At 50.4% G+C, this 121,412-nt stretch overlaps 6 protein-coding genes across 14 annotated transcripts; 1 reads left to right on the forward strand and 5 right to left on the reverse strand.

Annotated features, from left to right (window-relative positions):
- Nucleotides 1–16,732: 16,732 nt before the first annotated feature.
- LOC104698567 (guanylin-like) lies at nucleotides 16,733–22,316 on the reverse strand. The gene is made up of 3 exons (XM_010413958.3): nucleotides 21,845–22,316; nucleotides 18,516–18,705; nucleotides 16,733–17,651 (listed from the first exon to the last, which is right to left on the reverse strand). Exons 1-3 carry the CDS (start codon nucleotides 21,917–21,919, stop codon nucleotides 17,587–17,589), a joined length of 330 nt encoding a protein of 109 aa, XP_010412260.1. The 5' UTR covers nucleotides 21,920–22,316; the 3' UTR covers nucleotides 16,733–17,586.
- Nucleotides 22,317–26,239: 3,923 nt separating this feature from the next.
- Nucleotides 26,240–33,211, reverse strand: LOC104698583. Its single transcript, XM_019280016.1, has 12 exons — nucleotides 31,602–33,211; nucleotides 30,919–31,057; nucleotides 30,681–30,742; nucleotides 30,041–30,197; nucleotides 29,385–29,641; nucleotides 28,946–29,031; nucleotides 28,313–28,416; nucleotides 27,950–28,067; nucleotides 27,607–27,715; nucleotides 27,102–27,277; nucleotides 26,715–26,833; nucleotides 26,240–26,383 (listed from the first exon to the last, which is right to left on the reverse strand). Exons 2-12 carry the CDS (start codon nucleotides 31,028–31,030, stop codon nucleotides 26,247–26,249), a joined length of 1,437 nt encoding a protein of 478 aa, XP_019135561.1. The 5' UTR covers nucleotides 31,031–31,057; nucleotides 31,602–33,211; the 3' UTR covers nucleotides 26,240–26,246.
- Nucleotides 33,212–34,689: 1,478 nt separating this feature from the next.
- CCDC30 (coiled-coil domain containing 30) lies at nucleotides 34,690–69,599 on the reverse strand. Of its 7 annotated transcripts, XM_039565745.1 has the most exons (24): nucleotides 69,517–69,598; nucleotides 69,119–69,304; nucleotides 68,155–68,275; nucleotides 62,439–62,614; nucleotides 58,865–59,018; nucleotides 55,990–56,105; nucleotides 54,028–54,120; nucleotides 53,445–53,551; nucleotides 52,478–52,670; nucleotides 48,769–48,867; nucleotides 47,983–48,123; nucleotides 46,471–46,608; nucleotides 45,515–45,672; nucleotides 43,953–44,193; nucleotides 42,399–42,572; nucleotides 41,570–41,779; nucleotides 40,847–41,004; nucleotides 40,246–40,393; nucleotides 39,618–39,739; nucleotides 38,002–38,143; nucleotides 37,032–37,168; nucleotides 36,653–36,764; nucleotides 35,858–35,925; nucleotides 34,690–35,260 (listed from the first exon to the last, which is right to left on the reverse strand). In XM_039565745.1, exons 1-24 carry the CDS (start codon nucleotides 69,538–69,540, stop codon nucleotides 35,038–35,040), a joined length of 3,441 nt encoding a protein of 1,146 aa, XP_039421679.1. In that variant the 5' UTR covers nucleotides 69,541–69,598; the 3' UTR covers nucleotides 34,690–35,037. The 7 variants fall into 7 exon arrangements, with proteins under 7 accessions (XP_039421679.1, XP_039421680.1, XP_039421683.1 ...); XM_039565746.1 differs by lacking the exon at nucleotides 69,119–69,304 and having other exon boundaries at nucleotides 69,517–69,599; XM_039565749.1 differs by lacking the exons at nucleotides 69,119–69,304; nucleotides 69,517–69,598 and adding an exon at nucleotides 69,057–69,074.
- A 2,794-nt stretch (nucleotides 69,600–72,393) lies between these two features.
- Nucleotides 72,394–75,852, reverse strand: PPCS (phosphopantothenoylcysteine synthetase). Of its 2 annotated transcripts, none has more exons than XM_010413959.2 (3): nucleotides 75,297–75,852; nucleotides 74,549–74,652; nucleotides 72,394–73,030 (listed from the first exon to the last, which is right to left on the reverse strand). In XM_010413959.2, the coding sequence occupies exons 1-3, from the start codon at nucleotides 75,820–75,822 to the stop codon at nucleotides 72,707–72,709; spliced, it is 954 nt and encodes a 317-aa protein (XP_010412261.2). In that variant the 5' UTR covers nucleotides 75,823–75,852; the 3' UTR covers nucleotides 72,394–72,706. The 2 variants fall into 2 exon arrangements, with proteins under 2 accessions (XP_010412261.2, XP_039421677.1); XM_039565743.1 differs by having other exon boundaries at nucleotides 72,395–73,030; nucleotides 75,736–75,817.
- A 47-nt stretch (nucleotides 75,853–75,899) lies between these two features.
- Nucleotides 75,900–92,769, forward strand: ZMYND12 (zinc finger MYND-type containing 12). Its single transcript, XM_010413960.3, has 8 exons — nucleotides 75,900–76,081; nucleotides 77,302–77,443; nucleotides 82,452–82,623; nucleotides 83,971–84,140; nucleotides 86,108–86,230; nucleotides 87,057–87,177; nucleotides 88,701–88,846; nucleotides 90,151–92,769. Exons 1-8 carry the CDS (start codon nucleotides 75,999–76,001, stop codon nucleotides 90,268–90,270), a joined length of 1,077 nt encoding a protein of 358 aa, XP_010412262.1. The 5' UTR covers nucleotides 75,900–75,998; the 3' UTR covers nucleotides 90,271–92,769.
- On the reverse strand, nucleotides 92,499–105,662 carry SLC2A1 (solute carrier family 2 member 1). Of its 2 annotated transcripts, XM_039565742.1 has the most exons (11): nucleotides 105,588–105,662; nucleotides 100,721–100,813; nucleotides 97,260–97,420; nucleotides 96,873–97,113; nucleotides 96,360–96,522; nucleotides 96,093–96,280; nucleotides 95,897–96,001; nucleotides 95,695–95,796; nucleotides 95,260–95,463; nucleotides 94,041–94,232; nucleotides 92,499–93,352 (listed from the first exon to the last, which is right to left on the reverse strand). In XM_039565742.1, exons 1-11 carry the CDS (start codon nucleotides 105,603–105,605, stop codon nucleotides 93,350–93,352), a joined length of 1,470 nt encoding a protein of 489 aa, XP_039421676.1. In that variant the 5' UTR covers nucleotides 105,606–105,662; the 3' UTR covers nucleotides 92,499–93,349. The 2 variants fall into 2 exon arrangements, with proteins under 2 accessions (XP_039421676.1, XP_039421675.1); XM_039565741.1 differs by having other exon boundaries at nucleotides 92,499–94,232.
- Nucleotides 105,663–121,412: the final 15,750 nt, after the last annotated feature.

Consider the following 121,412-nt stretch of genomic DNA (forward strand, 5'->3'; position numbering starts at 1 on the left):
ATCTCTCAGACATCTGGAGATGGGAATCCTCCTCAGGCACAACAGAAGGCCGGCTCACCCTCTGGGAAGCTCCTGTCGTCACCGGGCTGTCGTCTCCTAGTCAGCCACAATAAAGAAAACCAAACGTCACTACGGGAACTTAGTGGCACTGCCAAAGCCCTGACAATTCCACTACTCACCGTCTCCTAAGAAGGCCGGGGTCCTCGGCGGCACGCTTCGGCCACGCTCCGAGGCCGACGCCGTCGTCGCGGGGTATGCCTGGGTTAAAAGGAGACGAGGTGTTGTGGCGTTGCTGAAACTTAAGTGGACCCTCCCTCCTCCTCCCTCCCTCCCCGACTCGCCGCAACTCCACGGCCACGGATGTACCGGAAGGTACCTCGGAACAGATAATGTAACGGTTTCGTCGCAGAGTCCCGTGATACTTGCAGAGGACTCACGAGGGCGGCGAGACAGGTCCGTCGGCCGGTCGACGAGGAGTTCGGCGTAATACAAGGGGACCGCCTGAAACACACAAATGACAATGGATGCTTAGAGCTGTACCAGAACTTGGCACCCAAGGAATAACAAGTGGTTCTTACCACCAGTGACTTCTTACCTCGTTCACTTGACCTTGACTGCTGAGATCTGGCTTTACTCCCTAAGAACAAAGACAAAGAACAATGCTGTAACACAGCCACCATTTACACTTGCTCTGCAAACACAAACAGTGACCGACCTTCCTGCGGGAACCCCCTCACCCGGTATGGGGCGCTCTGCCACGGATTTAATCCATCTGCATCTGCAAGAAAGTGATGACAAAAGTCAAAGGGCTGCATGAGAACTTAACAGCTCCAGCCATCTTGTGTCAATCTAGGAATACCATCTAGAGGCCAAACTACACCCTACATCACAAATTTCAAGTCCCCAGGCCTTGTCCTATTACACCATATGCCAGACTGTGCAGCAGGGCAGAGCAGCTCTGGGCCAAACCCACACAGGCACCCGTGACACAGGAGATGACAAACAAGGGGATGCAACAAGGAGAGAAAACTCTGGGCTAGATGATCACAAGGACCGAGCAAATGAGGAATGAGATGACCTAGGCGAGACCGACGGTGAGCCAAGGAGGCTGCAAGAACCCTGGCAGAAGAGGATGATAACAGAAGGACTTATTCCAAGAACTGCAAAGATGGATGCCCGAGAATTGGACGGGTGGAATCCTCTAGCTATCTTCGCATTCTTACAAGTCCTCATCCCCTATAATGGATCGTTGTGGTGCACAGCTGTCGATGCAGCTCAGAACAAGACCTGAAAAGACACCCGACTCAACATCGCTAAAGAGAGACGCGATTCTGATGAAGCTCCAAGCTCAAGAGTCAAAGGATCGATGGTATCAGCACCACACTGAGGAACACCAAGAGCAGAGATGCTAAGAATAATGCCCAGCATTTGCAATAAGCATCTCAAAGGGCTAAGGCAAAAGACCTGCGACACAAGATGCACAAAAGACAGAGAACGCACAATAGACTAGTGACATGTACCGGGACTGCTCTGCCCTGCGCACCTCGGCACTGTGATCAAAAGCAAGACTTTTGCTTTATGGGGCCTAAGGGGCCCCTTCTTGGGTATCCCCACCTCCAAATCTGACTCAAAAATATCTCCCGGTGAGTCCCAACTCGACACCCCGCTTTCACCCCCTCTGTGGGTCACAGGCCTCGACTTATCTCTTGGATGTCTGAGGATGTCAATCTGCCTTGGGTGCAAAAGAAGGCCACCTCGCCATGCGGGAAGCTCATGCCTTCATCGGGCTGGTTATCTCTTAGTCAGCTACAATAAAGAAAACCGAACAAACATCAGTGCATGAACTTAGTGGCACCTCAGCCAAAACCCATCAATTCTGCCACTCACCGTCTCCTAAGAAGGCCGGGGTTCTCAGGCTGCATGCTTTGGCCACGCTCAGAGGCCAACGCCATCATCACAGGCTATACCTGGGTTAAGAGGAGACAAGGTGATGCGGCATTGCCGAAACTTGAGGGGGCCCTCGCTCCTCCCTCCCTCCGCAACTCACTGCAGCTACTCGGCCATTGCCAAAGGCTACCCGGACGGTACCTTCACATGGAAAAGGTAAAGGCTTCGTCGCAGAGTCCCTTAATACTTCCAGAGGGCTCACAAGGGCGGCAAGCTGGGTCTGTCAGCCGGTCGGCGAGGGGTTTTGGCGTAATACAAGCGGACCACCTAAAACACACAAATGACAATGGATGCTTAGAGCTGTACCAGAACTTGGCACCCAAGGAATAACAAGTGGTTCTTTCCACCAGTGACTTCTTACCTCGTTCACTTGACCTTCACTGCTGAGATCTGGCTTTACCTCCTAAGAAAAAAGAGGAATGCTGTAACACAGCCACCATTTACACTTGCTCTGCAAAGACAAACGGTGACCAACCTTCCTGCAGGAACCCCCTCACCCAGTATGGGGCGCTCTGCCACGGATTTAATCCGTCTGCATCTGAAAGAAAGTGATGACAAAAGTCAAAGGGTTGCATGAGAACTTAACAGCTCCAGCCATCCTGTGTCAATCTAGGAATACCATCTATAATATCTAGAGGCCAAACTACACCCTACATTACAAATTTCAAGTCCCCAGGCCTTGTTCTATTACACCTATATGCCAGGCTATGCAGCAGGGCAGAGCAGCTCTAGGCCAAACCCATGCAGGCACCCGTGACACAGGAGATGACAAACAAGGGGATGCAACAAGGAGAGAGAACTCTTGGCAAAAAGCATGACTGCAAGCAAATTGAAGGCCTAAGGCTAAAGACCTGCAACACAAGATACCCAAAAGACACAGAACACATGATAGACAAATGACACAACACGCACCAAGACTGCTCTGCCCTGCGCACCTCAGCATTGTGATCAAATGCGATACTTTCCCTTTATGTGGCCTATGGGGCCCCTTCCTGGACATACTCACCTTCAAAGCGGACTCAATAATCCCTCCCAGTGAGCCCTGACCCCCCGCTTTCATTCCCTCTGTGGATCGTAGCCCTCAACTTATCTCTCAGACATCTGGGGACACGAATCCTCCTCGGGCACAACAGAAGGCCGCTTCGCCATGCGGGAAGCTCCTACCATGGCCAGGCTGTTGTCTCTTATTCGGCTACAATAAAGAAAACCAAACATCAGTACATGAACTTAGTGGCACCTCGGCCAAAACCCAACAATTCTGCTACTCACCGTCTCCTAAGAAGGCCGGGGTCCTCGGGCCGCACGCTTTGGCCACGCTCAGAGGCCAACGCGGTCATCGCAGGGTGTGCCTGGATTAAGAGGAGACGAGGTGATGCAGCACTGCTGAAACTTGAGTGGACCCTGGCTCCTCCTCCCTCCCCGACTCGCCGCAACTCCTCAGTAGTTGCCAAAGGCTACCCGAACGGCACCTTCAAATGGAAAAGGTAAAGGCTTTGTCACAGAGTCCCGCAATACTACAGGAGGGCTTATGAGGGCAGCGAACCGGATCCATCGGCGACAGGGCTCGGCGTAATAAAGAGAACCCCCTAAAACACACAAACAACGATGGATGCTTAGAGCTTTACCAGAATTCGGCACCCAAGGAATAACAACCGGTTCAGTCCACCAGTCACCACTCATCTCGCTCCATCAACCTTGACTGCTGATATCCAGCTTCACTTCCTAAAAATAAAGACAAGGAACAATGCTGTAACATGGCCACCATTTATACCTTCCCTGAAAAGCCAAACAATGACTTACCTTCCCGGGCGAGAAGGGGCAAAACAAAAAGGAAAGGCATGTACCCACATAGGGTCCAAAAGCATCACATTAGCGTGGTAGTTTTAATCTGAAACCACTTGACCATGACCTCTTTCCGCAGGCTCTCTGTCATACTGGAATAGTGGTTTGAATGCTGCAGACTGCCTGTACAATACAAAAAAACCAAAGGATGCTTACAGTTTTATCACTAATACAACAACTCTGGTAGCATCTAGTTCTGTGCTGGAATCAATACTTATCTCAGTCATGGGTACTCGGCTAGCTCACGGTCTCCCTGGTGCCAAGACCCGGCCATGCCAAGGGCTTTACATCTTCAAAATGAAATGAGGAGCCGAACGATGAGGTAAACACAGAGCCGAAAGTCAGGCCATTGCCGGAGGTCAGGTGCCTTCAAAAACCACCTCCACAGTAACTCCTAGCCTGGTACCCTGCTCACCCTCTATCTCCCAGGGACAATCCTCAACTTACCTATCAGAAGCCTCAATATCAGACATTATCTTTGACACCGGGCAGGTCCCTTTTGTGAGACAACGAATCTGCTGAAAAAATTTGAAGTGCCATACTTGACACAACCCAGAATTACAGGAAGGTGCACTGCTCCTAAAAAAAAAAAAAAAAACCAAATGAAACAAAACAAACAAAAAAAAAAAAAAAAAAAAAACAAAAACAGAAATTACAAAACCATCTTACCACCCCTAAACACACACCCCAAAATCGTGAACTTAAATACTCCCTGTGTTCAATGCTATCTTCTTTGTGGTATCTTCAAAGCCTCTGTTGCTTTAAAGGCTAAAAGCAGCTGCTGAAAACAAGCTAGGATAAGCAGAAAGATCCCCTTTATTAAAATAAGAGGAGACCTCTTAACCCACTCAATCCCAGAGAGGGAATGAAACCCCTTGCAAAAGGCTGGGGTTAATATACCCCTGGCTGGGCCCACCTCTTGTTCCCATGATGCCCAGGGAAAAGGGAGGAGGCAAATACCTCAAGGTATAAAAAGCCCTCAGAGGACCTGCCGCTGTTTGGCTCCTCTGACTTAAATTCAAGGTGAATAACGGGCTTGATGGAGAAGAAAGCTCTTCAGAGAGTGGCACTTTCCTTTTTGCTACAACTACATCAAGTAAAAGGGCAGAAAACCAGTAAGAAATAAAACTTTGTGTTTCTGTAGTATAGCTAGGCAAGTTGGATAATTTGTTGTTAACTTGCATAATTATTCCTTAGTGATTACTAAGTAGTACTCTATACATGACTAAGTAGGGTAGAGAAGAATAGTAATTACATGAATGGTATAACTCTGATTGGGACTTCTAATTCAGGCAGTATACATTATAAATAAAAATAAGAAAATTTAATAGACTCCTGGGTGGCATTAGGGTTACGTATGTGCCAGGCTTGCTCCTGTACAAGTTATTTGGTACCGGGGCCCGGGTAAAAGCACCCTGAAATGCAGATTTAAAACCTTAAAATGCTGAAAAGGGGAGAGCTTCCTTCAACTGAACCCCTTAAAATGAGATAACAGGGAGTGTTTGTCTCCCCTTGAACCAATACAATGGCAAATAAATGGTTTCTGCCCTTTAATTTAATCCCCTAAACTATTGGGAAAAGAGGGATTTTCCTCACTTTAAATTTCTCAAATGATGGGAAAAGGGGGATTTTTCCCTCAATTCAATCCCTTAAAAAGGAGGGACAACTGGGCTTCCCTCTCAATTTAAACCTTAGGATGATGAAAACGGGGGAGTTTTAGCCATAATTTAAACCCATAAAATAGCATTGTTGAGGTTTTCCCCTTCCATTTAAACTGGAAAACAATGGAAAATGGGGATTCCCTGTCAGTCCATACCCCTAAAAGCATGCAAAAGGCAGGGTTTCCTTTAACTGATACCACTAGAATTGCAAGGCAGGGGCTTTCCACATCAATTTGAACACAGACAATTATGGAAAAGGAATTTTCTTCCCTCAATTTAAACCCCTTTTCTCCTAATAACCCCTGTCTTTTCTGGCGGCACTGTGGAGGGACTGACAAAATGAAAAGGGAAAGGTGAAAGTTTTCCCCTGGCACCCCACATGCTGCCCCGCCTGTTCAGGTGCTGCCCCTTGGCACGAGGGCTTTTCCCTCGGCATTTTCTTGAAGCAATGCTCCGTGCCCAGGTGCATCCGGCTGCTCCCCAGCCCCTGCTGAATGCTCCAACTATCGTTCCTGGAGAGACGCTCGGGATATTCCCATTGGCCTCTCTGGACTAGCAGCTTCCTGCACAGGTGTGCCCGGGTAACCCTCTGAAAGCAGCTGGTCACACCTGGAGCTGCTGCACCTTGGAGCCGGGGATGAGGTGGAGAACGGTCCTGTTTGTTGTTCGTTCCCCTACACAGCCCATTGTCTGCCCCTGAAACAGAAGTGATGGAGCTGTGGGGATGATGGAGCGGGAAGCTGCGGGCGGTACCCGCAGGGGCGGGGTCCCGGGACAGGTGCAGCACCGGGGCTCGGGTTCCGCCCCTGCCCTCCCCCGTGTCCGCCAGAGCGCGCCCCGCGGCGCAGAACGTGGGGGTCGCTCTCCTTTGGCTGTCTTGTTCCTGCCGTGCCAGGGGCAGCTGCGCCAGGAACGAGCTGTCCTGAGTGAGTGATGGGGAAAATCCTCTTGGCCCTGAGCCCGCCCGGGCGCGGAGGGGTCTGGCAGAGGCCGGAGCGGGAAGTGCGTGTCCGCGCTGGAGGTCAGGGAGCTGCCGAGAAGGGAGGGCAGAAAGCCGCGCTCCGGAGCAATTCTCCTTCGCTGCAAGCTTAGCACGGAAAACTTGGCTGCTCTCGCATTTGTTTATGGTTTGTTACAGTGTGCGAGTTTTGTGGGTTTTTATTAAGATCTCACCCGTGTGCGGCTGGCGGGCAGCGTCACCAGTACGACACTGCGATGTTTCAGCCGCCGCAGAGCAGGGTTTAAATCCAAATCAAACCCTGCTTTCGTTTAAAAAAGGAGAAAAAAAAAAAAAGCCGAAAATATGTTGACATTTTTGTACGATCCTTTAAAATGTATTGACACCTTTAGTGTTTAAAATATATTGTCCTTTTGTACAAGGTCAGAATCAGTAAAATAGATCTACAAATTGAAGGCTTCCCCTCTGCTTTTGGCACTAGTTTACCGTTAAGCTGGTTGCTAGTCTTCCTTGTTGCTGGTAGCGGAAAAACCTCCTTTCCTTTCCTTTCCTTTCCTTTCCTTTCCTTTCCTTTCCTTTCCTTTCCTTTCCTTTCCTTTCCTTTCCTTTCCTTTCCTTTCCTTTCCTTTCTTTTCCTTTCCAAGAGGTCTGATTTATTAAGTATTGGAAAAGAAATTGCTTTAAACTAAAAGAGAGTAGGATTAGATTTAGGTATGTTCCCTGAGAAGGTGGTGAGGCCCTGGCACAGGTTGCCCAGAGAAGCTGTGGCTGCCCCATCCTCGGAAGTGTCCAAGCCCAGGCTGAATGGGGCTTGCAGCAACCTGGGACAGTGGAAGGTGTCTCTGCCCGTGGCAGGGGGTGGAATGAGATGACCTTTAAGGTGTTCCTTCCAACCCACCCATTCTGGGATTCTATGAACTGCAGCAAAGGGTTGATTCAAAGGGAAAAAGTTTAAATAACGGATATGATGAAGTTTTGGACATTTATGAGGAAATTGTGGAATTTCCCTTGTTTGTAGGGCCTTAAGGACGAGTCAGACAAGCATCTGCCAGGAATGACCTGGAAAGAATCACTTCTGCTTTGGAAGAAAATGTAAATCTGTGGGGATCAATAGACCACACAGATCTATTAGTAGATATATCTGTAGATCACCATGGATCTGCATCAGTAGATCTGTAGGTCACTAAATGTTAATCAGTATAGCTGTAACTCATTATAAATCTGTCTGGATCAATAGATCTGTACCTCACTGTGAATCTGCTTGGATCAATTGATCTGTAGCTCACTATAGATCTGTCTGGATCAATAGATCTGTGGCCCAGCAGCCATGCAAGCTACTCTGGTTTCACAGAGACACACCTCCAGTGGCTCCTGGTGGCATTTGCACCCTCTGTTTCTCCCCTTTCACTCCTAACACGCTGAACCGACAAAGCAAGACCCCCCCACAGAGCTGCACATTCCAAATGTGAGCTCCGGAGTCAGACCAGTGGATCCGAGTCCATGGCAGGGGCTGGAATGAGATGGTCTTTACGGTCCCTTCCAATCCTGTTGCTGGTTGCCTGGGAGAAGAGACCGGCCCCCACCTGGCTACAGCCTCCTTTCAGGTAGTTGTAGAGTGATAAGGTCACCCCTGAGCCTTCTCTTCTCCAGGCTAAACAACCCCAGTTCCCTCAGCTGCTCTTCGCAGGGCTCGTGTTCCAGACCCTTCATCAGCCTTGTTGCCCTTCTCATCCAGTCCAACTCCTGGCCCTGCACAGACACCCCAACAATCCCACCCTGTGCTCAGAGCATTGTCCAAATGCTCCTGGAGCTCTGGCAGCCTTGGGGCCGTGACCATTTCCTGGGGAGCCTGTTCAGTGCCTGACCATGCTCTGGGGGAAGAACTTTTTCCCCTGACACAGCTCCAGCCATTCCCTGGATCCTGCCACTGGTCACAGAGTGCGTCAGTGCGTCAGTGCGTGTCCCTCCCCACACTCCAATCTATAACCTCCCTGTACAAATCTCTTCCTTCACTTTCCTCTGCCTCAGGTGCTTCTGTCACCAGTCCAGGGATTTTCTCTCTCCCAAGGCTCCTTTTCTATCTGGAGGCTTTTCTGATCCTCCCCTGACTTGTGACCCAGGTGTGGGACATCCCCTCTCAGAGCAGGGTTCCCAGAGGATCCCCACAGTGAGGGATGGTGTCCATGGGGTGCTGACTGCTGTGACCCACCTGGGGACAGTGGGCACAGCTTCTGTAGCACCCTCTGGAACACCCGGAGATGATGTCACAGTTCTGTGCAGAGCTTTATCAGGCAATAAACATTAACATTCCTCAGCCCCAGCTGCCAGAGCATTGCTGGAATGGATTTGTTACTTTTATGAAAGAGAGGATGAAAGACTGGTGGGTGAGAAGGCCCCAATAACCTGGATACCACCTGACTGAACACCCACATCCTCCCAAAACACAAGAGTGTTTTATACCCAGCCCTTTGTTGGTTTTGAGTGATCCAGCCTCATGAACCAGGATCTGCAATTACCCCTATTTCACACGGAACAAACATTATTCCTGCCATAAACTCTTTGAGGCAGGGCTTGTGTTTTATTTGCATTCATTTGTCCAGCCTCTTTTTCAAGCCAGCTGTCTCCTGACATCATGTACTCACAAACCCCTCAAGTGCCTCTCAGAGATGCCAGTCCCTGACTGATTTAACTGATGGCTCTTTTTTGATGCTGCTCCTCGTGGGGAGGTGCAGAATCGGGGACCCCAAGAGAGGCAAGGCTGCCACAGGCCCACCAGGCTCAGCAATGCTGTGTATCTCCAGTAGCTGCACATCAGCCCAGTAGCTGCTCCTGGATCTTCCCCATTGACCCCTCCAGACTCCAAGATCTTTCCATCAATTGGCCAGGCCCCTCTGAGAATCTGGCAGTCAAGTCCTCTGGTTTTCACGTCCTTGTGCACATGCAGACTCCTGGCTCCCAAGGCTCTTACCTGGCTGGACGCTCCCTGGAATCGCACTCCCACACGCCTACACAGCTCCGGCCCCTGGCAAGCGAGCTGTATGCCTACAGTTCCACTCTGGGGGGGGGTGGGCTCTCAGACTTCCCTTCAGAGGAAATAAACAGTCCCTGACCCAGGAAAAGATTTAGGAATGGAGGTTAATGAGAAGCCAGGTCACAGTGTGCTGATCAGGATCGTGCTACCCAGTAAGCTCTTTACACAGCACTGGCTCTTGTCCCCTGAGCCTTATTTTTGTCTGGTGTTTCTGCCTCTCCAGATTCCATCAACCCCTCCATTTCCCCACCTTTTGTTCTTCCCCTAAGCTTCCTATAGTAAATGTAATGGGATCCTGAACTTCCCTTCCCCTGCACTTCAGAATGTTTCCTATATACCTATGCAGGGAGAAAGGGAGAAGAGAGGTTGGTTGGAGGGACCTTAAAGGTCATCCAGTCCCACCCCTTTGCCATGGGCAGGGACACCTTCCACTATCCCAGGTTGTTCCATACCCCGTCCAACCCGGCCTTGGACACTTCCAAGGATGGAGCAGCCACAGCTTCTCTGGGCACCCTGTGCCGGGGCCTCACCACCCTCGCAGCCAGTAATTCCTTCCCAGTATCCTATCTATCCCTGCCCTCTGGCAGTGGGAAGCCATTTCCCCTTGTTCTGTCACTCCAGCCCTTGTCCAAAGTCCCTCTCCAGCTCTCCTGGAGCCCCTTTAGGCCCTGGAAGGGGCTCTGAGGTCTCCCTGGAGCCTTCTCTTCTCCAGGTGAACACCCCCAGCTCTCCCAGCCTGCCTCCAGAGGGGCTCCAGCCCTTGAAGCATCTCCATGTCCCTCAGAGGCCTTTGTTGACTGGCAATGACAAACTTTAGGTCACATCTTCAATGTGCATGAGATGTCCAGAGTTACCTCGGGCTGCTCCCTAGACACAATCTATTTTGCTCCTGGAATGCAACAGGAAGAGAATTCTTTGTGTGATGTTCTGTGAATTCCCCTCTCTGGTGATGAGTTATCTCAGCTGTTGACTTACCAGGGTTCAGACCTTCCTCCCTTCCCAAAAACAATCTGTTCAACAGTTGGATTTCCAGAGTGTATAACCCTTTGCTATTCCTGCAAGTCCCTGTTGTTCTCTGTGGCTTTGTGTGCTTACTCACCCACATCTACTGAGTTCATTCAGAGCCATCACAAGAGCTCTACTGAAGGCCCTAAAGTCCGAGTCAACAAGAGATCAAAGATAAGGAGCAGCTTTAGAGCACAAAAAGCCAAATGATATCGGACAAGGGGAATTTAGTGAAATGATCAGGCAATGGGTTCAGAATAATCATTTCTTTTTCACCAACAAATATGCACCACACTCGGTACAATCTTCCAAAGTAATAAAAAAACTCTTCCAGAGCTATTAAAACCCAGTGTGGCTCATGAGCAAACTGAGACATGGATCCTTGGAAGTGTGACGGAAGTGTCACTGGATGTGCCTTTCTGAAGGATCTGGAAATAAGAGACCCTCCCGTGATTAACCTGTTTCTCACAATTGCCCCCTTCACTTTTTTCCTCTCCTCTTTCCCAGATTGAAGAAGTTCATCTCCCCCCACCTGATGTCCGCCTCACCCCCCTCACCGCCTCGGTCACCCTGCACTGGATTTTCCAGTTTTTTCACAGCTATCTCCCAGGAGAGGGGTTGGACATCTACCAGAAGATATCAAAAAGTCTAAGTTGTCTGGGCTAAGTCACCTGACTGACTATTCCCAGCTGGGAGACACCAAACTGTGGGGTATTTGCTATTTAAAGCAGATGAATGCTAACAGGGATATTGGGATTCACTGTGTCGCCTCATCCACTGAAACAGCAAAGCAGAACATTTAGTGATCTGGTCAAAAAGTGTCTCACCATGACAGGAATGAAAACAGCAAAAAAGTACTTTTATCAGCAATTCTGATTCCAGTGCCTGATAGTGCAAATATCCCAGGCAGAGGAGAACATGGGATTTGTCTTTCAGATTCCTGGGAATAAAGCCAAGTTAAGATCCTGGAAAGATATAAAGATCTAAGAGTGTTTCTATTTTGACCCTGATATTTTTTATCAGAACATGCAAAATATTTAATGCAAATTCTCCTTGGGTGTGCCATTGCTTTTATGGACTTTTTACTGCTTATAAACCAAATCACGTCATCGCTGGTACTTTCTCTGACCCTTTAGTTAAAATGTTACCCCAAGGACAATCATATCTTTGTGTGCTCAGTGTTTGCTGAGTACTTCAGGATCCTTGGATTTGCATGGGGTAGGAGTAGAGGCCTGCCCAGGGATAAGACCAACCCCATCAACACTGCCTGCAATCGTTCTGCATTTTTTCCAGGAAAAGCTTCATTTGAAATTAGCAAAAACTTCTTCTATTTCCTAGGTGGGGGCAAGTCAGAAATTCACTGATATTAAACAAAAAGACAAAAAGAAGGGTGACTGAGCACTGGAATGGGCTGCTCAGAGAGGCTGTGGAGTCTCCATCCTTGGAGACATCCAAAAGTCATCTGGAAATGGTCCTGGGCACTCAGGTACCACGGAGGTGGGACTGGATGACCCCCAGCATCCCTTCCAACCTCAGCCACTCCAGGATTCTGTGAAGAAATGGGTTTCAGCCTTCATATTTTTGTACCTTTGAAAGGAAGAAAATTTTTTTGCTGCTGAAACAACTTTTCCTGCTTGCCTCAAATGCTGTCTGGATTTATCCCTTTATGGAAAGCTAAAAAAAAAAAAATGGGGGTGGGGGGAAGGAAAAAAACAAGTGCTAACAAACATTCTGAACTACAGGAAGAATATGGGCAAACCAGGACAACCTCTGGGAAGACAGAGGTTAATGGGAATAGAAGCAGATAAACACAGCATTTCTGGATAGAAGGGGTACAGGAGTGGGACTAGAGGGTAATGTGGGTGGGAATTGGAAAGAAATGATGGGATTTGTATTTTAATAGCATCTAAAGTTGGTTGGTTGAGAACACTGGTGGCTAGAACTAGAGGAGAGATTAAAAATATGGGAAATATGTAGAAATTATATATTTTAAAATAAGAAAAAATGATCAGTCCAGGGAATTCTGAGCTTCAGTGGAATACAGGGAGAAATGGGCAGGGAAATCCCATAAGAACCAAGGGAGTCATGGGGCAGGAATGAAAGGGGAGGAATAATGAAAGCTGGATAAAGAGCCACATTGTAGAATCAAGGAGAAAAAAAACCAACCCAAACTCCAAAAATTAGAGATAAGAGACTGGGGATGGTGCCAGTAGGAAGGAGCAGAACTGGCAGCCAGTAGGTAGAATAAATGGATGTATCAGGCAAGGCTTGGATAATGTGGAAATGTGGAAGAGCCAGGCAAAGTGAGGAGAAAGGTAAGAGAAATTTGGGTGGAAATGTGAGGCAAATTTAAGGGAGAACAGGCACAAAAGTCTGTGCATCCAATATTAGTGAGAAAAGGGAAAATCCCACCTTCCTGTCCACGACTGTGGACATCGTAACACGGAATTACACAGCGATAAAGGGACGAGGGGAATCAGGGGCTGGGAGCGGCGAGTGCTGGACACAGGGAAGAGCTGCCAGTGTCTGGATTATTCAGTGCTTCAAGGAGCTCTCAGAATTACAGAACTGATGGAATTTGTCATCTCAGTGCTCAACAGCAGCAAAAAAACTCCCGTGTTGGGAGTTGGCAAATAAAGGAGCTGTTAATATTGCTGAGGTTCAGGCCTTGGGGTGTCAGGGCAGTAAAGACCACACTGCCCTTCCTATGGATCGGAAAGGAAGAGGGGATGATTCAGAAAGAAGAATTCATAGATTCTAAAGCCTAAAAGACCCCTCCGCAGATGCCCAGTGTGAACTGGGATTTAACATGTGCTAGAGAAAGGTGTGCACGTGTTAGGGAAGAATTAGTGTGTGGTTAAAGGATGTGGATGTAAATCTGTGGTTAAGAAAGATAATACAGGCAATATTTAATTAGCAGATGCTCAATCTCCCTTGCAAGCTGCTCATTATTTAATCACACACCCTGAAAGGAAATGATGTCTAAAACCATTTTGTTATGCCCCTGACATAAAATCCCCCTTTTTATCAATCAGCTTTTCCTGTGTGCAAACCTCCCCCTGTGTCAGGGAGTTCTCTTGTCCTGGATAAAGTACCTTATGTAATACCCACTGCTGTACACGTTCCATAGGCAGGATCATCCCGGCTTTGAGAAGAGCTGCCTTCGTGGACAGCCTTTTGCCCCTACCTCTGTTCAGTGCTTCTACTCCAGAATTTCTTCTGAAGATCCGATCTAAATCTCCCCTCCAAGGCCATTCTCCCTTACCCTATCACTGCCTGCTCTCGTAAAAAGTTCAAGCTCTTCATCAGAAGAGCAGAGGACTTTGTTCCAAAAAGGAATGTTTGCCACCATGATCACTAAAGGCTTTGAAATCTTTATCCCATGTTTTTCTTTGGAACTCAGCCCTAAATCTCCTTTCAATTTCCCCCCTCACCTTGCTGCAGAAATGGGGCAGTTTTAGTAGCCAGCAGCAGGAGAGTAGAAAGTTCCTTTTTCTCCCTTTCCAGCTGTACAATCTCCCTCCTGCAGCCCTGTGTTATCATCTCATATCAACAGAATTGGCTTGCACCTGTTCTCATGAGCAAAGAGTACAGATAAATTTGTGCTGCTTAATAGGGGCACTGTTATGCTACGAGAAGTACCCTATAAATTGGAGCAAATTCTCCCAAGTAATTAAAAAAGACATCACAAAAAATTATGCATTCGTGTTCCTTGTGGTTTTTTCCCTTTTAAAACAATGTTAGTCCTTTAAAGGAGTGAAAATGTGCAGAATAGCAGATTTGGGCATAAACATGGGCAAGTCCTAAACTCCAAAATTAGACTAAAACTGTCCCAGGTCAGCCCATAAAAGCCTGTATTCACTTAAAACCTGATTATAGAACTGAGTATCTGGGCTTTCCAGTATACTGGAGGAGAACTCAGTACCAAGGCCAAGGACAGCTGCTGAGAAAACCCCATTATATTGGGACAATTCCAAAAAACTGGGTGTACTCAAAGTTTTTTCCAGTGGCATGTTCCCTTACCCAGCTCCCAGGGACAAACCTCACTACCAGAGATGTGTCCATGTCTATCCCATCCATCATTTGCAGTTGAACTCGGAGACACAGCTGCAGCCTGGCAATGTCCTGCTGAGACATGAGAAACTTCCGATGTACAAAAACTGCTCAGTATTCCCTGGGATTAGGTTTCCAGGGGAATGTGCTGAAGATGATTGAGGAAACCTGGACATTTCTGTGCTATACCTTCCAGAGCAGTGCTGGTGGTGGCTGTCACTTGCCTGACCTCCCTATGGCATCACTGAGCCATGAGAATGAATACTGAAGGAAGCTGATATGTGCGACGAGGAATAAAGGACAAGGGATGCCTGTGATCAGCTCCAAGGGTTGAAATATGATTGCACCAATATTCAGGTTGTGTTACTCTCCTCAAAAAGCCCAGTCTGCACAAGACCAGGCATTTCTGCTGGTGAATATATTTACCTTTGAATTCCATTTCCCTCCTGAGAGGTGTTTCTTGGACACACTGCTCTGATTTAATGCTCTTGGTTTAGGGCTGTGCACCATAGGTGGGATTTAGAAGGAAATTTTGTGTCCTCCTGATTCACTTCCATCACAATGCTGATTAAACTCTGCCAACACTTCCCAAGCAGTTCTGGTAGACAGGGAGACCTGCTGGATTTAGAGTTTAGCACTGTGGGAAGAGCCCCAGTGACCCAGCCTGGACTTTGGTTAGAGGTAGACTGGAATTACGGTATCGATCCTTTGCAGGATCTGTTCATACCACTCCTACAACTTTCCTTGCCTTATTCTGCCCTTTGCCCCCTTGTCACCAGTTTTGCATATTCCTTATGAACAGCAATACAGAAATATGATACGGAATTTTCTAACCAGAGCCCAGAGCCAAGAGTTGATTGTAAATCTCATATGAGGAGAAGATAAAGATATCAGCACCAGGCTGACGTCTGTCCTCTCATTAGTGATTAAACGTTAATAGAAATCAGAGAATCGTATCAGAGAATCCCAGGCTGGTCTGGGTTGGGAGGGACCTTGAAGCCCATCCCATCCCATCCCATCCCATCCCATCCCATCCCATCCCATCCCACCCCTGCCGTGGGCAGGGACGCTTTCCACTCTACCAGATTGCTCCAAGCCCCGTCCAACCTGATCTTGGCTCCCCATCCCCACAAAGCGCTGGGATTCAGAAGTCACTTGTAGATCACAAGTGGAGAAAAGGAATATAATAAGCGGAACAGGGGAAATAATGGATTTGGAGGTAAGAAGGGTGCGTGAGGTAACACAAGCCTGATGGTTTGGTGAAAAATAAGGGAATCAACATCATCTTTTCTCATAATACAAATTGCCCAGTTGAATTGCCAGTGAGACAATTCATTGTAGCTCACTCATTTTTCAGGGACTGAGATGTTGAGGAATCCTAGAATCACAAAATGGTTTGGTTTGAAAGGGACCCCAAAGATCATATAGTTCCAGCCCCTGTCCTGGGCAGAGACACCTCCTACTCTCTGCCTACTACCTCCTACCTTTTACTGGACCCCTCAGGAAGGGCTTTGCATTGTGACCTGATGCCCAGAGGTCAGGTCTGCCCAAAATCAGTTCTTTCTGACGTGGGATTTCGGTCAACTCAGCATTTGGGCTATAAACACAAACCTCATAAGATGCTGTCAGAGCACTGAGATCCGTCTGCTCCCTGTGGGTTGGGGGCTGCATATATAAAAATGGAGATAATAGTTCGACAGTCAGGAGGGAAAAAATTAAAATATCTGATATGGACTTGCATTACAATGATGAACCTGGGGGTACTCAGCCTAGAGAAAAGGAGGCTCAGGCAGGACCTCCTGGCTTTCCACAACTCCCTGACAGGAGAGGGCAGCCGGGGGGGTCAGGGTCTGCTCCCAGGGAAGGAGCAGACCCTGGGAGGGTCTTGAGGGAACGGCCTCAAGTTCTGACAGCGGAAGGTTAGGTTGGACATCAGGAGGAATTTCTTCGTGGAAAGAGTGGTCAGGAATAGGAAGGGGCTGCCCAGGGCGGTGGTGGAGTCCCCATCCTGGAGGTGTCCAAGGAAGGACTGGGCATGGCACTAAGTGCTCTGGGCTGTGGTTCTGTGACTACAAATTGGTTTAAGTTCAGGACATTATGAAAAGATATATTTTATTCAGGGAAGCCCCAGACATGAAGCCCCTTATATGGGGAAAAAGCAAGTAGGCAAGAAGAGTATCCTAAAACAAAACCCACTCCCAAACCCAGCAATAACATAAACAAAACAAAAGAAAATCCAAATTAATGCTAGTTTTTATTGCTTATACAGCATATAAACATGGGCAGATCATTTCTTCACGATCTTGCCACCAATAAATAAAACAACAGGCAATGTTTTCATTTCAGTGTGATTCTAGCACTACACTTTGGAATTTCTTTCTCCCAAAGAGACTTTAAAGAACCTTGATATCCAACCAGAGAAGAAGTGTTCCTGTGCTCCTCTACACCCATTCCCTAAATCAACAACAATCAGTACAAGGAACAGTCTGATTTCTGGCTGTCAAAGTGTTCCTAAACACCAGGAATTTGTCCCAAGTTATTTGTTGGCGTTCTGCTACAAAATCAAAGGTGTCACCTGCAGACAGGTGGAAGGGAAAGGGATCCAACACACTGGGAAGGAGGGACTGGGAAAGGGAATAACCCAGTGATGTTGTGTGTAGGGGAGGCCAAATCACAGGCAGATATTAATGATTAGATACTACTTATTGGACATTGAATATTAGCTATTAAATATTAGCTATTAAAAAGGTTGCAGGGGATGCTGAGTTTCACCCAGCTTGTTCAAATCCAAAGGCAGAATAGTGGGAAATGGAACCCAGGGCTTTTCCATTCCAGTGTCACCCAACTCCTGCAGCACTTGCACCTCTCGGAGGAGTCACAGCCTCCTTGTTGGCAGAACTCCTCTGCTGGTGGCACCTGATCCAGGTGCTGCAAGACTGCAGGGATGTCCCCATGAGCTGGCAGCTCCAGTTTGGCTGGAGTGGGAGATGAAGCCCAGGAATATTGATTGGTGAAAGTACATGATCTCGCCACAGGAATGCACAAACTTCCCAGCTGGACACATCTTCTGTGGGTTTCTCCATCTTCACTCAGAAGCAGCCGGCGCAGGCAGCGTTGGCACAGATCTCACACAGGTCATCCTCAGCAGCCAGGCCTGTCCGGGAGAAAGGAGGGTTTCAGGCAGATGCCAGGAGGGCAGAGCCACTGTCAAAGCAGTTGGAGACGCCTTTGCATTCCTGTTTTATCATTTTTAAGATCCTTGTAGGTAATACTGCTCTAAGTAAAATTGGCTCATGCTAAAGTATGGCTTAATGAATGAAGTCATACCTAAATTCCTTGGGAAGCAATGGGAACATGTGGAAGCAAGAGGACAACAGGGCATGGCAGCATTTCGTCCTAAAGTGTCCCTTGTACTGGGCAGTAGATAAATGAAATATAGTAACATAAAAAAGCAAACACTGCAGCAGCAGCAGCCCATGGCGGAGGGACTTTGGACAAGGGGGAATGGATTAAGCTGAAGAGGGGTAGATTTAGATGAGATACTGGGAGGAAATTCCTCCCTGTGAGGGTGGGGAGGCCCCGACACAGGTTGGCCAGAGAAGCTGTGGCTACCCCATCTCTGGAAGTGTCCCAGGCCAGGTTGGACAGGGCTTGGAGCAGTCTGGGATATTGGAAGGTGTCCCTGCCCCTGGCAAAGGGGTGGGACTGGATGACCTTTAAGGTCCTTCCAACCCAACCATTCAGTGATTCCATTATTCTACTTGGATGAACTTTTCCATGGTCACAGCAGTGGGATGTGCCCAGGGAACAGCTCAGCTCAGCACTGCAGGAATTTTCCTTAGGGGGTTCGTGGAGCCCAACCCTTGCAGGGGAAAGGGCAGCACGAAGGCAGCACAAACCCTCCCAGCAGCCCTAGAAGTGACACAGCAGTAATTCCATGGCTTTGCCTCCTGCTATTGGAATGTTAAAGGTTGAAAAGTGTGGTAAAAATGAAAACTATGAAATACGAACTACATACTCAGCCTCCTAAAAATCATGGGTGCATCTTCCCTCTTGCACACAGGCTGGAATTCCTCTGGGAGGTGTTTTTCTTGGCATGGGGAATAGCTGGCTATGGGAACCATCATGCGAGGGTTGATGTGTCTGTTCCCATCCATGAGCTCCTTCAGCTTCTTCACGGACTCCAGGGAGAATTTCAAGTCACCATCCTGTGCAGAAGAAAGAGGTGTCAGGAAGTCAGGCCTTTGGCAAATCCATTCCATTTCCACCAGGAGCTCTCCCAAAAAATATAACAGAGGGAAAAGACGGTGTTGAAAGAAAGCCCAGATAAAACCTGTGCTGAATGAGGGCAGTGGACAGAGGGAGAATTCAGGCCTGGCTCATCCCCATGAGAAGACCCATAAAATCTGGGATAGGAAGATCCAGGCTGGGAATCTTCAGCCTAGAAAAGAGACTTGGGTTGGGTTGGGTTGGAAGGGACCTTAAAGCTCTCCTCATTCCACCCCCTGTCACAGGCAGGGACACCTTCCACTAGACCAGGTTGCTCCAAGTGCCGTCCAGCACTTCCAGGGATATGTGGTAGAGATCTACAAAATCATGAGTTCGATGGGAGTAAATGGGAATTTATTTGGTTCACTCTTTCTCCTGACACAGCAGTGGAAGTGTCAAGTGTTGGCTGTGACCTGGCAGGGTGTGACCACACAAAAGGAGCTCTTCTTTCACACCACACATTGTTAAGGGCTTAAACCCTTCACCCCGACACCTTGTGGAAAGTTTCCATTAATTTAGAATCACAGAATCTCTTGAGTTGGAAGGGACCCATAGGGATCTTTAACTCCAGCTCCTGGCCCTCCACAGAAAGCCCAACAATCCCACCCTGTGCCAATTTAAAACTTGCCCACACAATTCATGAAAAACGAGGTTTTGGAAGCATAAATATTACACTTCTGACTCAAAGCTCACACTAGAAACCACCTAAGGAAGCTGGGACAGGACTCTGAGAAATATTACTCTATGTTTTCATTGCTTGTCTCTGTGCATCAGTTAAGGGTCATTCCCTCAGTTTCAAGAGAATTCCCCTTTTTGAGGTCATAGATTTAGGTTGCAGTTATTGCAGCTGTTTAACCAAGCGCACAAAGTCTTTGCCCGTCTGCAGGTAATCAGAGTTTGGCCTAGAAGACAGAAGAAGCGTTTTCAAACTGATTTTTATCTGCTGTTTTAACATGGTTTCATGGCCAACATGTAGTCAGTAAGGTGACGTGGGAGGTTCCAACCCCATGGCAGGGTTTGGAACGAGATGAACTTTAATATCCCTTCCAACCCAAACCATCCTGAGATTCTGGGATCAAGTAACAGCTCCTCATCCAAAGAAATAAAATTCAGTGACTCTGACACAGCACAAGACCAAATATTAGCATTTGTTTCACATCTCAGGAGTCCAGTGGGGAATGGTGTGATATAAGTGGGGAGGGGATTTGATTCTGACTGGGGTTTTGGGGGATTTTTTACAGAATCACATTAAGTTGGTGCTAAAGGTTTAAAAAAACCAATCGGATAGACTTTGGACATGCCTTTACTTAACTAAGTAAAATTCCTTGCAGTCAGTTTATGATCTTACTCAGATAATTTATCAGTTGAACTCAATGATCTTAGAGATCTTTTTGGACCTTAATGATCCTATAAAGGCTGATCAGGCACTAGCACCGGCTGCCCATGGCAGTGGTGGAGTCACCATCCCTGGAAGTGTTCGAAAAACATGTGGATATGGCACCCGGGGACATGGTGGATCTCTTGGTGCTGGAGGAACAGTTGGATTTAGTGATCTTAAAGGGCCTTTCCAAACTAAGCAGCTTTCTGATTCTGTGATCAGCCCTGGCTGCCTATGAAAAATTCACTTTTCCTGTATAAAGGCAGCTCTAGATTCAGCTGTTGGCCACACACCTGAGAACCAAAACCCACAGAACTAAAATGAGTGGATTTCCACAGGCACAACCTCAGAGAAAGCAGGACTTGGGAACAAACCCTGAGATCTGCAGGTCCAAGGGACAAAAAAGAACAAAGGAACGGCAAAATAGAAACAAAACCCTGCCACCTCAAGTAAGAAAGATGTATTAGAGAGAGCTAAATCTGACATATTATGGGCCAGGGAAGGGAAATCTAGGAAACTATTTCAGGGAAGAAGAGTGGAAGCTGACTTTGTGTAGTGAAGAGTCAAAGACTCAGTCAGACCTAAAAGAACTGAGGTGAAAGGAGCGCAACACACTCAGAGTTCACTGCAAGTACAGTGGAGAAAACATAGATTTAATGATTAATGAGAGAAGAATTCCGGCTCAAACTCCAGAGCTTCCTACTCTTTTACACAACATAGAAGCAGCCATTCTCATCTATTAATTTTTTTTATGGCTACAAGTAGAAAACTGGGATGTTTTTCACTGGGTAGGAAGCTGTTTGCTCCTCTGGAGACTGTAAATGTTGAAGAATGGTTTGAGAGAAAGCAATAGCTTAAACCTGCTACCTCTGGATACCTCTGCCATCCAAAGGACAAAAAGAGGATAGTCCAGGACACAAACATACCTTGTCCCTGGAAACCTGCTGCAGATACATAGAGTCAATAACTGTTTAACAGGTATTAGTTTTCCTGGCTCCCGAGGAAGTAGTTTATATTGCAATCAGACTGAAATCTCCCACGCTGTTTCTCACGATGAGTGCAGAGAGACACGATGAGTGCAGAGAGATCCAAAGCTCTCCCAAGGACAGACCAGGGCCCTGAAGTACCTTCTTAACCCCTTCCACATTGCATGGAATATCGGCCATAGGTGCTGTGTACTTGGAAAATTTCATTGAGTCTCCTCTAATCACTTTTCTGCCTATTAATATTTAATTGGATCCAACTAAGCTCTTCTTTGCCCTTTTTTAGCAGGCTCCATCCCCTAAACTCACAGATCATTTCCGTAAAGAACTTCCTGACTAGAACCAGGTAACATGAGACAATTTCTCCTTTGTCACCCCTTGTTTGCATCACTCTCTAAAGTCAGCACTTTCACTACACGTGGCTTTAGGTCCAGGAGAAAACTCCAGGTATGAAACGCCTCAGTCCCTGAGGGATTTCAGAGCAGAGATATGGCTGGAGAAGGTAAAAAACCAGCAGCAGCATTTAGTGATACCTGAAGTGTTTCACAGAAGGAAAACCCAGAGCACAGGGAGATGCAGGTGGAAATCAAGGCAGAGCAAAGCAAAAATTCAGGTCTATTAATTTAGTTCAAAATTCCTGTTGCAGCCAGAAGTTTAAAAAATATCAGCACTTTGTTGAACTCTTAATACCAGCAAATGAAAGAGGAAAAGACTCACCTGAACGTAGACTGCCTGGGAGACGTGCACCAGGACAAGGACTGCCAGGACTGTCCAGGAAAGAAAGATTTTCATAGTGCCTGCAAAGCCAAACCTCTCCTCACCTGGATAGATTTTATTTCCTCTGCCTTTGGTGTTTCTCCCCCTTTTTTGTCTCTCCGACTTTCCCTCTTCTCCTGAGCTCTCAGACTGCCCAGCAGTCAGAGCTTTATAAAGACTTCACACAGCATTAGGTTGGTAATCCATTAATCCAAACTTTTTATTGACATATCATAAAGCTTGAGGGGACTCTCAGTTATCTGCTCAGTAGCACAGCAGGTCAGTCACACCCAGGGCAGATCCTGGGATTTATGAGTTGCTCGCACTTTGAGACACTGGCCATGACGTGGGTGGGCAAAACATTCCAAACTGCAACAAATAAGTGGTGGAGATAGAGCTCAGGCAACACCTGAAAGTCCCCATAATTCTGGCCACTTTCTGCAGAGCTGGGAGTAAAAAAAAAAAGAAGTTTGGAAGACGATAGAAAAAAACTGATGCAGTCAGTTGGCTGTTCTGGGAGTTCCAGGAACTAAGAGTGTAATCACAGAATCATGGAATTGCTAAAGTTGGAGAAGCCCTCTAAGATCATTGAGTCCAGCCATCAACCCAGGACCTGATGATAGGTTGTTCACCATTAACCATGTCCCCAAATGCCACATCCGCATGTTTTTTGAACATTTCCAGGGATGGTGACTCCACCGCTGGCCTGGGCAGCCCCTTCCAGTGCCTGACCACCCTTTCCACAAAGAGAATTTCCGAACATCCAACCTAAAGCTCCCCTGGCACAACTTGAGGCCATTTCCCCAGGTCCTGTCCCTTGTCACCCCACTCCTGTTAGGGCTTTGGAGAGAGCCAAGTACCAAGGCAGAGAAGCCCAGGCTGTGCCTGCACATGCCCAGCTACAAAATGTCATCTTTGCTCTTTTCTGCCCCCAATTAAGATGCATGTGTTAAAAGGCATGGGAGGTGTCATTAAGGACAAAGGCTGCCAGGAATCAAATCCATTTCTCTGTGACCTCCATGCTTATATAGAAACATGGGAGGGTCACACGGATGGAGAACACCAATGTGCCTCAGCTCGGTTCTGACATCAAGCTCAGATCCTTTAATCTGTAAATGATGTCTGGAATTTTGTGGGTTTGGATTAACACAGACACCCGGAGAACAATGTTCCTGATCCCAGCAGGAGAGGGCAACAGTCACCCACTGAGCACCTTCCTCAAATCTCAGCAGTGCTTTATGCCCCAAAGGCTCCAGTGCTTGCTGTAACCCAAATTATTTTTCCAGTTACAGTGAAAATCATCTTCCTGCTTGGAGTAAAATTCCAGAATCCAAAGCAGCCAAGTCCCCAGGCAGGGGGCTTGAAGGGACGGAATGGGACTTTTTGGATTCATTATAACCCAAAAATTACTGTAGAGTTGAAGCAGAGCTGACAATGCAGAGTGTGGGCTGACAGACTTTGCTTCTCTCCTCTCCACCAGCCTCATCCATGAAATTTAAACCCCTGAAAGGATCTGTATTCCAACAAAACAAGCCCGTTTCCTCTGCTGTAATGATTTCTCTGCTTTCTGCTGCCCTGGCCAGCAGCCAACAGCATTTGCAACCCCACAGCAGCTCAGGCCTCTACCCTTAATTACTGTAATGTGGGTTAAGGCTGGAACAGCATAGGGCAGAGTAAAAATCTCTGAGAACATTTCCACTGGTAATTTTTACAACCATTTTCTTCTCCAAAACCCTTTAAGCCCTGAGTACAGCTTGGTGGAAACTAAACAACAGATTAAAGAGGCATTGAGGGAACCAGAGAATTGTTAAGGTTGGAAAAAAACAACAAGATTATCAAGTCCAGCCTTGGAGAGAACCCAAAGAGAGGGACAGGCAATTTTGGAGAGGTGTCACAAGAGACAACACTGAACCAACAGATGCAGACAGAGTTGTAGTCAATGGTTCTATGTCCAGTGAGGGGTGGTGTACCTCAGGGTCCTGCCTTGGACCAGTGCTCTTTGATACCTTATCAAGGACACGGTGAGGTTGAGCACACTCTTAGCCTGTTGGCACGTGACAGGAAGCTGAGCAGGACAAGTGATGCACCCAAAGGATGGGGCCATCCTGGAGGACCTGGACAAGCTCAAGAAGTGGGTCCATGGGAATCTCATGAGGTCCTGCACATGAGTTGGGAAAACCCCCAGTCTCAATCCATTCTGGGAATGAAGGGCTTGATAGCAGGACTTGGAGTGGAAGAAGGACAAGTGAGGGACAAGCTCATTTCTGGACTGATACTGAAGTTGCCCCAACCCATGTTCAGGACCTTGTATTTGGCTGCCTTGATCCTCCTGAGGTTCCCATGGGCCCACTTCTGGAATTTGTCCAGGCCCCCTGAATTGCATCCTGTCTCCCAGGTGTGTCACCTGCACTGCTCAGCTCGGGGTTATCTGCCAGCATGCTGAGGGTGCCCTTGGCTCCACTGTCTTTGTCATTGACGGAGACATTAAAAAGCACTGGTCCCGCTATGGACCCTGAGGGACACCCCTTTGTCACTGAGCTCCATCTGAGCCCTTCACCACTATCCTGTATGTAGTACATCCAACCAGCTCCTTATCCCCTGAGCAGTCCATCCATGAAATTTGAATTATTCCAATTTAGAGAGAAGGATGTTTTGGCTTTGTTGTGCCCCTTTGCTCCTCAGGGTCACAGCGCAGGTCCGTGTGGGGCCATGACCCCATACCACACCCATGTCCCAGTTCCACTTCTCTCTGGGGTCGTGGAGCTCCAGCTGCTTCACCAAGCTCGGGGGGACCAGGAACTGGTCAGTTGGATGTACAGGGAGGAGGGCAGAAACCTTCTGCTCACCAGGTCTGCTCCTGGAGATTCTGTGGCCTCTGAGACACCCCTGCCCTGCAGGTCCAGCCCTGCCAGCTCAAGACTTGGGAGAGGCCAGGCCCAACACCAGAGGAACACACCCGTGTTCCACCTGCCCCGTCCTGCTTGTGGCCATCCTGGGGCTGGAAGGCAGGTCTGGTTGTCCCAATCCCAGGCTCATTCCCTGCTGTGCAGAGCCAGTTCCCACCCCGAGGTGAGAGACCTCTATATCTTTATTCCAGTTTGTGCACAGCAGGACCTGAGTGGTTCCCACAGACTTTGGCTCCCCCATTCATTGGAGCTTTACGTTATTTTTACATTTTAGCAAACAAAGGCCTCAACATTCACTGGCTACATGTTACAGAGTTCTCTAATTAATATTCTATCTTCTATTGGTTTAATGATTGTCTCCCTTCTCACACTAATTAGTCCACAGGCTCAGTCTTGTCCATCTTTGGAGTTGGTGGGATTCTGGAGCTGGTGGCCGTCAGTCAGTTGTCATGTTCCCCCCTGCCAAAATCACCTTTCATAGACTGAAGACCTCGGACTGGCCCCGTTTGTTCCTCCTTAGGCCCAGCCTCAACGGCCCTGAGAGCTGTGCAGCCCTCAGAGGGACCTGAACAGGTTGGGGAGATGGGCAGGGAAGAACCTTCTGAAGTTCAACAAGGGAAATGCAGGTCCTGCACCTGTGGAGGAACAACCCCAGGCACCAGCAGAGGCTGGGGGTGACCTGCGGGAGCAGCTCTGCGGGGAAGGACCTGGGGGTCCTGGAGACAATGAGCTGTCCCTGTGCCAGCAGAGGGTGTCAGGAAGAGCACTGCCAGAAGATGAGGGAGTGCTCCTGCCCCTCTGGTCAGGGAGGAAGGGCAGGAGGCACATCTGGAGTGCACATCTGCAGTGCTGTGTCCACTTCTGGACTCCTCAGCACAGTAGGGACAGGGAGCTCCTGGAGCGGGGCCAGTGGAGGCTGAGGAGATGAGGAAGGGCCTGGAGCATCTCCCTGCCCAGGAAAGGCTGAGGGAGCTGGGGCTGTTCAGCCTCAGGAGGAGACACAGCTGAGAAGGGCCCTCATCCCTGTCTGCCCCTGTCTGCAGGGAGGGCTTAGAGCAGGGACCAGGCTCTGCTCCAGGAGGCCTGGCGATGGGACAAGAGGAACAGGCAGGAACTGATGACCAGGAAATTCCAGCTGAACATAAGGCAGAACTTCTTTGCTGTACAGTGACCGAGCCCTGAACAGGTGGTCCAGAGAGGGTAATATCCTCAGTGGGGATATTTCAGACCCATCCAGACACAATCCTGTACCATGTGCTCTGGGATGGCCCTGCTAGAGCAGGGAGGTAGGACCAGACGAGCCACTGGGGTCCCTTCCAATCTCACCCATCCTGGGATTCTGTGACTGGAGGTGTCCAGGTCCACCAGTCCCATCTGGATCACCAAACACTGTTGTCCCGACCAGGGGCTCAGTCCCTGGTGTGGAGCAACAATTCACACACCGAGGCGATGGATTTCTAGGTCTTTATTTCTTTTTCCGTGGTGTCATGTGGTATTTCTTGTTCCGTGGTGTCATGTGGCTGCCCCCATGTCTCAGTTCCACTGTTCTCTGTTTGTGGAGCTCCAGCTGCTTCACCAAGCTCAGAATCAGGAGCTGTTCAGGATTCAGGGAGGAGGGCAGAGAACTTCTGCTCACCAGGTCCGCTCCTGGAGGTTCTGTAGTCTCCCAGACACCCCAGCCCTGCAGACCCAGCCCTGCCAGCCCAAGACCTGGGAGAGGCCAGGCTGGACAACACAGGAACCCACCCACATCCCTACCTGCCCCATCCTGCCTGAGGCTGTCACCCGGGACTGGAAGGCATGTCTGGTTCAGGGACAGCTCCAGGACCCCCAGCAGCACAGACAGTGCTTCTCGGGGCCTGCTGCCAGGCAAGGGAGGAATGTGCTGCCACAGGAAAACGCATCCAGTGCTTGGAAATACTTACCAAGGAAATTGTCGTAGGACCATTTCCGTAACAAGTTGATCTGCAAGGCCTTCTTGCACTGCTCCCGGGCAACTTTGTATGGCTTCAGATTTAGCAGGACCTGTTTTGCTCGTGGGGTCCTGCAAAGCAGGGACAGATTCTGCCCTCACTCCCTGGCTGGAATCCTGCCTGGCCCAGCTCCCGCTGCTCCTGTGTCCACATTCCCTTTGGTCCCACCACCCCTTTCAGCATGGGTACATGGGACACCAGGATCAGGGGCTATCCCAGGGCATGCCCATGGCAGGGGATGTCCAAGGGACAATATCCAGCCCAGGGTTCAGGGCTCCACTTCCTTGATCCCATCTGTTCAACCCTCCCTGGCCCTGCTAGGTGCTGCCACACTCTTACCTTGGCTGTGGTCTCCCCCCAGGAGGGGACGGTGTCTTCTCCTCCTTTCTCTCTGGGGACAGAGCAGCAGCCACTCCTGCTACAGCAGCCACTCTCTCCTTCCTTAGCCTTTCAAATCCTCCAGGATAGGAGGCAGCAGCCTTCCTCAGACTCCTCTGCTCTGCCAGGGGTGGAAGCTGTTCCATGAATTAAAGGGAAGGCAGCTCAGACATTTTGGCAACAACAAGGGTCCCATCCCGCAGCCCATGACCCAAGGGACAGTTTGGATTCCTGCTCTCTCCCCCAGAGTTCTTGGCAGTGACCCTCTGCTTCCTGAAGAAGCCTGGACACCGTAGAGGTTCAGTTCAGAGAAAGATTCCTTGCAACATGGTACAGAATGATGAAGTTGTTCCCATGACTGAATGGAGGACCCAAAAGACATCCCAGAACAAACACATCCAAAGGGATCCTTTCAACAGCCTCCCTGCAGTGATGCAGGATGCAATCCTACATCCATGTCACACACCTGGACACGTCTGCCCTGCCTGGTGGGAGCTGCCAGCCCAGCTTTGGGTGCTTCCATCCCCTCGGTGGCTCTGCCCTTCTTCTCAGAGTTCTCAATTGGAGGCAGCAAACTGTGAAGACACCACACAAGCATTTTGTCTGAGAAGAGTGGGAGCATCTTCTCCAGTGTGTTTTCCAGGCCTCTCCAAAACTCTGCTGCCTGCTTCCCATGCCGCAGGAACCAAGGCCTTGGGCACATGCCCATATCTGCTCTCCATAAGTACAAGCAGCATGGCCAAAGGCGACAGCTCCTTGCACCTGTCCAGAAGCACAGGATTACCCAAAGCCAGCTCCCAAACTCTCACCTCCCTCTCTGCACTCCACCATCAACCTTTTTCTTTTCTCTTCCCTTCACTTTCACGTCACATATCCGACTTGGAGAAAGACGCGGACGAAGAAGGAGGTGTTGGCTGGGAGGGTTCCCTGAAGAAGAAAAAGAGAAAGCTCCTCTCAGCTGCATCTCCAGAACATTTTGGACATGAGGGATCTCCCAGCCTTCCTGTCCCAGCCCAGTCCCCTTCCCTGAGGGCCATGTTGCTCCATGGTCCTGTCCCACTGCCTCCTTGGGTCCCCATTCAGAAAAAGAGGGGACCTGCTGGGACACTTTTCTGGCAGGAGACAGAATTCCCTTTGGCACAGAGGACGTCAGTTCCTAGGAGGGAACACACCTGGAGTTGTTCGGCGCTTGGTGTTGGTTTTGCTTGTGGTTCCACTGCCTAGTAGGGAAGCGCTTACAGGATGTGGCTGGGACTTCCCATCTGCCTGCACAAAGCTGCAAAGAAGGTGGTGACACCAGTTTGAGTAAGGGCAGCAGAGTCCATGGCAGCCTCTGGGAAGAAGTTGTTCCCAGGCATCCAGTTCTCCAAAGGAGACATAACACTGGAGCACAGGCAGAAGAGCCTCCCTCCACAGCACTCCTCTCAGCCAGGTCTGGGATCCCCCTTGTCAGAGACGCTTTCCAGGGAAAACAAACCCACAGTGACTGAGGACATCTCAGGCTCTGGGGCATGTTGGTTCTCACTCTTTCTCAAAGGAAAAGGAAGGAGCTGGTGGAGCTTCCATGGCCCCCAAGTGTGCCTCCAGGGTCATTCCCACAGAGGTGGGAAGATAAAGAAGGCCCTCTTCCCAGGGAATCCACCTGAAACACTCCCCAAAGAAGCCAGAATGGCCATGGACCTTACACAATTTCAATTCCACCTCCAAAATTAAATACATCCAAGGATTCCTCCCACACGGGAGAAGCCTGGACAAAAAGGTGTTGCTGGTTATCACCCCCCATGTACAGAAACAATTGCACTCACTGCGGCAACACAAGGACACCTCCAGGAGGAATCTGGGAAATGTCCTCTTCTGTGTGGTCTATGAATAATGGCTTCAGATTTGGGGACTGCAACAGGGACAGAGACATAACAGGATCCACAGGGAATTTACCTGCTGTTCACAAGGCACAAAACCCCTCTGCCACTGCCAGCCCCAGCTGCCCCTCCTCAACCCCCAGCCCCAGCCGTTTCTCTGCCACCCCGTGCCCCTACATCATCCCAAATCCATGAGCATCTCCACCGCCTTGGCTTTCTGGCATAACAAGGCCACACCAGCAGCATCTCCACAGGAGCCAAAGCCCAGGGCTAATTCCCTGGGAGCAGGAGGGCAGGCTCAGCTACCAGGACTGTGGAAAGCTACCCAAGGCCACGGCTGTGTCCCCAGGAGTTTGAGGGCACATGAAATACATGCAAGACTCACCTGGAGCAAACCCTCTGCCAGGTGCTCCGACTGAGCCACCTCTCGGATCAAGCCTTCAAAGAACCTCATGGCTACGTGGCTTCCCCGGCAGACCAGGACGCCAATGTCCTTGAACACAAAGTCGAAGTTCTGGCCACTGGCCAAGGCCCACACACAGATCTTTAAAGTGGCCTCAATGCACATCATGATGGTGGCCTTGGGCTTGTGCAGGCGCAAGGACACCTCAGCGCAGACCAACTCATTGGTTTTGGAGAGCCCTGTGGAGAAACCACCCGACGCAAAGTCACTCACTCAGCCCTTCTGTGTGGCCCCTCAAAAGTTCACCAACCCCCTCCCACCACAGTGACTCTTCACCCAGCAGCAAATGTCCTGCTTTTGTGCCATGAGCCCCTGTCCCTGCACCGCCAACTCAACCACCATGCTCCAGCCCCACAGAACCTCCCAGGTGGCTGCAGGAGCCAGCAGGAATTCTGGTTCCTGCCTTCCCAAGGTGGTGGGGATCATCAGCCTCACTGGTGCCAGGAGATTCTCAGGAACACCTCCAGGAGCTCTCCGGCAGCAGCCAGCACGCCCCGGCACCCAGAGAGCCCTGGAGAGGCTGCTGAAGGGACCCGTTAATGTCCAGGGGGAGTACGGGGCTGAAGGGCTCATCTTACCAGGCACGGGGCTGTTCCCACAGAGGAGCTTCTTCCCCACCAGCAACGGCTTGTTCAGATCAAACTCCAGACTGTCCACCATGAAGCCTTCCCCTTCTCCATGCCAGATGGGTCTTTTCATAATGTGTATGGTACCCAGGCCCATCAGCCCAACTCTCTGGAAACAAAAGCAGGCAGTTACAGGGCAGACAGGAGGGAAAGCTAAGGGTGATCTGTGGCCTTTCCAGCCCTGCAGCTCCAAGGCCTGAGATGGAGGCTGGTTCTCAGGAGAGCCAGGAAAGCTTTGGAGAAGAGCCTTTCACTCCAGATGGTTCCTCACTCCCTCATCTCCAGGAGCTGCAGGGTGCAAGACATGTGGGAGAAACTCCTGGAGCCTGGGAAGGCCCAAGGAGTGCAGGAGCACTGCCTGGGCATCCCTCCTTTCCAGCCATCCTGGGGAAGACTCCAAAGAGGAAACCCAATGCTCTCCGACTCAAGCACCACTTGACTTCTTGCCTGTGCTCACAGTGGGTCTCTGACCAAAATTCAGGGTCTGCCTGGGACACTTCTGCCCTCTAGGCTGGGTGAGGGCCAGGCAGGATGGGGAAGGATTGGGAAACCCCCATGGTCTGAGGGAGGACCACAAGGAAACCAGCCCCACCTTCTTCAGCAGCAGGTCTTGGCGATAGCATTCAGACACACAATCCCAAACTTTAGTGATTTCTGTCGGAAGACGAGAAAGGGCCATGTTGAAGTTATGAAGTTCATCATCCCCCCCTCACCTTCCTAGTGGCAGATCCCCTTCTCCAAAGGGACCTTCTCCCTGGGCAAAGCCACTAACACATTCCCACCCCAGGGAGAGGAGGATGCTGGGACCTCAGGGGATCTCAAGGCCTTACCATCTTTGTGGAAGTACACAAGGTCCGGAGACAGCGCGAGGAGGAAGCTAGGGTAAACCTCTGTCGTGGCTGCGGCTCCTCCTGCCCGACTTCTTCCTCTCCTCCTGTCCATCCCACCACGGCCCCAGGACGGGGGGACCTGTTGGTACAGTGGGGCACCACAGCTGGGCTGGTCTCTGGCTCTCAGGGAAGTGGGTGTTACGGTTCCATGGAAGCAGAACGCCCCATTGTGACCTCACATGCATCACCGAGGGGTGCAGAGCCACACACAGACACGCCCCTGCCCCCAGGCTTCACCCTACAGTGCTAGGAGGCTGTACTTATCATTTTGAGGGGCTGGCCCACCCAGCCACTGCCCTTCCCGACAAGTCTCCCACAACCGCTGGTGAAGCACATGGGAAAATCAGATGGAAATCAATTCAGAATGATTTACACGGACACTGGGAATTGCTGTGTTACAAGTTAGAAATTTGGCAGAAAACAAACCTAGTGTCCCAGCTGGTCCTGAGGGATCAGAGGGGCTGCAGGCAGCAGGGCTGAATTCCTGATAGGAGCCAGTTCCACCTGGCAGGTGTGGTCACATCCAGTGGGAACTTTCACAAACACAGATTCACCAACAGTGCAGTTTACTGGAGCAGCGGGTTACAGACTCTTGTTAGACTGAGAGTGATAAATGCACTGACCTGCAAAAGCTGCACAAGACAAATGTTCCCAGGAATTCTTTGATGCAGCTGGAGACACAAATCTTTGATAAGGGGTGTCCCCGCTTTGGGGAGGAGGGAGGAGCAGCCAATTTATCTGTAAATGAGGGATATCAAGAGTCATAACGAGAGAGATTACAAAGGCTCTGGGTCTTGGCAAGGGCAGAACAGAACGTGACACCTGAGCATCACTCCCTCTTCCACCTGGCAGATTCCAAGGATAGGCCTCTGCCTGATAACCCATCACCCCCTCAGCAGGCGATCACACCCAGGTACTCCCATCACCACATATCCCATGGAAATCCCTTAGGTTGTGGCCCTCATTCCTACACAGGCACGGAGCTGCAGCACAGGAGACCTCTAAGGCACTGGTGTTTGCAGGGTCAGGAGATGACTGGCTTTGGTCATCAGTAAGTTTCCATCATGGCCAGAATCAAAGTTATCTGAAACATCTGGAAATTGTTTTCAAAACTCCAGCACCAATGGTGCCGTTCCACTCAGGCTCTGACTCGTGTAGGGACTGTTCCAAGGCTGTCAGGGAATGCCTGATTATCCTTTGTTCCCCACCTTGGACAGGCAGCTGCTGTTCCTGTTGCACTCAGGAGTTCCTGGTACGGTCAGGGGATACTTCACCTTATCAGGTGCTTATCAGGAGCTCCCATAGAGCAGGGGGAGGAGGATGTACCACAATAGGTTATTGCAAAAACAGCCACAGGGCTGATGTTGGATGCACAAATAGTCCATGAAGTGTAGTTCTGGTGGGGTTCACCCAGAGCAGGGTTCACTGAATGTGACACACAGGGTAACTGATCCCAGTTAACTGGCTAAGTGATTACCAGTTATGGGGATCCCAGTTACCCTGTACCAGATCCATTCCTATGCTGGGCATAAAGAAAACAAACCTGCAGCACAGTCCCAGAGAGCTCCAACAATGCCATCGCCATCATAGATTCATTTCCTGTGTCAAAAAACTCGACGTGGCTTTACCCAGGAATTTACCCAGGGGTATCCCTTCTGGGAAGGGGAAAGGGGACTACCCAAGGACATCCCTTCTGGGCAGGATGAAGGGGACAACCCCATCAAATTGTCCCTCCAAATTCCAGGTTGAACTCTCATCCCCTAGGTAGGTACAAAATTGGGGTACATTTCATACCTTATCAACCACGACCATGCTAAGTGCTGTGGGTGGGATTGTGGTCAAACCTCCTGTTCTCTGTGGTCCCAGTGTATGGAATATTCCTTGGTAGGGGTTGTTGGGTATCAAGCAGAAAAACGAGACCATGCCCTGCTCCACGTTCCTCTCAATGCCACAGCAACACAAACTGCAGGACTGCACTCGCATTCTGTATCTGCACCACAGGCCCTGTCACATTTGAAGCTTTGCATTTTCTTCCCTGTTTCATGCTTCCAGCACTGGGGAGGCCCTACCTCGAGTACTGTGGTTGTTTTGGGCCCCTTGCTACAAGACAAACCTCGAGGCAATGGAAGGTTGTGGAAAATTGCCCATCCTGTTGTGTGGGCACAGAACTGCTGTGAGGTGGGGGAGAACTGATGGAGCTGTTCCGAGCCATCTCTGAGGTGGGATAACCCAGGCTCTTGAGGCACCCTTGGAATGGATGAGAGTGAAAGGACATTGAATGATTGGTGTTTATATACATATATACATACATATTTATATATATGTGACATTTATTTTAACACTTTGGTTGCAATGGAACTCACCTATGTGGCCATTTTGGTTATTTCCTTTAGAGATATACCAATATAAAAGTATAAAAATAACACTTTAGAAAATACATAAGGAAAAGAAAGAAAAAAAAGAAAGATTAAGAGTAGAGAGTGGAGAGGAAAGGTCTCACCACCCATGAGTGCAGTGACAAGACTTGGTTGTTGCAATTTCGGTGTCCATGGTCAAAGTGATGGTCACAGTCTGGATCCATCAGGGGTGGGGTCCAAAAACACGAAGTTCAGTAGGTTAATACAGGCTCAGGCTCGGTGGGAACACCCAGGTACCTTCCCTGGGGTCAGGAGTTTTACACTGTCTGATGTAACACTGGGGTCATGCCCAGTCCTCTGGTGGAAGGCCCAGAAATGAGTCTGTGCGTCCTTCAGGGTCTCTGATGGTTTGTGCCCCTTCTAAGACATGACTCTGCCTCTCCCTGAGTGTGGCTGAGCCAGTTCTGCCCCATCAGAAGGGATGAAACCCTTCAGCCCTCCAGGGGAGTGTTCCTGATACCTACCCCGGGGTCTGGGGTAGTCCAGGGCACAGCCAGAGGGCTGAGGATGCACTACACCCCACCCTGTAAAGCCCAGGCAAAGCTCACGCACTCTGGGGTGTGCAGAGGAGCCCAAAGGCACACCCAGGGCTCTGCGACACAGAAAATCCCATGGAGAGGCTCTGTGCACCCCAAAAGGCTCCTTGAGGGCTGTGGGGAGCCCAAACAGGCACAGCCAGGGGCCACAGGCACCCAAAGGCAGCGCTGGGGCCTGGGCATGGCACAAAAAAACCAAGAGGTGGGGTTACCCCAAAATGGACACCAGGGGTTGGGATACCCTCTAAGGGACAGCCAGGGTGCAGAGGGAGCACACCGAGGGGTCCAGGGCTCCCCAAAACACACAGGGAGAGCCCAGGAAGCACAGAAAGGCCCGCAGAGGTGCACAGCCACACTGTTCCCACCTGACCTGCAGTTCTGATCCCGCTGCTTCCCTCTTGGCATCCTCAGACCCCCTCCACTCCCTGTTTTGCATGGCCTGATCCTTCCCACTCCCACTCAAGCATCCTCAGAGATCATCTGTTCCAGATGTATCTCCTTTCCTTTCCTGGATGCTCAGATCCCTCCTCTCTTCTGCCCCTATTCCATTTCCCTTTGCCCTTCCATCTCCCTTTATCTCATTTCTGATCCCTCTGCCCATCACATCCTGCCCCCAGAGCTTCTCTTTCCCATCCCATGTTCCTTCCCTACACATTCCCATCCTCTCCCCCGTGCTCAGCTGTCCCGTTCACCTCTGCACAAAGCAAAGGGAACACTGAGAGCATGGACAAAGGGGAATGACACTGTGTGGGCACGGATTGTGGGCACAGGGTGAAAGGGAACTTCTCCAAGTTTTATTTATAAAATGGATAGATTTGGACTGGACTGGACAGGGAATTAGGGCTGAGGGAAGATACTCTTCACCCCACCCCTCTTCCATTGTACTGAGTTTATATACAAATTCCAGCCTCCAGTGGATCTGGGATCACACACACACTTACAGGTGGGCAAGTGAAAAAAAAAACCTGTGGAATCATTCAGCTGGAATATATCCCAGAAATCATGGAGTCAGTCCATTCGGCAATTCTCTTTGCAGGCTCTGTCATCCCGTTGCCCCAGGAGCCCAAATCCTGCAGTCCAGGTAAGGCTGCACCAACATTCCCAGCTCAGAAGTTCTCGGAGCCAAGGCTCTGGCTCTCATCCTGCAGTGGTGAGGCTGTGGGGGCTGGGGTATCCCCAGGAGAGGCCACATTCAGGTACCCGATCTCCGAAGGCTGTGAGGGGGACAGGCAGAAGGAAGAGTCCTGGCTTTCAGCCTCTCCCTCAGGCTTTGCATTCTGCGGGGCCTTCAGGGCGCCGAGGAGCTCTGGGAGATCTCGGGGTGGGAAGCTGGAAATAAATTTCCATTTTCTGTCATTCCGTGGAGTCTGGGAGACCCTTACCCAACACCTCTGAGCAGCACATGGCGATGTTGATGCTTTTCTCTTGGATCAAGACTCCACATTCCTCCTCCAGCCAAGGAAGGGACACCCTCAGCCAGCCCAGAACCTGCTCAGGCCATCCTTCACCCCAACGGCCGCTGGGGCTGTTACCAAACCCCCTGAGCTGCAGGGTCCCTTTGCCTTCCTTTCACATCTGGTTTGGCATGGATTGGAATGGAGGAGCACATCCCAGTGTGATGTGGGACACAGCTCTGGCAGCACTAGGGCTCCAAGTCTCACCACCTCTTGTATAAAGACTCTTCCAAAGCCCCTGAGCACCAAGACTCCTAAATCCCACAGTGTTCCCCAAAATATTCTGAAAATTTGACTTCTCCATCCCATCAATTGACTGGTTTTAATACCATTTTAATGCCATTTTAATACCATTTTCCCTAAAATTTGACCAAAAACAAACAAAAAAGACTTCTGGGAGGTGAACGCACAGTGTGGAGCAGCCAAAATGCTAAAGTGGCTGCTCCCTGGCTCCTCCTCCCCCCCACGGTACCTGGCACGAGGAGGTGGCAACACCTTACTCTGTGGTTGGCGTTCAGAGCCAGGAATGATCTTCGAGCCCTGGAAGGAGGAACAGAGACTTTGAAAGGAGGAGGTGCAGGTCAGACCCTGAATTCTGACAGTTCCTGGTCTTCCAAGATCTCCCCCAGCTTCACTGAGAGTCCTGTCCACCAACTGCAGCCCCACAGGGGTGCTAATCAGGGATTTGTCCTTTGGGTGTGAATTTAAACTAAAAAATCCAAACCAAGCCCCACCAAGGCCAGGTGAGCCTCAAACAGCCCTTTCCCCCTCAACAGCTCATTTCCAACCTACCTGGGTTCTATACAAATTAAAAGCCCCAATAAACTCCTAAATCTACCTGGTTGATTTGAAAACTCTTTGATTTCCTGGATTGTCTCCACTTCTCCTGCCAAAGTTCTTCATTAACATGGCCAGTACCTTCACTCAGCTCAGGAATTATCACTCAGCTTGGCCTAAGGGAGGAACATTCCTCCTGGCACTTGGGGTTGGTTCTCCTTTCCTAGAGCCAACTTTACAACTGAGGCCTTTGAAAAGCTCTGAATGTGCCAAGTGAGATTCCTGTCCCTGTGGAAGGGGATCCCACGGGCAGCAGCTCAGGGATGGGCAAGGGCTGAGTGTATGGAGCCTTCAGCTCCTCACAAAGCCGCTCCTCACCATAGCTGTCGGTGAGCCCTTTCCATCCCAAGGGTTGGATCCAGCTCTTCCCAAGCCCCTCAGACATCAGGTTCTGTGATTCCTGCTGATCCCAGCCCTCCCGAGGTCTCACCTCTGTGTTGGGAGCAGGGCTGCTCCTGGGAAGGTGCTGGGAGGTGGCCACATGGCTGGAGAGCTGGAGCTTGTCATGCAGCCGAACATTCTCCTCCTCCAGGATCTTCCCTCTGGGCATGGCACAAGGCACAAGTTACTTTCCTTCCAGCCATGCTCCGTTTTCAAACAGGAATTTTCTTTTCCGACCTCAGAGCTGTTGCTCTCCACAGCCTCCAGCTCAATGGCAAGGTCTTGGATGGGAAAACGGGCTAATTACAGCCATGAAAGCCACTGCACCAATGGCTGGGGCACAATCCAAACATTCCTCTGGAATTCTTAAGAGGCACAAAACCAGGCAAAGGGAGAATCCTAGGGGATGGACATCAGCAGGGGCCTACCTGCTCTGCAGGGAAGGAATCCCAGACCGGAGGCTCAAAGGGGACTCCTCCTGGTCTGATATTCTTTGTAGGAGCCGTCGCCTCTCCTGGAGTAATTTCTCATTCTCAGCAGTGATCTGGGCAATCAGCACCTTCCCCTGAGGGTGGTGGAGAAGGAAAGAACAACCACCAGTTACTCTTGACTCTTCTCTGTCCTCTGCAAACCTCGGGACTTTCCCAAGGGATCACCATCAAGGATGCCAGCTCCTAAAAGCTTGGAGTCACCACCCCTGCAAGTGCTCAAGAACTGTGTGGACGTGGCCCTTGGGGACATGCTTTACTGGTGGTGGATGGATGGTTGGACTTGATGAAGATCCTCATTTTAAAGGTCTTCTCCAGCCTCAACGACTATGCAATTCCATAGTCTGTTCGATGCAAAATACCCCAAAAAGAGGCTCTGGGGTCACTTCCCAGCAGGAATTGCTGAGGCAAAGGAACATGGAGTTCAGCCAGTGTCAGACTGGGATTTGAGGATGTGGCTTCCCCCCAAGGTCAGTCCTGAGCCAGGAATTTCCTTTTGGCTTTTTGTTACTATAGATTGGTGCCCCTGGTCCCTTCCTGCAAGGAGGGACTTTAGACAAGGGCCTGGAATGCAGGACAAGGGGGAATGGCTTCCCACTGCCAGAGGGCAGGGTTAGATGGGATATTGGGAAGGAATTCTTCCCTGGCAGGGTGGGGAGGCCCCAGTACAGGGTGCCCAGAGCAGCTGTGGCTGCCCCTGGATCTCTGGAAGTGTCCAAGGCCAGGCTGGACGGGGCTTGGGGCAGCCTGGGACAGTGGAAGGTGTCCCTGCCCATGGCAGGGGCTGGGATGAGATGAGCTTTAATGTCCCTTCCAACCCACACCATTCCCTGAATCCATGATTATTTTGGAAGCAGCAGTGCCCCTGCAGCCTCCCTTTGCAGGAGAAGCCCTCAATGTGTCCTCTCACCTTTTCCACTTGGAGCTTCGACTCACTGAGCTCATTTTCCAGCTGTTTGATCCTGCTGTCCCTCTGTTTCACCTCGTGGATGAAGGTCTCCTTGGCCCTGCGGATCTTGTCCTTGTGCCGGAGCTGCATCTCGTTGTATTTCCTGGGAAAGCAGGGACAACCATCAGGCTGTGAAAGGCTCTTTTGCTCGGGGTCACCATCCAGGCAGGAATGTCCTGGGTTTATTCAGGCTCCTCAAAGTCCAAACTCAGAGTCTCAGCCATTCCCCAGCTCCTCCTGCCTGCCCAGAATGAGCACATGGACTGTCTGGACTCTTTCAGTGATCAGTTTGGGGGTGTTTTTGTTGGAAATTTTAATTTTTAAGTGTCGATCAAATGGAAATTGGTAAGGACCCAAAGCATTTCCAAAAGTGACTCCCAGCTTTACAAATCCTTGTGCTCACCCCTCCCAGCTCTTTATAACAAATAAGGTTATAAGGGCACCAAAACTGGAAGTTCCAGGGAAAGGATAAGTTGGTTTTGTTGGTGGGGATGTGGATGGTTAAGGGAATGACTTTTGAATAGGAAGAAAATTTAGGAAAACCCTCTAAGATCATCAAGTCCAACCATTCTCCAGCACTGCCAGGGCCACGCACTAACCATGTCCCCACGTGCCACATCCACACATTGGTTGGAAAACTAAGAATTCTAAACAGCAATGGACAGGCCAAGAGGAGCAAGAAGAGCCACTTCAGTGGGAGCTTCTTTGAGCTGGGCCACTGGCGACAAATACTTTTCCCTCCTGACACTTCTGATTTTTTCTCTTCCCCTCTAGTCCATTTGGGCAAAGTTCTTGTTTATTTTTATCCAGTTGAGATAGAAGGGAAAATAACACCAAAATAGAAGAGAAATTTCTACCATATAAGGGACATTTGCCCATGTTTGCTCAAAATTCATGATAAAAAAAGCTACTCTGCTCCAAATTAACCAAAAGGGCTCTGAGGAGAAAGGAGCAGCTCCAGGGAGTGTCTCTGCTGACACCAGACTCCAACCAACACCCTCCTGTGCTGCCTTCAGCTGCCAAGGAGAGCAGGACAGCTGGGAGAGCTGGAGGTGTTCACCTGGAGAAGAGAAGGTTCCAGGGAGACCTCAGAGCCCCTTCCAGGGCCTAAAGGGGCTCCAGGAGAGCTGGAGAGGGACTTTGGACAAGGGCCTGGAATGACAGAACAAGGGGAAATGGCTTCCCACTGCCAGAGGGCAGGGAGAGATGGGATATTGGGAAGGAATTACTGGCTGTGAGGGTGGTGAGGCCCTGGCACAGGAGGCCCAGAGAAGCTGTGGCTGCTCCACCCCTGGAAGTGTTCCAGGCACAGTTGGACAGGGCTTGGAGCAACCTGGGATAGTGGAAGGTGTCCCTGTCCCTGGCAGGTGAGTGGAACAGCATGGGCTTTAAGGTCCCTTCCCCCCCAAACCAGTCTGGAGTTCCCTGACAGCAGACAGGGAGGGTGAGCTCACTGCACACAGGACTAGTGGATTTATTGCTAAAAGCCTGAACATTGGACAGGAAAATCCACACCACAGCCAAATCCAGCAGCAGGCCCAGAAGGGGCCATTCCTCGGCAGGCTTTTGGGCATTACCTGACATAGAGATCCTTCTGGTTCAGGAGCCGGACACCTTCCTCATACAGGGCTTTGTTCTCCTCCTTCAGGAGTGCCAGCTGCTCCGAGAGCTTCTGGTTCTCCTTCTGGCACTGCACATGCTGGAAAAGGGTTACTTTTAACTTGTGTGTGTGGCCCCAACTGGAGGGGCCCCTCTGCCTCCCATCTGCCTGATCTCCAAAGCTTCTCTCTCATCAATCCCAGTGGTTCTCACTACAGCCAATATCCAGCCAGCCAGCCAGCCAGCCCCCCAGACCACTCCCTCCTCCCCCTAACAAGGAGCAGCGGGATTTTGTTGCAGAGAGAGGCAATGAACCCTCCCAGACAACAGACTCTGCCAAAATTTCCAAGCAAAAACTCTGAGCTCTGCAAGAAAAAGGGAAGGAAGAAACCACCCAGCCTTCCTGTGCCCTCAGAGCTGCATCCCAAGAAACGAACTGGCAATGGGATGCTGCTTTTCCTCCAGCTCCTATTGAAATCAGTGGGATCTGCAAGGGCTCAGCCCTGATCAGATGTTCCCAATTCCAGCGGCCCCCAGGAGCAGATTCCAGCTCATGATGGTCCTGTTCCCCCTTGTATGACGAGGAACCCCCTCACTGTCACTCACCTCATCAGCATCCAGCTTCTTCTCATCCTCCAGGACGTGCAGGGTCTTGGCCTGGAGCTCCACATGCATCTTGGCCAGCGATGCCTCCGTCTCCCGGGAATGCCGGAGCTGCTGCCGCAGCTCCTCCACCTGCTGCTCCAGCAGCCTCCTGAAAACACAACGGGGTGACAGTGAGAGCTGGAGGGGGATGTGCGACCTGCCCCCAAGGTGTCTGTCTGTCACCCAAACATGCCCTGCTCTCCTCCCGCCCCAGCTGACATGGAGGGGACAAAGGAATCAGCACATCCCAGCTGTCCCCATGTCCCAGTGACACAGAAAGGGGGGATGATATACTGGGATCATTCCCAGCTGCACAGGGAAGGGGGCTGTTGGCATCACTGGGCTGACAGTGACACCACGGCCCTTCCCAGGCAGATGAAGCCTCCAAAAATCTTTTGTATCTCAGGAAGGGGGAATCCCTGGAGAACTCCAGGGACAAGGCAGGTCCAAAGGGAAGACAGGAGGTCAAAGCAGTGGTTTGTGTCTCCCTGAACCCTCCCAGGGCAGCCAGGAGCTGCCAGAGGCTCCTGGGGCTGGCACAGCCCCTGTACAGCACAGAGACCTTTTCAGCTGCTCCTCGTGAAGTTCCTGCTGCACTCGAGCTTCATTTTCCCGAGCTTCCTTCAGGTCCTCCTCCAGAAGCTTCTTATCAGAAACACGGGCCTCTGCCAGCAGCAGCTGGTGCTGGGAATCCTTCAGCTTTTGCTGGAGTTTTGCGATCTTGGATTAAAATGGACATGGATTAAACGTTCTGAATGTACAGGCCAGCATCTGAATCAGACCCCTCTGATCCCCCAGTGTCTGACGCATGGGAAGGAAAGATTTCCTTGTTTTGACTCTAAGTCCATTAAAAGCAAAACCTCTGGAATGGCTACCAGATTTTGGACCAAATACTATGTCACAAATTCTCTGCAATCCTTTTTTGACCCAATTTGATCCTGCACATTTCAAAAGATAATTCAATGATTTCTGAGGAGCATGGCAGAATCAGTGCCATGGAAAACACAAGGTTTTGGAATTTTCCAGCCAGTAAACAGTATGAAATCTCCTCAGTAAAAACAGAATCGGGGTTCCCTGTGCCTGCCAGCCCCACTATCAGTATTTCAGAGACATTGGGTTATCAGACGTGGCTTCCATTGCCTTGATTATGCTCCCACTAATTACAGGCTTTTTTCCTATAATATTAAGCCAAGGGATCACAAAAAAGAATTTGGGGAAGCAAGCCTGCTTGTTTTCTGCACTAGAGCTGCACAGAACTGTCAAACACACCCCAGCTTACACTCACCTTCTTTTGTGCTTCTCCTGCTCTGGATTTCTCCTGGGCCAGCCTCTCCTGGAGGCTGCTCTGGAGCTTGTCAGCCTGGGAGCACTTGGAGAGCTCCAGTTCCAGCTCCTTGACCTTCTGCTGGCTCCTCTCCCACTGTGCTGAGAGGGAGGAACATGTTTCTGTGGTGTCTGAGAGTTTGGCCCGGGCCTGCTTCAGCTCGGCTTTGACCTGAGATCCCAGAGAAGAAATCGGGTTTATACTTCAGCATAAATCAGCTGGAATGGCTCGGCTAGGAAAGGGGGACAGGATTCCAGAATGAGCAAAAGAGGAACCGTAGAGGAAGTAAAGCATGTTTTATTTGGAGGCAGTGAAATTCATCACAGAATCCCAGAGCGGTTTGGGTAAGAAGGATCAGCTGGTTCTACTCACCTGCCAGGGACAGGGACACCTTCCACTATCCCAGGTTGCTCCAAGCCCTGTCCAACCGTGCCTGGAACATTTCCAGGGGTGGAGCAGCCACAGCTTCTCTGGGCCTCCTGTGCCAGGGCCTCACCACCCTCACAGCCAGTAATTCCTTCCCAATATCCCATCTCTCCCTGCCCTCTGGCAGTGGGAAGCCATTTCCCCTTGTTCTGTCATTCCAGGCCCTTGTCCAAAGTCCCTCTCCAGCTCTCCTGGAGCCCCTTTAGGCCCTGGAAGGGGCTTTGAGGTCTCCCTGGAGCCTTCTCTTCTCCAGGTGAACACCCCCAGCTCTCCCAGCCTGCCTCCAGAGGGGCTCCAGCCCTCGTGGCCATAATGCCCATGGAGCTGAGGCAGAGCACACTGGGTAGCCTGGCTCTGTCCCTACCTTGGTGCATTCCTGCTGGAGCAGCAGATTTTGCCTCTGGAGGTCAGCATTCTTCTCCCTCTCATACCTGAGCTCCCTCTCGGCGGAGCTGCACAAGTTCTGCACCCGCCGCAGATCTTGGCGCAGCTGCTGCAGCTTCTCCTCCTGCTGCTGGAACCTCTCCTCAGACAGACCCTGCAAGAATGGCAGAAGTGAAATTAACTTTAAGGCAGGATAAAGGTGATTAATGATAGCAGAAGCCAGTTGGATTTAAGGGCATTTGGGCAGGAAGATGGATAAAGCCCGGTGTTTCTCTGTCCCTACACCATGTCCTGCTCCCTTCCCTGTTCCTGCAGGGCTTTAAGAGTCATGTGGATATGGCACTTGGGGACACGGTTTATGGTGAATATGCAGTGCTGGGTTAATAGTTGATCTTAGAAGCCTTTTCCAAGTTCAGTGATTCAATGATTCTCTCCATCCCCTCAGAGAAGCCAATACAACTCCTGAGGCCGAAGGTGAAGAGGTGATAACCTGGACGAGGAAAAGTTTAAAAAAAAAAATCCCCTATTAGAACAAACCTGTCCAATCAAAGCAAAACTACTAGGCCACTTTGTACTCTTGTACCAGAGTCTCACTCAGGCATCCAAGCAGGAGTGATGCAGCCAGGCCAGCTCGCAGAGGGATCAGGAACAGGAGAAAGGTGAGTCCTGGCAGCGGGACAGGAATACAACAGGACAGAGCCTGGACGCTGGGAGGTGTCACCGATGGTCTGCAATGGCTCTTGGGAGATAATTGAGCTCCTTGGTTCACCCACCAAAATCTCTGCTTGGGTTATACCAAAGCCTTTCTTTCAAGCATCACTGTCAGCCATCTCCAGATCTGCATTCCCACTTTGCGCCTTCACCCTCTGCTCTTGGGACCAGATGGAATTCCCTGAAGACCAAATCTGCCTTCTCACATAATCCCCAGATAACTTCCCAAGCTGGGAAAAGTCTTGATCCAGCACTGTGGGATCTGGCAGTGTAAGTTGTCCTGGAGGTCCATTGGCTCCATTGGTTTTGTGGGGTTTTCCAAATTTGTTTCTATCAGGATCCCTTCCCACATCCACTGCACTCCTTGTGTCTTGCTGGATGGATTTGCTGCTTCTTGTATGCAACTGGACTCCTATCCTCTACTTCCCACTCCCACCCTGGTCTTACGGACCACCCTGACCTCTCTTCTCCCCCAAATCCTTGCACAGAAGTGAGCTCCTCCTCAGTCTCCCCATCCTGAGTTCTTCCATAATTTCCTTCCCGTTAGGCAGGGACACCTGCACCTCCCTTTCTCTTTCAGCTCACAAGGTGAGAAAGATGAACAAATTCCATTTAAATCACTTATTTCTGCCATGTGCAATCAGTTCAGTTTATCCACGTTCCCACAAGCACAACGTCCAAAAGCACAACACAAGGAAATTAGCACATCCCTGATTTCCAACCATCGCTCACACCACATGACTGGCTTCCAGCCCACTTTAATTAAGTTTTGCCACTCAATTAGTGACAAAAAGCAGGATGCAGATGACAAAGCTGCCCATACCTGTTTAAGGCTCCCCTCTAAACTGCCTGCCGAGTTCTGCCATGGGAGAAACCTGTTTTCCCTCTGCTCCAAGCCTGGGATCATCCTCCTCATGTCTCCGCTGGGGCCCTGCTCCCGGGCACTCCGGATGTCACATTTGAGCTGGGCAATTTCTTCCAGCAACATCCGTTTCTCTTCATTGCTCTCTTTGAGCTGCTTTTCCAGTTCCTCCTTCTTCTTGTTGCTCTCTAGTAATTCAGAGCTTGAAGGAAAAATAGTAAAGGAGAGAGATAATACACACATCCAGGGAAAACACCCTTAAAGGGGAAAAGCTTGGGAGATGAGAGTCCAGTGAAACACTCAAGTGCCTCAGGAGGCTCCAAAGGGGATTCAATCCTGGGTGCAGCAGTTCTGGGCAAGGGTCAGTCTCCCTGGGACACTTCCCACAAAACCACGTGCATCCAAAGGCTCAGCTCTCCCTGGGAGGAGGTAACGGGCTGGCTAAGGAACCCTCACAAAGGCATGGGAGCTGCTCTGGACTCAAAGCCACAGGAAAACACCGGAATAGGGGCTCAGGTGTCCCAGTCCCGCTGCCTGACTTAATCTTCACCCAAACTCCATCTCCATTTTCTCCATTCAAGCCCAAAGCTGTGGCTGCCCCATCCCTGGAAGTGTCCAAGGCCCAGTCGGATGGGCTTGGAGCAACCGGGGATAGAGGAAGGTGACCCTGCCCATGGCAGGGGATGGAAAAGGATGAGCTTTAAGATCCCCTCCTCCCCAGAACAGTCTGGGATTCTGTGATTCTATGTCCTGGATGTCCAGGCACAGGCACAGGCTGTCCAGGCTGGAATCACCATCCGTGGAAGCATTCAAAAAGCCTGTGGCTGTGGCACTTGGGGACATGGGTTAGGGGTGAACATGGTAGTGTTGGGAAATCGCTGGACTCAATGGTCTTGGAGGGCTTTTCCAGCCTGAATTCCATGATTCCTTAGCAGCTCCCTACCTGCCTTCTGCTGGTTGTACTTTATCCCAGTACCAGTAACCCAGGTCACTGTAACCATACTGGACTTAATCCAAGCTTTTATTTACTAAGGAGAGCCTGAGCCCAGATGCTCCAGCTCCAAATTTGTCCTGATCTACTCAAAAAGGGGAGTCAGACAAACACCTGCTGACACCTCCCCTCCAAGGACACCCAGATTCCAAGGACTCCCCAAATCTCCAGCGGGACTAGGACCACCAACTTCTGCCAGCAGTGAGCCCTGAGGAGCCCGAACCCACAACAGGAGAGTTTTGGGACCCTGTTAGTCCAACTCCTAGGGAAGAATCTTCCTTCCTAAGGACAGCTCCCATTTAGGCTGCTCACAATCTGGAAGAGCTGCAGAAAAAAATCTTTAATTCTGGCCGATCCTGATGGCACTGAGGGAATTCACCAAAATCAGAGATGCTGACCCGAGGACAACACAAAGATGCCAGACCCATTTTTGCCAGGAGCAGCCCCATGGGGATTTGAAAAAAAAAAGACTCAAAAATTTAGTCAGCAAAGACAAGGAGCAGAAAATACCACAGGCTTTGTTAAGGTTTACCAGAGCAGTTCTTGTTCTTCCCTCAGGTTTTTGATCTGTTCTTCCAAAAACACTACTTTAGCCATCTGTTCCTCATAGGTCTTTGCATCTGCACAAGGATCTTCCTGTTTCTGCTCCACTTTGGGACTCTGTTCTCTGTCTTGCAGGATTTCAGAGGCCTATAAGGTCAGAAAACACCACGACTTGGATTTCCTTTGCTCTGACGGAAATCTTTTGAGCAGCACGGGGCAATCTGGGGACTCCAGCAAGACATGGCTTGTGATTCTGTGGCTAAATTATTGCAGTTCTTCCCCCTTGGAGACACGTGCGAGTCCTTTTTCCTGCATGGAAAGTAGCTGTGTCTAACTACTAGCAAGCCATGGTTCTTTATTTGATTTCATCCCACTGTGGCCCATCTGCAGCTCCCAGGGATTTACAGCACGTGCCAAAGCTCTTTACAAAAGCAGCAGCTCTTGGCAAACCAGGAGGAGCACAAGGTGTGGATTCAGATGGCTGTCACAGAGGTGCTCCAACTCTACCCGAAACACCGCTCTAGGGACGGCTTCTCCACTCCCAGCGTCACCTAACCCTATAACACCAGGTAACAGCACACCCTGAACCTGAGATTTGAGGAGAAGATGCCAAGAAAAAAAAGGGGCAGGAAAGGAGGAATGCATCAGGACAGAATCACAACTGGAGTCCACCCAGTGTCAGATCTGCTGCTCAGCAGTGACGGACCCAAATCTTTCAGACACAAACACTATTACCCTCACTAAACACCAACAGCAACTTTGATTCCTAAAGCTTTTTAATCAACAGCTCTTCCTGAGCTTTCAGTCCCAGGTATTTCCTGGTATTTCAATTCCAAGGCATCTTATCTACACCAGGACAAATTTGCTCATATTTGAGCAACACACCCCAGCAGCTCCTGCCTGCATCAGACACCACAACAACTGGGAATTCTTTCCATGTCTCACCTCTGGATCTAACAAAGCACTGTCTTTGTGTAGCTTCTCATGGGATACATCCACAAGATCCCTGCTGACTGATGTTCTCTGGAGACTCGGGAAGGTGTTTCTGTGGCTTGAGAGCTCAGAGTGGGAGTCAGGCAACCCCTGGAGAGGAAACAACAGAGTCAGTGGATGAAACACAGCCCGAATGACAAGCTCAGAAAAAGATTTCTCCTCTCAACTGTCCAAAAATCTCTTAAAAACAAGAAGAGATTTCCAGGTGACAGAACCCAACGATTTCATGCCAAGCTTGTTTCCAGCACTGTTGGGAAATGATTCATTGCAGCTGCTCCATCCAAAGGGAATGAGCCCATGTGGGAAGCCAGGAATCCACCAAACACATGCAGAAGTCTCTATGCTAAAGGCCGTTCCAGTCTAACACAGAGCTCTGTATTCCATCTCCTCCTGAGCCTTTTGATGGGAAAACAGCCCCTCCTTCAGGGAGACCAGTGGCCAGCGGGTGACTGAATTCCAATCAGACTTTCAGGGGTGGATGATTTGGATTCAAAGGTCCCTGGATCATGAGTAGGTTGAACTACTGGGAGGCAAGGGTTAAAAAAGGACTCTTCCCATTCTTCCCAACATCCCCCAGATCAGACAATTCCTTTCCATGTGTGTACTGATAGACTGACCCAGCCTTTTCCTCCCAGCCAGGCTGTTTTCATCCCAAGCTTTGATCCTGAGTTTCAGTGTGGATTTGTTGCAGCCCGACCAACCCCTGGCCTCTAGATGCCACTGTTCCTCCAGCAGCGCCTGTCTGTGCCAACAGCTCAGGACTTCCATGGATTTTTACTTGGATTCAAGGAAGTGACAGGACTCACAAACTGATCTAAGGCCTCTCAGAGTGCTAAAAAACGGGTTTTGTCATGGCTGTGACCCCCCATTGCCAGTCTCCCATTGCCAGGTCCCTTTGTCCAGGCCACGGATCTGCCAATCTCCTAAATTTTTACCCTCATTTTCAGCCCTTGTCCTGACAGCCCTTGGACAATTTTGCTGGCACCACTCACTGTCTCTCCTCTGTGGCCCAGCTGGAATACAAGAGTTCCATCAAAATTCCCAGCAGGAAAATCCCCAGGAGCTGATTTAGGACCTAAATTGGTTCAAGCCAAGTGTGCTGAGGTCCTTGGGGAAATCCCAGCAGGATGTTCATTTGGCTCTGGGTGTTCGATTCCTGCAATTAATACCTGAGCCTGAAAACTCCCTCTTTGCCCTCCAGAGAATCAGGGTTTGGCTACAAAGTTGGAATTACTGATTTGGTATTAGATTCACTGAAAGGAAAAATAAATTCTGGAGTTAGAGATGGTGCCATGAGAGCAGCTGGATTGAAAACCCTTTGCCAAAGGTTTGAAAGTGGCTGGGCTAGAGAAATGCATCAAGAGATGCCAAACAATGAGCTTAGGGGGCACCTGGGGATGTTTCAAGGAGCACCCAAAGGCAGCTGGCTCCTGCAGGGAGTCCCACCACAGGGGCTGAACATACCTGGCTGCCCAGAACCACCTTCTCGGCCTTCAGATCTTCCCGCAGCAACTCCAGCTCAGATGCCAGTTGCTTTCTCCGTTCTCTCCTCTCTCCCAGCTGACTTCCCAATTTGTCTATGGTTTCCTGACAGCTTTCCAACATCTGGAACAAGAAATGTTAAGAGTCACTGCCACAACATTGTTTTTTCTACGCAGAGAGAAGCAGATTGCAGGAAATCTAGGAAAAAAGAGGAGAAAAAAGGTTCTCAAATGTTGCCAGTGGAATTCCTACATGGCTTATCCAGGGCTGGCAGAACCTCCACTGACCCAAAACACCTTGGGAAGCTCCTCCCCCATCTCTGCCTGGCTGACACACCAGGCAGATCCAGTTGTTGGGCTGGCAAGGAACAAATGGACAGGAAAGTTAACCCAGAACCTGATGGGAATCAGCTTTAAATGTATCTACACATCCCTTGGTTTCACTAAGCCCTAAATGAGAACTGAACACCTTCACACGGGTAAAAACTTCACTCTTGTGGGGAGATAACAAACTCCTCAGCTGACAGAGCTGAAGGCAAGACAAATTCCTACGGGGAGAGTCTTCATGGAGATCATGTCGTCTGCTTTCCTCCAAAAATCCACCCATCTGCATGAGCTGAGGGGCTACAAATCCTCAGCAGATGGTGACGAAGAGCATCCCCAGGAGAGGGTCACTTCAGATGCTCGTTTAAAACATTCACTTCATTTAAGATGCTCATTTAAAACATTTCTAAACAGAACAGTTCATTTCCCAAGGAAAACCTCTCACCTCCTGCATCTCCTGAGCTCCAGACGCCACCTGCTCGTTCCCGTTCATCTCACTTTTGTTCTTCTGCACCTCAAGCAACTCTGTCTCCAAACTGGTGATCTAAACATGGACAAATTCCAAGTTAAAACCAAACCAGGACTCACAACTAAATGCACAACTACTCCTAGAGTGCTCCTTGTGCTGCTGTTATGGGATAAGCCCCATGTTGGAAGGAAGGAAAGAAGAGGAGGGGGTGTGCATGGCCAGCTCCAGCTCATCCCTCATCCTGCTGCTTCCAAGGAGGAAGGAGCCATCTGGACTCAACCCAGAAAAAGACGGAATTCTGCTCCAGGCACATGGTGAAAACTCAAAGCTTCCACACACTGTGGTGCTCCCCCAACATGGAGGACCCCAAGACACCCCAGTTTAGGTGCTGGGTCATCCTTGTTCCCTGTGCTGGGAGTGCTGATCTCATCCAAGCAGATGTTCAACCTGGTCCATCAGGACTCATCCTGGTCCCTTCACTGCTCATAGGAAGTTGTCAGTCCCTACAGAAGGGCTCCAAGGACTCGGGATTTGGGACAGCAAAGTGCTGACCTCTGTAACCACTGACTTCTCCTCCTCCTGGCACCTCCTGGCAGGTGGGAGTTTGGACAAGGTCTCACTCTGCATTTGGATCACCCCCCAAGGACATCTGCCCTTGGGGGGAAAACTTTTTGGTCCTGAAGTTAAAAAAGGCTCAAAGGAGCTTGGAGCAGCCCAGCTAAGGATCATCCCAGGGGAGCAGCTCAGCTTCTCCTCCCCATCAGGGATGCCACAGACCCTTTTCCAAAATCCAAGTCTTGGCACTGGCAGCCCCCGTGCTCCGCTGCCAGCAGGCGCCTGGGCAGCTTCCCTTTCACTCCTTAGGCTCGAAATCCTGTTTGGGCTTATTTCTAAACCCCCAGGATGAACTGTCCAACTGTCTGAGCTTGGCTCTCCTGGAATGAGCTGGGACACTGGAGGGAGATAAAATCCAGCTCCATGGAACCCCAGACTGGTTTTGGTTGGAAGGCACCTTAAAGCCCATCCAGTCCCAACCCCTCCTGTGGGCAGGGACACCTTCCACTATCCCAGGTTGCTCCAAGCCCTATCCAACCTGGCCTTGGACACTTTCGGGGATGGGGCAGCCACAGCTTTGGGGGATCTCAAATGCAAAACACACCTCCCCTCCTCACCCCCAGCCAGCCTTTGGTCAGAAGTTGTACCCAGCAATGCATTTCTTTATTCTCCCGCCAAGCCATTAACTTTTAAGCACTTAATTTGTGCTCCCAGTCCCATGCCAGCAGCAGAACAATCCTCACTCTGTATCCGCTGTCCTCGTCCTGAGTCACAGCCTGACCAGCCAAGGCTTCTGCAGCTGTGCCAGGACCAAAAACCCTCCCAAGTCCTTCCCAGCCAGGGCAGGGCTGGCAAACACCCAGCCACACTGCCTTCCCCAGGCTCCAGCCCCTTCCCTCCTCATCTCCAGGGCTCTTAAAGCCCATTGGGAATGCAGGACACAGCTCAGCAACCTCCAGCTAAGCAGATGGATCTATCCAAGGGTTAAAACCCACCTCCTCGTCCATCCCGTCTCTGCTCCATGGCCCTGCATCCCTCAAAATGGTTCTTTTCCAGCTGCAGCAGCTGCCAAGCCTCTGCAGCCAAAATGTCTCACATCTCCTTGGCTCCCAAGCGTGGCATTCCCAGGGATCTGTGTGACAACCCACAGATCAAAGCAGTGATTTGTCCAAACTGAAAACACATCATGTTTGATTTGTGGAGGCCTGTGTTTACTCTGCTCCAAGGGGGAAGACTTTGGTATGAGCTGAACAAACCCCAAGTTAAACCAAAGCACTGCCATGGTGGACAGACCCTTTTCCATCCCATCCCAGAGCTGGCTCATGGATCCTCTGAGACAGGAGACAAACAAGGTGCCACTGGCCCCCTCATTAAGGTATTTGAACTTGCCTTCAGCCTGTGTTTAGAGGCTTTTCCAGAGGCCTGACAGGGGATTCCTCATCTCTTCCTTTCAACAATCCAGCTTGGAGATGTGTATCCACGTGGGATACACCAGCACCATCTCCTACACCATGTTTTAACCCAACACCAGGTGTTAGGACACATCATTCCTGACTGGAAACCTGGAGGGGTCCAAAACCTCACCTCAGAAATCCCCTAGGGGCACTCTGGACTGGTGCAGCTGCCAGTCAGGAAGGATGGATCAATCCAGGCCCACTGCAGAGAGGGTTTCCAGCACAGATAGAGGGCAGAGGGCAAGAGCCCCAGCAATGAAGAGCTTCTGGCCAGGCAGCAGAGCCTCAGCCCACGGGAAGGACCTCCTCAGCCAGCCTTTGTGGGGAGAACCCCACCTACTCACCTGGCCAGACCAAACTCTGTTTTCCTCTGTTCTCTCTGGCCGTAAATTCCCCAGCTGCTCCCCCTGTAAAGGGATCAGGTGCCCTGGCAGTGATGCTCCACATGGAATTTTCCCTGGGGAAGCAGTGCCGACCCAGCCTGTAGAGCCAGTACTCCTCACAGAGCTACTCCAGAGGGATGGAGAGTCCCTCCAGAAAACTGAGGCTAAAAACCACCCTGACAAAGGCAGCATCAGCCTGACAGGCTTCAGCCACAACTTAGTCCTTGCTCAGAGGATGGAGGTGGCCCTGCAGGTGCTCAACGAGGCCCCCAGTGTTGCCATGGTTCTGGAAAACCAGATGTTCAATGAAGTGCTTCACATCCATGATTTCCCAAAGGTTCCCATTTGTCACATGCAAATAATATAGAACTTCTATCCACCTCCAGAAGTCAAAGCATGATTTGAGTGCACTTGTCCTATTAACAGAAATAGATCTAGGTTGCCCTGGGATGAGGGTCCCCAAAATCAAGTAGGATCCAGGTTAGGAAGAGGTTGCTGAGGTCACATCTTGATCGAGCAGAGCTTCTCAAGATGGATCTCAGAGCTCTTCCAAGAGACATGACCAGCCCCCCCTCACAGCAGCTACTGCACCACGAGATAGGAAGAATTCCCTATCCCTCGATTTGTGTGTTCAGAGGGATGTTCCCAGGCACTGCAGATGCTGGTCCTTCACATCCAGCACTGTTTGACACATCTCCAAGATCCTGGGGAAAAGCCAAAGTGGAATCTTCTGCCACCAGGACACTTAACTGCTGATATTTCCTGGGATCAAGGAGCACCACTGCCCCAGACAGCAGGGTCAGATGGGATATTGGGAAGGAATTCTTCCCTGGCAGGGTGGTGAGGCCCTGGCACAGGGTGCCCAGAGCAGCTGGGGCTGCCCCTGGATCCCTGGAAGTGTCCAAGGCCAGGCTGGACGGGGCTTGGAGCATCCTGGGATAGTGGAAGGTGTCCCTGCCCACGGCAGGGGTTGGGACTGAATGGGCTTTAAGGTCTCTTTCCAGTGAAACCAGTCTGGGATTCTGTGAGGGGGAACAGGAGATGGGAAAGACAATGCTGCCATAACACTGGGGAATCTGCACTTCCAACCAAGAATCATTTACTCCCTGCTGGGATTTTTTCCTTCCTTCCCCCTCTCTCCCAAACTGGCAGGGTTTTCTGGCTGTATTTCTTGTCAAACTAAACACAGCAGAGTGCAGGGCCAGGTCAAACATCATTTTATTCTTCCGATGAGAGAGCAAAGCAGCTGGAATGAAAGAAACCCAAACCTTGTCTCTCCTACTCCTTACTCACTTTCTGGTGCAGTCCCTCCACCTCGCTCTCCAGCTGTTCCTTCTCTTGCTTGGTTTGGATCTGTGTCTCTCCCAGAATTGATTCCAGCTCCTCATTGCGCTCAACCAAACCCTCGCATTCCTGCTCCAGTTTTTGCAGCTTGTGAAGGAGCTGGGAATTCCTGCCCTCGATGTTTTCCACGGCTTCCCGGCACCTGCACGTCAAAACCCAGCATGACCAGGACTGGAACTGCATTCCAATTGCTCCCCACCAGCAAGGAAAAGCCGAGGTTTTCCTCACACTCTCCTGCTGATTTCCAGTCTCACATCCACCATGGTCTGTGCCTGTCCTTATTTAGAAGGGAATTAGGGGTGATGGGATCTACACGAGGAATTATGAAGGTCTCGGCAGGAAACAGGTCAGGCACAAGGTTGCCAACAGCAGAGAGACAACAGCAAATTCAGCTGCTTGAGGTGGAGAACAGGCTTGGGAATCTGAAGGGAAAAATCCAGAGGGATGGGATCAGCCCCCCTTTCCTCCCTGAATCTGCCAAAAGAGGTGTGGCAGCTCCTGACCAGGTGTTGGGAGAACAAAGCTTTGAATTCCCTTAGAAATTCCTGTTTACATATTTATGGTTGAAAGCCAGGTGTTTTGGTGCACTCCTGGAGAGCATCCAAATCCAGAGAAGACTTCCCAGCACCAAAACAGGTTTAAAGACAACATTTTTGTATGCAGAGAGCTCCAAAAGCCCAAATCCCTTCTTTTAGGAAAGCAACAAACTGGAGGAAGTGTCAGCATTTAACTGGAGGAAGTGATTCCTCAGGACTGCATCACCTCCAAATTTTCCCATCTGGAAGCAGAAGAACAAAGTCCTAAAGGGTATTTAAAACAATTTAGTAACCAAATAATCCTGCAAGACAGAGCACCAGAGGCACAGCACCAGGAACCAGTGGAAGTACAAGGGGTGAAGAATTTCTACACCTCTCACCTTTTGTGGAGAATTTCACCACCCTGATCTCCATGTTCCTGATACGGGGCAGCTCTGCTGGCACCAGCGTCTCCATCGGCTCCTGCTTCTTCCCGTGTGCCCTGTGCCTGAGAGAAAATCAACATTAGCACAGAACTAGGATTGAGATCCCAGAATCCCAGGATGGATTGGGTTGGAGGGACCTTAAAGACCCTTCTCCAAAGTCCCTCTCCAGCTCTCCTGGAGCCCCTTTAGGCCCTGGAAGGGGTCTAAGGTCTCCCTGGAGCCTTCTTTTCTCCAGATGAACCCCCCCAGCTCTCCGAGCTTGGCTTCAGAGCAGAGGGGCTCCAGCCCTCGGAGCATCTTTCTGGCCTTCTCACTCAGCTCCAACAGCTCTACATCTTTCCCATGCGAGCACAGAGTGATTGCAAGGCTACCTGCGTCTCTCAGAAATAAAACATGAGTCACGTCAGCTTCATCTCTAGGCCCTAGGAGCAAAACCCTCCAACCACAGAACATCCAGGTTCTCACAGACAGCTAGGGTCAGGGATGCAGAGGGGACCCTGTTTTTCTGGAATGACAAAGAGCGAGCCCTTGGAAACACCTGCAGTGAGGCTGCTCCGACTCCCTCGGCCGGTGGAGGCTCCGGCCTCTTGCTCCACTGGTACTCACAGATCTCCTCCTTGAGCTGCTCCACCTGCAACACAAAACACCCGCTTTGAGTTTTGGCAAACATTCCATTTTCATATTTATTATTAATTTATTGCTATTCCTTATCCTGAGGGATTGCTGAGATCCTGTGGCTGCTCCAGCTGCCGGATGGCCTCAGACAAGGAACAGCGAAAGTGGGAATGTGCAATCCATTAAAGGGTGATTTTCCTGAATTTATTTCGCTTCCTGACCACACCCACATTGTGTCAGATTCCAACTGCTATTTCTGAGGACACCTTTCAGTGTCTTCCATCCATGAGATCAATGGAATTCCATTACCAGCAGCAGCTCTTCACCCCACAGTCAGAGCTCATCCCAGACCAACTGCCCACCCTGCTCCTCCCCTGCTCTTCATAACCCACAGGCAAGAAAACACCTTTCAGGACACAGAGCTGATGTAGTTGGTAATAAATTACATTTTCTACTCTATAAATTAAAAATTGAGGGGTTCTCAACTTCTGTGCCAACAGTTAAACCCCATTCCTAAGGAATAAAGGCAATTTGCTTTTAGCTTAACATGTGACTGGAACTGATCTCAGTCTGGCTACATTTTTTCCTGTTTGGTGACCACAATATGTTACATGTATCTATATGGTTTTTGTCTACATAGACATATATAGACAAATAAATAGATTTTAATATTATATTTCTACTTTATTATAATCTATACATACACGTGTGTATCCATAATGACTGAAAGGAGCAATGTCCTACAGCAAGGAAAACATTATTGGGAATAAAAAAAAGAGTAAACAGAGGAATTTGAACTAAGCTATGTTTTTTTGCAGCTCCAGAAAGAGACCATGCTGTAAACACAAGGTTTGTGGTGACAGACATGGAAGAACCAGCAACTTTTTTAAATGCAAGGAACAAAACCATAAAAAATTCTGTACTATAAAAAATACCGTAAAATTCTGAACCCCTCAAATGGGAATAAATCCTATTCAAGATATTATCTGATAAATATTATTTGAAAAGTTATATTCTCAGAGATACTTGTATTAATTTAACGATACTCATTTGATGTGAGAGAACTGCAAGACAGCCAAGAACTCTCAGTGCTGGGACGGCAGAGGCAATTCCAGGCTCTCAAAGGCTGATCTAAGGAAATCAGGAAATAAGAACAGCAGCAGATTTTGTGCCCAATGACACATTTTAATAGGAAGCAGACTCCTATATCCCTTCCCTGTTGGCAACTTCAGTAAGGAATTATCTGGCTGATAGTTCCTTAATTGTTCCTTAATTCTAGGTGGCATTTAGAGAATCCTGGCTGTACGACACCGAGCATTTAACTAATAATAATGTAATAGTAATGTAATAGTGAGTCATTCCATTAAGAGAGCCCACAGAAAATAAGCAAATTAATCAATGTGGCCAAGTTAAAAACTAAAGGGGCTGAGAGGGATCAAAAATGAGCATAAATTTCAAATGGATTTCAAACCAGCTCCTGAGGGGTTAAAGACAAACTTAGGTAAACTGAACTCTTTAATCCAGTCCAGGGAAAGGCACATGTGTTCCTTACTCTGTTTACACACCTGAGTTGGGGTAAACACCAACCAGGAGCAGGGAGCTGATCCCTCTCCACAGGCACAGGAAAATGTGTCCCAAAATCCTCAAGCCCCCACTCAGTTAGAATCCCTCCAACTCTTCCTGCATGGAAGGAAGCTCCCAGAGCTGCATTCTGCCTGGTTCCCAAATTTTACTGCTCCATGAACCACAACACAGCCAAAGTGCAGCTCTGGAAAGACTGGGCATAGAACAGGGAGGGAAAAGGGGAAGGCAGGGCAGGTTTGGGAGCAGGGATGACTTCCAGGAGCCAGCCCACGATTGTTGGCTTGGCTTGGTGGATCCTCACCAGCTCCAGGAACGCTTTCCTCTCCAGGTCGAGCGTCTGGACCCGCGCCCGCAGCGCCAGGATCTCCTTGTCCAGCCGGCTGTTGTGCTCCATGGCCCTCTGGAGCTCAGTCCTGTCTGGAGACAGTGGCACCAGGAAAGTGGTCACTGGCCTGGCCCTGCCCACACCGATCCCACACATGGGAAAGGTGGGAGGCAGCATGGACATGTCCTCATGGGAACACATCCCACATCCACTGGAAACACGTCCCACATGGGAACACATCCCACATCCACACGGGAACACATCCCACACCCATGTGGGAATACATCCCATATCCACTGGGAAGACATCCCACATCCACATGGGAACACATCCCGCATCCACTGAGAATACATCCCACACCCACATGGGAACACACCCCACATCCTCGTGGGAACACATCCCACATCCACGCCCTCTCCCTCCCACAGCAAAGGATGTCCCTGGAGATCCAGATTCAACAGCAGTCTCTCCATCATTATTCCAGTGATTCAGTTTACCTCTGGATCAGGGAGGTAAACCTCATTTAAATCACTCACCTCATTTCATACGGGTTTCACAAACTCTTTGGAAAACCCAAACAGCCGCATTTTGAATTTTCACCATAAAATCCATCATTGCCACAAGCAGGAACACAATCCCAGCCAACGTATCCATGTTGTCCAGGCATTAAAATTTAATGGAATGGCTACAACTGGAAAAATTGCACACCAAGCCTTCAAACCTGGATCAATGACTAAATTAATACCAAAACCAATTAATGCAGATTCCCAATATTTCCAGGGCAGAAATAGGAAAAGGTGTTTGTACTAAGAGCACATGTTGAGGACACACTGATCTCCTCCCAAAAAACAGGGAGACAAATTTCCTTAGAGAAAAGGGAAGAAATATTTTTCCCTTTTAAGCTTAACACTGGGCACAGGAAATTTTAGTTTAAATTTTATGTCTATTCAGGAAAAAATAATAAACAAATCTCTTTCTTTGGTTCCAGTTCAGAAAAAGCAACAAATTCCTTTTTCAAACAAGGATTCTGATGTCAGATTTTCAGTTGTGTCATTTAAAATAAAAAGCAAAGAACATCTTCACAGAATCATAGAATGGGTTGGATTGGAAGGGGACCTTGAAGATCATCTCCTTCCAACCCCATCTTCCACCAGAACAGAAATTTTACTCAAAAGCATGTTGATCACTACACAGATTGATGATAAAATTATACCAAAATGATGATTAAAAGGATGATAAAAGGATAATAAAATTCCAGCTCTTTTCCTCTTGCAAAAATCCTGACCACCCCCTATTTTCCCATTCCTTCTCCTGGTTTTCCCCCTCAGCTTCCTTCAGGGCCGACCACAGGGGTGATTCCACAAGGAGAACAGTGTTTGGATGTGGCAGCCTAGTTCTGCTTTGGAAAAACCCCGCAACATTCCTTATGCACTTTGTTAAATAGCATTTAAAGCCTTTCCTCGCCAAAATCCCACTAACTGGGCTCAAACTGGTCAGGAATTCTTCCCTCCAATGCACACAAGTTACCACCGAACCAAAATATGCTGTTTAAGGGGGTTTTACTAAAGATCAGTGATCCCAGTTTAGGTTTTTAGTAGCAAATCAATTGATTCCCAGAGCAGCTGTCTCAGAGCTCGCCAGGAGGAGAAGCCATGCGGAGACAGAGAACCAGGGAAGCCACTGCGACTCTGTCACCCTCATTTTGCACACACAGCACAACAAATCCCAGAGACAAAACAAGCATTAAACCCTTACTCACCGTTTGCAAAGCCTTGTATTCATTTGACACCTCAGAAAGCACAGATTTCCCTGAGCAGGCTACAATCTGTGAGAGTCCCAGGCTGGAGCCCGTCCGTGCTCCAGAGAGCCAGCACTGGAGCTGCCACACCACTCACCCCATCCCTGGGGACTATGGATCGATCCCCACCCAGTACAGGGATGAAAAGGCAGGGAATGATGGGGCTGGAGGCTGGAGAGGAGCTGCTGGGGCTGGAGAGGAGCTCTCAGGTCCTGGTGCTGTGTGTGTGAGCTCCAAGGGGAGCCCTAGGATCTGCAATTGTGCCCTAAACCTGTCCGAGGTAGTGCCAGGGAAGGGAGCTGGTCCCTGGAAAGGCACATGGGGCTGGGATGAGTCACCTCATCCCAACTGCTGTTCTCCAATGAAATTCTGCATCACAGATTTGGGGACAATGCAAGGAACCCCCCAAGAGAGCATCTAGACACCTGTGTATCGCTAAGGACATTTTCCATGGACATTTCACTCCAAGAGCAGCTTTACCACCAGAAAGCTGTTTATTTCTACAGTCAGAATTTATAAAAAATCCTACTAATAAGTAACACTTCAGGGCTGGTCAACAGCTATTTCAAGGAGGTGAAGGGAATATTCTCAGCAAGGACAATGTACCCAGTCACTTCCCCACTGCTGCACTTGCTAAGGATCCTATGGAGGCAACATCCCAAACTGCACCTGGAGAACCCTGGGATGAGGTGTCCAGCTCTGCTAACTAACCCTGTGCACATGGTAATTCAGCTACTGTGCTTCCAGACCAAGCCATCATTTCCTCTCCATCCCCTCCTAGGGCAGAAATTTCTCCCTGGCGAGGAGCCAGGGATAGGAAATTAGTCCAGACTGTGCAGATGCATCACAGACCAGAGAAGCCCAGGCTCAGAATTAATGGATTTGTGACTGTTAACAACTGCATTCCCACCTCCTAGTGAGCAGGCTGACTGACTCCTGGCACTGATTTTCCCACATTCCAAACAGAGAGGACACAGGACAGGCTGCACCCCCCCCCCCCCACCCAGCCAGGGCTAAGAGCAGGCCAGGAGTGGCCACCAGAGCAGCGCTTACCTGCTCCACTCTGCTCCTTGCCTGGTGCTTCCAGCTCCTCTGTCACCCTCTGGATATCTTCCTGGGCCACCACCAGCCTCTGTGGGGCCTCATCCAGATCTCCCACAATTCCTGCAGGCAATGCTGGTTCCCCCTCCAGCTCTTCCCTGCAGAACTGAAGCACAAGGGTTAACGTGCCAATGGAAATGAGAAACCCTGTGGTGATGTTGATGCCTTAGGTGGGGGTCAGGCTCTGCTCCCAGGGAACAAGGGACGGGACAAGAGGGAACAGCCTCAAGCTGTGCCAAGGGAGGTTTAGCTTGAATAGTAGGGAAAATTTCTTCAGGGAAAGGGTGGTTAGATGTTGAAATGGGCTGCCCAGGGCAGTGGTGGAGTCACCATCCCTTGGAAGTATTCAAAAACCCTGTGGATGTGGCATCTAGGGACTTGAGTTAGTGGTGGCCCTAGCAGTGCTGGGGGAATGGTTGAACTCAATGATCTTGGAGGGCATTTCCAACCTTGCTGATTCTATGAAATCTCAACTATGAGCCAGGTCACCAGGAGGAAAATGTGTTATTTCCTTATTTCTGTCTCCCCAGGAAGCTGTATGCATTCCTGTTGCTCTGGGAATTCAGCTCCCAATGCCTGACAGGTGTGAGCAAAGCCAGCCTTGCACAGAGAGATGTTCCTGAAGAGCAGCACCACCAGCACAGGGCCACGTGTCCCTTGGCACTGACACGTGTCCCTCAGGACCACTGAGGGGGATTTTCATTTCCAACCTATCTTGACTAGAAGGGGTTATATTATCGTGCCTTATACTTGACGGGAATGTTTCAACCGGAGTTATCCCAAACCCTTGTGAAAATCCCTCAGTTCTCCCAGCTACTCTGGGGGCTTCTGTGGGTTCACTACTTTTTTAAGACCTCTGATCTCCTGGGCCTGCCCATGAGAGCTGGAGGGCTCAGTTTTGCCCCAAGTGTTGGCACTGAGTGTGATTGGCTCACTTTGTCAGAGTAACACTGGGAGACCTGGAATCATGGGATCATAGAAAGGCCTGGAGTGGAAGAGATGTTAAAGACCATCCAGTTCCACCCCCTGCCATGGGCAGGGACACCTTCCACTATCCCAGGTTGCTCCAAGCCCTGTCCAAAGTGGCCTTGGACACTTCCAGGAATCCAGGGGCAGCCACAGCTTCTCGGGGCACCCTGTGCCAGGGCCTCACCTCCCCCACAGCCAAGAATTCCTCCTCCATTCCCCCTTGTCCTGGCACTCCAGACCCTAGTCCAAAGCCCCTCTCCAGCTCTCCTGGCGCACCTTTAAGCACTGGAAGGGGCCTTAAGGTCTCTCCAGAGCTTTCTCCAGATGGACATCCTCAGCTCTCCCAGCCTGGCTTCCAAGAGGCTCCAGCCCTCAGAGCATCTCCATGGCCTCACTCCAACAGGTCCTTCCTATGCTGGGGTCCTGGAGCTGGAGCAGCACTGCTGGGTGGTCTCTTCAGAGGGGAGCAGAGTCACAATGCTGTTTGGCCTTTGGGGTGCAAACACACACTCCTGGCTCATGTCCAGCTTTCCGTAAGAACTCCCAAATCCGTCCCGCAGGGCTGCTCTCCATTAATTCCTCCCCCAGCCTGTGCTCATTCTCAGATTGCCCCAACCCAGGCACAGGGACTCGAACTCCATGAGGTTCCCTGGACCACTGCTCCATGTTCCTCTTTTTTATGGAGTTACACATTCCTGTTCCACTGCATCTGCACTGAGGGTTCCACTGCATCCTAAGGCTCAGCACATTGGTTGCCATCAATATGCGGCACTTCAGAGGGTGAGTGAGCTGGCACATGCCATGAATCCAGAAGGCATTTCCCTATGGATTTCCCAGAGCTGACCACACAGCGAGGCAGGTTTGTATCCCGCCTTTCTGCTTTCCTGGGGATGCAATAAAACAATCAATTCTGCTTGAGCAGTCTGGCTAAAAGCTGAATCCATCCCTGTACCAGACAGGAACGTGTCCAGCCCTTCGTTCCAGAGTGGAACAGGCCAGCTGGGAACAAGCAAGGCCACACATTCCAGTAAACAGAGTAAGAGGAGCAATTAACACATGAACCCGTAACACTGCAGCAACTCTAATGGTTCTGCAAAACAAGTGGGATGCTCCCGGGAACAATGGAGTGTTTAATCAACAGTTTCTGCTCCACAGGCACAGATAGCAATGACATCACTGGGGAGAGTAATCAGTCCTGTCAGGGAGACAGTTAGCCAGGAAAACACATCTCCAATGTGTCCATATCTGGTTAAAACCACAGAAAGAGTGCCCAGTGTAAGAACTGTGGAGAAGCTGTGGTTGGTTGGAAACAGAGAGTATTAAATTTGTAACATTTCCCTGGAAGTGTTCAAGGCCAGGTTGGAGCAATCTGGTCTAGTGGAAGGTGTCCCTGGTCCCTTCCAATCCAAACTGCTGTGTCATTCCATTCCTGTCAGCAGGAAGAAACAGAAAGGAACAAGAGCAGGAGCCCTGACCCCTATTTGAGGTCCTCAGTGTTTGGGAGCTCAGGGACAAACAGCAGCTCCCAGAATCCCAGAGCACTCCTGGACTCCAGCTCCATTGAGACATGGCCATAAGTCAAGAGTAGGTGGAAACTGGTGGCCTTGGAACCATAGAATATCCTGAGCTGAAAGGTACCCACAAGGATCATCCGGTCCAGCCCCTGGCCCTGCACAGACACCCCAACAACCCCACCCTGGGCACCCCTGGCAGCGCTGTCCAAACACTCCTGGAGCTCTGGCAGCCTCGGGGCCGTGCCCATTCCCTGGGGAGCCTGGGCAGTGCTCAGCACCCTCTGGGGGAAGAACCTTTCCCTGATATCTAACCTAACCCTCCCTGGCACAGCTCCAGCTGCTCCCTCAGATCCTGCTCCTGCTCACAGAGAGCAGAGATCAGGAGCAGCTGCAGCCACCAGTGAGCTCTGCCCTCAGCCTCCTCTGCTCCCCCTGAACCCAGAGAAAGTCATTCTTACCCAGTGAAGATCCTCACCCCAACCACATCACAAATTCCTCAATATAGTATTACAATTAATCCATTTCACTGTCCCTGTGCAGATGTGGGAGTAAATCAAGTGCAAAGTGTGAGAATTAAGAAAGGCGCTGACTTAGAATCCTGGAATCCCAGACTGGTTTGGGGTTGGGAGGGATCTTAAAGCTCATCCCATTCTACCCCCTGCCATGGGCAGAGACACCTTCCTCTATCCCAGGTTGCTCCAAGCCCTGTCCAATGTGGCCTTGGACACTTCCAGGGATCCAGGGGCAGCCACAGCTTCTCTGAGCACCCTGTGGCAGGGCCTCACCACCCTCACAGGGAAGAATTCCTTCCCAATATCCAACCTAAACCTATTCTGTCCATTTGAAGCCATTCCCCCATGTCCTGACATTCCAGGCTCTTGTAAATACTCTCTCTCCATCTTTCTTGTAGCTCCTTCAAGTATTTCAGGCCCAAGACTCCACAGTGGCCTCAAAGACAGGAGAAGTTTTCATTACAGAAATATCCAGAAGATACTCCTTTCCCAGAAGCTCTCAGGCAGCCAGAGCCACAGAGCAGGAGGTACCTGGAGTCCATCCATGATGCTGTGGGATTCCAGTTGCTGGGCTGCCACTTCGAGCTTTCCTAGCAGCACCGCCCGCTCCACCAGGAAATACGCGACCTGTTCGCTGGTAGCGCTGCAGGAGATCTGGGATAAACCTTCCTGCTCCAGCATCTCCTGCACCTCCTTCAGCTGTATTTCTGCAAGGCAAGGCAAGGCTTGGTGTCAGAAGAGGAACAAACAAAGGCCAGGATTTCCTTGAGATCTGTCCCACCTCCTCTAAACATTCCTCACTGCAACAGCCCCATTTCTCCTGGAGCCCAACAGCTCCTCAAGTCTCTCCTGCTTCCCAACTCCCTCACTGCCTCCCACTCCCTGCTATCCATTATCTCAGCCCTATTCCCTCTCTCTCAAGGTTTCTCTTCACATACCCTTCCCTGACTGCCAGGCATGTGATAGGACCTGCTCCCCCCAGTCAGAGTTCTTCCAACCTGGTTTATCCTCAGCCCCTTCAACCCTAAGTACAGCTTGGTGGAAACTAAACACCAGTAAACAGATACTGAGGGAACCAGAGAATCATTAAGGTTGAAAAGACCTCCAAGATCATCAGTTCCAACCCTGAGATCATCAAGTCCAATCTTGGAGAGAAAGCAAATAGACGGACACAGAGTCACAGACATGTTTTCTTTGGCAGGAGACACACAAAATACTAGATCACTCCTGGAGAGCATCACTATTTTCCCAAGGAATGTCTGGAAAGGAGGCAGATCTGAATATCTTTAAGAATTAAACTGCCAGTGCTTCACCATTTATCCAAAAATTATAGCCTGGAAGACTCTGTACTGGGAAAAACTTCCAGATTCAAGGGTCTCTAAGGCAAAAACATGACAACAAGACTTGCAGAAGTCAGTTTATGGCTGGGCACCATTGTGTTTGTGCAACAAACAGTTGTTAAAAAGACCCCCTTGTTGGTGTGGATGGAATTTACCTGCCAGGAGAAAATGAGGAACCTTTGGTGTCTGGCATGGTGAGGGCAGCAACTCCTGCATTGGATCCAGCAGCTTGTGGAGCCAGGGGAGGGCTTTTCAAACCCTCCCTGTGTAATTCATATTAAAACCAAAAGCAATAGACCAAATTTCTAGCCCAAACCAGATTACAAAGGCATCCAAGTGTTGTAAGATGGGAAGTGCAGGGATCTGTATAGAGGTAGGAGGGACATTCCCACTCTTTCCCTGCTCAAGGATCTACAGTTGGACAGCAGAGGTTCAGCAGAGCAAATATTTCTCAGACACAGCCCTGGACAAGCCTGTCCCTCACTCCCATGCACTGATTTAACACAGGACCCAGCACAATCACATCCCGAGGCTCCGATCGATCCCATGTTTCCACTCCGCGCTTCGCAGCCGGCTCCATCCAGCCCTGTGGATGGAAAACACCCTGCGGTTTCCTGGGCATCTTCCCCAGGGACACAAAGCATAGCCTGGTCAATACAGGGTCAAGCAGGGTTCCCCAGCAGCTTCCTGCTGCAGCAGAGCAAACAAGGCAGTTTGCAGGATCAAAACTGCTCTGTGTGCCTCAGGAAGGGCCCATGGATCACACTAAACTGAACCCCAACCTGCCTGGCACTTTCCTCCCACAGTTTTGCCAAATTCCAGCTAAAATGAACAGAAACTGCTCTGGTTTATAGCCAGGATGGGACCCCCTGTGCCCTGAACCACCTTCACCTGCCAGTGCTTCCCTTGTCCCCAGCCTGCAATGCAGGATGAACTGGTATCACATTCGATCCCAGACATATTCCAAAGGCTGGAGAGAAAAAATGATTTGTGAGGATGAGGGGGGTCTGCCCACACAGCACAGGTTACCTGTGTGTAAACCCCACTGATTCCTTACAAGCCCTTTCCCTCCCCCATCCAATGTCTGGGAAGAGCCAATCCCTGCCCCAGGCACTGTCACACCACAGCTCCACTGGCATCTCCCACCTCCATCCACACTTGTTTGGAAGCAACTTTTACATTAATATTTCTATTTTCTTACCCCAAGAATACTCTCAGAAACAGCAGCCACCTCACCCCACCACAGCCTTGCATCCTCCAGACCTGCTGGGTGTGTTTAACCAGCCCAGCTGTTACAACAAGCTCAGACCATGACTACTTATTCTTTATATTCCACTTTTTAAACAAATCCAGGCGGCTCCCCCAGCACTGTGTTTTGCTGCCATTCCAGTTGTTTTTCAGGAAGGCTTTTGGGAGCACCATCGATCTGCCCTCCAACAACACCCAGCGCGTTCAGCGAGAGCATCAGAAATGGATCAGGAACTGCCTGGAGGGAAGGAAAAATGTCACTCTGGGCAGAGGTATCAGATGAGGTGACACTCAGCTCGATGGCCCAGCATCAACCAGCCTTGGCTGCTCCCTGTAGGAACCTGTGAGCCCAGGATGGGCACAGAGCAAATGTGTGAGGAGAGATTGACTTTTTATCTTCAGAAACTGCTCAGTTTCAGTCACCAGTGCTAATTATCCTCAGGGTCTAAAGGAGGGCTGGAGAGAGACTTTGGTCAAGGGCCTGGAGTGCCAGGACAAGGGGAAATGGCTTCCCACTGCTAGAGGGCAGGGTAAGATGGGATATTGGGATGGAATTCTTCCCTGTGGGGGTGGTGAGGCCCTGCCACAGGGTGCCCAGAGAAGCTGTGGCTGCCCCTGGATCCCTAGAAGTGTCCAAGGCCACATTGGACAGGGCTTGGAGCAACCTGGGATAGTGGAAGGTGTCCCTGCCCATGGCAGGGGGTGGAATGGAATGAGCTTTAAGGTGCCTTCCAACCCAACCCATTCCATAATGCCATGATTTTATGAAACAGCTTTTAGCAGATCAAGTTGCTCTGAGTGATGCCAGACCAAGCAGAGTTTCTGATCCGTTTGCCTGCTGTTGGAAGAGGGAGTGTGCTCAGACCTGAGAGCCCACTCAGAGGTCTCCAGGCTCCCTTCCCCAGCTCTCAGCTCAGGTGTCTCAGGACAGATCCTGTCCCTTGCCCTGCATCATTCACAGCTCAAGTCCCTCCTTTGTACCACTGGCTTGAACCAGCCACTGTCCCCAGCTGCCCCTTCCCACTCTCCTTTCAATGCTTCCAAAAGCTACCAACCACCATCCTGTCCTCTTGCCTTGCCCACATTTTTAACAATCCCAGCAGACCAGGGTCTGTCTTTCCACAAAGCTCCTTCTCCAGGCCGATCCCCTGGATCATCCTATGCCTGATGAGACATCCGGGTGTTTTGCAAAAACAACAGGGGGAGCGAGACTTGGAGCACAAATCCTATGGGGAGCAGCTAAGAGCTGGGGGGCTCAGCCTGGAGAAAATGGGGCTCAGGGGGACCTTGTGGCTCTGCACAACTCCCTGACAGGAGGGGGCAGCCGGGGAGAGGTCAGGCTCTGCTTCCAGGGAACAGGGACAGGAGGAGAGGGAACGGCCTCAAGCTGAGCCAGGGGAGGTTCAGGGTGGATATTCATGGAAAGGCTGGTCAGGCACTGGCACAGCTGCCCAGAGAAGCAGAGTCACCATAACTGGAATTGTTCATAAAACATGTGGATGTGGCACTTCGGGTGAACCTGACAGTGCTGGGGGAATGGTTGGATTTGACAAGATGATGATTCCAAGAACTCTGACGAAAAGCAGAGGCCTGGGGAACAGACACAGGGATGCAGCATAGAACCCTGCAGCAGGGACGCATTAGAGACCTGGAGCAGCCCAACAGAAGCCTTTGGGATTGTGCAGCATCTCCAGCACAAGCACGTCCATGCACTCCGTAATAGAGATGGCCGGGGGGATTTTTTTAAGAAGAGGATGACCTAGAACCATGGAACCACAGAATATCCTGAGCTGAAAGGGACCCGCAAGGGTTATCCAGTCCGACCCCTGGCCCTGCCCAGACACCCCAACAATCCCACCCTGTGCCTCAGAGTGGCATCCAAATGCTCCTGGAGCTCTGGCAGCCTTGGGGCAGTGCTCATTCTCCGGGGAGCCTGGGCAGTGCCCAGCACCCTCTGGGGGAAGAACCTTTTCCTGAGATCCAACCTAATCCTCCTTGGCACAGCTCCAGCCTTTCCCTCACGTCCTTTCCCTGGTCCCAGAGAGCAGAGATAAAATCCTCCTCCAGAGGAGCTGCAGCCTGGGATGAGCTCTGCCCTCAGCTCACCCTCAGCCTCCTCTGCTCCAGCTGAACAAACCTGGATGAAAGGACCAGACACTCAATAAAGTGCTCCACAAAGACCCAAAACATCCCGGGGCTGGCACCTCTCCCCGCAGGTGACAGCCCAGAGCGAGCAGGGTTTCCAGATTCTTAAATTATCCACACACATGCCAGCATGGCAGCCAATGCCAGCAGTGAGTCAACAACAAGTCCTGAACCTCAAAATCAGAGTGATAGCCCCAAAAAAGTCCCTCCAGAAACACTCTACAGTACCAAAGCCACCCCCCCCCACCCAAGGACAATACACTGGGAACAACTGGATGGCAACCAGTAACCCCCCCTGGATACACCGAGATCCATGGACAAGGATCTCAGCTTCCATTCCAGAGGTACTCATTGCTCAACAGCCTCAGGAATCCCCAAGAAATGGAGAAAGTCCAGAGGAGCAGAGCCGCCAGGAGGAAATGACCGCATTCCAGGTTTGGGGATATTCTGTCTTTCTACTGACACCTTGTGGGAACGGAGAGAACCAGGAACAGAGTTTTCTGCCACAGCGAGGCTCCCAAGAGCTCATTATTCATTTTAACCTTTGTAAGCAGCCTTTTCACCACAAACCACGCCTTTAAGCGCCCAGAAAAATCAAATTTTTAGATAAATCCCTCTTTGGAAAGTCACACCACCAGATGTGCTCCCTGAAAACCCAACCGATGCTCAAAATTTTCCCCAAACTCCTGTATTTGCTGCCCCAAAAAAAGCCTGAATCACAAAGAAACTCTTTAAGTTGTGCCATCACTGCCAGTTTTATCTTAGGGCCCAGGATGATACAGGTCACGAAAGGAGTTAATGGTGACATGGGCTATGAGCACCACTGAAAGTGTACCAGAAGACTGAAAAAAAATCAAGAATTAAACCCAGAAAAAGGGGCCCTAGAGTTTGAAAACAAATTATTTGAAGTTAAATAAGTGAAATAATTTGTTTAAACAAAATTACTGAAGCTCTGAGGGGCCCTGACCAACTTGGTCTAGTGGAAGGCATCCTGCCCATGGCCAGGGGTGGAACTGGATGAGCTTTAAGGTCTCTTCCAACCCAAACCATCCCGGGATTCCATGACAATGAGCACACCCAAGTTTTGAATCGCCAGAACAAACAATTCCTGTCCCTCACATTGTTTTAAAAAATGTGGAGTTTGTGTAAACCAAAACCAAGAGCAAATTCACTGACTTGATGGGAGCAGGTAATTCAGAGCTGGAAACCAAAGAGCACCATCAATTCTGGTCTTCAAACAGCCTCTAGAAGATGCTTTGTGCAACAACAGAGCTACGTGCAGAATCTGCCAAATTCCCTGAATAAAGGCAGTAAAAGCAGGCAAGAATCTCTAAATCAATTACAAATCTGTTTGAACAGCTCATTAACACTTTTAGCAACTTCTTGAACAACAAACCACTGAGAACTCCCTTAGAACTCCCCAAAAAACGCTTCTCAGCTCTCCAAGAAGCTCTCCAGACCCAAACACCTGCCGGTGCATTCCTGGGGCCCACACTCTGGAGGGAAGGGACTACCTTGCTGCAGCTGTAGCTGTGCCAGCTCCAGCCTGAGCTGCTCATTCTCCTTCTCATATTCAGAGGCAATGGCATCCCACTCTTCTGTCAGGGTACGGACATGGCCCACGTAGCTTTCCACCTGAAATACAGAAAATCCAGCTACTTCCATGTCTGCCAGCACCTCCAATGAGCCAGCAGCACAAAAAGTTCTCCACCTCATCATGTTTACAGGACAACCTCAAGTATTTGCAGGACAATATGTCTTATGCCTTTGGAACACCTAGGGATGGTAAAACCTTGACTGGGAGGTCAGCAGGTCAGGCAGCTATGCAGGTGCTAGCATGTGTGGAGCTTTTAATCATGGCTCTGTGGGAGCTGCTGGGCTCACCAGGTGCTTTGTGATGCCCAACATGAGGAACGGGGACATAAATCCTGAGGTCCCGAGGGCAGCAGTGTGGCAGTGACACCCCTGAACCTGCTGCAGCATAGAGAGGAATCAGGGGATGCAGGCCTGGGTGGGTTAACTCGGGGGGTATTCTACAACCACTGAGGTTGGAAAAGACTCCCAAGAGTCCAACTTGTGATGAAACTCCACCTCGTCACCAGACCAGAGCACTGAGTGCCACGTCCTGTCGTTCTTTGAACACCTCCAGGGATGGGGACCCCATCACTACCCTGCGCAGCCCCTGGCAATGCCTGACCACTTTCTCAGTGAAGAAATTTCTCATGTCCAGCCTGAATGTCCCCCGACGCAGCTTGAGGCCGTTCCCTCTCCTCCTGTCCCTGTTGCCCGGGAGCAGAGCCCGACCCCCCCCCGGCTGCCCCCTCCTGTCAGGGAGTTGTGCAGAGCCACAAGGTCCCCCTGGAGCCTCCTCTTCTCCCTTTCCCAACTCCCTCGGCCGCTTCTGGTGCTCCAGCACCTTCCCCAGCGCCGTTCTCTTCCCAGGACAGGCCCCAGCCGGGCCCGCTCTCCGGCCCTTACGTCTCTCATGTCCTGGGCCCGCCGCCGCTCCAGCTCGCCCAGCCGGGTCTCCGCTCGCCGCAGAAGCCGCCAGGCTAGGCCCAGCTGCTCCTCGGCGGGGGCGGCGGGGTCGGCGCCCACCGCCCGCAGCCAGCGCCGGATGGTGTCTGCTGGCACCGGGGGCTCCGCCGGCACCGGGGGCTCCGCCTGCGGGGCAGCGAGAGGAGCCGTGAGCGACAGGGGGAGCGCGAGTACCCCCACACTCTCGGGCCGATCCTGGGGGTACAACCGACCCCCCGGAATCCCCCCCCAGGCCGGGCCGGTGCCGGGGGTACAACCAATACCCCGAACCCTCCCCTAGGCTGGTCCCGGGGGTACAACTGGCCCCCGACGCCCCCGGGCCGGTGCCGGACACCCACCGGGGCGGCGGAGGCCGCGTCCATGCGGCGGGACTGAACCCCCCCGGCGCCATGGCAACAGGCCTTGCCCCTTGCCACGGCCACGCCCCAATCCGCAATGCCGTGAATGGGCCTGTGTGAGGCCACGCCCCCACGCCGACGTCACGCGTAGTTGGGGCCGCCACGCTCCCTCCTCGCTCCGTGACGCCCTCTGGCGGCCGGCAGCGGGCGCAGCGCCGCTCCCGCCGGGGTCACCCCTGGGGCACCAAAACGGGCCAAAAACATGAACAAAAGGGGCCCAAAGTTTTCCCGATTTTCTTCTAAACCCCAAGTGAATCTGCTAGAGCTGAAGGCGAAGCAGGTGAGTACATGAAGCTGAGCCTAGATAAGAGAAGGCTTTAGGGAGACCTTAGAAACCATGCCAGTTCCTACTCCAAGAGAGCTGGAGATAGACTTGGGACAAGGACATGGAATGACAAGAGAAGAGGGGATGGTTTCCCACTGCCAGAGGGCAGGGTCAGATGGGATATTGGGAAGAAATCCTTCCCTTTGAGGAGGGAGGCCCTGGCATGGGTTGCCCAGAGAAGCTGTGACTGCCCCATTCCTGGAAGTGTTCCAGGCCAGGTTGGACAGGGCTTGGAGCAACCTGGGCTAGTGGAAGGTGGAATGAGATGAGCTTTAAAGCCCCTTGAAACCCAAAGATGATTCCATGAGATTGAGGAACTGCAGAGCAAAGTAGGTCCATCCTGCAGAACTGACTCACTGGCTGAAGACATTGCACAAAGGGATGGCAGAGAAAGGAGAAGACCGAGACATGGAGAAGAGGAACATGGCAGAGTCCAGTGAGGACCTTCCACTGAGCCCTCTGGGATCCTCAGAAAGCAACGGACAGGTCCCGGACTTGCAGGAGCCACCTCCAACTTAGGTACCACAACCGGCACTCCCGGAGCTGGTGCCCAAACACTGCCAGGGTGGGAGCACTCATGGGCTTGGTTTAACCTCCCACACAGAAGAGGTGCATCCCTGACATGGGATCGGGATGGCTGTGCCTCAGACTGAGCTTAAAGAACCTCCCCAGCCTGCACTTCACAAGTAGGGGCAGACACAACACTGGAAGCCCACAAAGTGTTCCCAAGTCCAATGAAACCCCAAGATTCCCAGGGCCCACTGCCCCAGTCTGCTCCTCAAAAAGCTCAGATTATTCCTCTCCTTTCCAACCACTTCAGAGAAATCCCAGGACACTCTGAAGACAGTGTTGGTGGCATTTCTCCCATCCCTTGTCCCAACACTCCTGCAAGGGCATGTTCAACTTACACACATTTTTACATTCTCATCCCTGCTGACTCATCCATGCTGTCCATAGAGGCTCTAAGACAAGGGAAATCCCAGACTCCACATTCCCATCAATTACATATTGGGAGATGAAGACAGGCAGTTCTCGGAGCTTATTCACCTTCTGTATCAGTCCTGGTCACAGAGAAGTTGTGAGTTCCTTCTCCTGACTCAGTTAACCAGCCGGATCTCTCCTCTCCTGACCAACCTGGACTTCTCCCATCACTGATGGGATCCACTGATCCCGTCCTTGTGCTCTTTTCTTGCTCTTCTGGCTTTATTTTCCTTGTTTTTTGAGCATCCCTCACTTTCAGGGAATTGGTGTTATTACAAAATCACTGCTGCCTCCTATTCCGTGGTTTCACCCAGAGCACAGTCTTGCCTCTGGAAATGCTTCCAGCATTCCCGTGTGCTGTTGTCCTTCTTTCCAGGATCCCAGTGAATTTATTTTGAGGATAGCCTGTGAGCAGACACACAGTGGACAGCAGGAGAGCTGCAGTCAAGTTTCCTGCAGGCGTGAGGAGCACACGCTTTGAAGTTGGTAATCGTTGGAAGAGGGTTTAGACAAAACCAGGAACGTTCCAGTTCTAACTCCACACAGCCAAAAAGGAAGCATCCCCTTCCAGGGTCAATCACTGCCACCCCTTCTGCTGTCAGAGAATCATGGAATAACTAAGCCTGGAAAAGCCCTCCAAGATCTTTAAATCAAACCGTTCCCCCAGCACTGCCATGTTTACCCTAAACCATGTCCCCAGGTGCCACATCCACAGTTTTTTTGAACACTTCAAGGGATGGTGACTCCACCACTGCCCTGCGCAGCACGTGCCAATACCTGAACACCTTTCCATGAACACTTTTCCCAATATCCACCCTTGAACCTCCCCTGGCACAGCTTGAGGCTGTTTCCTCATCCTCTCCCTTGTTCTCTGGGAGCAGAGCCCGACCCCCCCCCCCCCGCCCCCAGCTGCCTCCTCCTGCCAGGGAGTTGTGCAGAGCCACAAGGTCCCCCTGGAGTCTCTTTTTCTCCAGCCTGAGCCCCTTTCCCAGCTCCCTCAGCCGCTCCTGGTGCTCCAGTCCCTTCCCTGGACACCACGCCCCTCAGTGCCCACTTCCCTTCTCCAACCTTGGCCTCAAGCTTGGATCCATCCTCTGTGCTCTGAGCCAGATGTGGCCTTGCCTTTGTTTACAGAGCTCTGCAGTGACACTTGAGCCTTGTTTGGTGAGAGCTGCCCAAACACTGCCTTGGAAAACTTCCTGGTGTAAATGGAATACGAAGCAAAGCAACCTACAGATACCTGGGATGGAAGGAAAACCTTTGAAACAGCTGCTTTTAGGGACGCTGCTGAAGCACCTGAACTGTAGGAACTTGGGATCTCTCCCAGGATCTCTCCTGGCACAAGACCTGCTCCCCCAAAGTCGCTGTCACCTCATTCTCCTTTGTGACACCCTGGTTTCATCATCCACTCTCAACACCAGATGATTCCCCACTCCAGTCATAAAACCAGCACATCTTTCCTGCAAAGCCCCATTCCTTCCTACAGCCATTCCAAAAGAAACTTCAAAGAGGGAGATTCAAGAAATTCTTTATATACAGAGACCTTCATTATTTCTCGTCCTCCCAGTTCTCCCAGCCCACGGGACAGAAGCAAGCTCGTTTTCTCCTGTAAACACCAGGACAAATATCCTTGGAATGGTTTCTCTTCCATGTATTTCTCTTTTACAAAGCCGCAATAGCCGTGGCCAAGCTGTAGAAAAGTGACACAGTGTTGGACAGCCCTCCTCAGTGTTCTGTGGGGATTGGTTTATCTACCTGGACAGGGAATCACTCCGGTCCCACTCCCTCTCCAGCACAATTCCCTCGTTTCCTCCGAGCTGCTCCTCAGCCATTTCTCTCTATGAAGGCCGTGTGCTGGCCCTGGAGGTAACTCACAATCTTCTCCTCTATTTCCATGCCTTGTGCTATTTCCTCATCAGACAGGGATAAGGGAGTCTGCGAGTCCCTGGTGACGATGATGACGGAGGTTCTCCGGGATTCCAGGACATTGGCCACCACCACCTGGTGCCGGTATTTCTCCAGAGCCTGTTGAGATTTATCCAGGAGGATCTGGGGATCTGTCTCCAGTTTGAAGGAAATCACAAAGGCCTCCGGGGCCCAGTCTCTGACCAGGGGTGACAGCATTTTTGGCACCATCTTCATTGTGATCTGCAGTGGGGAAAAGATAAAAAGAAAAAATCAGTAGAAACATTACCGGGAGTTCTAACAGGAGATGGGATGGGAAAGAGGGAAATTCCAGCTTTGTTTCATATTCCATTTACATCAGGAAGTTTTTCGAGGCAGTGTTTGGGCAGCTCTCACCAAACAAGGTTCAAACGACACTGTAAATTTAAGTTAAATGATCCATGTGGTGCTCACAATCAGGGGGTTCTGGGGCTGGGCCACAGGAACTCTGCATTCCCAGAGCTAACCCCACTCAGGGAGTATAAACATGAGGAGAGAAGATTAAAAAAAAAAAGCATTACAACTGCATAAATCTGAGTTTTCAGCTCTCCAGAATCCAGGCAGTTTATCCCATCTTCACCTTTCCTTCTATCAACTCCTTAACATACATGAGGCATCATAGTGCCAAAGCATGGGGGAAAAATAGTAGGAGACTTTGTTCTCCAGCCTCCCAACCTCTCGATCTGTCACTGGGAATCAGGCCAGGTCTCATCTTTCCAATGCCAACAATAAAGAATGAAGCCCAGCAACTTCTTAGAAGGTAATTAATTAAATAAATTTTTATATATTTGTTATATAAAGAATTCCAGAGCCACCTGCTCCCATTGCTGAGAGGGACCTCGGTGCTGCAGTGTTGGACTGTCATTTGTACAAGCAGGATGGATCCTGAGGTCATGGAATGATTTGGGGTTGGGAGGGACCTTAAATCCCATCCCATTCCAACCCCTGCCATGGGCAGGGACACCTTCCCTATCCCAGGTTGCTCCAAGCCCCACCCAGCCTGGTCTTGGACACTTCCACGGATCCAGGGGCAGCCACAGCTTCTCTGGGCATCCTGTGCCAGGGCCTCCCCACCTTCACAGGGAAGAATTTCTTCCCAATATCCAATCTAAATCTATTCTGTCAGTTTGAAGCCATTTCCCCTCACCCTGTCACTCCAGGCCCTTGTCCAAAGCCTCTCTCCAGACAACAGGCAGCAACTCAAGTACTCCAGGAGCTATTCTTGGAGCACTTCAGCTCTCTGAGATCCACCCTCTCCTCATCTCTATGGAAGCACAGGCAGCTTTAAAGGACAAAGCCAGAAGAGCAGAAGGCACCTCAGGGGCCCCTCTTCATGTGCCACACCACAACTGCAGACATGTTGAAGCTGCTCTGTATCAGACAGAGCGGCACTGACCTCCTTGCAGATAACCCATGGCACCACTCACCCCTTCATTCCACCCTAAAAATAAACCTGGATCAAAGCAGAGCACGGCTGACCCTGCCCTGCCCTCTTATCTGGGCCCCTCGGTGCAAGATAAGAATAAAACGCAACTCCAGGATTTCCACAGGGTTCCGTTCCTGTGGGATCTCACCCTCCCGTTCCCTCTGACAACACACACGAGCTTCTGCTTTGCAGCTTTCCCAGGTTTTACCCACAGCCAGTTCTCAGAAGGACCCTGGAAGCAAGGAGGGGACAGGTGAGGGGGGTGGCAGAGAGAGCCGTGCCCAGGGGGGCCTCACCTGCAGGGGCCCCTCCGAGGACTGGATCTTGTGCTCCGGCATCTCGGAGGCCGGGATGTAGAAATCCGACACGGCGGCTGCCAGGTAGAACATGACACTGGAGCCTGTGGGAACACGACTGCTGTCCCCCACTGCCATGGCCTGTCCCTGTCACCCCAGAGCCAGCCAGGCTGCCACCCACACACAATAAACAGGGGAGACCAGGGCCTCCCCCAGGGACCCCCCACCCCCAGCACTGGCAGCACTGACCCCACCCTGGGATCCCCTAAGACACACTGTTCTCCACTGGGGTCTGTCTTGTCCCCTCCTCCCAAACCCCAACAGCCCGCAGGGACAGCCCAGACTCTCATGCTGGGGTGCAGGAGCCCTCCAAGCAAGGGGCCCCCCCTTGTCCCCTCATGCCAGAGCCTCACAGGCCCCGGGGTCGTCATACCCGGTCCCTGGGGCTACCGCGAGGGGGTTCTATCATCTACCCTATGCCGGTAGACCTTTCCCCCCACAACCACCATATCCCCTCGTTCTTGGTCCTCCTGTCCCCTCTCACTGGAGATCCGCATGAGAGCCTCATCCTTCCTCATCCTGAACCTTCTCACAGGACCACGCTGTTCCCTCATTCCTGGGCTCCCTCACACTGGAGACCCACATGGGGGCTTCATCCTCTCTCGCCTTGTGCCCTACGAACACGGTGGCCATCCCGTCCCTCATTCCTGGGTCCCCCCGTCCCCTCACGCCCAGGCTCTCCCCGTACCGAGCGGCGCTAGGGCTCGGGCGGCCGCGCGCAGCAGCGCCAAGTACTCGGCGAGCCCGGTGAACTCGATGGCGAGCAGCGCGCCCGCCTCGGTGGCGCGCTGGTACTCGCGGAGCGCGGGCAGCAGCGCGGGCAGCGCGGCGGGGGCGGCGGCCACGCCGGGCGGCGGCCCCGGGGTGAGGCGGAGCGCGTCGAGCAGCGCGGGGCCGTGTGGCGGCAGGGCGCGGGCCCAGGGGAAGGCGGAGCGGGCGCGGTGCAAGAAACACACGCCGTAGCCCGCCCGCACGAGCCGCTCGGCCGAGGCGGCCCCGCGCCGGCCGCTGCTGAAGTTCTCCAGGAAGCGCACGGCGCGCGCCTCCAGCGGCACCTGCGTCCCGCCCGACGTCACCAGCGCCACGCGCCGCCCGCGTGCTGCCTGCGCCGCCGCCCAAGCCCGCACCCGGCCCTCGGTCGCCGCCGCATCCACGTCGTTGTCCTCGTCCTTCTCCTCGTCCTTCTCCTTCTCCTCCTTCGCCGCCGCCGCCATGACCGGCCCGCCCACCCCCGCCGGAAATCACGTGATCACCCTCCCCGTACCGGAAGTGTTGCCTTCGCAACGGCAAGCCAGCGCTGTCGTTAGTGTTTATCGGAAGTGACGTATTTCCGCCTCGCCGGAAGCGTCACCCCGGTAACCAGGGACGCGTCGAGGGTTCAGGGCCGGCCATGGCGGGGCTCCCGCGTTGCGAACTGTGCGGGGCCCGAACGGCCCCGCTGCGCTGCCCCGGCTGCCGCCTCACCTACTACTGGTGAGAGACTCCGGGGGGAGGCCCTGGGAGCAGGATGATGTCTGGGGCACAGGGACAGGGCAGAGGCCAGGGATTAGCTCCAGGGTGAGGCTCGAGGCACAGGCAGAAAGCTTGGGATAAGGCTTGGGATTCAGGATGAGGCCCAGGAAGGAGGAGGCAGGAACAGACTTGGGACAGGACGAGAGGCAGGACACAACAAGGCTCAGAACACGAGGCCCAGGATGTGGCACAAAAGGCAGGAACAGGCCCAGGACAAGACTCAGGACGCAGGAGAAAGGGCTGGGAGGCAGGGACTGGCCCAGGGCAAGGGCTGAGAGACAGGATTAAAGTTCGGGATGTGTTCTGGGACACAGGAACAGGGCAGGAGGCAGGCATTAGCCCCAGGATGAGGCATAGGGCACTGGAAGAAGGCCCAGGGTGAGGCCCAGGAAGCAGGAACCAGCCACAGAATGAGGCTCAGGACACGTGGAGAAGGCCCAGGATGAAACGTAGGAGGCAGGTACAGAGCAAGGACAGAGAGACAGGGACAAAGCTTGGGATGTGGTCTGGGACATAGGCAACAGGCAGGGATTATCCCTGGAATGAGGCTCAGTACAGGGACAACCTCCACAAAGCCCAGGACTCAGGGATGAGATCTGAGACAAAGCTCAGCCAGCAGGGATGGGCTCAGGAGGCAGGGACCAGACTCAGAATGGAGCCTGGGAGCCTGGAGAGGGCCCAGGGTAGAGCTCAGCCGGAAGGGCAGCAGCAACTGGAGCAGACACACTCACCTGGGATGTTCCTGCTCCCTTCCAGTGGCTCCTGCATCAGGGAGGCAACAGAGCCGGGAGCTCTGGAGTGTCACACAAACATGCCTCAGATGCCCTCAGAGCAGTCACTGAATTCCAGAACATTCCCTGTTCCCACAGTGACCTGGTGTGGGTTGGTTTGTAGTTTTTGTTTTTCCAGTGTTGGAACCCAGGGACTTGCTCAAACCTTGCTGTATCAGAAGTTCAGGGAGTGATTTAAATAAGGATTTTAACACAGAGAACTGTGGAGATGTGGCAGGACAGCACTGTGGAATGGAAACATTTGGAAATATCATGTACTGGGCGCCCTGTAAACAGCCCAGGGGCTGTGGGTAATTGTTGTGGAGAAAGTCCTGAAATACAGTAGGGAATAATCTTTCCTTACATCATATCCCAGCAAATATCAGTATCCTTCTCCCCTTGTTTTGCCAGTGATGTCTCCCACCAGAGAACCGACTGGATCAGCATCCATGGCCATATCTGCCAGCTGCTCCTCCCAGTCCTCGGGCCCCAGCCCTGTTTCCATTCTGAAAAAGACAGAAAACTTGGCAAGGAGCAGCTGCTGAGGAGGCAGGTGGGTGCGGGAGGAACAAGCACAACTTTAAAGTGCTGCCAGGGAAGGAATTCCAGCTCCTCTCCCTACCCTGGCTGTACATCGTGGGACACACCGGGGGCAGACTGCGCTCACCTGGAATTTTCAGCCACACAGGAGTCTCCAAAGCAGCTTGGGCTGTCACTGCCCAATTCCTATAAAACTGAAAGGAATTTCTTGCCTAAAACCAAGCAGGGCTTTTGCCTTCACAGTATCCACCCCTTTAGAATTCCTCCATCTGGATGCTCCCAAAGAAGAGGATGGCACCTCCTTGGTTGATTTGGGACTTGATTGCAGAGGTTTGGGGGTTGTTTTTTTAAAACAAAACCTCAAAAGTAAGGGGAGTGGGATTATCTTCTCTGTCACTCCTGAGCCTCCAGCCTTTTCCACCAAGTGTTTATTTGGTGTCCTGAACTTCCTCGGGCAGCAGCAGTCCTGGATTTCCCACCCTGCCAGGGAGTTGGTCCATCACCCTGGTTAGTCCAGGATCCAGCTGAGCTTTGCTTCTCCCAGGCTGTTTGATGGGAGGGTATCCTCTTTCCCAGAGCAGAGAGGCAAAGAAACCAAGTCCCCTCCCTTTGTTTTCCTGACCAACTTGGAACACCCTTTCCCACTAAGTGCAGCCTTTTATCTCCATCAGGCCTCAGGGATGTGCAGATGTGCAGCTCCTTTCCAGCCCCAGTGGTTTGCAACTCCTTCTTTTTCTGTTTATGGAGTGGCAGGAGCTGCCGTTCCACATTGTTGCTAAAATAACCCACCCAGGTGCATCTGCTCCTGAAAATCCTCCCTATGGAAATAATTTTCCCTCTATAACAACTCCCAGACACAGAATAATGGGGCAGCACGCAGTGGACTTGGAACAATCCAATGGTGCCACTGAAAATAACATCCCTAATCTTGAATTTTATAGGAATTATTATTTTTAAGGTGTTTCTGGCCCAACTGTGGGGCTTTGGGGACCAGCTCATTTCTGTCACCTGTCTTGGGAGCTTCCAGAAAGACAAAGTCCAAAGGCAAAAGTTCTGCTTGGTGAGAGCTCATGACAGGCTTTAGGCAGCAGATTCCTTTTGGTTTTACAGGAATTGGGCAATGATATCACAGGCTGGTTTGGGAACTTCTGTCTGGCTGAAAATCCCAGGTGAGACTGTTGAGCAAAGTCCACGGAAGGTGTGTCAGGCCAGTGTGTCCCAAAGGGAAAATGAGAAACTTCCTTAGTTCTAGGTTCTGTTTAAGTTGTTCTTTATAAAGCCTGCAAGGAAGGTTAAAATGGGTGTCACGGGGCTGTGGCAGGATTTTGCATCCAGAAGTGCTTGAAGCTGTTCCAAGAAGCTCCCCTGCTATTGAACACTGATGTTGACACTGATTACATCACTGACTTTACAGCAACTAAAATTATCTCCATACATTCCAACAGGCCACGTGGCTGCCAGCTGAGGGAAGTGCTCCTTCATTAGCTGGAAGTTAATCTGCTGGTTTAATTAGGTGAAGGGAAAGACAGCAGGAAGATGAGGCTGGTGGAGAGAAAGTCACTCTTGATTGGGGTTCACACTGGGTCAGCAAACAGCAGCCTGGAGCGGGAGCCTGGGCTGGGAATGGCTCCATGGGCAAGGTGGGGAGAGCAGACTCCAGGGTTTTTCTGAAGTGGGGATTTTTATAGGTTCCTTAACAACCCTTAACAACATCTGCTCTTTGACCTTTGTCTCCAGCCTATTGAAATAAAATAGATTGTGAGAACGGTCTGTGCAGGGACACTTGGCTTTCCTTCTCTCCAAAGAAAGGAGGGAGACGGGAAATCCCTCAGTTATCTGCTGGCTTTCCCAGCAAGAGGGGAAGTTCCTTTTTGTCTGGCAGGGTTTGGAACAGCCAAGTTGGGGCTGGGCTGGCTCAGAGATATTGGGAGAGGGGGAGATTATTCAGTGCCTTGTCTCACTGGCTGCATCACATTCCTATTGCAGATTTAACAAAAGTGCTTTAAAAAGTTCTTCCCTGTGAGGGTGGTGAGGCCCTGGCACAGGGTGCCAAGAGAAGCTGTGGCTGCCCCTGGATCTCTGGAAGTGTCCAAGGCCACGCTGGACAGGGCTTGGAGCAACCTGGGATAGAGGAAGGTGTCCCTGGCCATGGCAGGGGTTGGGATGAGATGAGCCTTAGGGTTCCTTCAACCCAAACCAGTCTGGGATTCTATGCAAAAAAGGCCTTTGAAGTTGAGGGAAAAGCTCTTCAGTCTCATGGTAACCAGAGAAAAAACCTTCTGCCCGAAGCCTGCCTGTGGGTTTGCTGCTTTTTGAACATTTCTGCTGTACTTCACCCACTCCTGCCTCATGTTTGTTTAGAAAACACAGAGCTCCAGCCTCAGTCAGGACACAGGGAAACCTGGGCACATCCAAATGCCCTGTGGCTCAAGGAGCAGGGAGCTGGGAGCCAGGAGGTTTTATGAGTTTCATTCCTCATCTGTGCTCCAAAGCTTTGTTGATAGAAATCTGCTTCTGTCAACATAGCCAGGGGGGAGCCTGCAGACAGCACCTCCAAACTGACAGAACTCCAAGTTTCTGTTTGGAGAAGAGCCTCACCTGCCTGCGTGATGTCAGCTCCCCACAGCTCCTGGGCATGGGAAAAGGTCCAGCCCAGCCAGCCGCGGCACTGCTCTGGCTGTAGGTTCAGCTCCAGCTCACTGGAGCCTTCCCTCTTCCTGAAATCCTCATTTCTTCAGACACACCATCAGTTTTGGTGCCTCAGTGTGAATAATGGAAGTGGCACTGAGCCCTGAGTGTGTTCCCAACCCCCGGCTCCCACCTGGAGCAGAGCTGGGGTCCTCAGCCCCCTCAAGCCCCAAAAACTGTGTGGCAGCGCCTTCAGAGAAACCTCAAATTGCAACACACATGGAAAGAGCCCAAAGTGACAGGGCCAGGGGCAAGGGGGAAACCAGGGCAGGGCCAAAAGGAACTATTCCCCCAGGGCTCCTCAGGGCCAAAGGAAACCATCCTCCAAGGCTTGGAACTGTGGTCGGAAATATTCACCGCTCCAGGGCTCCTCTTGCCTCCTGCCCTTCCTTTTCCTCCTGGAAGCTGTGCCAGAGTCCAACCCCCAGCTTGTCCTCACTGCAGATGTTTCAGGCCATGGGAAGCAGCGATGGTACCATTGACAATAGAGTAAAAAAAGAATGATCCCGATCTCCAGCACCTCCCAGATGCCAATCTGGGCGATGCCCATGCACCAGGGTCTGCGCTGGTTGCACCAGACTGGCACAGAGAGCCTGAGAAATACCAGCTTTTCCTGCTGCTGCCCCAAGCATATGCTGGTTTTCTCCTGGGCACCACCTGCTCCCTGGACATAGTTTGTGTTTCACAGAATCCCAAATTGGTTTGGGGTGGAAAAGACCTTAAAGTCCCTCTCATTCCACCTCTTGCCAAGGGCAGGGACACCTTCTACTACCCCAGGTTGCTCTAAGCCCTGTCCAATCTGGCCTTGAACATTTCCAGGGATGCCACAGCTTCTCTGGAAAACCTGCCTTTCCCCTCTCCATGTTCTGGTAGCTCAGGAATGGGTGCTGTGTTTTCTGGCTCCTGGCTCTCCTCACTGGAGATGGGGCTGTTGCTCTGGGCTGTGTTCTTCCACAATTGCATTTATCCAAACAGGTGTCTCTTCACCTGAGCCAGGATCTCCAGGAAACACTCACAGGCTGTCCCAGAGTTGCTCCTTCACCCATGGCACAACTCTGCCTCACTCCAAGCAGGTCAAGCTCAGCCAAATGCCAAAGCCTGGCCTCCAGGAGCTCTGAGATTGGTGTGTCTGCTCAGCTCAGCCCCAGCTGGTGGCAGAGGGTGATAAAGGGGGGAACTGGTGTTTTCTCAGGGTCCCACTGCTCTCCAGCAGCACCACTGCTTCTCAGGCACCTTTCCTGCTGCACCACTGCTGGGAAAAGCTGATGAAGAAGTGTTAGTAGCTGGCTGGCTGGGGCTCTGAGCAACCTGGTCTAGTGGAATATGTCCCTTCCCATGACAGGGGGTGGAAAAGATGAGCTTTAAGGCCCCTCCCAGCGCAAACCTTTCTGGGATTCTGGGATTCTGCAAGGATCCTGGCGCTTTTTCCTTGGCATCCCTGTAAGGGCACAGCATGCACAGCTCCTGGCAGGGAGCAGGCATTGGGATGAAGATCTGTTTGTGGAGCTGGCAATTGCATCAGCTGCTAACAGTGGAGAGGCCAAATGGTGTGGACTGGTAGGAACAGCAAAAGGCAGGGAGCAGCTATACATGGATAAATACAGGATAAGTTACGGATTCTGACAAACTCTGACAAAGGCTGCAGAAGCTGCTGCACCACCAACTCCGGCTGGGGATAGATTTGGTGAGTGTAACACATTCTGATTTTGACCAGTTTTCAGACTCTGCACACAAAATCTCAGCCCAGGACCAGCCAGGAGAGGGTGGGATGAAGCTGCAGTTCCCTGTGAGGAGCTCTCTCCTCACTCGCTGGCCGTGTCTCCAGCAGTTGGAGATGTGCCGTGCTGGAACCACGGGGCCTGGCTGGCTCTGAGTCACGCTGGGGCCCCTGGCTCTAATCTCCTTTCTGGTCTTGTGATGATCGTTTTCTGTGCTTCACAGCTTTTATTGCTGCAGCCTTATGAGACCTTGTCAGGAGGTGTAAAGGATTCTTCGTCCCAGAAGACACCACATGACCTGTGAGGATGTCCAAAGCTGTTCCTGCTCGGAGCAGGAACGGAGCCAGACTCTAATATGCTCTAATATGACAGCTTTAATGTCTGTCTGTTAATTACAGCCACAAACTACATTACAATTGATGCTTTATAACTTGAAAACTCGATTTTAAAAAGACCCTGTGCATCTGTAACCACCTGGTCTAGTGGAAGGTGTCCCATGGGAGGGGATGGGTTGAGATGGGCTCTAAGGTCCCTCCAACCCAAACCATTGTGGGATTCTGTGATTTCCTTTCTCCCTGTCTTTTCTCACTCTGCCCCTGCTCTGTTTCCCTGCAGGAATCCCTCATTGCTGTGGCGTTGAGCACAGCCCAGGGGTTTGTGTGGGCAGGGAAGCCCCTGGAAGCAATTCCTGCAGCACTGCAGGCACTGCGCTTCAGCTCCAGAGTGTTCGGCTCTGGCTCCATGCAGCTCGTGCCCATCTATCTGCTCCTGGCTGAGGCCTCCACGGGTGAGCATTGTCTACATGGGAATGCTGGCAAGGGCAAGGCCTCCCGGGTCAGGTTTCTGGTTTCCATTTGCCATTTATCTGGGAAGGAGCAGCTCTGGGCCCTGCTCTGCCTCAAGGGCATTGCAGAGATTTGAGCCGTCCCAAACACACACCCCCCTCACACCCCTTTTCTGTGGCTCTGGGGAAAAGAATCTCTCAGCACTCAGGAGATCAATGAAAGCAAATGAAATGTCTTCTCCCTCTCCACCAATTCCCACAAGAGAAGCCTTATGAAAGTCTGTTCTTTACCTCCGTGGCCTCGGGTGACTCTCCAAAGCATTAAATTCCCGAAGGTGATTGGTTGTGCTCTTATCTCAGGGAACCAGCAAACATTTCAGAGGCCATTGCACCCGAAGAACTCCCCGGTTCATTCACAAATCTTTCTCTGCCTGAGCAGAGCCTTTTCTCATTGTGTGCTTTGGAAAACATGGCAAATGAGGGCATGGGAGCTGCTCTCCCAGCAAGAGAGATCCCTGTAAATCACTGCCATTCCAGGAGCACGCACAATGCTCCGCTGGCGCAACGGAGCTGGCTCAGGGGTTGTCTAAATGGCGTGGTGAGAGCAGGGAGAAAAAATCCTGTGAGTAATTCCAGTGTGACAAGGTGCGAGTCATCAGTGCCTGCCCAGAGTGGACTGGTCTAGGCCACGTGTTCCAGAGAGATTGAGACCCTCTGCCATGGAGCCAGGCTGGGAGAGCTGGGGGTGTTCACCTGGAGAAGAGAAAGCTCCAGGGAGACCTCAGAGCCCCTTCCAGGGCCTAAAGGGGCTCCAGGAGAGCTGGAGAGGGACTTTGGATGAGGGTCTGGAGTGCCAGGACAAGGGGGAAATGGCTTCCCACTGCCAGAGGGCAGGGTCAGATGGGGTGCTGGGAAGGAATCCTTGGCTGTGAGGGTGGTGAGGCCCTGGCACAGGGTGCCCAGAGAAGCTGTGGCTGCCCCTGGATCTCTGGGAGTGTCCAAGGCCACGTTGGACAGGGCTTGGAGCACCCTGGGATAGTGGAAGGTGTCCCTGTCCATGGCAGGGGGTGGAACTGGATGAGCTTGAAGGTCCCCTCCAATCCAAATCAGTCCGGAATTTTGTGGCTTCTGGCTCCTTTTGGCGTTCTCTACACATTCACCTGTCTGTAAATGAGACTTTAGACACCTGGGCAACTCAGAAGCACTTGTGAAAGAAGTGGGGAATCCCCAAATTGCAGCTCCATATCAAGCTACCCCAAAGGGACAGCCAGCAGTGTTCTCTGACTTTCCTGTTTAAAAAATGCTCCTTATCCTCCTTATTCCCCTGATTATTCCTACATGTCATTCCAGGCACTGGCCGTCTCCGACAGGCAGCCAAGTATCTCTCCCAAGCCCGGTGGATCATCCTCCAAACCCCAGACTGCAGTGCTGCTCTTCAGTCTAAGTTACACCGTGGGCTGGGGCTTTTCTCTGTTGCTGAAGGAAACCTGGACCAGGCTTTGTATCACCTGGCCAATGATGTAAGTCCCTTGGAGTACAGGAACAAGCAACACTTCCATTTCAATTCTTTCTCTCCTCCCACATTGATACAGAAATGCCAGCAGGCAGATTTGGGATCTTGAGAGGGTTCACATTACATTACCTGAACTGGATAGATCTGAGACACCTGTGGATCCATGTGTGAGCTAAAGATGTGTTTTGCCAGTTACCCCTATTCCCGTGAAGTGACAAAAAAATCATGGAATCACTATGGTTGGAAAAGCCCTCCAAGATTATCAAGTCCAACCATTCCCCCAGCACTGCCAGGTCCACCACTAACCCAGGTCTCCCAAGTGCCACGTCCACACATTTTTTTGAACACCTCCAGGGATGGTGATTCCACCACTGCCCTGCGCAGCCTGTTCCAATACTTGAACACCCTTTCCATGAAGAATTTTTCCCGATATCCTTACTTGAACCTCACCTGGCACAACTTGAGGCCATTTCCTCTCCTCCTGTTCCCTGGGAGCAGAGCCTGACCCCCTGCCGTGGCTGCACCCTCCTGTCAGGGAGTTGTGGAGAACCGGAAGGTCCCCCCTGAGCCTCCTTTGCTCCAGGCTGAGCCTCCCTCAGCCACTCCTCATATGTTTCTTGCATTCCTTGTCTTTACTGCTTCTCCCTATAAATTTCTCCATCAGCTTCATTACAGTGCTGAGATGCCCAGACATTCCTGCCCCAAACTGATGGAGTTGCCTTTTATTCCACAGATAATTTACATTCTGGCTGTTATTTCCCTCAATACTTTCCCAGGTCTGTCACCCATTATTTAATTAATGCATTACTTCCCTATTTCGGTATCTGGTTCAATGACGTTGTCTCCAATTCTACCTCTTTAACCATGAAAACAGTTTGTTACATTGGAAGTGGTCATTGCCAGCTATGTTCCTGAGGATGCTTTGCCTGTCATTTGATCCTCCAAAGCCAGATGAACTTCTCCACATCCTATTTCTGTCCTATGTAGACTAAATTTATCCAGTGCGGAGTGATGTATCCCCACTCCTGTGGAATTTGATAGTGGCTTTGTGTGGGTATAAATGATGACATAAAGGGAGAAGAATTAGACCCTTTCTATTATAACACACAAACTTGTCTCTGCTTAGTCTAAAAACCCTTTGGGAATTTGAGAATCCTGCACAGGAGTCTCCCAAAAGGCTTGGGAGATTGCCAAAATCCTTTTTCTTTTTTTTTTTTTTAGATTCCCTAAATGTGGTGCCTGAAAGGGCACCAGGTAAGAATTTTTTTGCTCTTAGCAAGTTCAGGACCTGCCTGGACCTTAGCTGCGTGTCTGGGATCTGCTGAGAGTCACACGCCAGCTCAGAATAGCTGGAATGCTCCACTGCCTTCCCACTGATCCTCCAGGGCTCCCAGGGAAGAACCGGCTTGTCTGGGGGCTGGGAAAGCAGCAGGATGGGCTTTGGGAGAGGTGGCACAGGAAGAGGGGGAGAGGGGGGGAATCCTGCCCTGGGCTTTAGACAATGAACCAAGCAGGTGCCTCTGCCCCAGACAGAGGGGATTTAGGGTGTTGCATTCCCATGGATCAGTCCCAAAATACAGCTTTTTAGTATGTTCCTATGGATGAACTCTGTGAGCTAAGTATATTCCTATGGATCCTATGGATAAACCCCAAAATACGGTTCTCAAGGACCTCATTCCCATGGACAACCCCAAAATACAGAGTTTTTATACCTTATTCCTATGGATAACCCCCCGCAAAATACAGCTTGTTAGTACCTCATTCCTATGGATAACCCCCAAGTAGAGTTTTTAGTACTTCATTCCTTTATATAACCCCCCAAAACCAGCTTTTAAGTATCACATTTTCCAATCACTAACAGCTATAATCTGCCCTGAACATTTGCAATATTATTAATCCACACTGAAAAACTTCCCAGGTTTGACATGAACATGAACCTTCTGGGGTTTATTTTTTGTTTAATATTGATTTCAGGTTTACCTGGCTACTGCTGAGTTTGGACTTAATTCTGTTGAGGTCTCTGGAGGGTACTTCCACATGGCCAACATTTTCTTCCGCCAGAATAAAATGGATGCAGCAAACTCGCTCTATACTGAGGTTGGTAGGACCAAAAATCATCCTCTTGAGTTTTTCTCAGCTTTTTTTGGTACTCTTTCCAATGGTTTTTCCATTTCCCTTTAAAGAGATGATGACTATATCAAGTGTCAGTGTTACCTTTAAGGATCAATCCCAGAAACCCTTTTTGTACTTAAATAATTCTCTGAGTTAAAACCAGGAGACATTAATCCTGTAATCAGTTCAAAATTCTTAATAAACTGTCTTCAGTTTGGGCAGCCAAACCTTGTCAAAAAACAGCTTTGCTACCAAATTCCCTGTGCCAGAGGTTAGAGTCCCACCAGCACAGAGGGTCTCTGAGGAGTTACTAAAGCCAGGGAAGAGTGGGATACAAACAAGTCACCTAAAATTTACACTGGGAATCAGTGAAAAGTCACACTGATAAAAGATTTTCAGAATGGATTGATCAAGCTAGGAAAGTAATAATTATCTACTTGATTTAATAACTGAAAAAAACGAGCTTTTATTTGTTTAAATCAATTTTTGTGGAAATAAGGTGCTGGGAGCTGCAAAATCCACCACCATTCCTATCACAATCTTCAACTCAACTAGCTTTTGGTTAGATTTGGTTAGAGTATTTTGGTTAGATTTGTTCAAGTTAGGTGAAAATCCCTAATCAACTGGAGAAGTGAGGGATTCCAGCTGGGGCTGTGTGGGAGAGGAGTGGTGCAATCCGTCCAGGAACATCCAGCCTAGCTCAGTGACCCGCAGGCACTCAGAGGGGATGGGCCGTGCAGGGACATTGTTTGGAGAACAACTGAATACCAGGGATTCACAGGAGTGAAATAATTCCCATGCTTCCTGCCAGGTGAGTAGCCTCTGGCATGACTGGCTGCTGAGCACCCTTCACAGGCACCAGCGAGCGCTCCAGGCCCACGTGGAAGCATCGCCCTTCTCTGAGGATGAGGAAGGCATCGAGGATGGGATGAGTAAGAGCTGCTATTGCTCCAAAACCTTTGAGAAGTGGGGGGTTAAAGAGTCCCTGCACCCTACAGATCATGTTGGCAGTGTTGGGGTTGGCATGGTGTTTCCAGAGGCTGAATTTAATGGGAATGCCAAGTGTTCTTGATGTTGGTGCTTGGCAGATTGCCACAGGCCACTTCAGGAGTGAGAGTGTGCCGTGGAAACCCAGCTTTGCCCTTTCTGTTTGCATTCTCCGTTTCACAGCTCCCTTGGCACTGACTGGAGCAAAGCAAGATTTGATCCATGGAATCATAGAATCATTTGGGTTAGAAAGGACCTTTAAAATCATCAAGTCCAACCATTCCTCCAGCACTGTCCTGTTCACCACTAACCCACATCCCAAATGCCATATCCACATGTTTTCTGGACACTTCCAGGCATGGTGACTCCACCCTGGGCAGCCTGTTCCAATGCTTTACATCCCTTCTAATATTCAAAGTAAACCTCTCCTGGTGCAATCTGATACTTGAACATTCTCATTTCTCTGCAGTTCCTCCGTCTTCCTTTAATAATGGATGTGACATTTCACCTCACTTGGGAGGGGCTACAGCTCCCCTCTGGAGCAGTAGGACATGGTGGAATAGCCTGTACAGATAATTGGATGTATTAATCAGGAAAGTACTCTTGAGGGAAAGGCTGGGGAGTTTCTCACTGGCACGTAAAGGTGCAGAAAGCATCAGTGTGCCCCTGGTACTACCTCAGGCTCCACTGAAGCCAGACCAGACTCTGGTTCTTGGCTCCTTTCTACCATCTGTGCTAATAAGGACATTGTCAGGAATGGGAATAACAATTTCTCTCCCTGGAATGTTCAAGGTCAGGTTGGACAGGGCTTGGAGCAACCTGATCTGGAAGTGGAAGGTGTCCCTGCCCGTGGCAGGGGGTTGGAATGAGATGGTCTTTAAGGTGCCTTCCAACCCAAAGCAGTCTGGGATTCTGTGATTATAAGAGAAACATTTCTGTAAGTCCCATTTCCTGGCACTACCTCCATCAGGCGTTCCCAGAGTAGGAAGAACACCAAGGCAGGGCTACAGGAGACCATCTTTGGTGTGACAGGAGTAGAAAAGTAGTTCTTTTCCTGCAGCTGTTGTGACTCCACATCCTCTCTAAAGGCTGATCAACAAAAACAGTGACTGGATGAAAGGAGTCCTGTTCAAGGGCATGGAATTTGCATGAAGCTGGGATCATAGAATCCCAGCTGGTTTGGGTGGGAAGGACCTTGAAGTTCACCTAATTCCACCCCCTGCCATGGGCAGGGACACCTTCCTCTGTCCCAGGTTGCTCCAAGCCCCATCCAATGTGGCCTTGGACAATTCCAGGGATGGGGCAGCCACAGCTTCTTTGGGCACCCTGTGCCAGGGCCTCCCCACCCTCAGACCATGTTGATGTTTGTAGTAGAAATACTTTGCTGTCCAGAAGAGCCAGTTGGGCAGTTTTGAATGTATTCTATTGCACAAATCCATCCATCAGGATCATTTCTTTCTCCATGCAGCCAAAGCCCAGCGTGAGGAAGGAACACGGGTGCTGTGGGCGGTGCTGAAGGTCCGGGAAGAGGGACCACTGCATCATCCCAGGGAAACAGCCCGAGTCCTGCATGCCCTGGCCATGATCCACTACCTGGGCCTGGATTTAGCCAAGGTAGGTTGTGTCTGAAAAGGTTCAGGAGAATTGGTCAACTGCCCTGGGGGTCATCCTATCTCCTGGACCTCTTGTTCCCCAGCACCTCTCCTGAGCCCACAGTGGTGGTGACTGAGGACAAAGTGCCTTGTAGCTCTCAAACCAACGGTTTGGGTGGGATATTGGGAGGAAATCCTTCCCTGTGAGGGTGGTGAGGCCCTGGCACAGGGTGCCCAGAGAAGCTGTGGCCAGCCCATCCCTGGAAGTGTCCAAGGCCCAATTGAATGGGGCTTGGAGCAACCTGGGACAGTGGAAGATGTCCCTGCCATGGGACATGAGATCAGCTTTAAAGTCCCTTGCAAGCCAAACTATTCCATGGTTCTGTGATCTGCACTCTGTCAAGGCTGACAGTCCTGGCGGATGTGTTTTGGTCTCTGCCAGGCCAGTGGATGCTGGAGTTATCCACATTTTCTGCATTCATCCTTTATCTGGGCTATCCTGGCAGTATAGCTGCCTTTAGACCTGAGCTCAGGGGTTACACGGAGAGCAACACCTGGGGCTCACGGACCTGTTCTTTAGCCAGATTCCCCTGAGTTCAAAGTTCAGTCTATTGGAGTCTGTAATTCCAGTTTGGAATCTGCATTCCTGAATCTTTCTGGCTAAAAAATTCACAGGTGACTGGTAACTTCTGTGCTTTACCAAGAATTGATTTTGAGGAAGTGCTGAGCAGAAACCATCTGGAAATCAGGCCCATCTGTTTGGGATCAGAGCTCAAAACCCCGGGTTTCTTCAGCCTGGGTTATGGGGAGTGAAAATACAGATGGTGAAAAATACTGTGTTGAAATACTAATGGTCTCTCCATTGTATTATAGAAAGCCACAACTATGGGAGTATTTGGGAAACACAAACAAATTCAAATTAGAAAAAAGACAAAGCTTTATAACTGTGAGAGTGTCTGATCCCTGGAAGAGCTACCAAGGGAATTGATTTAGTTCCTTATCAAGAGAAATGAAGGACTTCGTTCAGAGTCAGTGCAGCTGGTTTTTTTCATAGCTTCGGGATTGTTCAGAGGAGCTGTATTAGACAGGAGGTGATGTCCAGCACGGGGGGCTGGGGTCAGTAATCTCCTGTCTGCACCACTGGATCCTAAATATGGGATCTGCTGGCAGCTTTAGGCTCTCCTGTAAAGCAGCTTGTACAGGTCACCTCGAAAAGGGAGCCTGGATCTGCTCCAGGTTGCCCTGAGCCTCAGCAGGTATTTAACTACCCTGTGACAAAAACCAGATTCCTGACAATTCCTGGATGTCTCTTCTGCCCCATTCCAGGCCCAGGAGGTGGGGATGAAAGCCTTTGACTTGGCCAAGCAGCTGCCCCAGCAAGACTCTCTAGAAACCATTGGTCACCTGCTGGAGTTGATTAATGCCCAGTTTTCCCACACCACATAAAAACTGGCTCTGCCAGACCCAGGTGTTTGGCCAGGTTCTCTCTTACCCGGTTACCTGAACACCACGAGTGTCACAAGCCCTTGGTCCTTCCTGCTGCTGCCTCTTTCCAGCTGCATCCCTGGCTGTCCCAAACTGTTTGGAAAATAAACATTTTGGTCTGAGTTACTCTTCATGTGCTGCTCCACCTCTGTAACCTCTCAGGGAGTAACAGCACCAGGATGAGAAACAAAAGCACCATGAACACACTGAATTAATAATTTATTGGCCAGGTTGGGAATAAGCAAACAGCCTCTCACAGTGTCATGGTGGTTGTCCAGGAGCCAAGATGAGCTCAGGTGTGTTTCTTACTGGTTTCCTGGCTTTGCTTGCCAGTTTGGTGAGGGAGATCCCATGGAGGGATAGGAGAGGAACACAGGGAAGGGCTGGGGTGGTAGACACCTGCTCCCAGGGACCTGGTTGGCCTTGACAAGGCACTGCAGCTCCCTGCAGAGCCCCTCCATCTCCAAACCAATTTCCAGAGAATCCCAGGCTGGTTTGGGATGGGAGGGACCTTAAAGCTCATCCCGCTTCACCCTCTGCCATGGGCAGGGACACCTTCCACTAGGGCAGGTGCTCAGAATTTTCTCTTTCTGCAGAGCTTCTCATAGCTCTGGGCACTGAGAGACTCCTTTGTTCCACTTCCATGGGTAGAAGTTCCACAGGAAGTATTTCCATCCAGGAGGGACCATGGGAGGCATGAGGGACTGTAAGCAGTGTTGAGGGAAAGAGTGAAAAGGCTGCAACTGGGCATTCTAACCTAAAGGAGATGTAGTTTCCTTCTGGCAGAGAGCTGACATCCCCTTGGATCTGCCACCAGCCTCTGGTGCTGGTGCCACCCCAAGGCCCATTCCCAGCTGGCTCCTGCCCCAGGGAGCAGCGAGACCCCTCAGGACAGAGGTGACCCTGCTGGGGAGGGACAAGGACACCAGAGCAGGGCCAGCCACCAGAAGGCTCCAGAGGCCATGGGGAGTATGGGAAGCACGGTGCAGCCACCGGAGCTCCTGATCCCTCACAGCTGGGAAAGGGGAGAAGGGAATCTTGGCCTGTGCCAGGCTGAGCCCTGAGCTGCGATTAAGGCTCATTTACTTCAGGAGGATTTATGAGAGTATTTAATTGCCTCGCCAAGTTGGGCTGGAATCAAGTGTGCTTTGTAAATGCTTCGTCAAGCTGGGGCCTGAGCAATTAGCAGGGATTGCTGCTGCTGGAAAAGCGCAAGTTCAGCCACGTTCCATTCCAGGGGGTGGGATAAGGCTGCTCGGGGTGCACGGCACAGGCCTGGGGAAGGGCTAGGAGACCTCCCAACACTCCTGTGGGAGATGCTGGTGGCTTCTCCACCTCATCAGGTGTGGAATAACCACCTCCATGGGGTGGGGGATATTGGAAGGGGCTGGAATGGTCATCTCCATGGAGTGGGAGTGCTGGAAGGGGCTGGAATGACCACCTCTGTGGGGCGGGGGATGTTGGGGGTGCCCCAGGGCACAGGGATTTGGGTCACCAGGGATTTGGAGCTTGGTCATGGCTGTAATCCTTCCAGTGCTCCCAGGCTGAGCCTGTGGGACCATGTGGCTGCTCTGGATGTTCAACAAAACAAACCCAGCCTGGAAATGAAGGTTGTGCAGGGCTGAGCATCTCCTGGAGCCAGGAATGAAACAGCAGAGTGAGGAAAGGAGCTCTGGGCACAGAACATTCTGGGGAGCTGTAAAAGACACTGCAACAGCCATGCCCAGTGTGCACCCTGCAGGGCAAAGAGCTGCTTCAATAAATAGAAAAAAGCCTGAAGTGACCAAGATCAGCATTTCTTTGCCCGAAAGTGTTTGGGCTTGCAGTTCTTGGCACCTTCGCAGCTGAAGGTGAAAAAAACCAAATCCACAGAGCAGCAGCAACCTCCTCCCTCCCTGCCCTTGCTCAGGTGCTCGTGGCATGACTAAAGCTCTGTCCCAGGCCAGGGGAGCAGGTTTGGGATCCACAGGGCAGGACAGCTCCAGCCAGGGCACCCCCGTGATCCCAGCCCAGGCTGCTCCAGGCAATTAAAATCAGGTTGTACACCCAGAGCAGGTATTTTGCAACCAGGTGAGTCGTTCCCGTGGTGGAAAAAGCTTTGCAGGGACACGCACTCCCAGAACCCCCCCCACCCCTGGCAGGGCAGGGAAAGTCTGGCTCCAAGAAATAAAGGCACAGGACACCGGGGCTGGGTGGCTGCTCACATTCTCCTTTATTGTTCACACCACACACCTTCCCCTTAGCACTTGACTGCAGGGATTTGCTTAAAAAAAACCACACACACCCCCACAGCTTGGCGCAGCTGTGCCACAACCAGCTGAGCACGGGCATTTTTGAAGAGATTTATTTTACTCCCCCCACCCCCAACCTTTATTTTTCTTTCACGTGTGGTCAAGTGTCATCACTTCCAAACCAGACAAATAAGTTAAAAAAAAGATACTATTAAAAAAAAAAAAAAAACAAAAACAAACAAACAACAACAACAAAAAAAACCCACCCAACACAAACAAAAAAAAAAACAACCCTCCCTGTGGCTTTGGGAATGTGCCAGGAGCTCCCACACCAGCTGCACTCAGGGAAATGCTTTTTTTTTTTTGTGTGTGTGTGTTTTCAGTTTTGTTTGAAAAGGACAGTATTTCTCATGTGTATTTTTTTTCTTTAATATACTACAGCCTGAAATTCAGTGCAATAGATACAACTACAGTGCAGAACTATACAAAAGTCATCCTAACCATGTACAAGCTTTTTTTTCTTAGTTGCTATAGAAACCATAACCTTTTTCTGTACCTTTTGTATACATTATACAGTGTGAATATACTCCAAGAATATTTACAGTACTTGGCTTGTCAAATCAGAAATGCTATAACTTAAATGTCTACTATTAACAACCATTGAACAAAAATATATATAATATAAATATCTTCCAGTCTATACACAGAGCAGGAAACGGCTGTATCCATGCAGTGCTGGATTTTGGTGACTCCCAGGATGGGGGTGGTGATGGAGGGGGATGTTGTCATGTGCGGCTGCCGCTGGCGCTTCACTGTCGGGCAAATATTGCCGAGATTAATCCCAAAATTCAACAAGAACACATCCCCCTCCCATTTTCCCCTCCCAGCTGGAATTCAGGCGAAAGGAGAGGAGCCTGCGGCAAGGGATTGACCTTTCCAACCGATCCATCCGGACGGCTCCGTCCTCCACGCTGCCCCGGGCGGGAGGTCCCCGTCCACAAACCCACTGCGGGGCTTGAAATCAAGGAGACTTTAAAAAAATGACTCATTTTCTTGGTAGTTTTTTTTTAAAAAAATATTAGATTTAGTCAATTTATGTGATTTTTTTCCTCTATGATTAGAATGTTAAAAAATAAGTTTCCAGCTTTTAAAAAACTTCCTCTATGTGATTTTCTGTTAAATAACTATTGCATCGTTAATAAAAAACAGGGAATTGCCCTCCTGCTGGTGGAGGCTGCATGGCTGGGTTTATAAAACACCTATTGGCTTTGAAATCTTGGACGCAAAACCAGCTAAAAAATAAAATAAAAATCATTTCTAGCAGAAAAAAAAATTATAATAAAATAGGTCAGTCTGTCCCCAATAAACCACTGGGGGAGGCTGGAGAAGGGGCATCGGAGCCGGACCCCCCCCACTCCCTCCTGCCTGGGGTCTGTACAAAGTGTTTTAAAAAGTCCCCCCAGATTCGGGGGGCGGTGGTGCCGGGGGTCCCGGTTACACCTGCGAGTCAGCGCCCAGGCTGTGGAACTCGTCCGGGGTCTTGTCGCTCTGGCCAGCCCCACCCTGCCGGAAGCCCGAGGCAATCTCGTCGAAGGTCCGGCCTTTGGTCTCCGGCACCTTGAAGTAGGTGAAGATGAAGAAGAGCACGAGCAGCACCGTGAAGATGATGAAGACGTAGGAGCCGCAGAGTTGCTGGGATTGAAGGGAAAGGGGGACGTGAGTGCATGGATGGAGGTCACAGAATCATGGAGTTGTTGAGGCTGGAAAAGCCTTCCAAGATCAAGTCCAACCACCAACCCAGCACTGCCAGATCCACCCCTAACCCATGTCCCCAAATGCCACATCCACATGTTTTTGAGCACTTCCAGGGATTGTGACTCCACCACCTCCCTGACCACCCTTTTCATGAAGAAATTTTCTCAATATCCAATCTAAACCTCCCCTGGCACAGCTTGGGGACCTTTCCTCTCCTCCTGTCCCTTGTTTCCTGGGAGCAGAGCCTGACTCCTGCCAGGTGCCCCCTCCTGTCAGGGAGTTGTGGAGAACCAGAAGGTCCCCCTTGAGCCTCCTTTTCTCCAGGTGGAGCCCCACCAGTTCCCTCAGCTGCTCCTGGTGCTCCAGCCCCTTCCCCAGCCCTGTTCCCCTCTCTGGACTCAGAGCGATGGGCCATGGCTGAAGGATCAGCTGGTACCACCCTGCCCACACCTGCCATGGCCATCCAAGACCCAGGTCCTCCTTTCAAGGAACATCTCAAGTTTCATAAGGAACACTGAGTCCAGTTCCAGCTCAAGTCCTCCTTCCCAAGGGACCTTAACCCAACCAAACCACCTCAGCCCAGGTTTTAGGACTCAAGGATGTGGCCCTGGAATTCAACACTGGGATCCAGCAGCAGGATTTGGCACCAAGATCTGACACCAGGACACCACACCAAAATCTGGCAACGTGATCCAGCACCAGGAACCAGCAACCAGACCCGGGATTTGGATTTGGCAGCAGGGTCCAGCAATGGGATCCTGCACTGAAGTCTGGCATGGGGATCCAGCTGGACACTCTTTCCGTCCCTGATCCAGAACTGGGATCTGGATCCACCCTGAACCAACACAGCCTCAAAGGGTGGAACTGAGACTCCCCTGGAGGATTCCTGGGATCCCCTGGGACTCCCAGATTCCTGTATCCCCAGTCACACCCCCCCCTCCCCCAGTATTCCAGCCGTGATTACCTCAATGTACTGGAAGCCCATTCCCACAATGAAGTTGGAGGTCCAGTTGGAGAGCCCAGCCACGGCGAAAGCAGCGGGACGGGGGCCTTGGCTGAACAGCTCTGCTACAATGAACCATGGGATGGGGCCTGGGCCGATCTCAAAGAAGGCCACAAACCCAAAGATGGCCACAATGCTGAGGTAGGACATCCAGGGCATTTGGTCCTAGGCCAAGGGAAAGGGAGAAGGTCAGTGCCATGAAGGGAACACGTCACCTGGACACCTCAGCTGGTGCTGGCAGAGGAGCCATGAGCTGGAAACTGGAATTCTGGGAGCTCAGGAGAGATGTGACAATGGGAACTGAGTGCTCAGCCATCACCTCAAGGAGGAATAAGTCATTCCTCCACTCCAACCATCCCTCTTCAACCTCCTCCTCCCAGCCTCCCCAGCACTCACCAGCAGTGTGAGGGCGATGGTCATGAGAATGGCACATCCAGCCATCCCTGCCAGCCCGATGAGGTGCAGGGTCCTGCGCCCGGCTCGCTCCACCACGAACAGCTGTGGGATGGACATGGCCCATCAGCACCTCTCCAGCTTGCAGGAAAGGCCCCTTTCTCCCACCTTCCCTGGAGAGACCCTGGGAGGCCCCAAAACTCACTGAGACCACGGTGAAGGCTGTGTTCACCACACCAGAGCCAATGGTGGCGTAGACAGGCTGCTCCACCCCCGACTTCTCAAAGATGCTGGTGGAGTAGTAGAAGACCTACAAAGGGCATGGAGGTGCCACAAGTCAGGTCCTGGAGCTCTGGGTGAACCAAGCCGACCCCTGGCATTCAGATCCCACCCAGACTCACCGCATTGATCCCTGAAAGCTGCTGGGAGAGCTGCAGGACAATGGCGATGAGGATGGGCTGGCGGTACATGGGTGAGCGGAACAGCTCCATGATGGTGACCTTCTTCTCCCTCATCATCTGCCGGCTCTCCTCCTTCATCTCCTGCAGGTCGCTGCTCACGTCCGTTGTGCCCCGCAACTTCTTGAGGACTGAGAAGGAGAGGTGGGGTCAGGAGATGCCGAGGACCCTCCGGAGTGCCAGGATGGGCCCTGTGGAGGAGTCACTCACCACTCTTAGCTTTGTTCTCCTCGTTGCGGTTGATTAGCAGGAACCGGGGGCTCTCGGGGGCAAAGGGCAGGATGATGCACTGTAGCAGGGCAGGAACGAAGATGAAGCCCAGCAGCAGTGGCCAGAGAGAGTCGTTTCCCATGATCAAGTCCAAACCAAACACCTGAGGAGGAGAAGAGGGATTGAGCCACCCAACCCAGCTGGAAGAGTCCTGGTTGGACACAACTCTGCAATTCATGGTGCACTCCAAGCTGGGACATCCATTGGAGGGACTCCTCTGCTGCTTCCAGGTGGCCAACAGATGTCAACATCCTGATGCTGCCCATCCCAAACCTTCAGATCCCACAGCAACCCTGCTCCTGCTGAGCTCCAGTTCCACCCCTCCCATCCCAGCTCCACCTGAAAGGCTGTGCAGATCCACAGCACCTCATCCCTGCAGGCCCTGATGAGTGTCAGGATCAAAAAAAAGGGGGAACACCCCCCCCCCCCCCCAAAACATTCTCCAGTGCTCACCTGTGCAATGAGGATGCCCAGGACAATGCCAAGCTGGTGGAAGGTCCCCAAGGCCCCCCGCAGGGCAGTGGGGGACACCTCACCCACGTACATGGGCACGAAACCCGTGGTGAGGCCAGAGTAGAGGCCGATGATGAAGCGGCCAAGGATGAGCATCTCAAAGGAAAAAGCCATCTTGGAGAAGCCCATGAGGACAGCTGACACAAAGGCTAGAATGTTGGACATCAGCATGGAATTGCGTCTGGAGAGGGATGGAGGAGAGAGATGAGGAACACCAGGAGAACCCAAACATCAGCCCTTGGCAGTCCTGGAATGCCAGGGTGGGGTGAGGCAGCACAACCTCCCCACTGAGTGATCCACCAGGGATCCAGCAGGCTCAGAGCTCACCTTCCAAAGCGATTGACAAAGAGACCCACAGAGAAGGAGCCAATCATGCCCCCGACAGAGAAGATGGCAACAGAGAGGGACCAGAGCGTGGTAAGGGTGGCAGGGCTGATGGGCTCCTGGTATCGGTACAGCCACGTGCGGTTGTAGAAATCCTCAATCACCTGGAAAACAAGGAGAGAAACCAAACCACGCATCAAACCCGCCCCCGCTTCAGCCGTGCCACCAGAGGGACGAGTCCCCACGGCCACCGCGGCTCACAAGACAATGCGTCACCATCACCAGAGCCGCCGGTCGAGGCTCGACTCCAGCCCAAGGGAGGGAACCTGCTGGGATACGTGGGGGAAATGCAGCCGGACGGGTTCTGGACTCACCCTGCCCAGAGAGGGAGAGACTGCGCTGCCAAAACTCGCCGGGCGGGCACAGGGAGGTCACGCTGCTCCCCAGGGCAGGGCAGGAGGCAGAGATGTGCCAGCCCCGCAGAGGAAGGGAAGGAACACAGGGCAGTTCCCATCCCCTTGGATACTCCCGGAGCTGGATTTCCAGGTTTTTTCCCCCAAGAATTCCATAACACACAATCTCTGCCATGGTTCTGCAGGACTGTGATGCCAACACCCAACACAGGCCTTGGTTTTAAACACTAAGAACAGCCTGGTTTGTGAATTTTAGGGGGTTTTATATAAATTTTTGATGATTTTATATAAGTTTGGTATATTTTTATACACAAAAAGTATACACTTATATACAAAATATATACATTTATATGCATTTTGTACACTTTTAATGTATTTTTAAAGCCAGCCCATCACTGGTAGCTTCACCAACTTCCCGTCCCTGCCCATGGCTGGGAAATGGCCTAAATGACCCTTTAAAGGTCCCTTCCAACCCGAATCCTTCATAATACCATGATTTAAGGGTCAGTCATCCCCAAACCACCAAAGCAAAGGGTTCCATAACACCCCACCAACCCAAGTTGGAAGGAGCAGAAATTGCAGAGATTCCCTGCTCTGCTGGGCCTCAGGTGGCTCCAAGATTCTGCTGTTCTGAAAGGTTCAACTCCCAATTCACTGTTTACACCATCGTGCTTCACTTTCCACTTTTCCCATCCATCCAAGCCCAAACAGGAGCCCTGGCAGAGACAGCACAAGAAATTCACACTGCACCGGATACAAGTCCCAGTAGTATTATTTTTCTGAGTTGTTCCTTTTCCAAAGGAAAAAGAAAACCATTAGAGTTGCCATATTTAAGTGATTTTGTTCCCTTCTGTTTCACCTGGAGGTTTGGATGCTTTTCCCCCCTTTTCCCAACATCCCCAAAATAAATAATTGATTGGATTATTGGAGAAGTTTGGGCTGGCTCAGGCTCTCAGTAGAGCCAGGGGATCTCTGAAAATAACACCCCCTCCTGCCCCCTTCCTCCTGAAAAAAGGGATGCTTTGAAGAGTCCAGTATTTTTTGGGGCAGAGAAAGGGATGAAAAATGGGTTTAAAGGGAGATGGGTGGAAAAAAAAAATTGTTGTCCCTAAAACTGGGGCTTTTCCCCCCCTTTTCAGCTGAGCATTGTGATGCATCCCCATCCTGCAGTTCCATGAATCCCAATACCAGTGCAATCCTGTGCTTGGATGCATCTCAGTGCATCCCCATGCCAACTCTGCATCCCTGTGCATCCTCATCCCGACCTTTCACTCCAGTTTATCCCAGTGCATCCCCATCCTGTGCCCCAGTGCATCCTGAGGCATTCCTGTCCCAGTCCTGCACCTCCATGCATCCCCATCCTGCATCCCAATCCTGTGCCCCAGTTTATCCCAATGCACCCCCATCCCAATTCCAATGCATTCCAGTCCTGCACAGTAACATGTCCCTATCCAAAACCCACACTTTATGTGTCCCCATTCTTAAAGCTGGGATGACCCCCTGTGTCCAGCACATCCTGCTGCCCAGGACGACCCTCATCCCATCTGCCTTCATGCTCCCACATGGAGAATCCCAAATCCTTCCACCCAACACAGGTGACTTGTCCTGCACCACGTGACTCCTCCTGGCCTGAGCCCCAGGGATTCATACCCAAAATCATGAGGAAAACTGTGGCAACACCCATCAGGAGAGTCTGGATTTGCTGGGGACTGCGGGCACAGGAGCTCAGTGCCATGGGAAGCTCACAGCTGATCCCTGCCCATGTCACCCAGAGCAGCCAGCTGTGAGAGGATGAAGAAAAATCCTTCAGTCCAGGGAAACTCCTGGGATGGGCTCTGACCAGGGTGGTGATCACAGCATTCCTGCTTCCCACAGTGCCAGAGCTTGGGAAAATGAGGGCAGATGCCAGGGAGCAGCTCCTCAGTGCAATCCCAGGGATTTCCCAGCTCCAACGGTTCAAACACTGCTCCATTGCCTGTCTCCCAGGCACGGTGCTTAGGGCCACCCAAGAATGAACATGCCCAACATCAGACCAGTCCACGTGAAAGCAAGGAGGCATCAGGATATTTTAGGAGGTTGATGCCTTCAGCAGCGCCCTGCAGGTTCTGGGTGGGAGCTGCAGCCTCCAGCCACAGAAACTGAATTGCGGGATTCAATAACAGATAATGCAACACCTCGAACAAATTCCTGTTTTTTTTCCTCTTGCCACACTGATGGGGCCTGGGGAATTTTTCCAAGGGGTCTTCTCTCCCATGAGGAGTTTTCCCAGTGTTTGAGGCAACATTCCAGAGCCATCCACTGGGATGGGATTAAACTCTGGCTGCTGGATTCTGCCCTGGTGGGTTGAATTCTTTGGGGTGGTGACACTTGGGGCTCCCGCCAGAGCCCAGGCTGTCCCTCCACACCTTATCCCAGCACAAGAGCTGTGCCCAGGGAACACCTGGGCACGTACCACATGGGAAGTCTGAGGTAATTTTCCAAGTCTTTAACACCTCAAACGGACACCAAATTTGGGAAAAGTCATGTGGCCATTTTCCATGGCCCACGGGTATCTACCAGCAGCTGGAGGGTCCTGGCATTACATTAGGGGAGGAGCCAACACCTCCTTCGCTCCATTCCCCTTACAGCACTTCCCAGCCAACCCCCTCTCCTCCCGGGATGTTGTGCCGGGATGCAAAACTCGGAGGTAGGGGCTCTCTGTCCGGAGCAGCCACTTGGGATGACTCAAACCTTAATTAACTACCAAACCTTCACTAAGAGCCGAGGTTAAAAGTTCCACAGGCCACACCCAGAGAGCATCCTGCAGGCACTGCTGGGATTTTTCCCAACAAAAATGCCAAGCAAGGAGGAAACAAATTCTCCCGGGAAGGCTGGAGCTAAATAACTCCCTCTCAAATCCCATTACAGCCCTAAGCTGCCTAGCGGGATGTACTATTTTAGCCAGGCTGGCAGCGGAGGCTGGTTTGTTTTCGGACACGGGGCAGGGGGAGGTGTGGAATTTTGCGACAGAGGGGCTGAAATTTCCCTCCGGAGGGCTCTGGGAGCACTCACCTTCTGCGGGGCGTTGATGACGCCGGTGTTGTATCCAAACTGGAGGGAGCCCAGCACCGCTCCTCCCACAGCCAGCATCAGGCGAGCCGTCATCTGCCAGAAAACACGGAAAAGGGGTTAAATCTGGGATCCCCGCAGCCCTGTCTCCCCCACCAGAGCGATCCCAGGGTGCTGCACGGGATGCTGGGAAGGCGGCGAGTACGAATATTCAGGATAAAAGAGAAAACTCACTTTTTTTGGCGCTGAGGGGGAAAAATAATAATAAAAATGTCATTTTGGGAGTTAAAAAAACCCCATGGTTTGGGGGATTCCAGGAATTTCGGCCCTGGAGTGGGCCGGAGGTGTTATCTGGGCTCCAAGGGTCCCCTCGGAGGCTCCACATGAGCATTGGGCTCCGGGCCAGCGCCGGCCACTCCCGGGACACGGTGGAGCCTCCGTGCGCTCCCGGCCGAGGATGCTCCGGGAATCTGTCACTAACAAAGGTTTTCCATCACAGTCTAATTAAGAGTCGCTGAGCAAAATCCTGGTTAGTTGGCAAAGCCTTCCCAGGCCTCCTCTTCCTCCTGCCTGAGCTGGAGCAACAATCAGAGCCTTGTTCGGGAGCAGGGTCAGGGCAGGCCAGCGCTTGGGCCACCTTCGTTAGAGGCCCAATTATCCCAAGCAGGAGATTTTCCCAGCACTAGAACCAGGATCCGACATTCCCACTTAATCAGCTTTGGGATGAGCCACGTGAAATTTATAAACCCCTTAATTTGAGGGGGTGGGGGGGGGGGGGGGGTGAAAGGGGGTGGTCCTCCCTAAGTACCAACATGTCACCCCCAAGGATGCTTCCATGGGGTCTTGGATTAATATTCCCAAGGGATCGATGTCTCAGATCCCATCTAAATGAGGAGGGGTGACTCCAATTTCCCCACCAAAAGGATATTTTTTGTATTTAAGAACCGTTTTTCTCTTTTAATAATGGAATTAATGCTGCTCCCTGACCTTGCCACTCCGGCCACCACCTCCCTCCGCGTGAAAGTTCCCAGGGAAAAAGCAGAGGGAATGAAGCCAGGCCCCTTAATGAAGCTCATTAATTAGGCTTGGCCCCAAGACAACTAATCAGGGAGGTTCTGGCACTTGGATTTGGTCAGTGCTTCAGAATAAATCCACCCCAAGGAGAAAACGCCGCAGTTGGGAGGGCACAAACAGGCTGGGAAGTTGGTGGTATCCCAAAAAAACACAGAAAAAGCCCCAAAAACACCACAATTCTAACTGTGACCTTATCCATCCCCCAAAAACCTAGGATGGGAATGCTGAAAGCACCTGTTGCTTGGGGAAACCTTATTAAAAAATGAGGGATTTTGGAGATTTGAGTGGACTGGGGGGGAATTGGGAGGTTTTGGGGTGGGGTGATTTTCCTTTGCTTTTCGGGGATCACCCTGATTTGTTTGGGTCCTGATTTTGCCTTTTCCTGGCTAAAGGGCACCCCGGGAGCTGCCAGGCGCTCCCCTAGGTAGGGCGAGCACAGGTGAGTCATGGCTGCAAAGATGAGGATGCGGCAGCCGGATGAACTTTGCTCCAGGAAGGTGAGAGGTAACAACACCTTGATGCTCCCACACCAGCCACTACCCAAAAAAAGAAAAAAAAATTACATTCATTTTTCCATTTTAACATTTAGAAAAAGAGAACTTTTCATGGCTACTAAAAAAGAAAATAAAGATTTTTGGATTAAATTCCAGAACAAAAACCTTGTATTTTGATTAAATTCCAGCAGTTTGAAGAGATGAAAGGGTAAAACTGGCAGGAAAATTGCTTTTTGGAGGCTATTCCCGAGTAGGGTCAGGGTGAGTCAGCTCCTGCCGCTCCCTTCCCTGTTCCAAACACGCTGCCCGGCTCCGATCCGGGAGCCTTTCGGCTTGAACGTCGCCATTAAAGGCAAGTTTGGGGGGAAAAAAATAATTAAATAAATGAAAAAGTAGATTCTGCTTTGCCCAGGCAGTTCCTGCCAAACCCCACGTGGGGCTGTGGGGAGATTTTTTAACTCCTTGCAGGAAAAACAGCTTTATCAGGAATTTTGGGACAAATTCCCTCTTATTTCCAAAAAATAAACTTACTTAAGCCCGACTAGACCCCAAACTCCAGGCTTTATCCCTAATAATTCCTCTATGTTATAGGAAAGCCAGAATTTTAATGAATTTAGAGTATTTGTTTTCTTCTTAGTTGCTTCCTGCTTCCTCCCCAGCTCCAACACGGAAGCCAGGACACTCCGAGGAAGATCGGGGTGGAGGGGTGACAGGGCCCCCCCAGACCTGCTGCCTTGGGCTTTACAACTCTATTTTTAACCCATTTTTTTTTTATCCTCCAGCCTGGAAAGACTTTGGGATACAGACCACCTCATGGATCAAGGGAATGAATAATCCCTTTAAAAGCAAAATAATAATAATACTGAAATATTAATACAAAGATATTAAAAGAGTGGCCCAGCAGGGAATTCCAACTTTTTTCACTCCAGCATGGAGGATTTTGGGATGCTGCTGCTTCATGGAAAAAGGGAATTCATAATTCCTTCAAAATAGTACTAAAAAAAAAAAAGTGTCCCAGAAGGGAATTTGAACTTTTTTTACTCCAGTACAGAAGGATTTGGGCAATTTTAGGATGCTGATTGTTTCACGGATCAAGTGAATTAATAATTTCTTTAAAAGCAAATTAGCAATAACATGAAAAAAAAAGGTCCCAGGAGGATATACCTTTTTTTTTTTACTCCACCATGGAGGGTTTGGGGATGCTGCTGCCTCATGAAACACAGAAATTACTTATTCCTTTAAAACAATATTTTTTTAAAAAGAGTCTTAGGAGGGAATTCAAATTTTTTTTTCACTCTGTCATGGAGGATTTTGGGATGCTATCTGTCCTATGGAGCAAGAAAAAATAGTAATTCCTTAAAAATCAAAAAAATAGTTAAAAAAGGGGGTCCCACAAGGGAATTTTGGGAAAATCCACATGACAAAGACACCATTAAAATGATCCATGAGGATTTAAGCAGCAGCCCAGAGGCTGCTCCCGAGTGCTCCCAACCAGGGGTGGAAGAGGGGATGTGGGGAGTGGGTGCAGCCCCTTGCACACTCATTTGCACATTCCTGGGAGCGAGGGCACATGGACAACACAGCTGCAGCTGCCTCCCAACATGGGAAGAACTCGCACCCCCACCGAAAACTGGAAAAAATCCACTCCAAACCCACAGGAGGGGACTTAAACCCAGAGAATTTGGGGGTCACACTGGCACTGTGGGGACGGGGTGGGATTTGGGTTGTGGGAGAGAACCGGGGGGATGGGAAGAAGCATCGGAGTGGCGGAATGTGATTTTTTTATTTATTTTTCTTCCCTACTTAAAGGTCATCCAGGGACGGCGACACAATCCCGGCGAGTTTTGCAACTGCGACAAGCATGGGAGACGTTTTTGCATGGAATGAGCTGGAAAATACACACGGAATGTGCAACAAAAAAAAACAAAAAAAACCATCCTGGGTTAATAATATTAATTATTAAATTTCAAGGGGATTGGGGGTGGGAGTTAGTCCCCCACCTCCCAGCCGCCAGCTGCTTCCATGAAAAATCCGGTTTTTTTCCATGCCAAACACACTCTGGATGGAAGTGTTGCCCATCAGCGCTCGGCAAATCAGCCCTGCGATTAATTACCTTTACAAAAATTAATCATTTCTAACCCAAATCCATCCAAGGCGGGGAGTTACAGAGCTGGAAAAGCAGCGGGAACGCGACTCCGACTCCATTCGGGAAGCCGGGAGTTAAAGTGCGTCGGATTTGGGTATGAGACCAAATTTGTGTTTAATTCCTGCCCCCATCACCGCGCTGCCGGCCGGCACGTTCCCGGCTCCCACCCCCAATCCCACCACTCATCCTGGAAAACAGGCCCTGCGGGCGAGCCGGCTCGGAACAAAATCATTTAAAATTAGGAGATACATATACAGAGATTGATATAGATCCATTAAATTTAAGAAAATTGTGTAGTTCATGTTTAATGGGGGGGGGGGGGGGGGGGGGGGGAAAGAGGGGGTGAAATACCAAGGGAGATCGTTCCCGTCACATCTTTAATTAGGATAAAATGACGATTTGGGGGGTTATTACACTTCGTGCCGCCACGCAGCCAATTTCTAAACACATCCCCCCGATCCCTCACCCCCAAAAAAACCACTTGGATTTATCCCAGCCGTTCCCAGATGGGAATGTTTGGGAGGACGGGAATGTTTTGGTGGTTGGGATGAAGCAAATGGGGGTTGATAACAGTGACCTGCTGGAATTAACCACCAGGATCGTTTTGGGCTTTAACCCCCCCCAATTAATTATAAATCAATTAATTTGGGATGGGGAGGGTGTTGGGGGATCCCGGCCGCTGCCGAGCGGCCGGGCGAGCTCAGAGCATTTAATAACTCACAGTTTGGGATAAATTAATAGGAATTGGGTCAGGAGCTCCAGGCGGGATGTGCCCAGCTGAGCCCCAACACTGCGTGGATCCGGAGGGTCCCGGCGGGGTCATCCCAACCTCGCACCCCCCAAAAGCCACCTCGGCCCTTGCCGGGCTCTGGGGCCACCTCCCCCGAAATAGGGTCAAAAGGGACAGTTTTGGGTCGCTCCCTCGCGGTTCCGCATTTCGGGGGGGAGCCCAAAAGTGGCTGCCGAGCGCGCTACGAGACGCTGAGCCGGCATCAGCCGCTCTTTCGGGAGCGGCTCCACTCAGGTTTAGGGTAAAAATAACGCAAAAAGGTGTTCGCGGCTGGCGGCGACAGCCGCGCGTGTGCGGGGGCGGCGGGGCCGCGCGCGGGGGCGGCCGGGGGGTTGTGTAACGCAGGGCGGGGGGGCGCGGACTCACCTTGCTGCCGGTGTCCATGGCGAGGCCGGGGCCGGCGCGGCGGGGCCGTGCGGGCGGGCGGGCGAGCAGCGGGGCCGGGGCGCTGCGCGGGGCGCGGGGCGCGGAGCAGAGCGGGGCGGAGGCGCGGCCGCCGCCCGGGCATTGGAGCCGCTTAAGAGCGCGGGCGGGGGCGGCGCGAGGCGGCGGCGCCCATTGGGCGGTGTTGGGGCGGGGGCGGGGCAGGCGCCGAGGGGCGGAGCGAAGGGGCCGCGAATGGGGGGCGTGGGAGGGGAGCGCGGGGGGCGGCGGCGCGTGCGGGGCTGCACGTGGGCGGTGGGGGAGGGGACGGGGACGGGAGCGGGAGCGAGGGGGATCGCGGGTGAGAGAGCGTGAGAGAATGTAAGTGTGTGTGTGTGTGTCTGTCTGTGTGCGTCTCTGGGTGTGTCTCTGGGTGTCTGAGTGTCTGTGTGTGTGTGTGTGTGTCTCTGGGTGTCTGTGTGTGTGTGTCTGTGTGTCTGTGTGTGCGTCTCTGGGTGTCTGTGTGTGCACGCATGTCACCGTGTGTCAGCGAGTCCACGTGTGTGTGTCTGTGTGTGTGTACGTGTGTGCGTGTGTGTGTCACTGTGTACAGATGTGTGCGTGTGTAAATACACACGCGGGAGCGTGCACATGTGGGGAGTGGTGGGGGGTGAGTGTCACTGTGTTTACATGCGTGTGAGTGTGTGTGTGTAGAGTGCACGTGTGTGTGTGAGAGAGAGAGAGTGTGCAGGTGTGTGTGCCACTGTGTGCATGTGTGTGTGTGAGTGTGTGTGTGTTAGTGTGGGGGAGGAGTGTGTGAGTGTGAGTTTGTGCGTGAGTGTGCAGCTGTGTGTGTCGCTGTACACGTGTGTGTGAGTGTGTGTGTGTAAACACGCGCCCATGGTTGCATGGGGCGGCACATGTGGCGGGTGTGGGCAGGTGAGTGTCACGGTGCGTGTGTGTGTGTGTAAGTGCACGTGTGAGTGCAGGGTGTGTCTGTGTGTGTGCTGCATGTGTGGGAGTGTGTGTGCACATATCTGTGTATGTGAACTGCATTTGTGTCAATGTTCATGTGTGTGACTGTGTGTGTGCACAAGTGTGAGCATGAGTGGCATGTGTGTCCACGTGCTTGTTTGTGCACATGTGAGTGTGCAAGGGCATGTGCACATGAATGTGCAAGGGTGTGCACCTGTACATGTGTGTGAGTGTTCAAGGGGCTGTGTGGCTCTCTATGTGTTGCAAGGGTTTGCACACCTGCACGTGTGTGAGTGTGCTGAGTGTGTCTGTGTGCACACGAGTGTGCAAGGGGTACATGGCTGTACATGTGTGCACAAGTGAGTGCACACCTACATGTGCCTGGCTCTGCCATCCCCACCCCAAAACTCCACTTTCCCCCCCCTAAAATTTGTATTAAAAAATCATTAAAAATCAATAAAAGCCTAAAAAGAGGATGAAAAATGCAATTCCCCTTGTTGGTCTTGTTTAAAAAAAAAAAGTCCCCAAAATAAAAAAAATGCACAAAAAACGCACAAATATTGAAAAAACACCCCAAAAGCACAGGAAATTATTGCACCACAAAAAGGTAAAAAGAGAGGGGAAATGGCAAAAAAATAAAAAAAAGTTGACTAAAAGTTGCACAGAAATTGAAGAAAAAGGGGGGAAAAAAACAGGAAAGGAAAAATAAAGAACAGAAATGTACAAAAATTTTAAAAGCCTGACAAAAGAAAGAAAAATCAAATATTGCACCAAAAAAAATCTTAGAAAAAAAACACAAAAAAGAAAAGCTAGAAAAAATTGTGCACCAAAATGCACAAAAATTTAAAGAGCAAAACAGGGTGGTGAAATGCAAAGAAAAGACACCAAAAGAGCAAGTCCCAAAAGCACTAAAAAGACAAAAGCAGAAATTGCACCAAAGCCCAGAAAAACTAATATAAATATTAATTTTCTTTCCTAAATCTGCCCGATTTTGCCCCAAATTTGGCCATTCCACGCAATTCCTCAACTGTAAATTCCACTAAATAACCACTGGCTCCATCCCAGACCCTTTTCCCCCTTTTTGCCCATCCCAAGCGATCCGGGTTGGGGTTTTGCCGACTCGGCATTCCTGGCGGGACCCCTCCCCGGCGCCGCGGGAATGCTGATGGAGGAAAACGGCCGGAGCGGGATAATCCCGGCGGGGCCGAGGGGCTGGAGGGGATTTAGGGGGATTTGCTCCGGGGAAAAGGGTTAAAATAACACCGGGGGGAGGGCGAGGGGGAGGCCGGAGGCCACCGGGATGGGCTCAGCCATTCCAAGGGATACGGTTTTGCTGGGGATCGAGGCCACAAGGGTGGGCTCAGGGAGGCGACCTCTGTCCAGGACAGGTCACAGGGTGGGATCAGCCTCTCCATGGGACTGGAGTTCTGGGGGAGACCCGAGGCTACAGGGGTGGGCTCAGGGAGTCCAGCGGTGCGAGAGGACAGGAACAAAGGGATGGGATCAGCCTCTCCATGGATCCGGGTTGTGTGGAGGACCGGGACAAAGGGATGGGCTCAGCTTCCTCATCCTCAGTCCCTTCCCCACCACAGATTTCGGCTTTGACGCCCCCAGCACAGCCCCCCACCCCAGGGATGTCTCCTGCAAACTCTCGTTCCCAGCAGACAAGGAAATCCGGGTTGGCGATCTCTTCGATCCCTTCCTTGCGCTGCATCACTCATGACAAGCTCGTTATCTCACTGCCTCTCCCATCCCGACCCAGACTCACCCTCCTGAGCATCAGGGACACGCAAGTCCTGGTGACACGTGGGATGTGGGGAGGGGATTTGGACACGGCTCCCATTTTTTCAGGTGAAGTCCAGGCTGAAATCATCTTTCCAGGAATGTTTTTTGGGGTAATAAAGCTGGCATCACAGGATGGATCATGGGAGAGAATGTGGCTTGGCTGGGACTTGATGCCATACACCAAAAGTCCTGGATTATGCCTTAAAATATAGGGAATCCTAAGAATTTGACGCCCAACGCTGAGCATCCTTGGGATGGAGTTAATCCACTCCAGGGGGGAATTTATTTCAATATTCCCAGTGTCCTCCAACATGTTTGAGCCTCGAGGAGCTTTAAAATATTTCCCTGAGGCAAAAAGTTGGGTTTTATTCTTTTAAAGTCCAGCCAAAAATCCCCAAAAATGGGATTTCCGGAGCTCCACCATCCCAATTCCTCCAAATCCCAAAAAAATCAAGGAAAACATATGCAGGAGTGCAGAATTCCGGTACAACAACCCCAGCCCCCAACAGCTGGACCAGCTGCCAACATCTGCCCGGCGCCACACCCCAGTGATCCCGCCAGCATTCCATGAATTGGGTCAATCCAGAGTGGTTTTCCTGGCGTGAGGCTCTTTGAAGGTGTGGGTTGAGTCGGGGTCAGGTCACCTGGAAAACCGCAGCCCAGGTGATGAAATTGGGGATAAAGTCCATCCAGAAACAGGATTTGTCATAAAATTGGGTTGGGCAATGGTGACACAGCTTCCACAGGGATTTCAGCCTTACTTGAAATGCCCTGGCTTGGCTTTTCCTTTGGGATTTTGAGCTGGTTTTGGCTTGTTATGTGGGGGATACTCCTGGAGCCTCCTGGTCCAGCTCTAGGGATGCGAGGGAGCTCCTGAATATCCTTAGTATTTGGATTTAGCAGCTGGATCTCCTTGGATTTCACTTTTTATCCTTAAACCTGGATTAGTTAAACCCCAGGATTAGCAAAACTGGGATTAAAATGCATTAAACCCTCCAGTCCTTGGGTTAGAGTAGACTGGAGAAAGGTTCTATGTCTGAAAAAGCAGGAACACTGGTCCAAACAAAATCAATTATTATAATTTAATGTATCCCAATTAATAAATAAAAAGTTTTCCAGCCCAGGTAGCAACTTCCTTGTCCTAAACTGACCTGGTTTTGTTGGCTTTTCACTCAATAAACACAGCAAAGATGGGAAAACAAAGGGAAATTCTGGTTTATCCATGAAAAGGAGAAAATTAACCCCCAGTTCTGCCTCTTCCGAAGGTGGGTTTTCCATTTCATCCCTTATTTTGCATTTTTAGGGCACCACGAATGGATGAAAACATGGGGAGAAAAGAGGTCGGGGCTAAAAATAACCGGGTGAGTCAGGGCCAGCACCAGGAGCGTTGTGCCAACGGAGCCAGAGCTGACACCCATGAGAAGAGGAGAGGAGAAAATCCATTTTCCCTTTGGCTCCACATGTTCATGCATGAGGATTCCTAGTCCTTCTCCGAGAAGAAAGGAAAAGGAGGATATATGGAGATATATATATATATATATATATATATGTGTGTGTGTGTGTCTATAAATGTGCATTTGATCCTGGTTTTCTCATTCCATAAACCCCCCCTGGATTTCCCAAGAACCCCTAAAACAGCCAAAACAGCAGAAAAAGGGGATTTTCCCTCCTCTTCCATAATACTATGATGAATTAATTCCCACTTGCCTATGATTTTTCCCCTTGGGGAGCTATTTCTGGAGTCAAAGGCTGTTAATGACAATAATTAATCACTAATGATAATAAGTGGATAATGGCCACTCCTGTGGGATGTTCCCTTTATTGTTTAATTTTTGGATTAATTCTTTGATTTTATTTCATCCCGTTGCTGTGATGTGGAGGATGCCATGGGGGAATTGTTTTGGGAGAGTTGCTGAGTTTTTGGGGTTCAGTCACTGGGATTTTTTCCACCTGGGGAGAAAAAGGTTGGAACGGAGAGGAAAAAAAAAGGTGGGATAGGGAGAAAAAAAGAGATGGATTACAAAGAAAAAGGGTGGAATAGGGAGAAAAACAGGAAGAACAGGGACGAAAAAGGTGGAATAGGGAGAAGAGGTGAAACACGAATTAAAAAAAAAAAAGGTGGAATGGAAGGAAAACAAGAGTAGAGTGAAGAAAATTAGTGGAATAGGAGAACGAAGTGGAATAGGGAGAAAATGGGTGGAACAGAGTGAAAAAAGGGTAGAATAGGGAGAAAACCGGGAGGATTGGAGGTAAAAAAAAAGGTGGAACAGAGTAAAAACAAAGGTGGGACGAAGAAAAAAGGTTGGATCAGAGAGAACAAAGGTGGAATAAGGAGGAGAAAAAAGGTGTAATAGGGAGAAAATGGGAGGAACAGGGTGAAAATAGGTTGGAAGAGAGAGAAAAAAGGTGGAACACGGCGGGGAAAAGAGTGGATTAGCGAGAGAAAGGGTGGGGAAAGGCCGTTTTTCCCTGTGTCTGCCATTCCAGGCACATTCCCAAGGTCTCAGCCCTGGCCTGCAGTAGGAGCACTCGGGGCTTTGGGAGCAGGAATCCTGCAAGGAAGGGGACGGGAGCGGTACCAGAACGCCCAGTACCCCAAAGGACCATCTTCCCCCCTCCAGCATCACGATCCCGGTGGGAATCCACCCACACCTGCTCAGATTAGGAATTTTCCAGGTTTGGGGGGGGATTTTCGAGCAGCCGATCAGAGCAACCCGCAGAGAAATCCGGTGTTTGTTCCCAGAGTGATGAATTTCTTTACAGGCAGATTTTGATCTTCCCATCCTATATTCCCTGCCAGGCTTGGAAAACCCCTAAATCCTGATTTTTCACTCAAAATAGCACAATTTGGCAAACGTAAGGCATCCTGACAACCCTGGAGGTGCCGATATGGAGGGATCCTCCTTCTGCCCTTTGGCATCCCTGGAATGCCCAATCATCCATGAGAAGCCTGGAAAAGGGCTGGAGGAGGACTTTGAGGATGAATTTTAGGGGATTTGGGGTCAGAGGGTGCATAAATGTTGGGTTTGAGGGTGGGGATGTGAGCGAGGTGCTGCCGGAGGGCACAGGGTGAGGTGCTCCATGCATCCCACTGCAGATGGAGAAGGAGATCCCATCTTTTGGGATGCTCACTTTCAATTAATTAATTTAATAATTATTTCCCTCTTCCTGCACAAGGTACATTTCACCCCCTGGGCCCACCGACAGCATGTGGGTGCAGGTGGCTTTGGCATCCCAAGCTGGAAAACACTAGGAAGGGGAAGAAAAGCCCCCAATCCTAATTCCTTCCGTTAAAAATCCCTGAGGCTCCAGACAAGATGGGCTTTGCCTCCCCATCCCTTACTGGACTGGGAAGTGCCCAGTTTGAGCACTGGGAATGGGTCGGAGCAGGCTCCATGGGCAATTCCCGCCCTGCAGGAAGGAGGATTAATCCCCATTACCTAATTAACTGCCTGAATAATAATGAGTCAGGTATTTGTGTGTCATCAGCTCTTGGCTGCAGGGACATGTCGGAGACAGCAAACGCGGCTCAGCAAATCCAGGAGCTAAAAATTCCTCCGATCCCAAATTTCCCGGGGAGGGAGCAGCTCCGCAGGGTGGGGCCGGGGGCTCCGTCCTCCCAGGACGCTGCAACTCAGCTTTTTGGGAACATTGCCCTTCCAGGATGGTGCAGTTTTATTTGGGGGATATCACAATTTCAGGAGAGTGAAATTAAAATTTTTTGGGATCATTATTCTCCCAGGATGACACAATTTGATTCTGGGGGGTATCACCCTCCCAGGATGGCTAGATTTGATTTTTGTGGAGCCTCCCATCCTCCCAGAAAGATACAACTTGATTTTTTGAGGAATATCGCCCTCCCAGTGTGATGTAATTTAAATTTGGGTAGGCAATATGAATTTTTGGGGAGCGTCAGGGAGTTTGAATTCTGAGTGGGTCATAACCCTCCCGGGAAAACACAATTTGAAATTTTGGAGGTGTAACACCCGGCAGGCTTATAAAATTTGATTTAGGGGGGGTCATTAGCCCTCCAGGATAATGCAATTCTCATCCAGGATAATGGAAGTCTAATTTTGGGGGATTATTATCCTTCCAGGACCATGCAAATTGATATATGGGGAAGGCATCAGCTTCCCAGGGGGGTGAACTTTGATTTTTGGGGGGATATAGCCCAGCCAGGACAATGCAATGGGATTTCTGGGGGGGGATTATCACCCTCCCATGATGGTGAAAATTGATTTTGGGGCGGGCTAGTGGATACCCAGGACAATGTAATTTAATTTTGGGGGGATCATTATCCTCCCAGGACAATGCAAATGGACTTTTTGGAGGGTATCATCCTCCCAGGATGATGCAATCAGACATTTTGGGGATCGTCACCCTCCCAGGACAACACAATTCAATTCAGGGGCGGTTATCAGCATTCCAGGATGATGCAATTGGATTTTTTGGGAAGAGCACCCACCCAAGACAATGCAACTTGATTTTTGTGAGGTTCTCCCACCACCGCTCCACCTTCTACAGCCTCACCCGCCCTCTCCATAACCCCATTCCCCAAACTCATGATTCAGCAGCTCCCAAAAAACCCGGGAGGCAGATTACAAACTCCTTTCCAAGTGGGAGAAGAAGAAAAGCCATGCTGACGGCTTGCTTCCAAAAAATCCCCAAACCTCCCAAAAAATGCCTCCATCAGCTCAGGGATTTATTGAACTACTTTCTTCTGCTTTATAAATAATCTGGAATAAAAGGTTGGATCGACATTATTATTATTATTATTATTGTTGTTGTTGTTGTTGATTTTGTTGTTGCTGTTGCTGTTGTCAGCATGGACGGGAGAGACAACACAGCGCTTACAACCCTTTCCTCATGGATTTGGGGATATTCTCCTTATATTTGGGGGTGATACAGAGCTGCTGGATGAAAGCAATGGAAAATATTCCCAAAAGCTCTGGCCTGGGTGGATTTTCTGGCGGTGCTGGGTCACCATCCGTCTGCTTCTCCCAATTAAAAGAATTAAGGGAAGGAAATTGGAAATGTGGCCCCTGCTGCCCCTCGTCGGGAGCAATTAAATCCCGTGGGTTAATGAGCAGGATTTAATTAGGAAAAGGAAAAGGTTCCACTCATTAGATGGAAGTGGAGACAACAGAGTGGGGGGCTTAGACCCCCCAGAAATGTGTGATGATGGAGAGGGTGTGGCTGGAAAAGGGGGGATCAATGGTGTTTGCCATGAAATTCCCATATTTGGCGGTTTTCCCGGCTGGATTTGGCCAAGGAGATGCCAAGAGCCTTTTTGTGTCCTATCCAGGCATTTTGCAGGTTTAAGGATTTTAAACACAAATTTGAGGCTCCAGTGGGTCTGGAATTCACTGACAGCCAAACTGGCTCTTGTGTCTCCCCAGGGGGATTTTCCTTCCCCATTACCGGGGATGTAAATGGGATGGGGGCGGGTAAAAGCCCTGAGGATGTGCCGAAGGGTGGCCAGCAGTGCCTGGCTCTATCCCCCTGCACCCTGATCCCATGTCCTCCAATCCACCACGCACCTGTGTAAGCATCTCCTGCTGTGTTCCCAAGCTTCCCGTCCCACACAATTCCGTGCAATCCCACGGAATTCCATGCAATCCCAGTGGAATCTGATGCAATCCCATGCAGTCCTATGGATTCACCTGACGAAATGCTGTGCAATCCCATCAATAATCCCATTCAGTCATCCCAAGGAGTCCCATTCAATCATCCCATGGAATCCCATGCAATTCCATGGAATCCCATGCAATCCCATGCAATCATCCCATGGAATTCCATTAAATACCATGCAACCAACCCATGCAGTTCCCATACAATCACCACAAGGAATCCCATTAAATAACCTGGAACCATCCCATGCAATTATCCTATACAATTCCCATGTAATCCATGCAATCCCATGAAAGATGATGAAATCGCATGCAATCATCCCATGAAATCCCATGTTATTCGTGTGCAATTCCCATGCAATCCCAAAATTCAGCCCCCACGGGCAGCAACTCTGCTGCATCCTGCAGGAAGGGTGGGATGGAGCCAGGGTAAAGCCCCCGGCACTGGTTCTTAGCACTGAATTCTTTGCATAAGAGGGAGATAGGAAAATGCTGGAAAAGTGCTTCCCAGCACGTCCTGGCATGCCGGGGAACCGGCCCGGCTGCAGCCGTCCCAGTGTGATAGGGGGATGCCCAGAACATCCCATAAAGTCCGAAAACATCCCCCATTGGGGTTCCTTGGGTGTTTCAAGCCACAATTTTGGGAGTGAGGGGATTCAGCAATGCACACCGGGATGGTGAGCAGTGCCGGCGGGATGGATCCAAAGATTCGGGAATGTCAAAGCGAGGTCACCCTGGATCTTGCCGGGGCTTGCCCATTCCCACGCAGACACTTTGATCCCTCCCGCACTTTTCAGTCTCTGAAATTCCTGCGGCTTTTGAATTTCACTCTGTATTCCCCAACCTGGGATTTCAGATGGATTTCCACACTTCCTGGCTCATTGAGGGGGATCAGCATTTTCGGGCTTCACCCCCATTTCCCACAGACCTCCAAAAAATGTGGGTCAGCCAAAAAACTCTCCCTTCCCAAACCCAAGGTCAAATCCCGGTAACACCCTCCCCAAAACCACTCCAGCCAGGAGCTGCTGGGACCTGCCCTGCTTGGCCACCGGAGCCCCAAAATTTGGGGAGTGGGGTCAGGTCAGGGCTTGTTGCCGCCTGTTGCAGGAGTTGAGGCCAGCTTAGAAGCACTGCTCTGGATCCAAGCAAAGGCTGAGTCCAGGGAAGATCATGGCATGGATAGGCACCAGTTCCCAGTGGGAATGGGGGGGGTGGGGGGGCATGGGGGATAAAGAAGATTGCAGGGTGAAGGACATCTCTGGGGTGAAGGATATCCATGGGGTGAAGAAAATGCATAGGGTGGAAGATGTCCATGGGGTGAAGGACATACATGGAATGAAGGATGTCTCTGGGGTGAAGAACATCCATGGGGGGATGAAGGACATTCATGGGACGAAGAACATCCGTGTGGGGAAGGATATCTGTGGGATCCAGGACATCTGCAGAGTGAAGGACATCCATGGTGTCAAGGATATCCATGGGGTGAAGAACACCTGTGGAGTGAAGGAAGTTCAGGGAATTAAGAACATCTGCAGGGTAAAGGACCTCCATGAGGTGAAGGATGTGTGTGGGGAATGAAAGACATTCCACGGAGGAGTGAAGGACATTCCATGGGGTGACGATGGGGAGATGTCCTGGAACACCATTTGAGCAGGGTCCCACTGAGGGGTCCTGCACTGGGGACACCCAGCAACAGGTCACTGTGAGGTGGGGCTGGATTTTGGGGTGAGGCCCCGGCCAGGGTCCAGCAGTGCTTCCAGGCTGTGGGAGCAGCAGAGCAGCAGCAGCAGCAGAAGCAGCAGCAGGAGCAGGAGCAGTTCCTTCCTCATTCCAAGCCCTTGCACAAGGGTGGGGTGGGCGTGTGCTGGCCTGACGCAGGCGATGGGCACAGTCTTGCCCGGGAGCTGCCTCCTCCCTGCCTCCTCACCCCCTCTTTGCCCGTTTTTTGGGATGCTCCAGAGCTGGATGGTAGAAAAAATCCCCCAGGGTTGGGGAGCAGCATCATATCCAAGCCCTTTTCCCAGGGTCAGGCTCCCTGGCAACAACCACCGGGCTGAGGCGTCTGCCAGCCCCTGTATCTCCCCATATCCCCACATCCCACCTGCTCACTCAGGAGCCACATTTAGGGAATTTGCTCCCACAAAACCTCTCAAACATTCCCAGCCCCCAAGCCACAGGTGCCGGTGCTGTGTGTGGGTGCTGGGAGCTCATTCAGCTCGAGGCCCTTTTTTTGATGGACATACTTTGAAGTTTCCTTCTTACGAGACTGGGACAACCTAAGGAAAATAGGAATGCTGGGGGCTCCGGTAGGAGTCGGGGGTGGGAGCTGGCATTGCATGGCCTGGCTGCCCCCACAGCACCTCGCACAGGGCCCTTTCACACTCCCTTTGCACACTCCCAGCTCACACTCCCTCCCTTTGCACACCTGCTCCATGTGCACACTGCACACATGTACTCCCCTTCCATGCCTGTTCCTTTTGGAATTTTGCTCCCCTGGAGCCCTGGTTCCCTTTGCACACCTGTCCCTTTGCACACTTGTTCCCACGTGTTTGTTCCAACGCCCTTGCTGCCCTTGCACACTCAGTCCCTTTTCCCTCTCACTCTCCCTCTGTGCTCACTCCCCTTGCACACTCATTCCCCTTCCACTCTCTCTCCCTTTGTTTGGGCTCTCCCCTTGCCCACTCAGGCCCCTCTGCAACTTGGTGCCCTTCTAGAATTGTTGTCCTTGCACACTCGCTCCCTTCCACACTTGCTCCTTGTGCACTCTCACTTCCCTTACTCATTTATTTCCTTCATACATGTTCTCCCCTTGCACACTCCCATTTCCTTGCACACTCCTCATTCCTTTCCACACTCCCATTCCCTTGCACACTCCCTGCCTTGCACGCCTGCCATTCACAAAGAGCCATGAGGCCAAATAAACCCAGGGAAAGGTTTATTCTCTTTGCCCCTAGAATTCCCAGCCCTTCCCCAAATGCAGGATCAGAGGGGTGCAGGCCTGGCCCCCCAGCCTGGAGCTGTGTTTTACCCCTACGCTGCAGAATCCCAGATTTGCGGTCCCTCCAACAAGGACCGAAGCCCCTTTCCCACGCGCCGGCCCCCCCCAGGGTTATTTTCGCTGCCCCCCACAGTGGGAGCTTTTCTCTCTCTTCCCTTCCCCTGCCCAAGGTTTCCTCCCAGCTTCCTGGCCCGCCTGTTTATTCCCAAATCCCAGATTTCTTTGTTTGCCCGGCAGTAATTTTCCATCGAGGCTCCAAATCCATGAATTCCCGCATTGCCCACCTGAAAAATTCCTGTCCCGCTGAATAAAACCACCACATTTGTGGGGTTTATAGACACAAACCCTCATTTATTTTCCCTCCAAATCCTGAAAATTCATTTCCCCAGAAGGTGGGAAAATAAATTTGGGAGAAAGAACAACAACAAAAAAAAAAGTTTTAATAAATATATTTCTGCATGGAGGATCTTGCCCAAAAACTCAAATTTTCCAAAAATTTGGGGAAAATTATCATTTTGCATCCATCAAAAATGGATTGACATCAGGATCTGGGATACCAGGGAGCAGTGGAAGGGGTTTATTCCTGGGTTGTGGATATAAGGCCTATGGAGAAGAATCCTGAGGATGCTGGTTTGGGATGAGCCAGGAGCTGGTACCCAGGTGGAACGAGGGGCTGAGATGCTCAGACACATGAATATTACAAATGTATATAAAATATTTATTATATATTAATATATAGAAGGATTTGGGTGGAGTTTGCATTAAGAAGCTGCAAAATTAGATGTAAATCTATCTATTCAGAGGTTAATTGGGAATTTTTCACAAGAAAGTCACAATAAAACCCGTGTATGGAGGTTTTGGGGTCATTTTTGCACTAGAAAACTGTAAAATTATATACAAATATAGGGAGTGGGCTTGTGGTGGGTTTTGCAACAGAAGGCCACAAAATTATACATAAATTTAAATATATGGAGGGTTTGGGGTCTTTTTTGTATTAGAAAGACACAAAATTGTATAAAAAAATAATTATATATGGGGGATTGGGGCCTTTTTCCCTAGAAAGTAGAAAATTTATATCTGTATTTAATATATGAGATAAAAATAATATTGGTATGTTGTATAAACATAATATTACTCTAATGATAATATAAATATAATATTAATTCACATGGCTATGTTGTACAATAAATATATGGCAATATAGTATAATGTGATAAAGTAACCATATAATATAGGATAATAAAGATATAAGATGTAAGATATAATAAATATATAAGAAGATATAATATAGAATAATAGAACAGAATAAAATGGAATAAATAATTATCCGTATTTCAATATTAATATAATATTATCTAAAGATGATTAAAATAAACAGCGTTAATAAAATATACTCAATAAATACTCCCAAAACGACATATTTTAATCTTTCAAATCCCATGGAAAAACCTCTTCATCCTTTTCCCAAGGAAAAGTGGAGCAAAAACTCCCAGCTGGAGAGAAGGGTGAGCCCGTGACACTGACAGCACCAGACCTGAGACCTCAGACACCCGGAGGAGGTGATTTTTGGGGTGGATTTTTCATAATTTTTTCAATATTTCCCCTTTAAATGCCCATGACATGGAGAATTTTTTTGTGATTTTTTTGTGCATATTTTCCATAATTTTTCCAAAATTTAACCGTTTAAATTCCAGCAATAGGAGGAAACGCGACTTTTTGGGGTGGATTTTCCATACCTTAGGGAAGCTTGATCTATGGATTCAGCAGCCTGGAGAGAGGCTGAGATCACGCAGCCTTGTGACACTCATGGAACCGGCTGTGAGCCCTTAAATCCCACTGGAAGATTCACTGGGATTGTGATCTTTTGGGGAGAATTTTCCACAATTTCCCCTTTAAATAACACTGAGGAGGAAACTGTAATTTTTTTGGTGAAGATTGTCCAAATTTTTTTCTAAAATTTCCCCCTTATATCCCACTGAGGAGGGAAATTGTGACACTTAGGAGTGAATTTTCCATAATTTTTTCCGACATTTCCCCTTAGATACCACTGAGAGGGAAAATTGTGACTTTTGGGGGCGGATTTTCAAAGTTTTACCCAAATTTCCCTCTTAAACTCCACCAAGGGGAGGAATTGTGATTTCTGGGGAAGGATTTTCCATCATCTGGGAGAGGTCAATCCATGGATGAAGGTTTTTTGGGATGTGCCTGCAGCATCCCACCAGCTGTGGGTACCGCAGGTGGTGTGGGCAGGGATGCAGGAACCGCAGCATCCCCTCAAATCCCCAAATCCGCCCTTTTTTAAGGAAAAACCTTTTCTAATGAGTTTAATCCGCGATGGAATTTTTTTCCAGGTATTTTTGGGCTCTTATTCCCCACCCAGGGAGATGCTGGAGGCTTGGTGCCTGCGTGTTGTTTTCCTCTTCCCAGAACAGCCAGAGAACAAACTAAAAAATAATAAAATAAAAAGTAATCAAATCAAGCCCGGCTGGGGCCATTCCCGGGGCAGGAAAATTCCAGAAAGGTGGGGAAAAAACCGTGTTTATTTAATTTAGGAAACGCAAAAAAACCCCTCCCGGTGCTATTGACGGCGGGATGTGGCTTTGTGGGGGGAACAAAGGGCCGGGAACCCCCGCGGGGAGGAGGAAGAGGAGGAGGAGGAGGAAAAGGAGGAAAAGAGGAGGAGGAAGAAGAGGAGGAAGAAGAGCAGGAGGAGGTGTGAGCGTTCCTCATCCGCTGCAGCGCGGAGTCCTTCCCTCCCTGGAATTCCCTTCCCGGCTCGGCGATGTCCTGGGAGCGCGGGGAGGGGGCAGGGAAATCATAAATCCAATTAATGGAATTCTTGTGTTGAGTTCAGTTTTACATCCCTGGGTTTTAATGTGCTCGGATTTGGGATTGGTTTATTTCAGTTTTTAATGTTACTTATTTTCTATATTTTTATTTAAGTATTCTTTGTGTTTATTGTTGGTTTTATATTTTATAGTGTTATATTATTTTAATTTTAGTATTTTACTTTTAATAATTTTAATATCATTTTCATTTTTATTAGTTTGTTAATATTCGTTTATTTCTCATTCTTTTTTTCCTGGGTTTTTATTAATTTGTAATATTTTTCTATCCTCTTTTTATTCGTTTTTCTATTATTTTATTTTGTATCATTCATTTTTATATTCTTTTGTGTTTAATTCATATTTTATATTCTTTTACATTTCTATTCTTTTATTTTTGTATTATTTTATTCCTATATTCTCATTTTTAAATTTTTCTCATTTTCATATTCTTTTCAATTTACATTATTTTCCCTTTTTATCCATTTTACTACTTTATTTCTGCATTTTTATTTGTAATTAATTTATTATCACTTTACTCTGAATTATTTTTGGATTGTATTATTTTATTACTCCTTTCTTTATTATTTTATATTATTTTTCGTCTTCCTTTAGTTTCTTTTTGCATCCACGTGGGTTTATCCTTCTTTTCCTGCCTTTATTTTCCCATTATTTCACCTTTCTATTCTTTATGTCCCTATTCCCATTTTTACCTTCCTGCATTTATTCCTTTTTACCTGTGTTTTTTCTATTATTTTAATTTCCCGTCATTACCTTTTACACTATTTGACTTCCACATCATTTTCCTTCTCTATTCCTTCATTTTCAGATTATTTATTATCTTTTCCCCTTTATTCTGCCACTAAACCACTAAATTTTGCCTTTTCCCAACTCTTTTTCAGGACATCCACCTTTAAAGGGGCATTTCCGTCTTCCACCTCCAATCCTGGGGATTTTACCATCTGAGTGTAGTAAAATATGGGGTGAAATTCTGTTAAAAACCTGCTTAAACCAGTAAATTAAACAGTTCTCAAAAAATTAAAATTATAGATGATTAATTATTGTTGTTGTTGTTATTGTTGTTGTTATTGTTACTATATTATTATTATTATCATTATCATTATCATTATCATTATCACTGCTGCAGAGAGTGGATCCCTGGGTGATGGGGGATGGAAAACAAAGGGGTTTGGGGGGCACAAGGAGGGGGCAGTTATTTCAGGCTGGGTTTCTCTTTAGTCTGGGTTTATCTTTGGACCCGATGAAAAATTCTGGGGGCTGCGGAGATGGAGTTCTGTGGGGCCCTCCCCCCGATTTATTTGGGGGCACACTGCTGTAAAAATTCGTTTACTGGGGAATGTCAGTCTGGGAAAGTGAAGTTTTGGAAGACTCAATGGTGCTGAATCTACAGATCTCATGGGGGGCCCTGAGTTGGAAAACGGGGTCTCCTTGGGGAGAAATTGGCTGGTTGGGGCACCCCATGCTGCTAAAATAATAGGTTTATTGGGGATCGCAGAGCTGCAAACTGGGTATTTTGGGGAACCCCATGATGCCAAAACCAATAGGTTTTGTGGGGGATCCCAAGAGTGCAAACTGGGATTTTTGGGGGATCCCA

Source organism: Corvus cornix, chromosome 27 (assembly GCF_000738735.6).
Source record: "Corvus cornix cornix isolate S_Up_H32 chromosome 27, ASM73873v5, whole genome shotgun sequence".
NCBI lineage: Eukaryota > Metazoa > Chordata > Aves > Passeriformes > Corvidae > Corvus > Corvus cornix.

What these genes read in the sequence shown, in the direction of transcription:
- LOC104698567 (XM_010413958.3), bottom strand. Translation starts at nt 21,919, where the DNA reads ATGAAAATCTTTCTTTCCTGGACAGTCCTGGCAGTCCTTGTCCTGGTG. An exon ending in CCCAGGCAGTCTACGTTCAG is followed by an intron (nt 18,706 to 21,844) that starts GTGAGTCTTTTC and finishes TCTTCTGCACAG; the next exon opens with GATGGTGACTTGAAATTCTC. An exon ending in CATGATTTTTAGGAGGCTGA is followed by an intron (nt 17,652 to 18,515) that starts GTATGTAGTTCG and finishes TCTCCCGGACAG; the next exon opens with GCCTGGCTGCTGAGGATGAC.
- LOC104698583 (XM_019280016.1), bottom strand. Translation starts at nt 31,030, where the DNA reads ATGGACAGGAGGAGAGGAAGAAGTCGGGCAGGAGGAGCCGCAGCCACG. An exon ending in GGTGTCCTTGTGTTGCCGCA is followed by an intron (nt 28,417 to 28,945) that starts GTGAGTGCAATT and finishes CCTTCTTTGCAG; the next exon opens with CTTTGTGCAGGCAGATGGGA. An exon ending in GGGGGGAGACCACAGCCAAG is followed by an intron (nt 26,834 to 27,101) that starts GTAAGAGTGTGG and finishes CCTGCTTTGCAG; the next exon opens with GACCCCACGAGCAAAACAGG.
- CCDC30 (XM_039565745.1), bottom strand. Translation starts at nt 69,540, where the DNA reads ATGGACGCGGCCTCCGCCGCCCCG. An exon ending in AGAAGCTGGATGCTGATGAG is followed by an intron (nt 39,740 to 40,245) that starts GTGAGTGACAGT and finishes ACCCTTTTCCAG; the next exon opens with CATGTGCAGTGCCAGAAGGA. An exon ending in GCCCTGCTCCCAACACAGAG is followed by an intron (nt 35,926 to 36,652) that starts GTGAGACCTCGG and finishes TCCTCCTTCCAG; the next exon opens with GGCTCGAAGATCATTCCTGG.
- PPCS (XM_010413959.2), bottom strand. Translation starts at nt 75,822, where the DNA reads ATGGCGGCGGCGGCGAAGGAGGAGAAGGAGAAGGACGAGGAGAAGGAC. An exon ending in CCGAGCCCTAGCGCCGCTCG is followed by an intron (nt 74,653 to 75,296) that starts GTACGGGGAGAG and finishes GTGTTCCCACAG; the next exon opens with GCTCCAGTGTCATGTTCTAC. An exon ending in CCTCGGAGGGGCCCCTGCAG is followed by an intron (nt 73,031 to 74,548) that starts GTGAGGCCCCCC and finishes TCCCCACTGCAG; the next exon opens with ATCACAATGAAGATGGTGCC.
- ZMYND12 (XM_010413960.3), top strand. Translation starts at nt 75,999, where the DNA reads ATGGCGGGGCTCCCGCGTTGCGAACTGTGCGGGGCCCGAACGGCCCCG. An exon ending in TGCCGCCTCACCTACTACTG is followed by an intron (nt 76,082 to 77,301) that starts GTGAGAGACTCC and finishes TTGTTTTGCCAG; the next exon opens with TGATGTCTCCCACCAGAGAA. An exon ending in AGGCATCGAGGATGGGATGA is followed by an intron (nt 87,178 to 88,700) that starts GTAAGAGCTGCT and finishes TTCTCCATGCAG; the next exon opens with CCAAAGCCCAGCGTGAGGAA.
- SLC2A1 (XM_039565741.1), bottom strand. An exon ending in TTTGTCAATCGCTTTGGAAG is followed by an intron (nt 97,114 to 97,259) that starts GTGAGCTCTGAG and finishes ATCCCTCTCCAG; the next exon opens with ACGCAATTCCATGCTGATGT. An exon ending in TGGGCTTCCAGTACATTGAG is followed by an intron (nt 94,233 to 95,259) that starts GTAATCACGGCT and finishes CTTCAATCCCAG; the next exon opens with CAACTCTGCGGCTCCTACGT.